Source organism: Polypterus senegalus, chromosome 12, assembly GCF_016835505.1.
Source record: "Polypterus senegalus isolate Bchr_013 chromosome 12, ASM1683550v1, whole genome shotgun sequence".
In the NCBI taxonomy this organism is placed as follows: Eukaryota; Metazoa; Chordata; class Cladistia; order Polypteriformes; family Polypteridae; genus Polypterus; species Polypterus senegalus.
Window position 1 is genome coordinate 79,838,780 of NC_053165.1, and position 121,896 is coordinate 79,960,675.

A 121,896-nucleotide genomic window follows, 5' to 3' on the forward strand; every position below is an offset into this window, starting at 1 on the left:
CGCGTTCTTTGCGTGTGAAAGGCGTTATATAAGTAAAATGTATTATGCTTATGATTATTATCCATACATTTGCACAATCAAAACTAAGTCATTCATGAATTAACGATTGATTAATTATTGATCGTGTCAGTGACTTTCATTAAGCAAGCAGTTGAGAATCTTAATTAAGAGAGCGACCCCTTTAACGATTTATTGATTTTCAGTTATAAACTGATTTGATTATTTTAAGACATTCATTAATCAAATCATTAAGCCTTCTTCTTAGTTATGTAATGTTGAAAACCCCGATGTCTGACCCGTCCCCTCTTTCTATTTTCTCTCTCAGGTCTGGGATCGCCCCCCGGGAGACGCTGGTGAAGTGACACAGTGGGCGGACGGACCAGGAGCCGCAGCACAGCAGGCGATGACCCGAGATGGCCGCCCTGATGTCCGGGGTCTCCGTTACGGATGTCGCGGCTGGAGGGATGTGGCGAGGGACTTGCTTTTAATGTTTTGTTCATTCGAGACCCCGGTTTTACGCCACTTCTGTGTGAACAGTTTGCCGGTTTTGTATTTGGAATATCGCATTTCGCACCACCCTCCCTATTTTGCCATCTCTGTCTCTGTTTTATATAGGCCCCCATTACATTATGAGACTCTTCACAATGACAGACAATTATTATTTAATAAAAAATGCAACATTTATAGACCCCAGAAAACTGAACTGGTTTTAGGGGGACGGAGAATGTGTGCGTGTGAATGAAATGGGAAAGAGACGAGCAAATCCCGGCGGCTCCATCCGTTCACTGAAGCTGCTCATCCCAGTACGAGAGGGCGGAGCCTATCTGGGTCAGGCTGGCACTGGAAAGCTCCAATGATATGCCACCCAGGATGAAGATGGGTATCTTAAGCCATTTCCTAGAATTGAATTAGCTGCAGAATATGAAATGGCTGAAACCAGAAGACCTAATGAGACTCTTCGACTGGCCCAGCTGTGTGACGTGATGATTTATATCAGAAAGCGAAACTGACAACAAGGTGACCTGACACACCTTGGGACCAGGAAGGCCGGGGAATGGAAATTTAGCACTGTCAAGGGTGTGCCATGCTGGTGTCTGAGGGGCTGACAAAGTGGGAGGCTTGGGAGAAAGAGAATGAGAGGAGGTGGTGGTCAAGGGGAGGTGGAAGACATTCATTTTATTTTTATATAGCGCCCTTCAGTGAGCTCAGGCTCAGAGTACTGGAACACGTTCACAGGTAGATGCAGAATGGAAATGAATTGAGCTCCCATAGAGCTGCCCACCTCAGCTTTCCCTAAAGTCAGGAGGTATCATGTGTGTCCAGTGTGACCCCCATTTCTGACCCGTCCTCTCTTTCTCATTTCCTCCTTCATCATCAGGGTTTTGTAATGCCTGCTGGGAGACGCTACATACTACTAATGACATAATGAACGCACATAATGACACTGACACTGATGGAACCCCCCCAATGTCTGTCCATTCATTTGATGCTGAACTGCTGTCAATTGGCAGAGGAAAACAAAGCAGCAGCATCAATGGAGAAAATGAACGTCTGAGGGGGGGATCCTCAGTCAGTCAGAGCAGTTAAAGTCAGACGCTTGTCTGCAGGGCTGCCCACCAGAACCACAACTCCCATAATGCCCTGCAGGAGTCCACACAGGAGCCATACCAGAGGGATGCTGCCACCCAGTGCATTGGGGAAACACATGGCACCAAGAGGAGGTCTCCCTCTGCTCTTCTGCTATGATGACCTCCCTAATGAAAAATGTAACACTGATTAACCTGGCCGGGACCCCCATCCATGCAGAACCTCCCATTACACTGCAGGCCTCCTGGCTGGGTTATATTTATTTATGAATTGTTTGATGTTACTTTGCTTGCCCTATTTGGTGAATTTTGCTATTTGTGGTGATTTAGTGGCTCCAGAAGTCAGACCCACTGACCTCAGCAACACTGCCTCCTGATGGCTCCTTCTGACACTACAACCAGATAACGGAGTAACACCACATCCCAGTGACTACTAGCGCCCCCATATGATGTGGGGATGAAGCAAAACTGATGAGGCAGGCACAGCAACTACTGCTCTGTCCGGGGTACAGGATGTGGGGGGTGGGAACCTGATGTGGGCGGGGTCAAATATCAGACTCCTCCCATATTCAGTAACCCTCCCCTAGCAGCAGAACATAGGATGGGGTCCACTGCTGGATATGAAATAGGGGCGGGACTAATGTAGGCAGGGTCACATGTTAGACTCCTCCTACATTTAGTAACCCTCTCCTAGCAGCAGAACATAGGATGGGGTCCACTGCTGGATATGAAATAGGGGCGGGACTAATGTGGGCGGGGTCAAATATCAGACTCCTCCCATATTCAGTAACCCTCTCCTAGCATCAGAACATAGGATGGGGTTCACTGCTGGATGTGAGATGGGGTGGGCTGTGTCAGATATTACACTCCTCCCATATTCAGTAACCCTCCCCTAGCAGCAGAACATAAAATGGGGTTCACTGCTGGATATGAAATAGGGGCGGGACTAATGTATGCATGGTCACATGTTAGACTCCTCCTACATTTAGTAATCCTTCCCTAGCATCGGAACATAGGATGGGGTTCACTGCTGGATGTGAGATGGGGTGGGCTGGGTTAGATGTTAGACTCTTCCCATATTCAGTACCCCTCCTCTACCAGCAGAACATAGAGTGGGGTCAACTGCCAGATATTAGATGGTGCTGAGAGTGTTGTGGGCGTGGTAGGACTGTATTCGGTAGAATTAATTTATCTGCGGTAAATGAGATGTGGTAAGTGAGATGGGTGGGGACTGATGTGGGAGTGAACTGATGGCAGACTCCGCCCATATTCAGAAATCCTCTGCTCATGCGTGATGTCCAAGAGTTAGCTTGTGAGGAATGTGTGGTGTTAGATGAGTATCTGTTTAATTAATTCTCTAGTAATCATTTTTTTTTTAATTTATTCATCTCCTTTCAAACTAAATGCCGTCCCCTAGCATTCCAAAAGCAGCAGTATTAAATATTTGCTTGAAGTCAGTGCATTTCAGGATAGAAGTGAGGCTTAGAAGTTGTGTGGCTAGGGTTTAGACTCAGATGTCTGTCCCTGCCCCATCGCGTGTCCCTGTGAGGGTCTCACTGAGAAGCCCCTGCACCTTCGAGGGTGATCTTTATGTGTCGTTTTCCATCTTTGCTCATTCTCCTTGTGCCCAGCTTTGCCTTCTGTAAGTGATGTGTGATGATTTGTTGCCCCCAGTGGGCAGTCAGCTCATTCAATTGAGCATATCAGCTGTTTGTGTTGCTGGGCACTGCCTCATAAGTCGCCACGTCATGCCCAGCTGCTGACATTCCAAACAATCGTCCACTGAGCTTGTTTGCGCTCCTGTACACCACAGGTGAGGCCAAAGAGTCATTTGTAAAAAACACCAGCTGGGCGCGGTGCCTGACTCCATCTGCCTGTCTAAATATTTACCCAACACTAACCTCAGCCAGCAGACCCGCGTTCTCCTTGACAGCTAAGTTCCCTCAGTCACTCGCCAATTACATGGCGTTACTCATAGAGCGGAGTCTGCGGTTATCTGCCAGGTGGAGGCCTGGCACCAAGGCTGGTGCTGATAATGCAGACTGTGGTGTTGATGAGCCTACGCTGAGATGCCCTGCTGTGGCTGAGCACTTGGTCAGAGAGGCCGGTGGGAGTCTGGTGAGACCCCAATGAGCTAAGCATGTGGTCAGTGAGCTGGACAGCGGGCAGCAGGGGACCGTACACTGTGTTAAAAGGAGCTAAATTATCATAGAATCAATGATCTGCCATAACATTAATGTTGTGATCAGTTGATTGGACCGGAGAGCTAAATCCCACCCAAACATATTTAGGGCTAGGGGTCACATCAGTCTAAGGGCCGGCGGTAAGGTGTCAATGGGGCAGATGAGAATGGCTGGAGTTAACAAGTCGAGATGATACCCCGCTGGATGTCATTCTCACCAATTTCACTCTAGGGGACGCTTGCTTTGAGTGGGCCAGAAGATCACTGATGGATCAAGACCAGTCAGATAGACTTTTGAGGTTGGGCACAGAGAGGATGCGTAAGAAACAGAGTTGACATTTGGGTAATGTGATGCGGTGATGGTGATGACAACATTTGTTTTTCATTTCAAAAAGTCAGGGATTGGCGTCATCGGTAGGATACTGGGGTGGGTTCCTAGTGAGGTAGGTGGTTACACCTTTATTACACTGATCTCAATTGGATGTCTTGAGAAATCATCTAATGGATATGTTAGGAGGTGGTGGGGATAACCAGGTGGGCTTGGTGACAGCAGCACATAATGTCTTATTAGGTTTAGCAGTTTAGTTTTGGGATTATCAACACAGAAGGAGCTTCTGGGATCAGTTGAGGTTGGAGGTCACTGATGATGATGATGATGATACTAGATATGATTTATATCTTAGTGCTTTAATTCTGTAGGATGCTTGGATTGGGTTCCCCAGTCAGGGCCTTCAGGGCTGAATGAGGTCAGTGGTCTCTTATGTCTGTTAGGTGGGATGGGCACTGAGGATAAGGACACAGAATTCATATTTGTTCTTAGTGCATTAATTCTGCTATTGGTGTTATCAGTGGGATACATGAGGTGGATTCCCAGTGAGGAAGAAGGTTACACTGTCACGACTTTGATGTCATTGGGATGAACTTAACAAATAGTCTAAGGTACGGTGCAGGAGATGAGAAGGATACCCAGATGCATGGGTTAATGGTACCCAATAATTTATTTTTCATTTTTGTGATTTACTTCTGGAAACATTGGATGGTCTTCTAGGTTTGGTGAGGTAGGAAGCTCCTGATGCATTAGATTGATGTCAGGAGAATGGATGATGTAAGAGATTGGAGGGGTTAATGGTGATACCCGGTTATTATTTTAGTAAGGCAATTCAGGGATTAGCATTATGGGAGTGACGTCCACTGGATCCACTGCTGTATCACATGACTATCAAAGGAATTGACTTGAAAAATCATGTAACCTATAAGACAGAGGATGACCTAAGAGTAGGGGGAGATGAATTCTGGAATTAGGATCATCGGTAGGATGCCAAGGGTCAAGGTCCTATTGAGGTGCAAAAGCCCACTTCTGTATTCCGTCAATGTAAATGAGGTGGTCTTTAGAAGGAAGCAAAGGGAGTAAGCCATGGGGAAGGAATGATGGCAACAGCAAGTTTATTACTAATCTTGGTCATTTTTGTTCTAGAATGTTCATCATCAGTAGGATGCTTTGCTTGGCCTCCCACTGAGGGCAGAGCCCCCTGAAGCATCACACAAATCTCATTTAGCTGGACCCTTGAGAAGTCACCTTAAAGATGGTGTAGGAAATAGACGAGGTGGAGAGCCATGTGTATGCGACAATATTAATGTCAGATTTATCTTTCACGCTAGTAAGCTAACTCTGGGATTACCATTATGTGGTTCCCAAATTCCAGGGTTTGGTGAAGTTGGGCCCCAATTCTTTATCCCATGGTCTACTATGGCTTTTACTTGAAATGTATAGGGAGGTAGATAGAGTGTGATCTTAGGATAAGGGGTGATGGTGAAGCAAAATGTATGTCTGGGATTAGCGTCATCGGTAGGATTCCCATTTAAGGGTAAGAGCCAACTACTGCGTTATACAACATCTCTGAGATGGCCTTGAGAAGTCGTCGAAGTCCTGGTGTAGAAAACAGAAGGGGTGCTGTACCTCATAGTAAGAGATGTTGAGAACATGAAATGAATTAATAATCTCAGTAACTAATTCTGACATTAGCGTCGTCAGTAGGATATCTGATTGGAGGGGATGAGCCAACTACTACATTATACAAAATACATGAGATGGCCTTGAGAAGTCATCAAAGACCTGGTGTAAGAAACAGAAGGCAGTACTGCATCTCATAATAAGAGACATTGAGAACATGAAATGAATTCATATTCTCAGTAACTAATTCCAGCGTTGGCGTCATCGGTAGGATACCAGATTAGGTTCCCATTTAAGAGAGAAGAACCAAATGCTACCTTATACAAAATATATGAGATGTCTTTGAGAAGTCATTTAAGCCACGATGTAGGAAACAGAGCAGGTACAACATCCCATAGTAAGCAATGTTGAGAACATGAAATGAATTAATAACCTCAGTAACTAATTCCGGCATTAGCGTCGTCGGTAGGATACCAGAATTGGTTTGCATTTAAGGGGGTAGGGCCAACTAGTACATTATAAAACATCTATGAGATGGTCTTGAGAAGTCATCAAAGACCTGGTGTAGGAATCAGAGGGGGTGCTGCATCTCATGGGCAAATGATGTTGAGGACATGAAATGAATTAATAACCTCAGTAACTAATTCTGACATTAGCGTCATCAGTAGGAAAAGCGGATCGGATTCCCATTTAAAGTGGAGGAGCCAACTACTACATTATACAAAATACATGAGTTGGCTTTGAGAAGTCATTTAAGCCACGACGTAGGAAACAGAGCAGGTACAACATCTCATAGTAAGCGATGTTGAGAAGATGAAATGAATTAACAACCTCAGTAACTAATTCCAGCATTAGCATCGTCGGTAGGATATCAGAATTGGTTTGCATTTAAGGGGGTAGGGCTAACTAGTACATTTTAAAACATCTATGAGATGGTCTTGAGAAGTCATCAAAGACCTGGTGTAGGAAACAGAAGGGTTTACTGCATCTCATGGGCAAGTGATGTTGAGAACATGAAATGACTTAACAGGCTCAGTAATTAATTCTGGCATAGCGCCATCAGTAGGAAAGCCAGATTGGGTTCCCATTTAAGGGAGACGAGCCAACTGCTGCATTCCATAAAATCTTGAGAAGTCTTTTAAGCCACGGTGTAGGAAACAGAGCAGGTGCTATATCTCTGGGCCAGAGATGTTGAGAACATAAATTGAACTCATAACCTCAGTAATTAATTCTGGCATTAGCGTAATCGGTAGGATATCTGGTTGGGTTCCCATTGAGTGCATGAGCCAACTACTACATTACAGTATACAACATCTATGAGATGGCCTTGAGAAGTCATCAAAGACCTGGTGTAGGGAACAGAAGGGGTAACTGTATCTCATGGACAAGTGATGTTGAGAACGTAAAATGAATTAATAGTCTCGGAGTTGGGTTCCATCAGAGATCAAAGCTCACTGCATCAGGGTCATTGAGTTGGACTCTGGAGAAGTGACCCATAAGATGGTGACCCGTGAGTGTGGGATGACGGTATCATGAAGTGTTTTTACTAATTTGGGAGTAACCGCATGGCTGAATTGATTGTGCCACTCCTGTGTTATATTTGGATGAATAGGCTCAAGATGGTGTAAGGGATTAGGGATAGGGAGTCTGAGGACTGAGTTAGGGGTCTGAGTGGGGTCCAGTACAATCGTGTCCAGTTTATCAATCCATCCATGTTCTGAAAATGCGAGGGTGTGTCAGAGCCCCCCATCTACTTTAACAGTAGGCTAGTATCAATGTAGTAACTTAACCAGAGATCTCTAGGGCGCAGCAGGAAGTACAAGAGTGGGCCTGAGTCAAGGGGTAGTGGCGACGCCAGGTTTGGCATTCATCCCAGTGTTTTAATTATGGGCTTCATCTGATGAGAAAGGTTCCCAGTGGAGCCCACCCCTCCTGCTTTTGTCCTGTGGCTTTAGTAGTAAAGCACTCAACATGTTTTCTCAGGGTGACACAGGTAGCAGGTGTGAGTCAGGGGGTGGGATGGCGGTGACACCAGCCGGAGATGTGATTACAGGCTTAGCCAGATGGGCCGGGTAGGTGTCAGGTCCCTAGTGATGGCACTTGTTTGATTTGCTGAGACCTTTCACCCGCTGGTGGGGTTTTACCTCCAGGTCACAATGTTATCAGGGCCATTGGAGATCGGCTCACAGGAGTGAGCGGCAGGCAAGTGAGTCACACAAACAAGGTGTCACTCCGCCCTCATTAAAAAGGCATTTTGTGACAGGTCTGTCTGTGACTTCAAGGTGTTGCCTTTGGTGATCTTCAAGATAAGGCGCCCATATCAGTGCCCTGCAGATACCAGGCCGTGTGGGTACACATATGCTCGAGTGACTTAGTAAGGTGTTGTTTAGAAGTGCAATGAACTTCAAGTATATTCTTAGAATTTGAAAGGGAAACCAGCAGAGTCAGAGACAAGGAGACAAGGAGAACACGAGCCCCTGGACAACTGGGCTCAGTTTATCAATCCCTCCATTTTCTGAATACAGTGCAATGGTGCCATGGGCAAGGGTGGCAATGAAACTGCAACAGAGCAAGAACCACGCTGGCATAAGGAAAGGTCCTCATGATATCCAGCAGGACCCCCTTTGAGTATTATAACTGGTGCTGCTTGGTGATTGCTCTGTGTGTGTGTGCGTGTGTGTGTGTGCGTGTGTGTGTGTGTGTGTGTGTGTGTGTGTGCCCAGTCCCTCCAAGCAATCTGATTGGTCAGTTTCACTGTGGTTGCTTAGACAGGAAGGCTGACACATACAAGGATACCAAGAAAAGGAGTAGAAGGAACGCTGAGAGTCACCTTCAAACACTTGTATTCACAAGAATACAAATGATGTTTCATGAAGGGTAATGAGGGTCCGTCTTCCATTTCTGGTGGTCAAAAAGCAGAGAGCAGTCAAACATTGTGCCTCAAAATGGCAGAGTCTGAGAAACAGAACCATGATCGAGAGAGTAAGAACCGGCATTGACAGGTTGAGACGCACGAGGATATCAAAGAACGGCGTAGGACGAATGCTGAGGGTACATGTAAGACAAGAGATATCAAATCCTTATATCATATTAAATATAACATTATACATGACATATAATATCACAATAAATCGTAATATCAAATCAAACTGTTACCAAGGTAATATAGTTAATTATTACATAAAGCTGATGTCACATTACTCAGAAGGTACAGCAGACCTGCCATCTGCGATTGCTCAATTGCTTGATTGCCGCAATTGGGGTACGTCAAACAACACGACTCCACCGTCACAATCTCAGGGTGGGGCGCCGCTGCCTGTCTCCCACTCGCTAAGATTATGTAAGTGAAGGCTACAGCTGGAAAAGTCTTCTAATAAGACGTGGGCTTAAGACAAAATTAGACCACCCTGACAAAACCCACCACCACCACAAACCCCACCGGGAAGATTCAGAGCGGTCAGCTGGACTGTGGCCAGGTGACAACAGAGGAGAGGAAAACAAAAACTCCACTTAGCCACATAAATGGGGGAAATAAAATTCTAGTAGTCCATGGCTAAGCCAGCTCTTGGCATAGGCTGAGTGGGCACCATGCCCAAAGGGGCGCCAGAAAGTCATTTCATATATATGATCATGAGGATGCTGATCTCTAGGGGACCACCAATCCCCTCCAGCTCAATAATTTCATTTGCAATTGTGAGGGTGCCCATCAAAGGTTGTCAACTTCATATGTGATAGTGAGGGTGCCAATCTCCAAGGGGGACCCTCTTTAAACGTGGATCTGACTGCATGGTTCTTAAAGGGGGTCTTTTGTTTGGATGTTTCTTCTTAAGCGTTTCCAACCGAGTTTTCCTAGGGGCACAGGGTACCCTTAAAGTGGTCCTGGTCCACAGACAGTTGTAATAGACAAAGGGGGAGACCTGCAGACCTCGGCTAACTGGCCATTCACCCCCTGCTGGACATTCTACTGGATGACCACCGAATTTTCCATTCTGTTGATTCTAGTATCTCATATTTCTTTAAATTTGAGGAAATTAGGGTTAAGGGTACTGAAAAAAAAAACAGGGTCCCCATGGGCGCCATCCACATCACTAAAATTTGAGTCTGATTGTTTCTGGTCCCATGAGTGCCCAGCATTGCCACTTTGTTTTCTGGGTTACAGTTAGGGTTAGCAAGAAGTCAACTTGGGACCACCAGGAAGAGACCCGGAAGAGTAACGGCCCCTGATTATTGTACTGCTTATATTTTTATGCACGTGGCTAACAGTGCTGCACAGCTAATCAGCAACACTCTTGGGGGTCTGCTAGACTTCAGTAGCGGGTGGTCTTTAGCCTGCAATTGTTTCTTTTCTTTGTTAAAAGCCAAGATAGGCCTCAAAATGGACACCAGCAGGTTTACCCGGATGTCATCGATGAGTGGGCGCCATAATGGGACTTCAACCTGGTCGTTGTGCACAGAGCGGGCAGAGGTGTGGCTACAGGTGGGGAAACTGGGTGGCACTGCAGCCCACCTAATGAAAAACCAATCAAACTCTTCACGTATTTTAGTATTGAGTTGCCCCAACACACACACACATCCCAGGGTGACACTGCAGTCCATGGCGCTCACTTTTAAGTGACAGTTACGTAAAGCAGGCCCGGCCGCATTCTTACACGCCGAGTTCCTGGAGTGCCTTTTCCGAGAGCTGTTGGCAGAAACTCCGACTCTGTGTTTGTTTAAAGCGGAACGATAACACGAACAATGGCACTCCGAGACACCAGACACCACAGAGAACCCGCTTTTCCGGTCGCTTCGGAACCTGTTCAGACGACACCGAGTGGATGTGGCACGTGAAGTCACAAAACGTCTTCTTGAAGTGAGCACCGGTGACTCAGGGCAGGGGCGCCAATGGCGCTCAGCGGAAGCGCCAGCTGTGTATCCGTATCTGGGATAACGCAGATGAACTGAGGACGCCGGCTCCACGTGAATTGTGCGATTTTATGGAACGTCTGCGTTGTTTCGACGCGTACTGAGTGGGGTTTATTTTTGAGTAGCGACGCTGGCTTTAACAAGTCAATGTTCATTAATCCCTCCATCCGTCTTCGAAAGCTGAAGCCTGTCCCACCGAGGGTCTTCAACACAAACACGGGCATACATTTGATCAAATGTTGCAAAGCTTATCTTCACACAGTGGACCCCCCCAAGCCAAGCCATGCGGCAGAGAGCAGGACTTTCGGGGACCACCAAAGTTCAACTTGGTGATACTCTGGGAAAGGAAGGGGCCAGGGGTCTGGTAGGATGGAGAAATATATTCTTGAAATTGGAAATCTCTACGTATGATAAGCACAGGAGATAAGGAAACACTGTAAGCAGTAAGATGTAAGAGTCAGGATTAAAGGGACGTATGTCTACGTATTTTTTATTATTCTGTGTGAGCTACAAACCACCAATAGTTCATTAAGCCAAAGGTGCAGGAGAGCTGGAAGGGACGGGACCCTCGCTTAGAGAGGGAATGTGAGCTCTTTGGCTGTAAATTAGGGTAGCAGGCGCTGAGCTAGTAGGGAGTGACGACATGATGGACAGAGAGGGGCTTGACACCCCCTCACCTGAGAAACTAGAACTAGAATGACAGGAGTCAGGTGAGGATGAGGATGAATAATGGCTTGTATGATAAGAATTGGAATAAATGTAAGAGATGCCCATGGCTCAGGGCGCAAGTCATCTGAATTGAGTTTGTATGGACGTCAAACAGTAAAGCTTCATTCTGCTGCCAGTCCTGAGTCTCCGAGTGCCTTTACTGGGACTGTGGATGCCCGGGTTAGTTTACTTCAACAGCAGCTGGCATGGTGGAACTGTCCCTGCTCGTCTCAGTTGTTCGAATGTTCTACTAGGATGGACTCCGGTGTGATGATGGTAGGGCTGAGCAGATGGGGGACGTGATGGGGTTTGGGGGGGTCAGAGAAGCCCATGCTGTTTATCACAAATGGCAATGGCTGAGCACTCACACGGGCATGGTGCCAGTTTGGTTTTTGCTCGGGGACACAAACAGCTAAGGCAGAATTAAGGTGCAAGCCCCCAGTCGAACCTGCAGTGTAAATATGCCCCCATTTTAAGGACTTTTCCAGACTGAGCTATACACCAGTGAAGAGCACCTGAAACGAATAACACCTGAATGTACCCCTGAGGGGTCTCACACACGTTAACGGGGTACAAAGTCTGCTGTCTCTAAGCAGGCAGGTGTAACACGGAGCGGAGAGTGCTGTGACCACCTCCCAAACCGGAGGGTCTGTCTGACGTCAGCTCCAGTTCTTCAGCACCGGAGGGTCCCTCCTCATCCTCCCTGTCCACCATTTAAGAAAGGAGCAGATCACTCGTGAACCTGCACAGAAGCAAGAAGGCTGTGGAAGCTGAGAAACGGACCCCACGGTATGTTACGTGATCGGTGAAATCGAACAGGGAATCCACTGCGGACCCCAACACTTCATCTGCAGCTGTGCTTCTGGTTGAAGGTTTGGACACGACATACAGAGAGGAAGCATACCCGGCAGACGCCATTAGGGTCACCTCCGCTGTCACTCCTCTCTGCTCTTCTGTCATTAGGTGTGACTGTGTGGAGTGGCTGGGCCACCCGTCTAAGCAATTTGCAGGGCGCCATCTGTTGAAATGAATTTTGTTATGTGTCTAAGTACTAAAGTGCAGTACTACAAATGAACCTACTTACAGTTTGAAGGTCTCATGACAGCCAAGCTCACAAAGGGTGACTTTACTTTCCCTCCATCTTTTCTGAGCTCAGAGCTCCTTTATCGCTTCATAGTATGTACTCAGTGATAAGGGGTCACCAACTTCCTGTCCCAAACGGTTTGGTTGTTATGGAAACTAAGTGGACCCAAGGTCATTGTAGGAGGTGCCACCCTCTGCCATGGAAAAAAAAACAACAACAAACTGGCAGTGGAGTCACAGAGGCAGACATGCTGGTCCGCTCCCTGACCATAAGCTTATGCCGGACCACCCATTGAGAGCCACACCTGCCACCTTGTCATTAGACGTCACTTCTAATGCGCTGCGGGATATCTGAATGATACAAGACAGACCATCTAATTTGGGAATCTTAGCCAATGTGTTGGTCTGGGAAACAAAAGTAAAATTAAAAATAGGAAGGCAAGGGGGGGCAAAGATAAAAGACTACTGGGGGTATAAAGCGTTCACCTCCAAAAAGTGGCACGGGTGACTTTCTTTTCTCCCAGCTTTCACTTATCATCCCTTTTGTGAACTCCTTTTATCAGTTTGGTGAAGCACACGAAATGTCAAGAATCCAAAGTACAAGAATCAGATAACAACTGAGACGTGAGGGACGGAGGAGCTTCCCATCCATTCCCGGGATCAAATGGTGGCAACAAGATGCAGAGGCTAAACTCACAGGGACATGGAAAGGTGAAAAAGAAATGGCCGCCCCACAATCGAAACACGGAATGTGTTTCTGACGGCACAGGTTCCAAAATGTTGCGCTGGTTTTTACATTTTTTTTTCCCAGTATAGCGCCTTTTGTTCACAATATTTTTTCCACCTGATTTCATACTTACACACCCTTCATCAGAAACAAAACTTTACAATTTTATGAGGAATCAAACAAAAAGACACAATTTTTTTAAAAGCTCTGAATATACAATGACAGCCAGAAAAGGCTCAGGTTGAGTAAATGGCCAGCGTACTAATAGAACAATCATATAAGTTGGCTGCATCAGACATCTTGAAGAAGCAGACATCAACCAGCTGTTCACCTTGGCTCCACCCACAGCCCTTCTATTTTCCTCCTTTTGGTGCTTGGCCCCACCTATTCCTGAAGCTCCACCCCTAGCCCTTCTTTTTCTTTTATTTTCTTGTTTGGCCCATTCTTTACCTGAAGCTCCACCCCCAGCCCTTCTCTTTCCCTACATTTGGTGCTTGGCCCCACCCCATGTTAGCAGCTCCATGCCCTGCCTTTCTTCTTCCCTCATTTTTGTCCTTAGCCCCTCCTTTACCTGAGGCTCCACCTTCAGCCCTTCTTTATTTGCTTTTGGTGACTGGTCACACCCATATTTTAAACTCCACCCCAGCACTTACTTTTCCCTCCTTTTCATGCTTGGCCCCTCCTTTAGCTAAGGCTCCACCTTCAGCCCTCCTTTGTCTCCTTTTAGTGCTTAGTCCCACCCATGTCTGAAGCTCCACCCCATCTCTTCTTTTTTCCTCCTTTTTTTGGTACTTGGCCCCTCCTTTTCCTGAGACTCCACCCCTTAGGTCTTCTTTCCCTTTTTTAGTGTTTAGTCCCACCCATCTTTGAAATTCTGCCCCTCCAGCTTTCTGTTTGTCTGCTGTGTGTCAAGAACATGTTTCACAACGTCCTCATTATTTGCACCCTGTATAGATATTTATTATTGATTGCTCTTGTTATTTTTGTTTTGTTTGCTGTTTTTCTATGGACAGATTTTAAAAGCTGCTTGCACTGGCACTGCCACATTGTTTGACGGGGGACTGCAATTCCCCTATAAAAAGACACTGACACACCCAGTAGTTTACATTTGGGATTTATGAAGACGAGTGCTAGACAGTGAAGGGACATGAAACAGGCTTAGGAGTGTGACCTCTGCTATCATTTTGATTTAGAGTTTTGGTTTCATTTTGGCACTGGGGGTCTGTAATTAAAATTTAAAATGAGCTTAGATGCCACTTTCTCTTTTCTTTACCCCTTTAGAAAACCGGGATCACTTAAACAAATCTTCTTGTCCATTTGGATGTTTCTGTCCACCATGTCTACATCTGTGACACCCATCGATTTCTTTTTATCTCCTTTTTGGTGCTTGGCCCCTCCTTGATCTTAAGCTCCTCTCCAATCCTTCCCTTTACCTACTTTTTGGGTTTGGCCCCTCCAGCATCATGAGCTCCACCCCCAGACCCTGCTTTCACTTTTTGTTGTGATTGGCCCCTCCTTCATCTTAAGCCACACCCCATCCTTACTCTGATATCAATTTCTCTTTTCCCCTCTCTTGCCTAAGGCTCCACCCCCAGACACTCCCATCTCCTGTTAGTGACCCTGGTCCCTTGCATTTCTGTCTGCTGCCATGCCAGACCGATTACAAAGTTGACTCGATGCCAGGGGGCGGAGGATTTAGGTGCCCTAGTGCTGGGTGTCTTTCTGCCTCTTCAACAGTCGCCATTCCCGATTCCTCTCCTGGCAATTTTTCTGGATTTTGATGTTCGCTCATTTTATTTTCTAGTTTATCGTTTTTCTCTCTAGCATTTTCAATACTCTTGCTTGCCTGCCTTGTTTTCTGAACTCCTGCCAGTTTGCCATTTATAAATTTCAAAACAGTTCTTTTTTATTCATGGTTTGTCCAGGTCTGCGGATCAGCACAGGTTCTTACTGTCCCATTTATGCTTTGCCTGGCAGAGGGTGGATCTGGGAGTGGCAGCACCTGCCAATACACATCACCCCCAGGGGCCTCTAGGGGGCACACTAATTCCTATAATATGTTGCAGTTGTGATTGAAGGGCATCACCCTTCTGTTTCCAGATTTTTCAAAACCTCCAGTATGGAGTCAACAGATAGGATAATAATAAACAACAGAATTCCGAGAGGGGTGGTGTGAAAATTCATTTGTTCTTCTCAGGTCAACCATGTCTTATTCTAAGAAATAAATCAACAAAATATAATCAGTGAGAATGATTGTTACTAGTAAATGCGATCGATCATCACCATCTCCATCAGATTGTGAGAAACTTGTTCTGTTGGGCATTAAGTCAAGGGTTGGGGGTTGGCTCCGGGGGTCTGCTTGGTGCATCTTAAAAATCAGAAGAACCCTGTGCCCCAAAAACTGGGGGTAGGAACAGCCTGTAAGGGTCCCGAGGTTTTGTCTCTTTGGTCAGTCAGTGTGTTGTTAATGGGTGTTGCTCCAGTTCATTTGATCCCGAGGTGGAGACAAAATGGCCACCAGCTCCTGTGTCGAGTAGAATTCCAGAGTAAAATCCAGGATGTTTTAATAAAGAGTCCATCTGGCTCTGCGCTTACTCTTCCTGGTGTCCGTTCACCATGCCGGTCTCCCAGCGCTGCAGCAAGGGGGTCTTCTGCCGGGGGGGCTTTGGACTTCTGTTCATCTAAATAAAGACAAGAACATCGATCATTCTGCCGTACTGCTGGCTGAAAGGTAAAACAGAATCATCTGTCCTTCCGTTCGTCATCTGTATCCACATCATAAAGCAAGTCCCATCATAACAGGGACCACCACTCCCATCAGGCTCTGGTCTGACAGAAGGAGACCTTCATCATTGGGGTTCACCAGAAGCAGGACGGCCCCATAGAGGGTTACACCTGCATGGACTGGTGGGATTACAGAAGAGGTCCAGAAGTGAATTGTGACCGCGTCACACGTCCAACAGAGTCGGGTCTGAGAAACCTCTTGGTTGTGAGTTTCACATTTCATGTTTGCAAAATCTCATGACAAATTAATTTTAGCCTGAGTTTCACAAAACCAAACCCTTATTACTATAGCTACAGTATGGTGGCAAGATCAAAACTGCCCAAAATATTTTTGAGTGAACCATCAGACTATGAAAGACGACCTTTACATTATGGTATTTGCATTCTCTTCATACTTTCACAGTTATGTTGGACAACTATGACATGTGCCAAGGTGACCCTGGTGACCCCAGCGCCCACTAGCTCACTCATTAATAGTTGGATTTTCTGCCACTCACTCTTCAGACCTTACCACTCCACAGCCATCCCTGGTGAGGTGACTTCACTCGTCTCTACAAGTATTTAAATGAGAACTTCACCTGCTGGTTTACAGATGTAAGTCACACCGGAGGTGACGGCATCTCAATCGATTTGCACATTTTCATTTCTTTTTGTCACCAGGATGAAACTTACTTGATGACACCCCTCCCTGTTGCATGTCCTCATTTGGAGCTGCTGGTTTCAGAGTCAGTTGGCCCCTCCTAGTGGTATCCTTAGGTGGGCTTCAGCCCCTTAACTATGAAAACCTCCATCCTGTCCCATGATCTAAGGTATACAGCCCCATGGTCTTTAAGGGACCCCATCACCATCCCATCCCATGATCTCATGGGACCACCCATTGATTAATGACAACACAGAGAGCTCGCAGACACTCCTCCTGTCCTGCCCAGCCTGCTGCCACTCAAACATGTAGTCCCACCCATGTAAGTCTCAGACACTCTTCTTGCCCTGCCTACTTTGCTATCACTCAAACATGTAGCCCCACCCAGGCGACTCCCAGACACTCCTCCTGCCTTGCCTAGCTTGCTGCCACTCAAACATTGTGGCCCCATTGTCACAGGTGGCTGGGAGTGGCACTCAGCAGGGACGCCCCAGAGGACCGGAGGAGGGCTTACGCCTCCCCCAGACCACTTGGGGGTGACTGCCCTGGTGGCTTTGGGGACCATGGGAACTGAGCTTGGAAGCTCAAGCCTATAGGGGCCCATGGTCACCGCCAGGGGGCGCCCCAATGCCTTTGCAGCCCTGGCTCTCAGCATTTCCACCACACCCAGAAGTGCTGGGGGAAGAAGACCAGGGACACCCAGAGTGCTTCCGGGTGCGCAGCCGGTACTTCCATCACACTGAGGAGTGCCAGTGGAAGCTAATTGGGAGGCACCTGGAGCATGTCCGGGTGGGGATAAAAGGGGCGCCTCCCTCCATTCAATGGCTGGAGTCGGGAGAGGAGAAGGACAGAGCTCGGGAGGAGAGGAGTGGAGGCAGTCAGGAGAAGAGAGGCATAGTGAAGATGCCTGGACTTTGGGGGAGTTTTGGGGGAGCTTTGGGGGTTGTGCGTGCAGTTGTGTAAATAGTGATTGTTGTAAATAAACGTGTGGTGGTGCTTTCAACATGTCTACCTGTTGTGTCCGGGCTGTACTCCACACCACCCAGGCGACTCCCAGACACTCCTCCTGCACTGCCCAGCCTGCTGCCACTCAAACATTGTGGCCCCACCCAGGCGACGCCCAGACACTGCTCTTGCCCCGCCCACAAGGGCTGCTCTCTGTTTTCTGTTACTACATGCTCTCTCAAACTCAGTAATAGGCAGATAGCAATTAATAAAGTCATGTGACATGACACCCCTGGCTCTTTCTGGTTTTTTTTTTACCAAAAAATGCCCAAATTATTTATTTCTCTTTTCTAAAATGAACTTATATTTATGTGGCTGCCTTTGTGTAGCTCCAATGAGGGGTGCACTTTAGTTCTGAAGGCCCTCCTAGCCTTGCAGGGGTGGTGGGGACATTCCCTGCACCAGTGGATGGAGGACAATTTTATAATCAGCTTATCAGAGAGATATGGGCCTCCTCCCTTAAAGTACCCCTTTCACATTTTTTTACCAGCATATACCTGGTCCACCTGATCAAAAAGAAGTCCTTCGTAAACCTGATGTTTGCCCAAACCCTCTTTCAGGATTTAAGAACATGAGAACATAACAAAGACACTTCACCACAACAGGCCATTCATCCTGTCATGGAACGGAGACATGAAGCGAGCAACGGTCAACGACTTGTCTGTATCAACAAGAATCTTCTGAGGTGGAGTTCTGTCTGCTTAAGCCTTTCATGTCTGGCACAATCCTTTAAATTAATAACATTTTTCCAGCCCTGGTACTCCCAGCAGCCCAACATGAATGTCTGCCTTAAAACCCTATTGCACTCGCCCCATCCACTCCTCTGTGAAGAGCCCTGTAAGCGCCTTGGTGGCCACAACTCACCTCAGCTTGGTCACCCTCGGCTGCGGTGCTCTGGGGAGGCGGCCAGGTCACGTCCAGCTTGCCTGAGGAGAGCCGCTCTGCAAAGATAAACACAAAGGGTCTGTCAGGGCCAAGACGGGAAGCGAAGATAAACGCAGGGAAGGCAACCCTGCAATTGACTCCGTCCCTGCGACCGCGAAGGAGACGTTTAATTGCACCCGGGGGCGCAGCAATTGAACGTCTAGCCTCTGTGTCACCCTCCGTCTCATCATCCTGCCAATCTCTTCATTGTGTCTGTCAGGCTGACCCAGCGCGGTCCACGTTGAACATTGTGACATCACAGCAGAGGGGGGGGGAAGCAAACTGGGACAAAGTGGAGGAGAGTCCGGTTACTGCAGTCGAGGGGTCTGCTGTAGTTAAACCCCCTACTTAAGAAACATAATCTCGACCCCTCGGCTCTTGAAAATTTTAGCCCTATTTCTAACCTGCCTTTCTTAAGTAAAGTTCTGGAGAAGGCAGCCATTATGCAGTTAAATGACCACCTCAATAAACCTGCTATTCTTGATAAATTCCAGTCAGTTTTAGAACAAATCACAGCACAGAAACTGCACTCGTTAAAGTAGTGAATGATCTGCGGGTAAATGCAGACAGAGGCCATTTATCTGTTCTCATCCTCTTAGATCTGAGTGCTGCATTTGACACCATTGATCACAACATTCTTAGAAATCGCCTTAGTCAATGGGTGGGCCACTCTGGCAGGGTCTTAAATTGGTTTGAATCCTACCTGACAGGGAGAAAATTCTTTGTTAGTTGTGGGAATTACAACTCAAAGACACATGATATCCGATATGGTGGTCCACAAGGCCCTATCCTGGTCCGCTGCTCTTCTCAATCTACATGCCTCCGTTAGGTCAGATTATCTCAGGGCACAACGTGAGCCACCACAGCTATGCTGATGACACACAGCTGTACTTATCTATAGCGCCTGATGACCCCGACTCTCTTGATTCACTAACACAATGTCTGACTGGTATCTCAGAATGGATGAATAGTAATTTTCTCAAGTTAAATAAAGAGAAAACTGAAATGTTAGTGATTGGCAATAATGGATACAATGAGGCTGTTAGAAATAAACTGGATACATTAGGATTAAAAGTCAAGACGGAGGTAAAAAGCTTAGGGGTGATTGTTGACTGTAATCTGAATTTTAAATCGCATATTCATCAGATCACTAGGACAGCATTTTTTCACTTAAGAAACATAGCAAGTTAGACCTCTTACAGTGGTGTGAAAAACTATTTGCCCCCTTCCTGATTTTCATTTCACACAAAATGTTTCTGATCATCAAACACATTTAACCATTAGTCAAATATAACACAAGTAAACACAAAATGCAGTTTTTAAATGATGGTTTTTATTATTTAGGGAGAAAAAAAATCCAAACCTACATGGCCCTGTGTGGAAAAGTAATTGCCCCCGAACCTAATAACTGGTTGGGCCACCCTTAGCAGCAATAACTGCAATCAAGCATTTGCGATAACTTGCAATGAGTCTTTTAAAGCGCTCTGGAGGAATTTTGGCCCACTCATCTTTGCAGAATTGTTGTAATTCAGCTTTATTTGAGGGTTTTCTAGCATGAACCACCTTGCAAAAGAATAAGAAATCAGGAAGGGGGCAAATAGTTTTTCACACCACTGTATATCACTGAAAGACACTGAGAAATGAGTTCACGCGTTTGTTTTCAGTCGACTAGATTACTGTAACGCACTCCTCTCAGGACCACCCAAAAAAGACAGAAATCGACTGCAACGAGTGCAGAATGCAGCTGCTAGAATCCTAACTAGGAAAAGAAAATCCGAGCACATCTCTCCAGTTTTGATGTCACTACACTGGTCACCTGTGTCATTCAGGATTGACTTTAAAATACTGCTTATGGTTTATAAAGCCTTAAATAATCTGCTCCATCTTATATATCAGAATGTCTGACACCTTATATTCCAAATCGTAACCTCAGATCCTCAAATGAGTGTCTCCTTAGAATTCCAAGAACAAAACTTAAAAGAAGTGGTGAGGCGGGCAGGCGGCCTTCTGCTGCTATGCACCTCAAATCTGGAATAGCCTGCCAACAGGAATTCACCAGGCTGATACAGTAGAGCAGTTTAAAACACGGCTGAGAACACATTACTGTAACATGGCCTTCTCATAACTTCACTTTAACTTAATCCTGATACTCTGTATGTTCAATTCATCATAATAACTACTCATGGTGGCTCTAAAATCCGTACTGACCCCGACTCTCTCTTCTGTTTCTTTTTCCGGTCTCTTTGTGGTGGTGACCTGCGCCACCTCCACCTACTCAAAGCTTCATGATGCTCCAACAATGATGGACGGATTAAAAGGAAGAAGTCTACGTGACCATCATCACCATCAAGTGACTCCGTGAGAACCCTAAATCCAAAGAGGACTGTTTCATTTATGTGAGGTAGAATGCCCAGAGGGGACTGGGTGGTCTCGTGGTCTGGAATCCCTGCAGATTTTTTTTTTTTTTCTCCAGCATTTGGAGTTTTTTTTTGTTTTTTCTGTCCCCACTGGCCATCAGACCTTACTCTTATTCTATGTTAATTAATGTTGACTTATTTTCTTTTCTTACTGTGTCTTTTATTTTTTAATTCTTCATTATGAAAAGCACTTTGAGCTACCGTTTGTATGAAGATGTGCTCTAGAAATAAATGTTGTTGTTGTTGTTGGGAGCCAATAGAGCTGAAGCTGCGCCAGGCATGAGGCTCTCTGAGAGAAGATAGTGGCTCGAGTAAAGAAGCTCACCCGTTCAGGCCAAATGAGCTTCACTTATCTGTGAGATTCTAGCGCCACACCTGTGTGGTTTGCTGAACCCCATTGACTGGGAGCTCTGGGATGGGACCCCCTTTACCGAGCCAATCAACCAGAGTCCAGGTGAAGGTTCAGTACATCCCGCTCATCCCCACAGATTTACTGCTGATTCTGCGTGATAGACTGGCACCCTCCTCTGCCGCCCTGTGCCCCGTGCAACTGTCATACAATGTGGTCTGAGAAATGTATGAGGTGGGTACAGCTGGCACAACACCACCTCCACAAACGTGTACTTCAATCGGCTGCAGAGAAGAGTAAACTCAAAACAAACCCAACACTTTGGATGAGAGCAGCAAGTCTATAAACTAGAAAATCCAACATGCAAATCCAAAGAAAAAGACAAACGACATCCAAGGAGGGCAACGAGAAACACGAGCAGGAGAACTAGCGCCTCAGTGTGGCCGATACAGACGGTACAGTCGGAGCTGGTCCAAGGAAAGTGTCCCTCAAATTCAAAGTGTGGCTCAGGATACGAGACGTCTGCTTGAGGGTATCAACTCAAAAGCTGGGACCTAAATTCGTGTGACAAAGTAAGTGCACCCCATGGAAATGGCAAACTTTTTCAACATTACTGAACAAGCACACCTTAGATCTTCTATGCAAACAGTGACTACAGATGAACAAACGATGTGACGTATTCACTCTCATAATCTAAGGTCAGCTCATGATGAAACTCCTCAGGATCCCCCCTGGCAGACACGTGGTACAGTCCCACCCCCTGGTTAATGACCCTCTATCTGTGGCAGCCAAGTGTTATGTGGCCTGGTCCAGCCACTCGGGTCCTTAACAATGAGCCGGATCACCCTCGGGTAATCACACCACATGGCTGTATTGCCATAACTGACGGTCCCTCACAATGCAGGTATTGTGCCTCATGAGCAACACAAAATCAAACCAGTGGTACCCAAGGACCCTCTAAAGTGACACAGCACTGATGAAGTCCAGTCTTCATCTCAGGTCACTGGATAGCGTCCATGTCTCACACACAGGAAGCACCACTGCTCTAAAGACTGATTTCGGGAGCACCATGCACCCCTTTCCAGCGACCTCATGACCCCCCCCATGCCCTTCCAATCCGTCTACTGACTTCATAGGAAGAGCCACCAGAGACATGAATGTCACTGCTGAGGTAAGTAAACCTCTCGACGAGATCGACACTCTCTCTGTAGACAGACACACTGATGATGGCCGTCATTAAAGAGGTCATTAAAGGCCTGGCTCTCGGTGTTTATCAGGACCCTCGCAAGCCCAGACACTCAGACCCCAGAGACTCAGTCTCTCGATAGCCCCCATCAGAACCTTCATCAAAGATCACAGCATCATCAGCAAAAAGTCAAGATCAGTGACTCTCTCTTCACCAACAGATGCCCCCCAGCTGCTGGACGAAACGACCTTGCCCACCACCCAGTCCACGCCAGCATTGAAGAGAATAGGATCAGAACACACCGCTGACAGACCCCAGAATCAACTGAGAAAAACACAGAGGTCCTGCCTCCCCTCTGCACAGCTCTCACAGTACCAGTGCACCGGCCGGCCATGATATCCAGCAACCTTGAGGGGATTCCATGAAGTCTCAGAATGTCCTGCAGGGCGGCTCGATCAACCGAGTGGAACACTTTAAGAAAAACAACAACAACGGCTGCAAAGAAACTCTGCCGATATTCACGTTTGCGCTCCATGAGGACCCTCAGTGCCAGGATGTGGTCGATGGTCGACTTCTTAGGTGTTAAACACGACTGCTCCAGTCGCTGGCAGGTGAGCATTTAAATCATCAGGGATCCTATTGAGGATCACAATCTAAAATAAACAGAAATGCAGATCTGAAACATTGAAAAAGTAAGTCCACCTTTCTTACGTTTCTCATGGGATTTGTAAAAGCTGTGGTCATTTTTATGATGCACCATCTGTTGGAATGAAAAATGCATTGCACTTTATTTCTACATGCATTACAAATGTTACTGCTGGATACGCTGAGTTGCAGCTTGTTTGCTTGGATTTCAACCCAAGGTACCACAGCTAGTAAAACAAACAAAAAAAAAACAAAAAACCGAATATCTCCGCATATACTGTTATATATTTTCCACGTTGTTACTTCGAGAAAATCATTTTCAAAGTAGCCACCTCATAACAGGAGCAGCCAGGGTCAGCAACTGGACAACAGGAATCCTAAAATGGCAATCCATAAGCACAATAAAATGATTTTCACAACTTTTAATGCCTCTTAATATCCAAAATTAGCTTCTTAATTGAATTTCGCACCCTCGAAACTCCAGCCGTGGTGTGAAATACGCGTCAAAAATAAATTAACAAAAAGCCTGGCAGACATTACTAATGAACACTTCATAACATGTACACGAATAAAGAGTGAAAAAAGAATTAAAGTCGGGGTCATGACATTTAGGGGCACATTTACGGGGTTGTACAGTTAGATAGCTGAATAAGGGGGTCTTTCAGATGGAGATGAATGACACATGGGGTCCCCCACTATGAGGGTCAGGACCTCTTATGTGATAATGGAGAAGGTAGCTAGAGGCGATGCCAGTGGTGCCCACCCTTCACCCTTTCTTGCCAGAGCTGGAGTGAGACCAAGTGGGACTCATCAACAACACCCAGCAGCCATCGAGCTCTCCAGGCTCTGTGACTCCTGGCACTCCGTGTCACCCTGCTGCTAATCCGGTAATCCTTGTCAGCGACTTTGCACGCTTATGGCCAGCCGATGCTGTTTGCTGTCATTTTTCTTTCTTTCCTTCTTTCTTTAATGGAAATCTGCTGACATGGCCGAGTAGCCCTCCTGAGAGAAGGGCAGCCTTGCAGAGCCTGTGAGACGACAGCTTCCAGTAGTGCCCACTGTGCCCTGGCATCGCGTGTAGCCTCACTGAGCAGAGTGACTATTCAAGCACACCTAATCGGCTAAGTGACCGTGTCCTGACTGACCCTGCAAATCTGCAAAGCACCTTCTGTGTCGGCGTATCTTGGAGTTGCCCGCAGAGGATGGCGTTTGTTTACAGTGCCATTTGCTCAGACTCACGGTTTGGTGCTTCATAATGCTCAGCAGTAAGTTGGCGTTGCTGAAAGGCACTATATACTGTTGAGGAGGGGGGCTGTCATGAGTGCATTTCAAATGTCACTTGGCTCACATGTCAATTACAATTTGGGCCCGTCAGTCTTTTGTGAGCGCCCCCTACAGGATGAGTGATTTTCTGCACCACGTAAGACACTGAAGTAGCTTAGCTGTTAAAATAAACACAAACTGGGAACCATAAAGCCTGATGGGCTCCACCGTGCTCTTTCCTCTAAGTGTGGTCAGTCATTTGGTGGGCATGCCCACCCTGCAACCCTCACACATACACAATGACCCATTTCAAATTCCTGGAGCAGAAACAAAACAAACAGTAAAAAGGGTTAAAGTCTTTAACATGAGATGCCAAGCCAATTAGCCAGTTTATTAATGCCACGCCATCTCTTGGGCTAAGCGGTCATCACTGAGCCTGGCACAGAGGAGACATGGTGAAAGAGGGTCTAGGAGGTGCCATTCCCTGGCCATTTTGAGACTGGGTGGAGGTCTCTAGTCCATCGTGCCAGGGTACACTGAGCCGCTGCTCCTTATTGGTAGCGTGCCACCCTCCATTTCTGGTATGTCTTCCTTGTGACTTTTATTTCTAGCAGAGAATCTTATTGGTGATTCCGTTGGATTTGATGGCTTCCTTTAAGTCTGGGATTCCTTCTGAAAGATTCTTAATTCTTCACACTAACAACCTGCTTAATCATCTGTGATGGGCAGCTGCTATGGGCAGCTGACATCCCTTCTGGGATGGGTACTCTGTCGTTACCTGGCTGGTCAGCCAGGATGAAGAAAGAACAGAGCAGTTCCTGTCTGTTAAGGGAGTTGGCAGAAGATGCCAACAATACAAAAAGTGTGTTGGCACCCCAGCTGGAATGAAGTAAGGATCTTTACCCAGTACTGTACAATGGAAGGACAGGGGGAGGCAGCTGGACAACTGGCAGCATCCCTGGGCTTTGGTACCGAGGCAGGGCATGCTGGGAACTGTAGTGCCACCCTATTGGGTTCAGTGGGTGCCGACTGGGGGTGCTGCAGAGATCCCTGCTTTTGCAGGGCTTCTACCTGACCTGGAAGTACTTCCTGTGGGCAAAGCCCTCCCTCACCCAGGTGAGTTGGGGTCAGGTGGAAGAAAGTAAAATTTCACCTGGCAGGAGTGGAGGAGGAGGAGGAGGAGGAGGAGGATGAAGAGAAAGAGAACAGGAGAAGAACTGAGATTGTGTGGCTCTTGGGATTATTAAATCAAAAGAAGCCTTTGTTAAGGTCATTTATTATAGCAATTGAACCCGGGACTTGTGTCACTGTGCTTTTGTCTGGGGTTTGGGGTCCTGCCTGGTCCCCTACTGGTCATGCTACCTGACTTAAACTGCCCAGGTTATAATACCTTCGTGGGGACGACATTATTACTCTTGGAAACAACAGAACAAGTCTCAATTCAACTGGAGCAATTCTGACATGTGGGGGGCTTGCTTTGCAGTTTTATTTCATCTTGGGGGTGGGGGTTACTGATTCAGTAGCTGGGGTCTTCCTTGTGGATCCTGGGGTCATTTAGGAGTGTTTGGGTTACATTAACTTTCATTCGTAAGCTCGTGGTGGCGTTTCGAGTGTTTGCAAAGGCATCTGGGGTGATCTTGGTGAATGAAATCGTCAATAAAAGCCTCTGTGTGTCTGGGGGTCCGTCTGTCCGTCTGATCGCCTGTCTGTCTGTTTCTCTGTTCGCCTGTCCATCCGTCCGTTCATCTGTCTGTCTCTCTCTGTCTGCCTGTCCATCTGTCTGTCCGTCCGTCTGTCTGTCTGTCTGTGTGTCTGGAGGTCCGTCTGTCTGTCTGATCGTCTGTCTGTCTGTCTCTCTGTCTGCCTGTCCATCTGTCTGTCTGTCTGTCTGGCTGTCTGTTTTTCTGTTTGTTTCCTTGCCAAATTGGAAATGATGGGTACTTTGACTAGTCGTCAATTTCAATAAAGCCATAATGCCCTCTGTCTGTCTGTCTGTCCATCCATCTGTCTATCATATGAATACGTCGTTTGATTTAATTTAATCAGTTTTGCCTCATTTCAATCCTTAGATTGCATTGTCGCTGTCTGTTTTTCTGTTTGCTTCCTCGCCAAATGGGAAACGCCAGATACCTGGACTCGTCGTCTATTTAAATAAAGCCGTAATGCCCTCTGTCTGTCGTTTGAACCTTTCAGCTTCATTTGATGTTACATTTCATCGTCTCCGTTTGTTTGCTCGTCTGCCTGTTTGTCTCTTTCCAAATTATGCAAAAAAAAACAGCTGAACCGATTTTCACGGAATTCCGCAGGTGGGTTGCCGTTGGCCCAACTTAAAACTCTGGCTCTGTGTCATATCGGGGAAGGTGGGGGGGGGACCCGAAAAACTGCCAAAAGACCGGGACTACAATTCCCATCATGCTGCTGGGGCTGATGGGAGGACTTTGTCATCAGCAGGCACAAACGTTTCTACCGAAGGATCAGCTGATGTGGATAACAATGTCGATGTCTCGCATGATTCGAGTTTTTGCCATTCTCTCTCATCGTGGGCTGCATTTCGCCATGTGGACTTTTCCAAAATGTCCGTTTCACCCGTCTATTCATACCCGGGCCATTCCAGGTACTTCGGCTAGAAGTCTGTCCGTCTTTTGAATTTTCCGCCTTTGTTTGATGTGATTTATCAATTTGTTTTAACACTGAAGACGTCCTGTTGACCCTCTGATCGCATCGTCTCTCTTTCTTTGTCTGTTTGTTTATCACTTGTGCAAAACCGGCTGAAGTGATTTTTACAAAGTTTTGTACGTGAGTCACCGTTTCTTCAACGTAAGTTATATGCCATGATGTCGTATCTTGCAAACCAAAAATGACCGCCAATGTGGGGACTACAATTCCCATCAGGCAGCGGGAGGGCACTGGGGCTGATGGGAGGAGGTCATCATCAGCAGACCAAAGACTGCAGGTGCAAATCCGAATGAGAACGTCGGCGTTTCGCCGGATTACGTCTCTGGTCTCGTTCTGGGTCGTGTTCAGCCATGTTGAATTTCCAAATACTGGGCCGGTCGCACCATCCTCTGCCTGCCTTTTGAGCCTTTGGGTTTCTGTGATGTTGTTCATCCATTTTGCACACTCAGGACTTCGTTTCAACCCTCTGATCGTATCGTCTCTGTTGGTCTTTGCCAATCATAAAACGGTAGAACCAATTTTTGCAAAATTTTGCAAAGCAGGTTGCCGTGAGTCCAAATGAAGATATAAAGTTACCCGCTGATTCAGAAATGTCATCGTAGGGGGGGATTGGAATGAGGGGGTCAACCTACAAACGAAACACCTGAGTCGACCTTCATGAAGTTTCACATTTTATGGTAATAAAGCTAAGGTGCTTTGAAATTCAAATCCAAAAAAATTAATCGGGAAAGGTGGCTGTAATTGGGGGGTCAAAAACACATCGCTCTAAGGCGGCCATGTTAATGCTGATTCAAATCTCGACTTTACGGCCTTTCAAAATGCTCCATCGAGGAACGGCGTCGTAATACGAATGGTGGGACGGTGCAAAGCCAACACTGCCGAAACGTTTCCCCCCCAACGGTAACGAATTTGATGTAGTGGGCCCACGATGGGAATGACGGAGGAACAACCCAACATCGCACCCAGAAATGGCTCTGGCTACTTTCATGAACTTTTGGATTCCTATTCTTGTCAAGATTTCCGCTTCATGGAGTTCCGAGAATTTCCCCTGAGGGGTCATAAAGGTGGGCGAACACCCAAAACAGCACACATTACGCCAAAACAGGCGAGTGGACGTCCATGAAATGTTTGCCCGTTTCCCAGATAAGCCAGAGAGCTGAGGGAGTTTTACCAACGCAAAGGAGGGGACAACACAAGAGGTGGCACTTCAAGAAGCCATCCAGTTTATAAAGGTGGGATGAAACGACATTTCGTGAAACCCCCCGGGAAGACAAAGACGCCGCCGTCGGGGTTCATTCCAGCAATGGCGGAATCCAATCAGACTGAAGAAGAACAAACCGTCACCTCATGAGAGCTGAGACACTGAAAACGAGGGAGTGCAGATGACAGAGGGGACGGCCCGCCATGACAGAAGGGTCCTCGTTTAGAAAACACACAAACGGCGGGTACCTCGGCTAGGCGGAGATCCGCGTTTTCCCATATTTTTTCTATCTGGGTTGTCGAGAGGTTTAGTACGAGAAGGAGAGGAGGGTCTGCTCGGATGTTTAATTCATGCTGTTGTTGGTATCTGGGGGTCTTCATAATGCTATATGGGGTCTCTCTCAATGTTATGTTTCTGTCTTAGTCCTGATTTGCCAGCTCTTGTGCCAACACTTTCAGTAGCGAGACACCTGCAGGTTTCAATTTGACCTTCTTTTCCTCCTCCTCCTCTTCCTCCCCCCAGTGCCAGGTGAAATGAAGGCATCTTTGTGTGGCACCCGGCCAAATGAAAGTGAAAAAAAAAATGAAGTGCAAGAGAGGGATGTCGTCAGCGGCAACCGAGGGGCCGCGCCTTCTTCAAATAAACAGACAGGTGCCCGCTGCAGAGCCGGGCTCTTTGCAAGCTGTCTGTGCTGGCAGGTCCTCCGCAATCCAGCGCTGAGAATCAGAAAAAGAAATCAAGCGGAAAAGGGCACAATGGCTCACCTTTCAGGAAAAGCGCTCCATAGTCACGCAACAAAAGGCAGCAACGCTACGCTGGGTCTGCCCGCTCCCGTGGGTCTGAGCCGCCGTCGCCTATGATTATCAAATCATATCGAGTGGCAGGCTGGCACGACGATCTGCTGCCGAAGCTCTTAAGGATCTGAGCAGATCCAATAGGTAAAGTGGGGTATGCGGCATTGAACTTAACAGCCTAGGTGCCCAGCATGGTGCCTGCTGCTCATGCTTCTATTCAACTGACACAATAACAATGAAGTGAAAAGAGAGCCAGCACCAACCAGCCCCACAGTGGGTGACACCCTGGTCAAATCATATCAGGTGGCATGCTGCTGAAGCTCTTAAGGACCTGACCTGATCCAGTATGGTAGGCAGAGTAAACTTAACAGCCTAGATGCCCAGCATGGCACCCAGTGTTCAGTCTTCTGTTAAACTGGCAGAATAACTCTGAGGTGTAAAGAGAGGCAGCACTAAGCTGGCAGAGCACTGGGTGACACCCAGGTCATCATTGTGCCAGGTGCAACTTCAAAACTAGAAGATAGGCTGGCATGTGAGTAATGACCAAGAGGTGCGTGTACCACCCTCACCTCACTGAATTTCATGCACACACACAACATACTCAGGACATTGGTTCTTTCAGCCTCATTCTTGAACCTTCTATTTCTGAAAGACTGGCACATAACAGATTACACCAACCATTTTAAAGCTAAGGTGTGCAGTGCCACCTGCAGGTCACTGGAGGACCCTGGTGCCCCCACATATCAAGCCATCCCACATTACTCCCGTTAGGCCACCCTCTGGTACACACTGACCTGCTGGCATGGGGGCGCTGAGCAGCTCCTCCTCACCACCTGCGGTGCCCTCCTGAGGCACCTCGGACCCGTACAGGCTGTACCTCTGCCTGCGCAGCTCCATCTCCCGCTCCTGGGCCTCCCGAATGTCTTGTTCCACCACCGGCTGGGACGCCTTGGAGGACCGCAGCTTGAAGAAGGGATTCTCCTTCGGGACGCCGTCCTCCAGCTGCACCTTCTCCGATCTGTTATGGTTGGTTAAGAGGCTCCGCGAATCCAGGATGGTGACCGACTCTTCTGGGAAGGTTGACCCCTGGCAGGCGTGTGATGAGCTGGAGGCTGGCAGGCCATAATTGGCATTCAAGGCAGGTACATCCACAATGGGATGGAGTGCTATGGAATTCTCCAGGATGATGACGTTGCCGCTAATCCCCTCCGACAAAGAAGGACCCTTTGGTGCTGGACAAGCAGGATCAGGGATGGTGGCACTCCCCAGCACCTCCTGTGGGTTTGAGCAGCTCTGCATTGCCCCATCCACCTCCATGGCATCCATAGAAGATGGAGATGATGGCTTCCTGGATAGTGGGGTCTCTGGGTTTTCTGGACATTTTTCCTGAAACTGCTCAAAAAGGATTTTCTTCTCATGTAGCTCCTGGTTTCCACCCCGGTCGTACTCGCCCGGGACCTTCCCCATTAGGACCAGGTCTTCCTCCCGCTTGGTGTCCATCAAGATCTCTTTCTGCATCTGCTTGCCAGCAAACTGCCTTTCTTTGCCCTTGCCAAGGGCAGCAGGCAGGGGCTGTGCCAGGATGGGCTTCATGAGCGGGATGTCCACGTATTCCTCAGACACAGTGGGCTTGGAGATGCCCCTGGCTTTCCTCAGGCTCTCCTCCCTCTCCATGGTCAGGCGGATCTCCCTCTCAATAGGCGTCTCACAAGGTGGAGGACCATCTGGGCCTGAGTTCAGCTCCAGGGTGCTGCCCGGGGAGAAGTCGGCTGAGACGCCGCTGTCGCTCATGTTGTCTGCGATCTCCGTCTCCATCGGGCCGGTAGGTGCGCTGCTTCTAGTGTTGTCTCCAGGTGGCCAGCAGCCTGGTGTGCCACTGCCTTCCTCCGTCTCCGGCTGACTCTCCCCACCTGTCAGCTCACTGCCTGCTGGCTCCTCCCCATCTCCAGCCAGCACCTCCTCAGCCTTTCTATTGGCTGCTTGTGGAGCAACAGCTGCTAGGGGAGGCGGCCTGGAGCCCTGCTCCCGTGAGTCCTGCTCGTCGAGTGCCAGCTCCCTCCCTCCAGCGTCATCCCCGTGGCTCTGCCATGTGGCGGGTACCTCTGCCACTGCCTTCTCTCCACTGCAGGGCTTTTCTTTCTCGCTGCAGCTTCTGCTGTCCTCCTGAGGCTGAGGGGGCCTACAAGCACCAGTCTCCAGTTCAGCCCACTGCTGTCTAGCCAGCCGGAAGTCCAGGGGATTATTGTCTACCAGGTCGCTCGGTGCCTGCTCTGTTGGCTCAGTCCCCCTCTCTGAAACTGGGGTCCCAATGGGGTCTTTCACCTGCTCATCTTCCTCATTCATCTCCTCCTCCTTCTCCTTGAGTTTATCTTCATTTTCTTGTTGATTTTTTGAAAGGGTCAAATTAATCCCGACTTCTGGATCAGAATGTAGAATCTGGGTGGCCCCCGTATCCCCCTTCACTACTGGGAGCTCCTCCGGCTGAACTCCAGACACGGCGTCTTCTGCGATGGTCGGTGGAGTAATGTCTCCCTCTGGTGGGCACGCCTGGCTATCACACTCTATGGCTGCACATTGAAGCTGAGGCTCCCTGCTCGGCTCCGCGTCTTCTAAGCTGGAAAGAATGGGGGGTGTCTGCTGGTGGTCGTCTAGGTGGGCTTCATGGCAGGGGTCACTATGCGCCTGGATTGAAGGCCCGTCCTCCAGCTCTTCGTGAGCAGCTGAGTCAAATGTGGCGGTGCTTTCCGTGGCCATCGTGATCTCCGAGGTTCGCCGTTAATACTGTCGTGTCTCAGCCTAAAACGAGAAAAGGAGAGAGACAGAGCGTCACCATACGCGGTGAACAGGGGTCCACGGTGGGGGGCAGGGGGGTATAAATAAATAAATAAGCAGCCGGAGACAATGTCGACTTTAACACAACCGCAGTCCATCTGAACTCACGAGGAGAGCGTCCACCTTAAAAAGCAACTAAAGGAGAACTGAATGAGCACATAAGAGTGAAGAGAGGAAAGAGTGTCGTTTTATATAGCGCCTTTCATTTGTAGCTCTGTGGGATCATGGGATAGATAGATAGATAGATTTGAAAGGCACTATATAATTGATAGATAGATAGATAGATAGATAGATAGATAGATAGATAGATAGATAGATAGATAGATAGATAGATAGATAGATAGATAGATAGAGAATGATGTGACATCATGATATTTTACTTAAGCTGTTTTCTTCTTTCGTCTTTATTTTACTTTTACATCATTAATCTTTCTTTCTGTTGTCGGTCTTTTATTTTCATGTTACAGCGCCTGTGATCCTGCAGACCCCCTTTGCTATCCACCAAAGGGTCCCAGTCTGTCCATTGTCCTCTCTTTCAGTAGATCACCTTGTTTTTTCTCACTGCGGGTCCACACTCTGTCCGGTGGTCCACATCACATCGTTCCGGCCATCCCAGGCTCCCGTGCCCCGGATGTTTGCTTCTTTTGCACTTTCTTTGCTGTCCAGCTTTTCGTTGTTACCAAGTCGGCCGTTGCTGCTTCCCCAGGTGGCTCACGTCTGTTCCATCCTTGTCTTATTTCAGATTCTCACAGCTGACTGTCTCCTGTTGTGCCCACCTCTGTTCAGTACATCATAATGGTTTCCAGTAGCCCCTCACCTGCTCTTTGTTTCCTCCCAGCTTCTTCGCCCACGTCGCACTCCGATCTCCTCTCTGACCCGTGTTGCTAGTCCCACTTTCTCGCCCATCTGTCCTCCAGCACCAACCGCTGCCGCCCCCAGTCTTGCCCACCGCGGTCGTGTCCCTGACGCACACGTAATCCTGTCGTTATGCAGGTTAGACAATCATCTACAGGACTTGGAATCTTGGAATCTCAACAATTAAAGCGCTTGAGTGCTCTGAGCCGCGCTGGCGTGAAAGTGACGAGAAGAAGACGCCCGATTGCCCTTCTGAATCGGGGGCGTAAGGGAGCACGGAGGGGAGAAAGTCGCCGTACAAACAAGAACGGCACAGAGAAATGAACGGACGGCTACAGTAAAGTGGATTATGTTGGAAGAAAAGCGCGTCGGGTGCGGTCAGTGGTCATCACAGGCCAGTGGTCCCACAGAGGCATATCCATGTACATGTCACACCCACCTGAGCTCTTCTGAAGACACGGCGCGAAGTAAAATCGCTTCAGATAGAGAGGCGCACATGCGCGTGGAGAAGCTGCTAATCACAGACTGTCGTGCCTACCGCGTGTATGACTGAAGTCCGGCTTGGATCGGAGTGGGCTCGTGTGTGTGTGTGTGTGTGTGTGAAAGAGAGAGAGAGAGAGCGTGTGTGCATGTGTGTGTTTACGTGTACGTTCGTCCCGTCCGGCTATTGTTCCTGCCTTGCCTACTCTTATTACTCCATCTGCATGATGACCCTGCACTGGATAAGCAGGTTAGGAAAATGGATGATGGATACGATAAGCAACTTTATAGTCTCTCGACGTCGGTGAAGACTAACTTGATGACTAATCTGAAATCATACAGGTGAGGACTAATGATGAAAACTCCAACATGTTCGTGCGGATATCCCGGAGCCCCGTGTTATACGCTCAGCCGGCCACTGTGCAGCGTTCTTTCCGGTTTCCCGGTTTCTTCTTCTGATAGGTGGAGAGCGATCCCGGACTGAGCACGTGACACTATGCCATGGACTGGCGATCCGCCCCGGACAGAGTCGCGGAGCTCCTGCTTTGCGCTCGATGTTCCCCGTCTGCGCTCCCTCTGCCGGTGACTCTGCTTTGGCATACGAGGACTGGAAGATGGGCGGATGGAGATTTTGAGGGGAGTTACAGAGCGAGAGGAGTCGTAATTAACATGAACGTTTTACTGACCGGGACTGTAACTTGAGACAAAACGTAAAAGCCACCAAGGACTCATGCGCCTATACTAAGAAAGCGGGGTCGCCTTCTCGCTTTAAAGCAACTGCACGAGCCATTTGGCGTGCTAGAAATCCGAATAACAAACGTCCTTCAGTCGTAAGAAAACATGAAGGGCGCTATAAATGTCAAAGAGAGCGTCAAGCAGCATTTTCTACAGGCATTGAGTGGTCCTGCTAGTGGATAGTAAAACAAAAAGGACACCGAGCGGTCTGGTGCCGCAGTGGTTGGCTCCGGCAGCCATGGAGTTTGCACGTTCATCGCGTGTGTGCTTAGGCTTTCCTTTCGGACCTCGGGTGTTTCTGTCTCATCCTCAGATGTGTGTATCTGAAGTCAGGGGGTGGGCATTTCTAACTTGACCGTGGGCACATCCGTCAGTGTGCCCTGGCATAGACTCGCACGCCATCCTAGGTTGGTTCCAAGAGGAACAGACCCCGGCCAATCGTGATTTTGAACTGGACCAAACGGGTTGGCTGGATTTTATGCCAGGGACCCTGCTCGGGATATGCGGGTTTGGAAAGGACGAATGGATGGAGGGATGGGCTTTATGAGAAGACACTCTAGAAAACCACCGCTTCTGTATTCCCTATATAATTATTATTTTACGTATGACCGATGGCGTCATACTATGGACGGATATTTCAGGAGAAAACCAAAAAAAAAAAAAATAAACAAATACATAGATACAGAAGTTAATAAAAAAATACTGAATAAACAGCAGCAACATGTGAGTATAACGAATTATATGCGTCACAAAATATATGATAGACGTGTGAACGGATTCACAAACTCAGGGGCGCGCCTGCGTGGTAGCGCCTGCAGTAAATGGACTTTGTATAGCGCCTTTAACTGAGCGTTGTCTTTTCTTTCCAGTACTGGAGTGCATACACGATTATCATTCTGAGCCCCGAAAGTGCCTGAATTTACTTAATTCGTACAAACGGCCAGCAAACCTCCACATCCTAGCCTTACTGGCGGGTTTCGACGTCCAACGGATTTATGTAAACGTACAAAAAACGGTGAGTTGCTGCCACCTATTGGAACTTTTCAGCAGCGGCACCTAATTGGCTGACATTTTCCGAGTGAAAAATCTCAATTAAAAGAAATACTAAAACGCACATATCGACAAATATACAAACATTTATATAACAAAATGTAGAAGTATAGTGTATAGTTTAAGGGGTCCTGGAGACTTACACGTTTAAAACGTCCGTGCGGCACCTTGAAACTGATAAGCAATAAAGTGAATAACTCCTTCAATGTGAGTACAGCGTCGTCTGCAGAGCCCGTTAGCCCTGCGAATTCCTAGCGCCTGCTGCCGGCTCCGTGTGAACCCCAGTAATGACCCGTTTATGCCAAACGCCTGCGCATTGCAGCAAAGGTCTGCTAGTGCGTGCGTGACGTAAATGTCGTCATCAGTACGGATGTTTGAGGATTATGGGTGGGGTTAAATGTTTAACTCGACCCATGTTTAGCCACGCCCCACTCCGCTAGCTGCATGAGGGTCACTTCAGTCGCTGTCACCAACCCTGGTCTGGCAGTGATAATTCTACACAAAGTCATCTACAACTTCACCTACGGTTGTTAAAACGCTCGCGCCGGTCCATTCCGTATATATGAATAATTTTTGAATCCAATAAGATTTTACATTTTTTGCACGGGAGAGCGCAGTAGTGCACTGAACAGTTTCACATGTCCCCCGTGTGTGTGTGTGGGCTTCCAGAGGTGGATTTACCATCAGGGCGTCCTGAGTGCGTGTCAAAGTGAGGGGTCTTCTCATGTCACACATGATATCCTAACAGTGCACATTCAAATTTTGGAGTGGCGCAACCCCCAACGCCCCTCTGCTTGATCGAACTTAATAGTTATGCAGTGCTGAAATGTATATGCGGACCCCCCCAAGACTCACTTGCTATAATGTATGAGTGACGATGCACTGAAATCTCCAAAGGGGAAATAGATTAAATGAACCGTTACCAAAGTACTAAAATCTCTAAGGGGGTCCCCCTCTCGCTGTAATGGACCACACAGTAAAATCAGCATGGGGGACCACCTACACCCACGACTTGACAAAATGAATGGTTAATATTGCATTCATTTGGGAGCTCGTTTCATTTAGTCACCCAGGGTTCTGTTGGGGGGAGTTGGTGTCCTTAATCCTGCCTTGTCTGCTTCCCTACTCTCATCTCAAAGCTTGTGCTGAGTTAACTGGAGGGTCTAAGCGGACCCTCTATAAGTGTGGAGGTGTGGGTAGTTCCTGCCTTGCACCAAATGCTGCCAGGATGGTCCCCACCTTCAGCCAGTGATCAGACACATTCAAATCACACCCACTTTGCTTAATCCTCGGCCCCCCCTCCCGAGAATCTGTCCACAGATCTCCACGTGAATCCCCTCAGACAGACTCCCCCCACCCCCTAAGTCGCAGATATTCTTTTTATCCGATTGAGTGATTACGAGCCTCTAGATTTCCTGCCAGAAGTGCCATTTTGGCGCATTAACACTTGTTTGGCTTTATCTGCAGCGTCACCTCCTTAAGTAGCCTCATGTGACAACAGCGATAACTGAAATGGAAAAGGACGGCGGAACGGATCACAATGGCACGTAATAAATTATAAATGAGCCGTTTGGGAAGAGTTTACTAAAAATAAAGCAAGTCGAATTGGAGGTGATCTGCTTCTGCGCGACTTTCTTCTCATCTTGGCGTCGCTGTTCAAGGACGTTCAAACACATGCATGCCCACAGGGTGGGCAGTGCCCGGGCAATGTGCCAGTTAAAGGAAGGGACAGCTAACTGTTACTGCCCAAAGACCCTAGTGTGTCCAACCAGGGCAGGAGAGGAGCGGAGAGGAGACCACCCTCACTCCTGTCCATCAAAATGCTTAAAAGTTGAAGTGCTGGAGAGCAAAATGGCAGCAGGAGTTCACCTTCAAGGCCAACATGACATTCAGATGGGTGACTTGGGACATTAAAAGAGCTCACCGGGTAAAGGACCCAGAACGGTCCTCTTTGGGGTTCAAGTGATGTCCAGTGTGACCTAACTGGACTTTACTGATTAAAGGATTCGGACCTCAGTCCAAAAGTTCAGAACTCGTTTCAGTGGCACACTGGGTGGAGGGTCCCAGTTCAGATCTCAGTTCAAATACTGGTAAGAATCTCTTGGCTCGTTTCTTCCCTCTATAGGACCATGGGTGGCCTTTGTACGTAATAAAGTCATAATAATGTCTGCCTAACCCTAAACCTTTGGGATTTAATTTTCAGGTCTGAAGCTGGTAGGACCCTGAGTTCTGACCTTCTGTCCCCTCCATGTTGTATCTCTTCAAGGGCTCTGTCTGCCTTTGTTCATTTTCCATTCTTCTGTGTGTATTCATTTTATTTATGTTGATCTGCTATTGGCTGTGTTTATGTTCCAATGATGTTCCACTGATCTTGTGGGTGGTGCCTTCAAGGGGCGGGGCCATCTGCCAATCATCGCCAGGAACTGCCCTCTGCTCTATAAATCTCCCACAGTTCCTGACGGTTCATTTCCATTCTGCTTCGGAGTTTGCTGGGTGTTCCTTTGGACGGTCCCGTGCTTTTGGGATTCTTTGGATTTTTGACCTTATGGCTCCATTTTTGATTGATTGCCTCTTGCAAATTTGTGCTCCTATGGAGCTTCACGCTTGGGGCAGAGGGCCTATTTTTTTGTGAATTTGTATTTATTTATAAAGTCTCTGTGTTTGTTCCTATTACTTGCCAGGGTTTGATGCTGATATCCCCCTCTAGTGGGCATTTTTGAAAGTGTGTTTGGGATAATGTGTGTTCATGTCATTATCTTCCTAATACCATAAACTCTTTGGACACGTTTACCAGGGGGCACTGGATTTTTTGGGGGTGAGTACAATACAAGTAAGGCTCACATTTACATGTGTTGAACCCAATGCCCCAGTGCAGTGACGGGGACACCGTCCTATGAAAATGTCACATGAGATGTAAAACCAAGGTCCTGACTCTCTGAACTCATCCTTTGTTAAGAGTAGGGTGTACCCCGATGTGCTGGCTAAATTGCTCACCCTGGCCCCCCAATCATCTCTTCCTGAGCCTTCTTGGCCATGGAGGTGGTGCTCATTGACCAAGTAAGGTAAGCTGGCAGGTGTGCGCCCAGGAATATCTGCCTCAGAGCCCGCAATGTGCAGTGGGGTGTAGACACCATGGGCCTTCCTGAAGGCCAATGGTCATCTCTGTCATCTTGTCACACATTAAGTCTCCAGCCCCATTGCCTCCGAGACCACCACGTGTTTTGTCATCGTTGTCACACGTCCTTTGCATGGATGATACAAGGACTGCAGTAGCCAGAGCTGGAGCATCATGGAGACCATGAGGCTGGCGTTCATAATGAATGGCACTATATAAAGCGAGTGGACTTGAATGATCACATTGACTGATCTGTCATGAGAGTCATGCAGCCCACCTAAGGGGCAGAGAAAAGGGTGGCGTTACAGGTAAGGGGGCTGGAGTGCATATGGGTGGGAGTCATTGCAAGGGACATGGCAAGGGTTCTGCTGGTCTGTCCACCAAGTCCGCACGCTCAAGTGCGAGTGCTGATCACGCAGACACACTTGACGCGACCGAAAGTCAAATGTGCCGTCCTCGTCCTCCTCGCTTGTATTTTTTAAATGTAAGCTGCAGGTGCCACCCATTGGAGGAACATGGAGGCGGTTACATTCAGCCAATCAAGTGACTGTGAAAAGGCGCTATATAAAATAAACAAGCTCACCCTCCAGCCCTCGTGCCCGCTGCCACACTTAATATTCCAGAAGTACGTTTGTCACAGAAAGCCCCTGTTATATAAGACAGCCTCCCGCCACAGCGGTTGCCACCCCCCTCCCGTTCCCCTGCCACTCGGCCTCATGTTGTGACAAATGGCCCGTGTGACCGGAGCCGAGAGCAGTCCTGTCCCTCCGCCTCCTCACTTGTCCTCCAGTCTCGCTCTCTCCAGTTGGCCGATCACGCAGGTCTTGAACCCCTGGGCTAGCCCCCCATTTATGTCAGGTGTTATTTATTCTGTAAGCCCCCCTCTGGATCCTGCACAGATTTGTTTTTTAATCAACGGCCACCCCTCTCCATTTCCAAATTCCCGTTATTAACTGGCTGCTGCTCTGATTTAATCCACTTAAAATTTTCATTACTCTGCATTTGACATTTTTTGGGACAAACTTCAAGAGAGGTGCAGCATGGTGGCCAAGTGACTGGCACTCCCGCTTCACAAAACCCCCCCAAATGTGGCTTCGAGGCGAAGTCTGCATGTCCTCTCATTGTCCTTTTGGTGCTTCCACCTTCAAAGACCTGAAGTGAATTGTCTGGATTGGCCCAGGGTGGGTGTGAAAGCAAACTCCATGGTGGGCTGGCATCCCCCTCTGGGGTTTACATCATGGCAAGTGCCCATTGATGCTTGGGCAAAAAAAGCAGCCAACAAGTGATAATAAAGCTAAAGGCCCTGCCGCATTGTGCCAATTTTACTAGCCAGTAGCCGTCATAATCTTCATTTATGTCATCTTAGCGAGTCGGTGGAGGTCACAGTGCCCTTCCGTGAATGGCAGTTGTGAAGTGTGACATTCACCACCAAGAAGGAATAACTGGCACAAAATCCACACAATGGTCCCACTCTTAGGAGAAGGAGTGAAAGCCTCTTATCAGTTTTCCTAATTTAGGGCACTGCTGTTAACTTCAGCAGGACGTTAGCTGTGCCAGCTCACTAGGTGCCACCAGAAGGTGGCGCTCAGGCAGAGATCGTGAAATGTGTGGGAACAACAGTGAAGTTGTATGAAGATATCAATCTGACAGGGACAGAATTAAATCTGTGAGGCCTCTTGGACGTTCCATCAACACGGAGAAGCCATGCAGTGCCAGCCTGAAATGAGCCCCTTGGTAACATTTTGGCAAAAACAAGGAAGCTTTATAGTAAGCGATGATCCGCGTAGGGCATTAAGACATTTCTCGAATTTTTTGTGTTTCCTCGTCACTCCACATGAGGTCATGTGATAGTGTGAAGAGCGCGGTCCAAAGAGTAGATGGGCATGCCAAGGTGACAACTCAAGAGGCTGTGGATGCAAACTGTGCTGCGGTAACCAGCAAATTACCTCGAAGAGTAGGCGGGGCTGGATGGGTGACTGACAGTGAACTGTCCATAGAGATACGCTGAGCTCAGCGTTCCATGAGCCTCTGGGACATTCCTGTTACTCTTCACAAGCTTGGGACGGTTCAGAAGAGAAGAGGGGGGTGATGGCAAGAAGTACGGTATGGCACGGTGGAAGATGCCAGGGACCCAAGGAATTGGAAACGTCACTTCAGCCATGGCCAGTTAGAGCAAATCTGTGACTTGGCGGCTGGAGATTCTCCTAAAAGTACGGCTGTGGATCAACCTTCCGGTCAGCCATTTCATGTTATCCCACCCCGTCCTGGGCTTTCCATCTCGGTGCTCGCCACTGTATGATGATTGATATTGCTGCCATCAAGTGGGGGCACCAGCTTAGTGCAGTGTCCTGCCTTATTATTTATATATATATTGTCACACACGTGCACATGGGAGCCAGCCACAGCGACCAAAAGAAGGAAATACCCAGCCAGGGGGTGGCAGGGTGCATTCAACCCTCTTATTTTGTCCCCGCAGACCACACACGGGAAATCCTACCTGAATACGAAGACGTCACTTCCACCTCGTCTCTCAGGATGTCACTTCCTGTCCTGGCCCTGAGGACAACATCACTTCCTGTCCTAGCCACAAGGACGACATCACTTCCTGTCCCGGCCCTGAGGACGACATCACTTCCTGTCCCGGCCCTGACGACGACATCACTTCCGTAAACCTCCCTATTAAACCCCACGTCCTTCCTCTGCTGATCAGGTCTGCTTTGGACTCCGTTCTTTACTTTGTTGTACTGAATACTTTGCCTTATTTTGCAGCCAAGGTCAAGTACACGGGTCATTTCACAATATAAGTACATATAAAATATTGAACATCATTATTATTATTATTATTTTTATTATTATTACCCTTGGGATCACAGACTACAGAAGAGGTAGCAATTTATGGCAAGCGGTGCCATGATATCGTGCCGCCATTCGTTCCCAGCCTGAGTTCCGCGGGAGATGCCTGCCTTGTAATTCATGTCCCACTCCGAGGTCGGACAAATTCTCATTATAGTCTGACATTTAGGGCAGTTCCTTGGAGGGATTCTGACCAATGGGGGTCCAGGTTAGTGCAGGTGGGCTCTGTGTGTGAGATTAATGAGCGCTCCTCTAGTCGTGCATTAGCATGTTGAAGCTCACAAGTCTCTCATGTTTTATGGACCACAACAGAATGAATCAGAAATAACAAGGGCTGGCCTTGCGCCTGAATTCGCCGTACATGTTAACTTTTCACACGACACCATTTGCCACAAAAAGAGGGCAAGTATGTGACACTTTGGAAATAAGAAATGGCAGAGGGATGTCGGCCAATAGTCATGCAATTTGACTTGTCCTGCTACCCAATGTCGTGTAATCTGACATCCTCAGGCAACAAGATCAGCAATGCAGTCATCAAGCTTGACAGCCCCTCTGACGAGAAGTCACGAGATGTGCCACCAGCCTAAGAGGAGGTGAGGCATAATCACAGAGCGGGCGCATACAGAACATTATTTATGTATTTATAACAATTATTACTTGTTTTAAATTTGATCCAGAAAAATACGACGGAAGAGTGAATCCTGCACTTGAGCACCCCTAGTGGAGACTAAGGGAAGTGCACTTTAGACTACGGCACATCTTCATACAAGACGTCAGTGGGTGGTGGGGTGGAAGTGGACACCATGACATCTTTTAGGGTGTAACTGAATAAGAAATGGGAGACAACCAAACCGATGACCCGTGGACCAAATGGCTGCCTGTGTTTGTCCGGCCTGTGATGTTTTAACACAATTTGAAGAGAGCTAAGCTGAAGTGAGTGGTCATGGGTGTATGAGAGTACATCCTGCCCAGGGTTAATTCCTGCCTGATCTGAAATGGCCTTCTGTTTACAGAGGAGGAGGCCGTTGCTATAAATGTGAGGGGAAGGGCATGGTGGGCATGATGGCCATGTTGACGAGATATGGTGTACACGCAGAACTAGACATTCGTTAGATGGCACGACTTGAGGCGCCAAAGGCTGCCAGTACACATCCCACTTTTGCCTCTCTTTGTGATTCAGAAATAAAACGCTTAACAACCAGCCAGCTGATTTACATCGGAGCATTTCACCCGTATGGGACTCTAAGAGTCGCTTAAACTGGAGCCCTCCATTTACATCCCAATACTACGCCACTCTGCAAGTCTGCCAGTTCATATCCCACCGCTGCCCCCCTGGGAGATTCTGACAGTCACCAAACCCACAGCCGTCCATTCCTGTCCCGCGACTTCCTCCATTTCGGCCTGTAAACCTCACTTAGTCCAAGCCTGCTAAGTTCAGCTGGGAAGCACAGACTGAGAGCAAAGCCCAATGTCACCTAAAACTCGACCTGCCGGGTCACTTCCCATCACTGCCACCATGTGTGACTCCAGACGTCGCTTACCTGCCTGTTCGTAACCCTTTACAACATCATTTTGGGACCTCAAAAGTCTCCTAGACCAAGGCTGCCCCTTTATATCCCACTTCTACCTCCATATGTGACTCTAAAGGTCACTTAAGCCAAGGCTGTCAACTCTCAAAATGTCACCCAAAGTATTTGCTGTGCTAAGGTTACCAGTGATAATTGGTAAACTCATCTGTAAGGTAACGTAAAGGCGCTATATGTCACAGTAATTGCCAGTGCTGCACGTGTGAGCTCCATACCCACCTGTATATCTGCCTGACTCCAAAATGCCATAAAGAACAAACACGTTTGACTCCATCTCAGTACACAAATCCCACTAAATTCAGCACTCCATTAGGACTGGTTTATACACCACAACTCTCTCGTAGTGCCCCTCTATGGCTCCTCAAAGGCTTTCTATCTCATACACATAGTAAGGGGAACACAAGCGGGTAGCCTTAACCCGTCCGCCACCAGCCATATGACCAAGCGTCCTCGTCTTCCTCCGTCTCTTTCTTTGCAGAATTTTCTCAGCAATTTGCACACCTGGCCCAAGTGCCAAAGGACTGATCTGTCTTGCGTCATGAACGTTCTGCCGAGACCCTCTCTTATCTCGTGTACAAATCCCATTACCTCCGTCCCAGGCCCCAACCAGTGTGAGACCGCCGTGCCTACTCACCAGTGTGATGTCCAAAGGTGCCCAGTTGCTTGCTGCTTTTGTGTTGGAGGCTAACTGGAAGTGTGGCTGACTTAACAGAGCGGAGTGACTCTGAGCCTGACGACGCCCGCCCGGCCAGCATTTATAGGGCCAGCCAATCAGGGCTCAGTGAGAGCAGATTTAGCAGCCAGCCACACCCACTACCCCACTATAGAGCCCGCCCCTCCCTGAAACTGGACTGAGCGGGCAGCAAATTAGAGGTTAGAAAAAAAAGAAAAGAAACAGAGACACACAGATACGCACACACACTCACAGACACGCACAAGCACACACACTCACACACAGATACGCACACACACACACACACACTCACACTCACACACACACTCATACACACACTCACACACACACACACACACACACTCATACACACACACACACACTACACACAACCACACACACACACACTCTCACACACACACACACACACACACACACACACACACACTCACACACTCATACACACACTCACAGACACACACACAGATACGCACACACACACGCACACACACACACACTCACACACTCATACACACACACACGCACACGCACACACATTCACACACATAGATACACACACACACACACACACTGACACTCACACACACACATACACACACACACTCATACACACACTCACACACACGCACACACACACAGAAACACACTGACACGCACACATACACACACACACACTCACGCACACACAGATACACACACACTCATACACACGCACACACACACACACACACACACAGACACATAAAACTATGAAACACCAGCGTAAGTCAGGCTTTCAGAATTGTCACTCGTCAGAGCAGTCACCCGCATGTCCTTGGGATGTGGGAGGACACAGGAGGACATGGCAGTACAAGCCGACTCCATGTGCTGAGTGACCTTGGGGTCTGAACCCGGTCTGGGAGCCGTAAACTCAGAACTGCCGTCATTATGAGCAATCAGCGAGTTCTTACCTTCCTGATGCTTCCTACTAGAAAATGAACAAAATGAACGAACGGAAGAATGAATTTAATAAACTGCAGCGGGCCATTTGTCCTACCAGTCGCTACAGTGACCCGTGTCCATCCCAGGAGCAGAAGAGGGGGTCCTCAAGGGTGGCCGCTAGATCCCCTTTCTTGCTATATAACTTGTTCCAAGAGGACGGCCCTCAGATGTCCTGAAGGGTTTTTGGCTCTGGCAGCGCTCTTGACGTGTGGCTGCTTCATGCCAGTTTTGCCCAGTCACTTCTCAGCTGGTTTGCTTTCCATGTAGATCTGAAAACATAAACTGTCAGCTGACAAACAGAGAAGAGCAGCGAAGGTTAACTCGGCCATCGCGACTCCGCAGTCTGATTCCCACTGATTGGTTGGGATGTCCACTTAAAACAATTGACCTCGTGAAGTCACTGCACTGGAGCCCCCTAGTGAGTGTCCCCTCAGAAACCAATCAAGATGATATCTATCTATCTATCTATCTATCTATCTATCTATCTATCTATCTATCTATCTATCTATTTATTATATAGTGCCTTTCTCTATCTATCTATCTATCTATCTATTATATAGTGCCTTTCATATTGATCTATCTGTCTCCTTTCATATCTTATATATCACTTTATATACAGTATCTACTGTGTCTGTGTTATAAAGTACCTTCTATATTTCTCTTATATAGTGCCTTTCATTTCCTTATATTATATAGGGCCTTCCATTACATCTGTTTTCAGTTATCTTGTGCCTTTCATATACGTGTGCATTGTTGGCCTGATGGCACATGAATTGAAGATGCAACTTCAGAGGAGTGAAAGCAGTAGAAGTTCATGATGCCCACCTGAATGCCCACCTGCCCATCCTTCTGCCATGGAAGATGCCCAATGTAATCTGAAATTGGGACACTTGGGTGTAATTTTCGGGGTCCTCAGCTCTCTCTACCCGGTGTCGCTTGTTGCTGTCATTTTTTTTGTCCTTCTTCCCCTTACCTGACTTTGCCCCCCTATTCTGAGCCTTGTAGGGCGGCCATCGAGTTGAGTGCCTCCCTGATATCAGATGTCTTCCTTCCACCCCTCGATGCCCGTAGGCTCCATCAGACCGTCTGCCCCCTGTGTCACTCCCTCTCGACCCGAGAGCCTTACAACACAGCCATGAGCCCCCAGACAGACTGAACGCCATATTTTACAGACATTCAAATCATCAACAAGCTGGCACCGTAAGAAACCCAACAAGCACATCTTAGGATGAAATCAGCGAACTGCAGCATGACACTTAGGAGCCCCCCAAAGGCCTTACCCGCTGTGACCCCAGTGCCGCCCCAGCGTCGTCTCCTCGTCCTCCCAGACTGCAGGGCTCAAATAGCCAAGCCGAAACCACGAGATGAGCCGTGCTGTCACAGCCCTAATTTGACATTCAGGAGACCAGAACGTCCTAAAAATAGACGTGTGGGACGGCCAGGGTGCCACCAGGGCTGGTCACTTCACTGCCAAGCTGCTGGCCAGCCACCCTGACAAACTCGCACGTTGCAAATCTTTAAAGATTATTTGTGAAACGAGATGTGAGAGCAAACAGAAAAAGGCGCACTGCGCCAAACTGCTTTGTTCGAGTCACTGGGCAAACACGGGGGGCACACAATGCAATCGCTAGGTGGGTTTGAGGCTGCGAGCGCAGGTCACAGGCAGGGTTATCGTCACGCAAGTCACGGCATGTGAGAGCACAAAAAGGAAAAGTTAATTGTGTACAGGGTTGCCGTGACAACGGTGGTGACACTGAGATGCCAGTATGAGGTTCCAGTGTGACCCCCTGTAACGCCTCAGTGTTTGCCAATGCACATAAATGCACAAGATGGAAACAGGAGAGTGTGTGACATATAAAGTGCCCCCCTAGTGCCCACTGTATTTATATGCAGGCCCACTGAGCTGAATAATACAAAAGTGTGCCACCCAGTGGCCATGGTGTTTATTACTCAGTAGGCTCAGTCCATCCATCCATCCATCCTTAAATCTCAGGGTCACTTCAAGGGCCAGCTGTCACATTCTGGAGACACGACATTCATTTGATGGTGACAGCAAAGCATCATGGGATGCTGTTCACTATGAGAAATGCCAGGTAACAAAAAGTGTGCCCCCTAGTGGTCAATCTGCAGGTCCACTGAGCTGAATAATAGAAAAGTGGGCCCCCTAGTGGTCAATCTGCAGGTCCACTGAGCTGAATAATAGAAAAGTGGGCCCCCTAGTGGCCATAGCATTCAGCAGTAAATGACAGAGACGGCCCTGAGAAATTACCTTCTTCTGCCAGTCCTTGGAAGTTTTCGAATTATGGACACTGTGACACTGTGACACTGACACGGCTTGGAGTGACACGTAGTATTAAAGGAGCTATATAAAAATCATCAGGATCAGTCCTCACCACTAACTCCTAGCATGCACTTCTGGGAGTCACTTTGGGTGCCGGTGCTGTCATTGTTAAGACGTGAAAACATCAGTACAGTGATTATAGCGCCTTTTACATTTATCGATCTCTTTATGATGCAGGGTGTTCTCTATATGCTGCACACATGACGTGTCCTACTATGACAGTGAATGGCATAACTTAAATGGTGCCCCCAGTTCCATCCCCACCCAGTGACATTGCCAATGAGTCGCTTCATCTGCTGGTGCCTTTAAAGTTAGAAATGACAGACAGAACTGAAGTGTGGGGCCGCTGTGTCTATGAATAACGCAAAGATGGAGGTCAGCGGAGCAGACATCAGGAATGGCAAAGGGAGCCCAATGTTACAGTCGCCCTCTGGTGGTTGCAGTGCTGCTCTGCAGATTCACTCCTCACCAGTAACTGCACGGATGGCTGATGTCACTTCTTCTGCCAAGGCTCACGCTGCCCCCTGGTGGCTGCTCTTTTCCTTTGCAGATTATTGTCGCCATTCGCACAGACTTCCAAGATCAGCATCGTCACATGTATGGAGTTCAGTGAAATTCTCACTTGCACGTGCTGATCAACACACAACACACTGCCAGTCTCCAGCACCTCCATTAGGAAACAGAACATGACTCACTGCTTAAGGTAAAGTGGGCCCTTGGGCCCCCCATCCCAGTTGCATTATACTGGAATTAACTGCTGCGTCAGTAAATCAGGGTATGAAGTGAGGCCCCCTAGTGGCTACTGTGTTACTGTGCAGGTTAAATCCGCCATCAGTAACTCACTTCATAAAGTATTGCCCTCTAGTGGCCACTGTGCTGCACTGCAGGTTAACTGCTTGATCAGTAAGTCAATGTATAAAGTTTGGGCCGCTGGTCGCTGTTGTATTACATCCATCCATCCATCCATCCATTTTCTAACCCGCTGAATCCAAACACAGGGTCACGGGGGTCTGCTGGAGCCAATCCCAGCCAACACAGGGCACAAGGCAGGAACCAATCCAGGGCAGGGTGCCAACCCACCACAGGACACACACAAACACACCCACACACTAGGGCCAATTTAGAATCACCAATCCACCTAACCTGCATGTCTTTGGATTGTGGGAGGAAACAGGAGTGCCCGGAGGAAACCCACGCAGACACGGGGAGAACATGCAAACTCCACGCAGGGAGGACCTGTTGTATTACAATGAAGGACAATTCCAAAATATCAATAAGTAACTGAATAAAATGTGTGACCCCACAGGTTGAGAACCACTGCGCTACTGTGTTAATATACCATTTACTGTACTTACTCCATTAATAACATACCACGTAATGCATGGCCCCCTAGTGGCTACTGTGTTACTGTGCAGTTTGATTTCACCATCAGTAACTCACTTCATAAAGTATCGCCCTCTAGTGGCTACTGTCTTGCACTGCATTTTAATTTACTCCATTAATAACATACCATGTAAAGTGTGGCCCCCTAGGGATTTTTCTGTTATATTGCAGGTTAATTCCACATTAGTAATAATTTTCAGCTAAGCTGTTATTGAGTTACTGTGCAATTTAATTATACAGTTAGCAGCTCACTACTCAAAGAATACTCCCCCTAGTGGTGACAGTGTTGCACTGCAGGGAACTTCCTTCCTATTAGTGACGATTGTATTGCACTGAAGAGTAAATCCCATATCAGTAACTCACTGTATGATGTGTGGCCCCCTAGTGGTGATTATATTAATCAGCAGGTATGACATGCTACGTTATGTATAAAGTGTATTTCCTAAATTGCTATTGTGTTACTGAGCAGTTAAATCCCAACATTAGTAATTTACTGCTCAAACTGCTTACTGTGCAGTTTAATTATGCCTTTAGCAACTCACTACTTAGTGCCTACTGCCCCTAGCGGTGATTGTGTTGCAGTGCAGGGAAATTCTCCCCCTTAGTAACAATTGTATTGCGCTGAAGACTAATTTCCATATCAGTAACTTACTGTATGATATGTGGCCTGCTAGTGGCGATTATATTAATCAGCAGGTATGACATGCTACATATGCATGAAACGTATTTCCTAAATTACTATTGTGTTACTGTGCACTTAAATTCCACCCTTCCAGTTCCTTCATCAGTAGGTCAATGTATAAAGTGTGGCCCCCTAGTGGTTCCTGGGTGACTGCACAGTTAAATTCCACCATTAATAACTAAGTGCTCAAAGTGTGGCCCCCTGGTGGCTACTGTATTAATTTCCTCCCTCAGTAAGTCAGTATGTAAAGTGTGGCCCCCTAGTGGCTCCTGGGTGACTGCACAGTTAAACTCCACCATCAGTCACTCACTGTGCAGCAGGTGGCCCTCTAGTGGCCGTTCTGCTTCTCTGCAGGTGTGTAAACCTCGATGTATTTGCTCACGTGAGCCGCTTATTCTGCCCGTGGCCACATTGACTGGTGTTCAGTACGTCAGGAGATTATTAAATCCTAACCATCAATTATCCCCAGTGACTCATTGCGTCACCCCAGTGAGTCCCTTCATGTGCCAGTGCCATCACTGACAATACGGTGTACTGAAATTAATAAGCTGCCATTTATGTGCAGCACGTCAATGTACCCAGCAGGGTGAGCGGATGGCACCGGCTGACAGCTTTACGCAATTAAATGAACACAAATTGTGAAATCAGCCGCCGGCACCTGAGCGCCAGGTGCTGTCACCTGCTGCAATGCGAATTCACGTTGAAGTCAGGAAGCCCTTCATGCGTTATCTCCTTCTGATTAACATTATCAGCAGCACGTCAGCCGGCCCTCCTTATCAGTGTCCTTCAGAGTGACCCTCAACTGGACCCTCGGGTTGGACTGAAGACAAGACAAAGGACTTTGGCCACGGGTTCAAATCCTTTATTCACGTTCAGACCGCTGGGCTCTTGGTGTCAGTCTGCCCGTCCATCCCAGCGGCTCTCTTAGAAACACATTCAGCGCACAATGGGGCAGGTCCACCACATCTCAACTGTGGTCCTCGGAGTTCTCACTACGTCCTTCACACTCCACTTCTCATCTCAGATCCCAGTCAGACGACTCCACACGTCCACCATGGGCTCCACTGGGAGGAAACCTTAACTGGGAGAAAAGACCTCTGAGCCGCTCTCCTGCACCCTGGGCATTTGAAATACGAGCAGGTGGGCAGCACTTGTGGCCTTAAATGACACAGCTGGTGTCCCAAAGTCATCCCCAATGTGGATGAAGCAGGCTTGACAACGCATGGAGGGGACACTTCAGGAACGTTTCGCGTCCCAGGCTGATCGTTTTGAGGTCAAAGTCACGATGAAGTCGCCAGCATTGAAGTTTGGCCCAACGTCTCACTTAGAGAGCTGCCAGAGGACACAGATTGTGTCTGGGTTAGTGAAAGAGACGCCATCTCAAAAGCAGCCTGATCCGGTTTAGGGGGGCAGCAGGGGGTGCAAGAGAGAGAGATAAAAAGGTCTGGTAGAGCAGCAGATGGGAACGGCAGACGGGTGACCAAGAGGCAGCCGCAAGGCTCTGGTCGGCGAGCAGCACCACCCCGAGTTGAGAGGGGCGCACTTGTTAATGCAACATCCCGGGAGACGAGCGATGGAACCTCCTGGTCCACATCATCAAAACCCACCCCAGTGAAAGAGAGAGTCAGACGGGAGACTCTGAGCCCCCAAGTCAGACCACTCAGGAGCGTCCCTTTGTTTTGCTCTTTTCAGCAGCTGTCCATGATGAATTCTTTGGCATCTTCTTCTTCCATCAATTAAACTACAGGGGGGTCCACTGAATCCTCAAAGCTCTCTATGGCTCCACATCTACGATCTTCACAGCAGAGAGCCATGAAAGGGACAACAAATGAATGAATGTGAGAGAAATGATGGAAGTGACGACACGTGAGATACTGTAGATAACTGGGAATGGTGCTGTAAGAGAGACAGAGGGGTATGAAAGGCACTATATAATAGATAGATAGATAGATAGATAGAGACAACAAATGAATGAATGTGAGAGAAATGATGGAAGTGACGACACGTGAGATACTGTAGATAACTGGGAATGGTGCTGTAAGAGAGACAGAGGGGTATGAAAGGCACTATATAATAGATAGATAGATAGATAGATAGATAGATAGATAGATAGATAGATAGATAGATAGATGTGAAAGGCACTATATAATAGATAAATAGATAGATAGATAGATAGATAGATAGATAGATAGATAGATAGATAGATAGATAGATATGAAAGGCACTATATAATAAATAGATAGATAGATAGATAGATAGATAGATAGATAGATAGATAGATAGATAGATAGATAGATATGAAAGGCACTATATAATAAATAAATAGATAGATAGATAGATAGATAGATAGATAGATAGATAGATAGATAGATAGATAGATAGATAGATAGATATGAAAGGCACTATATAATAAATAGATAGATAGATAGATAGATAGATAGATAGATAGATAGATAGATAGATAGATAGATAGATAGATAGATAGATGAAAGGCGCTATATCATACCCAGAGAGATACAATTTGCTGTATTACTGATCCCCAAAGTGAGATCCCGTGTCCCTCGTTCTTCACGTGTCGGTGTTCTCTGCCCGTCCTCACTGAAGTGACAATACAAGACTAAGCTGAGCTGATGTCACCAGGCCACCCCACTTTCCTCCACTTATGGACTCCGTCGTGTTCATGGAGGTGGGGTGGTGAGTCCGTTTCATTTCATCTTCAGCCTCTCTATTCCTCTACATTTTACTTGTGACGTGTCTGTTTTTTATTGGATCTTGAGTATGGGAACATAAATTATTAGTATTATTATTATTATTATTATGATGATGAATTCCTGGCAGTGATGTCCCCACCTGTCACTCTCTTCAGTGCAGATTGCCACCTAACGACAGACTCCATTGAATTCTTTGACTTTGTGTTTCAATTTCAGGTCATCAAATGTAAAGAAATGTTTGGAGGCCATAAAGAGGCGGGTTGATGTCTACAGCCATTGTGTCACAGCCAGGGCCGCTTCGTCTGCTCTTATATGGCGCTCCTCACAGGGGAACTGTAAAAAAGGAGGACTAAGCCTTGGCCTCCAGTCTGAATATCTGGGAAGGCTTTTCCATGAACAAGCACAGTAAGCAGCATGAAGCCTTCTCTGAATTCCCGCATTTTCATTTACTTCAACCTTAGGATTCTTTTGTGTTTGTTTTGTTGTTTAAACTTTCCAAATCTCCCTGAACGATGTGGAGAATTGAAAAGCAAACAATTAAGGAGAAAGCTGGACACGCCAAGGGAGAGAGCGACCGAGGGCAGCACGTGGAAGACGTGGCCGGCAGCCCAGAGACACCAAGTGCCGCTCCGCCTGCCAAGTTAAACAAAGTGAAAGGAAACAAAAGCGAAGGCAGCTTGAGATTACTGAAATTCCTGAAGCCCAATAAAATAATGGAGACTTTGTGCTATGAGATGTGTGGTAAACAGAACTCGGTGTGTCCAAAACAGCAGGCTGGCCACTCCTGCCACAAAGCTCCATCTCTTACTTTTTTAACAGTTATTAAGATTTGATGGCGTCTGGCTTGTCACTATCCATTTGCTGTCATTGGAGACCTGAGTGACCTGACCTGAGCTCTCGAACCTGAGGCCTACCTGAAGTCTGCAGTATCTGATAAGCTGAGAGACTCTGAGCAACGCAACGTGGTGTTAGTGCACCAGAGGACCAATGGGCGCCCCGCCCAGCAGGGAAGTCGATTCCTTACCCGGCCGGGATGCCATAACAGAAGGATGGAATAAGTGGATGCAATACCTGGCCAGGACACTTTACTATTCCTGCCCTGATCGGGATGCCCAAAGACTCCAGAAACTGATAGGGTTGCAGTTCATCCCCCTCCATTCTAGGTGGCAGTATCCCTCTTATGGAGTCCTAGGCTGGACACCCGCAGGGCTGCATGGGAACTGGAGTCCAGAAGTGCAGCCCGGTAGGGGTCCCTGGGGGACAATAAAGGGAGCTGCCGGGGATGGGGTGGGGGACCTCCCTGGCTTAGATATAACCCGGAAATACTTCCAACGGGCCACATTACGTCAGCGGAAGTGCTCTTTTAAAGGAGCTTGGGGAGTCAGAGTTGGGCGGTAGTGGGCAAAATTCAGCGGAGGTGGAGAGGGGAGAGGAATTGTGAAGTGTTGTATATTTGTTGTATACTTCTGTCTTCTTATTGGGGAAGGAGTGAGATAAAGTGCCTGAAAGGAGAATAAAAAAAAATGGATTATTGTATTCTATTAATGCGCGATATATTGATTTTAGGGCTCTCTGGCGCCCTCGTGTGGTCACAGTGGGATATCTAAAGCACCTGTCTACCAGCTAACTAAATACTAAGGTCTGTGGGTGTGTCTGTCTCCTCGGAGCAATCCGATTGGTCAGTTGGGTGTTGAGGAAGACCCACAAGGAGCAGTAATGGAGTAGGAGGCATGCCGAGAGTCGCCTTCAAAGGCAAGAAGTGTGGAAGCGGACAGAAGGCCAGCAACAGGCCTGGAAATGACCGCGTCTGAGACGAGGGCCCAACTGGATTGCAATCGAGAGAGGAGACGGCGGTCAAGAGAGGGTACCGAGGAAAGGCGCTGGAGGTACCAGGGCAGGAGATACCAAACATTTACCAATTCATTCTTCTGTCTGTCCTTAACACGTAAGGCAGCTCACGTTAAATATTCCCAATCCCAGTGATCTCACTCCTGTCAGAAAGCGAGTATGATGCAGAGGTTTTTTATAATAAGGAACATTCAACCGCTTATGAGTACAGTAAGTCGGATGCTCACAAGTTCAGGGGCTGCGACCTTTTGGGTACGACGGAGAACTTCAACTTTATTTATTTCAGCTGCTATTTTAATGCAGGATGCTGGACAGAGGACGTGGAAAAGGCAGGCAGGGGGCCGAATGAGCAACGGTAAAAAAAAAGCAGGGCCATTAAAACTGGAACTAAAACATGTCATGCAGACCTGAGAATGCTGGCAGAATTCGTCCCTGTCGCGCCCTAAGGAGGCGAGCCACTTCACCCTTTGTGAATGTTAATTAAGTCAGCTCCGTTACCATTCTGAGCGTAGAAGGCCGGTGAGACTTCGAGCAGGTGATACTTTGGGAGGAACAAACGTCTGTCTGTGGACTCAACAAACTGAGTTTGAGATCGGCCTCCACACCTTCACACCCACCCCGAACCTGAACCCTAACCCCAACCCGACGGCCAACTAGACGTAAAGCACAAATTATAATGAAGACCCTCAAAGGAATTCAACCTCCCTGTGGTGTGGCACGGATATATGGATCCAGATAACGAAAACAAAAGGAAAAATCCTGTTAGATATAAAGGAAGGACTTAAGGCAAAGACCAATAATGGAAGGAGAAATTGAAGGCAAATGGCAAAATTTAAGAGGTGAGTGAAAGGGGTGAAGTAGTCAGACCCTCGCTAGGGCGTATGGAGGAGCTCAACTATAAAGAAATGAAAGCATAACGACAAGGAGCATAAAAATATCACGGAAGGACTGAGTATAAGAAAAGACAAACAAGTGTCGGGCGAAGGGAGCACATCCCTAAAAATCCCTAAGAGTCCCCCAGAGTCCCTAAAAGACCCTAAAAGCGAGGCAAGAAAGCTGGCTGGCAGAGTACATACACCATGCCAAGTGCTGATATGGGAAGGGTGGGGAGAGGGGGGGGCAAGACGTGTAAGTCCCGAAATCTCTATAGACTGGGATTCAAAGGTCCCTTGTTTCACTGTTTTGTTAATTTTTATACATGAACAGTGTGGATTATTTGTTTTCTACACGTCATGCTCCTTGTGTGTTGGATGTGTGCCAAACCTCTCTCCCCCCACCCACCAAGAGGCGGAGTCACCTGCCCCATCACCACAAGGGACCGCCCTCAGCCGTATAAAGGCTGAAGAGAGCCCAGAGTCCCTTGCGGTTCATTGAATGCGCCAGGATGTTGGTGAGATCTCCTGTGTGTTTTGTGACCTTTTGCTCCACGTTTGGATATCGGATTGGGATTTCGATCATTTTTGGGAGGCTTTTCCTGCTGTGCCTTTGTGTTCCTTGGGCTGGTGGACTGCGCGTGTGGATTTACATGAACGTCCTGAGCAGCCATGCCGGAGTGTTTACTTCCTGATTATTTATCACAGCACCCGAGGAGACGGATTTGTGTTTAAGGCACCTTTGTTTTTAAAAAGATTTCATTATTGGGTCGTTTATTGGAATGCACTGAACATTTGAACATTTTCATTCTGTGTTAATTATGACAACTCAGCTATTCTTCTGAAGTAACAGTCCTGCCCTGGTCCATCTCGGTCATGCCTACTGATCTGCCAGAAGTGACGTTTGCACCCAGGACAACATAAGCACTCCAAGCCCACCCTCGAGGAAAGGCACTATACATAAAATAAAAAACCCACTTGTCCAGTTCAAAACTGAGGCTAGGCACCAGCACTGGATGGGAGGTAGGCCACTGCAGGGCCAATGACACCCACCCGGACTCATTCACACGGGGCCAAGCTTAGTGTCACCCGTTCACCTTTGGGGTCGTAGGAGGACACGTAAAGAGGGGGGTCTACCCTGGGTGCTGTAAAACATTAGGGCTTTAAATTTACCTGCTCAAGCCCACCGCTCCCCAGGACCACCAACCGTGCACCCGGGGGGCAGACGGTGAGTGGCCTACAATGGCGAGGTGAACAACACCGAGGTCATGGGAGGTTCACACTCTCCATCCACAGAGCCAGCCACCAGTTCCAGTCCTTCTCTTCGGACCACCAATAATGAACCCCCATGGCCAGTGCACACAAATTATAAAAGAGGGGGGGTTTAAAAAAACAATAATTTTTCCTGCGGCTCATTTTCAGTCAAAGGTATACAACAATGAAATTATTTACATGTGACCTGTGAATCGCACTCCAGGAAGTGTCCCAAAATATCCTTTATAAATTAACAGTGCAAAAGTCACAAAAAAGCCCCTCGGCCCGCTTCTGTGCCCGAATAGGAAAATAAAGAGCGGCACCGTGACCTTCCCAAAACGCGTGTGGAGGATTAAAACAAAAAATGAAGAAGAAGAAGACTACAAATCATTCAAATCGAGAGGGGCGCTTGAACGCCAAGATCCACAAACTCGACCGCACACAGGTGGGCTTGTCGACGTCGGTCTGCTCTCCACTGCTACCGGGGTCTCACATGACGGAGCAGCACTGACACGTCTTCTGCTTTGGTCTCACCGGGCTGAGGCTCTCCACGTCTCTGGATGAAGCAGGGGGCTCGGAAGCCTTCATGCTTACGGAGGGATGTTCTTCTCCGAAGCTGCTGCAAGGGGGCGATGCCGAGCTCTGCAGGAGAACAGTGGAGGCCTCCTGGTAGGACGGTGTAGATGGAGCCTTCACCGGGACGTGGGGGTCCGATTCGTTCAATAGCAGGGGCCGCAGCTCTGATTTCTCGACTTGTTCCCTCAGTGGTGCCGCCACATCCGCCTCTGTCGTGTCGTTTGCTGGAATGTCCGAATCGTTGGATACTGGCGAGGATGTCGCCGGACTGGGCCAGTCAGGCAGACTGTCCAGAACTACAGCGGATGGATCCGTGCTCTCAGGAATTTCCCCGTAGTGGTCTGGTTGCAGGTCCCCCGACAATTCCTCGGCGCACATCTCTATATTGGAAGCGACTTGCTGCGCACATTCAGCCGTGTGATTGATGGGCTCCAGGATTTCGACGGTAGACCCCAGTGGATGTTCCTCTCCGTCTTCCGTTATGACCACTCGTTCGGCTCTCATCATGGCTCCCACCTGCTCTTCCGATTCCTCCTCTGCACATCCCACAGAACTTAACTCGCCGTTGGTCCCTTCCGACTGATCCTCGGTACAAATCTCTTGCTTTTCCCCTTCAGCTTGGCTCTTCTGCTCGCCAACATCCACCGCTGTGGCAGCAACGTCACCTTCAGGGTCTTCGGCATCACTGGGGGAGCCATTCGCTGCCAGCCTGTGGTCTTCTTCTTCACACTCTTGGGTGGTGTGGACGAGGACGCCTTCAGATATGTGAGCCTCGGGTCCGTTCTGGGAATCCTCTCTCAGCCCATTTTCTGAAACCTGAACCCTCATAGCGAAGACACATTCTTCTACTGGGACTCCATTGCCACTGATGTTCTCCTGAAGCTCGGCCGGCAGGTTTGGGGTTTCATCGCAAGGAATCTCTGACTTGAAATCTTCAGCGTCCACCAACTCACGAGGCAGCGGCTCCACTTTCTCAAGGACGGTCTCGATTGCCGGACCCTCTTGTCCATGGGCGTCATCTGCTTTCCATTCAGCATCGTGGGAAACAAGCGGCAGGGCAGAAATAACGGAGGTGCTGAGAGTTTGGAGGCTCTTCTCAACGGCGCCCTCTGTGGCAACACATTCTGAAATGAGAAGAAACGGAAACCCCGTGAGGGATCTGCAGCATGAAAACTCATCGTGTTATCAAACCCAACAGCAACCCCCCCCAGTGCCCATTCAAGATGGCAAGAATCTAGGGAAACACCTGCAGGAGGGACGATTACAGGGGGAACTTAAGGGAAACAAAGGTAAATACACCGGACCTGGCCACCCGCCTTCACCACTTTGTCAGTACCACTAAGTCGTACCCTCCGGCTTTTTCTTTCCCAATTCCCCAGGGTGTCTCTGTCTCTTCATCTCTCCTGCAGACAACTTTAGACTAGAACTCCTTAAAACTTCTCTTCTAAAGACCCAACTAAGAAAACTGGGATGAACAGGATGACCACCATAATGACAGCAGAGCCACACTTAGACAAATGGAACTCAACATTTTGGAAAATATGGCATGAATGGTCAAGTAACTTGTGACAACCCATACATCTGTCTGGTACGCTTTGTCTGTCTGCTCCCTTTGTGGTCACATTGCAGGATTCTTCAAGGCTAAACTTCTGACCAACCAGGATGGAGCAGAGGAGGGTCTTTCAGGTCAAGACAGGAATTCTTTTGATGTATTTATTTTCACCCCAAGCTGGCAGCAGCAAAACTGGAGTGTCTCCAGAGCCCAAAGGCCACTGTGGGTGCCACTAGGTTTTGAATTTCACTCACTGTGTGCTCTCTGCCATGGTGGTGGCCTTGGCGTCATGGAGGTAAAGTCACTGGACTTTCCAAGTCCTCCACAATCCACTCGATTGGTGTACATCTTTGCTCTTTTCAGTCTTGTGCTCACTGCCACCATAGAAGCTGATGTGCCATCTGACTGGGGTTCACTCGCAATTCGTGCCCAAAGCACCTCAGCTGAATCATCACTTCAGTCATTGGTTGCTTGTCACATCTTGCCAGGCAAATCGAGATTTAAATTCAATTACAAAGATTAATACTCAAGACGTGCTGCAGGCATCCAGTCCATTGGTCACTTTTATATATCTACACTCACCTAAAGGATTATTAGGAGCACCTGTTCAATTTCTCATTAATGCAATTATCTAATCAACCAATCACATGGCAGTTGCTTCAATGCATTTAGGGGTGTGGTCCTGGTCAAGACAATCTCCTGAACTCCAAACTGAATGTCAGAATGGGAAAGAAAGGTGATTTAAGCAATTTGGAGCGTGGCATGGTTGTTGGTGCCAGACGGGCCGCTCTGAGTATTTCACAATCTGCTCAGTTACTGGGATTTTCACACACAACCATTTCTAGGGTTTACAAAGAATGGTGTGAAAAGGGAAAAACATCCAGTATGCGGCAGTCCTGTGGGCGAAAATGCCTTGTTGATGCTAGAGGTCAGAGGAGAATGAATGGGCCGACTGATTTAAGCTGATAGAAGAGCAACTTTGACTGAAATAACCACTCGTTACAACCGAGGTATGCAGCAAAGCATTTGTGAAGCCACAACACGGACAACCTTGAGGCGGATGGGCTACAACAGCAGAAGACCCCACCGGGTACCACTCATCTCCACTACAAATAGGAAAAAGAGGCTACAATTTGCACGAGCTCACCAAAATTGGACAGTTGAAGACTGGAAAAATGTTGCCTGGTCTGATGAGTCTCGATTTCTGTTGAGACATTCAAATGGTAGAGTCAGAATTTGGCGTAAACAGAATGAGAACATGGATCCATCATGCCTTGTTACCACTGTGCAGGCTGGTGGTGGTGGTGTAATGGTGTGGGGGATGTTTTCTTGGCACACTTTAGGCCCCTTAGTGCCAATTGGGCATCGGCTACCTGAGCATTGTTTCTGACCATGTCCATCCCTTCATGACCACCATGTACCCATCCTCTGATGGCTACTTCCAGCAGGATAATGCACCATGTCACAAAGCTCGAATCATTTCAAATTGGTTTCTTGAACATGACAATGAGTTCACTGTACTAAAATGGCCCCCACAGTCACCAGATCTCAACCCAATAGAGCATCTTTGGGATGTGGTGGAACGGGAGCTTCGTGCCCTGGATGTGCATCCCACAAATCTCCATCAACTGCAAGATGCTATCCTATCAATATGGGCCAACATTTCTAAAGAATGCTTTCAGCACCTTGTTGAATCAATGCCACGTAGAATTAAGGCAGTTCTGAAGGCGAAAGGGGGTCAAACACCGTATTAGTATGGTGGTCCTAATAATCCTTTAGGTGAGTATATATAGATATATAGAGATATATATGTGTGTGTGTGTGTAGATAGATAGATAGATAGATAGATAGATAGATAGATAGATAGATAGATAGATAGATAGATGCGGCAGTGTCGCTAACTTTCTCTTCTCTTTCTCTCCTCCCAGCACCAAGAAACTGCCCAGTGAAGCCCCGCCCCTTCCAGTTCACACATCATAAGTGGCTCGGCTGCCCAGAAGGAGCCCTCATTTCCATCCAGAGCGACCAGAGCTATGGAGCTCCGTAATTTTTAGATGGCAGACAAGAAAGCTGCACTAATACCAGAAACATTAGTCTGGTGGCCATGATGCTTTCTTTCCTTTACATCATCAAGCATTGTTTTTGTTTGGACTTGTAATTAAAGTCAGTATAAATCACTATATATATATTTATATGCAGTTAACATACATACAGTATCTATATATATAAATGTCAATGTGTGTGTATGTATGTATGTTCCAGCATCACTTCCAAATGCCTGGAGCGATTTTCATGAAACTTGGTACACATGTTTCTCATTGGTCGACTAAAAATACCATAGAGTGAAATCAACCGTAATCCACCCACTTCTGGGTAGGGTGGGGGTGATCTTATGGTCTTGCATGCATGTTATCATCCAGTTGACCACCAGAGGGCGGACTGGAGGAGACTGCCAGCATTCTTTATGTCTGAAATCGAGTTGGCCAGTTCCAAGCATCAACTGGATGATAATATACATACAAAACAAGCACATCAGTGAATCTTCTTTGTTTGTTAATTTATCTTTATTTTTAAAGTTGTGGTTTTTTTTAATTATATTTTTCTGAAACAATTAAAAAAAAAAAACACTTTATTTTTTTCCCGGGCAACGCTGGGTATTTCAGCTAGTATACATATATATATATATACACACACTGTCACTATAGTCACTACATATACTATATATATATACATACTCTATACAGTATACGTCAGTCACAGTACATATATACATACAGTATACACATACATATATACACATATGTACATATACCTGTATACACACACACACACACACACACAAACATAGTATACATATACCTGGCAATGCTTGTGGTTGTTTGGCCAGTCGACAAACATCTGCCACGCCCTCTCACCCACCCACCGTGGCACAACATGAGGCTTCACCTGATGTGTACACCTGACGAGCCCCAATTAGGGTGAAACACGTGTTGCACACCCTTTGTCTTATTTGGCAGATGCTGTATCATGTACATATATATATATATATATATTTATATACTGTATATCAGCCACACATGCACATGAGAGAGTCGCCTTCTGGGCTCATCACAGGTAAGCCCCATCACTCTGGGACATCGGAGGGCTCAGTCAATAACAGGATTGTCTTTTTTTCCACTCCTCTCCTTCCAGTCCAGTGATTTTAAAGCCATGGATGCTCCTGGAAAGCATTGTCTCCTTTTGGAGCTCAGCCTGACCACCTGACTGCTCTCCAGAGCCGATTAGCTGACGCAGCCTCCTTTTCTTTTGGGTCTTATCGTGTGCCCATTTATTTTGGTGGACTGTTGAGTTGTTAAAAGTGCCAACTTGGCTGGCACCTCAGCATTTCTGCTGGTGGACGTGTCTGTTCCCTCGGTCGATGGCCGTGTTCTCCCCTTGCCCTCCTTGCTGGGCTCTGCCCCTGCCCTGAGCTGCCCACCCCTGCCTGCCTGCAATAATTGTAATGTTTTAAGCCTGTGTGGCTCTACTCACAGTAAAGACAGAGATTTTTGAATCCAAAAGCCCAACGACACGACAGATGCTTGTTTTCCCTACCTGGACTGTCGACCGTCTGTCCGTTTTGCAAAGCTTCTGGAACCATCTGTACAGCACTCTGTGAACTGGTGGCAGCAGTCAGATCTTCAGTCACAGAGGACGTGTTTGTTTGCAGCAGCACAATTTCTGAAAGGCAAGTAGAAGACACGCGACATGACATTCAGAACCCGGTTTAATGTAGAGTAGAGGGCAGCATCGGGCACAAGGCCCAGACCCAGAGCTAGACCGTCCATCGCAAGGCACACAGTGCCAACTAATGTAACCTGCACACCCACAATGCATTTCTCACTTACTGTAACTTACGTGTGTATGAAGCGAATGGCTGTTGAGTGTTGAGAGAGACGGCCGGGACACCCTGAGGATAGAAGGATGGGGACACTTTTGGACACTGCCTCCCCCAAAACACTAGATGGCAGCTCCCTTTGGAGGGTAGCGGTGCCCCAGATTACTGCATGGCATCCTGGGACTTGGAGTTTGGTTTATCGGCCCTGTTGGGTGCCATGGGTGGCACCAGGGGGGGCTGTCAAAGGACCTGAGGACTCATCCTTTCCCTACAGCCCAGAAGTACGAGGAAGTCACGAGGACAGAAGAGAAAGCCAGTGCTCCATCCATCTGACCCGGAAGTGCTAGCAAGTCACGTGGTCGGAAGGACAGAAGCACTTCCGGGTCAAGGACTATTTACAGGACTGCTGGATAACCCAGCAGGTGAGCCGGAGTTGGGTGGAGGTGTGTGACAGAGCTTACTGGGAGGTGAGGAGGAGAGCAGATTTGTGTATATCTGAGGATTTACCTGTGTATGATTATTGTGGCTGTGCCGATTAATGTACTGTCGCTAAGAAGAAAAAGCATTAAGGTACTTCTTGGGACTTTTACTTGGTGTCCAGAGCATCTGCCTGTTGGGGTTAACGTCGTTAACAGGGTCCAAAGACGAGCGTGAGCCTGAGAACTGAACTTGATGGTCCGTGTCCAGCCTTGTGAGTGGTCAATCCTATGGCACGTTGTGTTAAAGGTCATGAATTGGGATGGAGACGTCAACCGTGGGCATCTCTGTATGTAAGGATGGTGAAGCCCGAGTGCCACTCTGGTGTCGCTCACATGTGCAGAGTTAAACTCAAACAGCACTGCTGCCCTCTAGTGGGCAAAATAACATCATAATCATTTCTAAGCGCTTGGCCACTCACTCTGCGCTAACTCATCAATATTCAAGAGTGGCGTGTGTGTTGACAAAAAGAAAAAGAAAATGTAAAGGCGTTATTTAGGACAAACAGAAACGGACCCCCTAATTGAATCAAGAGACCGTGATGACAATGTGAACTGGCCCATCAAACGCTGACACAGACGCTTGTCGTGATCCTCAGGAGCTCCACATTTCCAAAAGGTCCGCGTGAAAAATGCACAGAAAGGGACCCTGAAGACCCTTTGTGAAATTAAAAAGCAGATTGTGACATAACGCTGCTCTTCAATGCAATGGAGCCCACGAAGCAAAGGGAACGACCCGAAAACACAAGGCGCAGAGCTCAGCCCTCACAATGGAGCTGTGGGAGACCCTCTGGAATTATGGGGCGGAGGAGGGCGGTCCCTGGCGGTGACTGGCAGGTGGCCCTGTTCCTTGGAGGGGGGGACCACCCACAAACCACATGGAACATCGCCGAGGCGTTGAAGCACAGAAAGTGGCAAACGAGCACAAATAGCATTAAGACATAAATCAGGAATTTGAAGCCTGGCGGAGCGGTGACGGCAGTGACACTGAGCCGCCGTGACCAGCCTGCTGCATTCTGCCGCATGAAGCTTCACATGACAAACAGAAACATGAGTGTGGATGGACGAGAAAGATGGGAGCCCCCTTAAGCTCAGTCCTGTCAGTGCTGATGAGGACGTCACCCACAGGTGGCACAATGGCTGGTGTCTCCCTTCTCTGGCACAAGGAACAGAAGAAATAAAACAAGCAAAGCGCGACAAGAAACACGCGCCCACCGTGTGACATCGGGCTGTGTGCATTGGTGACAACTTCAAAACATGTCACACCTTTCTTACTCTCTTGTTTCTGTTGCATGTAATTACGTTGTCATCAAAAAAAAAAAATGCAACATTGTTGGCTCGTTTTTCTGGGGGTAAACATAACGGCGAGCTGGTTAGCGGAAACCCCTCAAGGAAAAGCCCCTGGGGATTAGTCGTCACACACATACAGAGACATACAAAGTCAGCTGGCACGGCCACTCTGAGACCACCCTTTGCCACCCCCTCGCGTTTCACCCCACCACCACAGTAGGGTATCCAGACTGGCATCCCAGCCCTTTCTCCATACATAATGATAAAAAAAACGGTGCCAATGGAAAGCTATGGCTACGGCTAGCGAGTCTTTCTTACCTTCGTTCACTGTTGGGATGAAACTCTGAAAAGAAGAAAAAAACGCAACATTAGTGAAGAACTGAAGAGAACACAAACACCTACCTGGTTCTGCAAAACAACCCAAAAAAAATAATAAAATTAAAATAACAAACGCCCGGGCAGCAAAAACACACAGAAACTGTTTTAAAGAAAAATGTTCTGAAGACGAAGCTTGACTTTGTGCTCTCGCCCACCTCAGATGTATCACTTGATCCTGATGTGCTTCTGCTTATTTCCTTTCTTAGTGCTGGTTTTCAACTTTGTGCCCACTGCCACCACTAGAAGGTGATGTGCCAGCTGACGAAGGTGGAGATTAAAGTCATAATAAAGCCCCCGTCCTGGAGACCTCAGCCAACTGGCCGCCTTCCCGCTCCTTGGTTTTCTACAGTGGAGTCTATGCTGGCCGTCCAATCACATGAGAGAATGTTTACCCCCACCTACCCAAAAGATGAGCTCAACACTCCTTCATCCAAGATGACTTCTCCATAGGCAGGAGAGCAGCTGGCAGCTGGCACAAGTGCCACATCCAAATCTATCTAATGCTGACTGTGCGCTGCTCAAAGGCGCAATTCTACTTCTTTCCTCTGAACACTAGAGGTCACTGCTGCGCTGTTATGGCTGGGCTTTAGCGGTAAGACTTGCCACTCCCAGACCAGCCTGGTACAATTCACAGTCATGGGGCACTGGAGCCTACCCTGGTAGCTCTGGCCGCAAGATGGGCAACAGCTCTGCACAGGGTGCCAGTGCTGACACAGAAACACTGGGACAATTTAGAATGGGATGTGGGAGGAAAACTCAAGGTCAGGAAGAAAAAAACCTGCAGGAAGAGTATGAAGACTCCACATGGGCAATGACTTGGAACCATAAGGAATTAGTGCTGAGCACCATGCCACTGTGCCACCCTTAATGAATAGAATGTGCTGTAATAAAAGAGTTTTGCCATATCTCTGAATGATGAAAGACTGGCCATCATCTAATGAAATTATGAAAATGTGCTTCATTAGCAGCACTAAGTGAGCCCCCAAAGTCATCAAGGTTGAACTTACATTTCCCACCGCATCCTGCTTCAGATGATGGACCTTCTGCTCTGCCGCAGCATCTGCATCTGTCTGGAGCCTGCGATGTAACAGAAGGCAAGATTTAATAAAAGGCAGTCAGCACAGAATGGCAGGGAAACAAAGAAACTGCCCAAATCCAGGTGTGCCAAGCTTAGAGAGATGTAACCAGGAGGTGTGAAGTTAGAACTGCTGCCAGAGGGGCTTCTATAAGGTACTGAATGAAGGGTCTGAATACGTCAAGGAGTGACAAGTTTTTGATTTTTGAAAAGCTTTCTTGGAGTGGAGAGTGATTGTAAAAATGGGGAAATTATTTAAAATTAAATCTACAAGACAATAAAGCATGCAGAAGGTGATGGGGTCTAAATTCAGGTTTGAATCCACTGCACAGGTTATCATTTTGAAAGTCCCATCACCCTGACTGTCGCAAAGATGATGTCAAATATGGTGGCATTCGTGCCCACATTATACCAAGCAAAATGGCAAAGGCATCCATTTTAAACTAAATAAAGAAGTGAAGGGGTCTGAACACGATTTGAGTTCACTGCACACAAGATCCCATGATGCTGAATGTCACAAAGACTGATGTGACACAAGTAAACCAAATATGGTGGCAAAAGTGTCAAATATGCAGAAAAGAGCAAATGTGAGGGGGTCCAAAGGCTTTCTGAATCCACTTTAAGTAAAGAAAATTAAATATTTAATCAACCTTTAAATTACCAGACCGTAACCCCAGGAATGGAATGGATGCCCCTAATAAGCTGAAAAACAACCACAAAGTACCCCAGCTGAGAGGCTGCCAGGGGATCCCAACCCCACCCTGAGCTGGCAGGGCTGTTAAACGCCAATCCAAGAGTCACCCCCACGGAAATGAGGGCAACTAGATTTAGGAGGTCTGGTAGTCCTGATGCCCACCTCTGAGCCTCATCTCCTTTTCTGAGTATGGGGGTCAGTTATCCTTGGCTGGGGGTCACATTTAATGTTGCCTATGCACAGCCACTGGAGGGCACCCTGTGTCGTTCCTGCCAGTTTGAGTTCCCCTCGCTGTCCCCTCATTTGCATACCCTATACCACCCACCCATCCAGGAGTGCAGAATCACTCCGGGCATATAAAACGGAGGAACCGAAAATCCCGTCTGAAGGTGTACACCGCAGTGCTTATGCCACGCAGGTCCCGGGGGGCGGCAGTTTCTGTGCAGCTTTCCATTCCTCCCACACTCTTACCAAGAGGCTCTTTTGATGGCTTTCACTGCACGCCTTCTTTAATTACTGTAAGCTTTTATTCTTTCTCTTTTTTTTGCCCGTAGGTGGATGCAGCAACACTTCATCACTTTTGGTTTTCTACTTAGTTCGGCCAAAGCAAGCCCAACTATCAAGGAGAATTCACACTTAGGGTGCCATTCGCCTTCTTGGCCTAATTCGCTCTGGAGTGGCAGCCACACATGACGGGCGGGACGGTCTTGGAGTGAAAACGGGCAGCACTGAAGTGCCAAAATACAAGTGTAGTAAATGTCACATCTGTAAGATGAAGGCCAAAATCAGACAGTTGGCCGTCAAAAAGATGGGCTCGTGAAATAAGAAGTCTGATGAAGCAGCAAACGTCCTCCAGAAAGAGCCAAAGCTCAAGTGAATGGAAAAACGGAGCAGCCGCTGCAACTGTCTGCCGCTTACGATTGCGCCACTTTGGATCACAGTATACATTTTTCCGTGTGATCTTACGGACTGCTGTATACGTTTTCTGTCACGATGCCATCTTGTGGCATCCTTGTAGCGGGTGCCACGTGTACTGTATTCGTGTCCTTTTGTTGCTTTGTGTCTCCTTAAGGTGTGTACCTCAGGAAATGGGGTGCTGAGGGTTCGCCCGAAAATGGAGGACTGCGCCTTTAAGGAGAAGAAGACACAGTGCGGACAGGACGGTTCGGTTGAAGACGATTTAACCCGGAAAGGAAGAGGAAGAATGGAGTGGGCACCGAGCGGTGAAGCGGGGAGCAACCGCGTGTTAGCGCCGAGAATCCACCTGCGAGCCACCGGCACTTCACCCTGGGTTACGAGTGACACGCGTCTCTGAAGACGACTTTGCTCTGGAGCGATCAGCCTCTGGGCCGGTGGGTCAGAACGTTTATGCTATTGGCATCCGCCACCTGCGCATTCCGTTGCGCTTCCAGCATTTCACCGTCCTCTTGAACTTTCAGAATAGTAAATTCAAACTGTTGGACGGGTGACCCCGGGGACCACTAGAGTCCAACAAAGGAGATGGCCCTTCCGTCAGCCACTGATATCGCAGAGACTTCTGCTAAAACGAGAAGCCAGTGAGCACATTTACAAGCAGGAAAAAGTGACAAGCGAAGTCATTTTACGGAGAAATTAGTGGTCCTTATGGCCACGTGTCCAGTGAAGTCCCGGATGTGCTTCATCAACACGCGACACACCGCCACTCTCTGTCACCGTCATGAGTAAGCGGAACAAACATGACGCTGAAACCTCTGTCTTGCTTACCTGACAGATCTCGGCGCACATTTGTCATTTGTCACATTTGGCAAGTTAACCCAAACTTAAAGGTGTAAATAGCTGGGTGGGGCAGGCACTGTATAATAAAGGGGAGGCGGATATGAAAGGCATTATATTGTAATAATTATAATAATAACAGACCTTTGGTGGTCAGGCCGCCTGCGTACCCCGTTGCGCTTCCAGCATTTCACCGTCTTGAACTTTAACGACAAAAACGAAGAAAATGTGCGGGGAGACGGGTTCTCTCTAGCGGTGGCATTTCGCACCCTAATTTGTGATTTTTTTTATCTTTGTCCTTGTTATGAACACTCGTTGTTTGGGGGATTCTATATAAACTGCCTTGCCTGTTAATATGTAAAGATACTTTTTTCTTTTCTTTTCTTTAATGCCGTTCATCTCATGCTGATCTGGAACGTGTGGTGAGAGGATCAAACAGGACGAGTGCTGGCCACGTAACCCCGAAGGATTCCTATAAAGCGCTCCAACAGCGGTGCTCTGATCGTGCTGCTCTCCCGGGGTTGCGGTTCATTCCTAACGATGTCCTCTCAAAGGAGATCAGAAGATTCAGTCCAGCTGTCTGTACCGGACCCTTGGAAAGCACCGATGGAAGCCGTTTGGCGCGATTCTTGACGTTATTATTATAATGTTTGGGACAAAGACACAATTGTTTTTGATTTACCCCTCCGCTTTGCAGTTTCGAAACCGTTGTGACGTCGTGACTAAAGTGCACATCGCAGACTTTCATTTCAGGCGAACTGCAGACACTTCAGTCACAGAAATGAAATCGCTTTTTATCCAGAGACCTGGGTGGTTTACAGCAAAGTGCCTACATTTCCCAGCAGCCTCAGTAGTGCCACACCACTGGGAAGATTCAGAGGGCGCAGGGGCTGCTGGGAAGCAGGGTAAGAAAGCGGCCTTTTTAAAAGGAGCCAAAAGAAACTCAGATGGGGTCCCGATCATTGGTGTATATTTGTTTCTGTTCATCACACACACACACTATGGGATTACAGTTTCTATCTGGGACCGTCCTGTGCTCGCTTGTCCCTGAGATTTCATCTTTGTCTGGCGAGCGCTCCTAATAACACCACAATTGGAACCTGGTAGGACAAAACTTTATGTTTCATTCGGGGGGCTGTTTAGTTATTTTAACACTGAATTCCTGTCATTTTTAATTTTTTTTATATCTGCTTTCAAAACGTTGGTATCGTAAGTTTTAAATTGGATATCAGCACTTTGAAATTTGATATCGGGCTTATAAAATCTGATTTCTAAACTACCCTTGGACTCCCTCCTGTGATGCTAATAAATGAATATACAGAAAAAGATGCAGTGAAGCAAACAAAGCAGAGAACAAAATACAATAAAAGATTTTCAAGCCCCCGATTAAAGAAATGACAACAGCAAGCATACCACCCAACACATAAACCGTACAAGTAATATACAAGAAAAATGTTAAGGTCGTGGACCGCACACGATGTCACTTCGTAAGTGAACTTCCAGCCCTTTTTCCAGTTTCTGGACAGGTTATCCCAATATAAAGAGTTGCTACACCTCACCAGGTTAGGATTAGGGTTAGGGGGCTCACTCCTGGAACTTGTCCCACTAGCCCCTGGTGTCTCGAATTCCATCTTAATGAGACAGGACACTTGTCCTTTACAGCAGGAAGAAGGAAAGCCACCTTTGTGGGATTTCTGTGCCACCTCCAGTCATCACTGAGTCTTCCATCCAAACCTTATTATCTCCACTAACATCCGACTGTGGAGCCAGAGTGCCACATGTCACCGCAGTTCTACGCCACCAGTTAAGGTAGCGTGTAGGATAAATGGTTAAGGTTAGGGGTTAGTGTGCTTAGCGTGTCAATCAGCGATGGACAGGCTGACAGACGAGATTAGACAGGAGTCCCCGTGGATTGTGATGTTTGTTGATGACATTGTGATCTGTAGCGAGAGTAGGGAGCAGGTGGAGGAAGGAGACCCTGGAGAGGTGGAGATCTGCTCTAGAGAGGAGAGGAAGGAAGGTCAGTAGGACCACCAAGACAGAATACGTGTGTGAATGAGAGGAAGGTCAGTGGAATGGTGAGGATGAGGGAGTGGAGTTGGCGAAGGTGGATGAGTTTAAATACTTGGGATCAACAGTACAGAGTAATGGGGATTGTGGAAGAGAAGTGAAGAAGAGAGTGCAGGCAGGGTGGAGTGGGTGGAGAAGAGTGTCAGGAGTGATTGGTGACAGACGGGTATCAGCAAGAGTGACAGGGAAGGTCTACAGGACGGTAGTGAGACCAGCTATGGTATATGGGCTGGAGACGGTGGCACAGGAGACAGAGCTGGAGGTGGCAGAGTTAAAGATGTTAAGATTTGCATTGGGTATGACGAGGATGGACAGGATTAGAAATGAGGACATTAGAGGGTCAGCTCAGGTGGGACGGTTGGTCAGACAAAGTGAGAGAGGCGAGATGGCGTTGGTTTGGACATGAGCAGAGGAGAGATGCTGGGTATATTGAGAGAAGGATGCTAAGGATAGAGCTGCCAGGTAAGGGGAGAAGTTGAAGGCCTAAGAGAAGGTTTATGGATGTGTTGAGAGAGGACATGCAGGTGATGGGGGTGACAGAGCGAGATGGAGAGGACATGAAGATATAGAAGAAGAGGACCTGCTGTAGCGGCCCCTAACGAGAGCAACCAAAAGAAGAAGAAGAAGAAGTGTGCCAATCAGTTTGATTTGTGATGACGTATAGCTCATTATTACCAAACTGCTGGTCTTGCCACACGCTGGCGTCACCTCCACCGTGAATCTGCTGGCGTAGACCTGCGGTGACGTATGGTACCGTGGCTCTGCAGGTCGACACATCTCATTATCTCTGACACTTCATTCATTAAAATGGGCTACAGTGCCCCCTACTGGTATTCTATCAAAACTGGTGAGGTCACCACCACATCTAATGTCCCATCTTGTGTTGTGTTCTTTGGAAAAAAAAAATCCCTCACAACTGTGATTTCCAATAATTTCCTTTTTCCCGTTGGGTTCAAGTGGTCTTCAAGACAAGCGCTGAAAGAAACAGACTTCTTACTTGTTCAGTTGCTCCTCAAACTGTTGGACCGGTGACCCCCACGGAGGTGATCTGGGACCACTAGAGTCGAATGAAGGAGATGGCCCTTCCATCAGCCACTGGTCTCGCAGGGACTTCCTCTAAAATGAGAAGCCAGTGAGCACATTTACAAGCAGGAAAAAAGGGACAAAAAAAAGTCATTTTACAGAGTAATAAGGGGTCCTTGTGGTCACGTGTCCAGTGAAGTTGTCACTTGGCTGTGCTTCATCAACATGCGACATGCAGCCACTCTCTGTCACCGTCATGAGTATGGGGAACAGCCTGACACTGCAACTTCTGTCTTGCTTACCTGACAAATTTCAGGACACATTTGTCATTATCGTCATTTGTCACTTTTGGCAAGTTAACCCTTAAGGTGTAAATAGATTGGTGGGGCAGGCACTATAATAAAGGAGGGGCGGATATGAAAGGCACTATATTACAATAATGATGTACTTTATTAATCAGAGAGGGGAAGCTGTCTTCCTACATGACCTTTGTTGGTCAGAATGTTGGCTCAGCCATCGCACTGCACCCCTGCAGGCCGCGCTTAAGGACCCAACAGAGTGGCAGGGGGAGAAAATGGGGGAAACAGCCCTGGAGAGAGCAACAGTCCATCACAGGTCACACACACACACTCACACACTCGCTCACACACACACACTCACACACTCGCTCACACACACACACTCACAAACACATACTCACACACACTCACACAAAAACACTCACACACTTTCACACACACTCAAACTCACACACACTCACACACTCAAACACACACACACACTCGCTCACACACACGCACTCACACACACTCACACTCAAACACTCACACACACACGCACACTTTCACGCACACACACACACACACGCACTCACACACACTCACGCTCAAACACTCTCACACACACACACACGCACATTTTCATGCATACTCAAACACACACAAACTCACTCACACACACAAACACACACTCACACTCACACACACACACACACATACACACACTTTCACACACACACACTCACACACACTCACACTCACTCACACAGTGGGGCCAGTTTGTAATTCCCAGTTTTGCCAACCAGCAGGTCATTGGGATGTGGGGGAGTGGCGGTCAGGGTTGGCTCCACGGTCCTTGGCAGCCCTCACACCCACAACTGTCCATAACACGTTTGAGGTAACAAGTCAAGTGTAAGGAGCAAGTGTTTTTATTACAAAAAGTCAATAAATAAATAAGACACAAGGACATTAAGGTAAGGGTCTGTGTGGGGTCTCAAATCCAATATGGGCAAACTACAAGAATTTTAACTTAAAACGAGGCTCCACATCCTGGCAGAATCCATCTTGGTTCACGGTGCTTCCCTCACAAAACGCCGTCTCCTCTGCTAATCACTCTGAGGTCTCAACCCAAGGAGACGTCCACTTGACAGGCACAGTCACCCCTTTTAAAAACAGGCTCGGACCCCCACACTGCCAGTCCTTCGAGGGGCTCTACAGAACGCCATGCTGAACCTCCCTCTGCCTCCCATCTGCCACTGTTACCACCTTTCAGCCTTGAGGCGGGAGCCCACTCGGACTACTCGGTCGCTCCTGCTCTTTTGGGGTGCTCAGCCCCACCTTAAACGCTGCCTCTGCTCTCCTGTACATCCGCCACGTCCTTCATGTCCTTCGCCCTTTAACTGCCAGTCTCCCTCTCCTCTTCTGTTCTGCCCTGCTTTACCTGCTCATACACTGGCGATGACTTCGGACCCCAGAGTACTATCAAGGCAGTCGAGCGCACTGCACGTGTCTGCACGTAAATGCAGGATCACCCCAGCACCCTCTGGAGCCCCTCCGCCTCGCTACCACACAGACCCACCCGTCCTCTGAGCCCGAGCACACTTTCATTTATTCATTCATTTATTTCTTTGTTTAAAAATTGTACGACGCCACAGACCCATCTCCTGCTCCTTAGCACGGGGAGGAAGAGCCTCGTTGGCATTTGGAGAATCTGTGAACAGACTGGCACGGGACATGGACCACTGTTGCCAGGTCCGCGGTGTTCTCACCCAATTGGGTTATCTTTGATTGTCATCCACAGAGAAAACAAAGGGCTTTCACAAGTTGCGGTTTATTGGGCTACTTTTTAAAAAATGATGTGCTATTTTGGGCTATTTCTCAACACCCACCCCAATGAAAGTTTTTCACCCGTCTCCCACCCTACCCCTGCTATTCACACTTCTATTATGTTCTTCACTGTCCCGTTGTGTGATGGCATACACCCATTCTATCACAAAGGGGACCCCCAGCCCCACCTCAAGCTTTGGTGTGTACCCAACCCTCTCGTCCTGGCACTGCCCCCCACTTTCTGGTGTGTCAGTTTCAACAAACTCAGGCATTGGGCTATTTTTTTGGTAGGGGTGTTCTTTACTTATAAGCAGCCATTGGGCTTTGAATCTTTTAGGAAACTGGCAACCCGGACTTAGCCCTTGAAGTCTGGTTCTGTTAGGGAAGCAATGCCAGGCACCTTGCCACCGTACCATCCTCGTGTAACATTAACTGATTTTCTGCGGCGTATTTACATTCCCTCCATTCTGGACGCCGCCTGTTATCACCCAACTGAAGGTCATGGAATCTGAGTTTAGTCAAATATGAAAGGAGCAGCAGAACTGGAATAAAGGTGACCCGGTGAAAAAGGTGGGCCTGTGTGTGGGGTTGGCATGCGGGGGGCAACTGGGCTATTCATTAATCCTAAAAATGAGCAAAAGGCGGTGCAAAGACATGCATGGGGAACCCGATGGATCTGCAGATGGCTTTGATTTTATTAAAAGATCGTAAAATGATTTATGTCAAACCGTCCAGACGCTGCATTGCTGACTGTGGAAAGTATTGCGTAAACACAGCTGATCCCGAGTTACTCAGTAATGAGTTCCTAGTGTAGGAGCTGAAGGGGAAAGAAAAAAACAGGAAAAGGTGAGCTGAACGTTGAGTACAAAAATCTGGACGTGCGAGAAGCCCTGGCGGGATTTGACATTGTGCCGTGGGCCTAACAGTCCTATAAAATCAGGGAACGTCTAGTTCTGGACAATTTGGAAGCAAATCGAAACTTCAGCGTCCTCTCCAGGGTTGGTGCCCGCCTCATGGCTAGTGCTGCCAAGACTGGCATCAACATCTCACAACCCTAAAACTGGATAAGCTTTAATAATAAAAATACGAGATTTGGCATGCCGAGATACGTCTGATATCGACGCTCAACGAAGGGGAACAGAGGCTGACCGCCGTGGAATACGAAGGCCGACTTTGGGAAACGGGAGGCAGCGCGAGGTGTGAGACGTCGTCATCAGGGCACAGAACGCTCTCTGCATGTGCGATGGCACATTCTGATTGGTGGTCGTGGCCAGGGTTTCCAACCAGAATGGGGTCGGAGGTCAGGCCTGTCGACGTCTCGTCCTTTGGAGTGGACATCTCAGCTCCCGAGTCAGGTCTGCTCCTCCAGTGAGGGTGACAAGCGCACCGGTTTTGATAACCGCGTGTTTGGTCAGTTTTACAATCCGATATCGTTGTAAAAATGAATTTAATGGCATCTGGATAAAAAAAAAATATATATATATCGATTTCTATCAAACACTTACAAATTTCAGGGCACGTGCAAACGTTTGACTGGCAGTGCATGCACGAGGGGCATTCAAAAAGATTCAGCCCTTTTATATTTCCATTGGAAACGGTGAAGACGGGAGGGAGGAGCAGTGATTGGTGGCGTCGGAGAGTGTCATGTGACCAGTTCTGTCTGCCCAGCCGGCTGCCAGCGCAGTTGAGTATCAGAGTCGTCACCCTGTGGGAAAGATGGCTGCAAAACGTGTAAATTACACCAAAGGGGAACAGCGTTCTGTCATATGCCATTTTGTGGGCAGAAGGTGTGCCAGGGGGCACAAATTCACCTCCGCATGTGTGCTCAGTATGGGGATCAAGTTCTCTCTCATCGAGTCATCTGTGATTGAAATGTTCGAAAACGGCCGTACTGGTGTGACGGATGCAGAGCGCGCTCCTGACGGGAAGAAGAATTTCATGTGATGATGATGATGATGATGATGATGATGATGTGAAAGCAGTGGTGCATCAAGTGGCTACGCGCTCAACCGAAAACACTCTTTTGAGGATGGCGTTAAAAGAGTTGGTACGACGCTGGGAAAGTCGCACCGCAAAGGAAGGTGACCATGAAGGAAAGTGACGTCATTTGTTTTTGGAATTCTTAGAGTTAAATGGTGATGGACAGGCTGACAGACGAGATTAGACAGGAGTCCCCGCGGACTGAGATGTCTGCTGATGACATTGTGATCTGTGGCGATAGTAGGGAGCAGATTGAGGAGACCCCAGAGAGGTGGAGATCTGCTCTAGAGAGCAGAGGAATGAAGGTCAGTAGGACCACCAAGACAGAATACATGTGTGTGAATGAGAGGAAGGGCAGAGGAGAGGTGAGGTGAGGGAGCAGAGTTGGCGAAGGTGGGTGAGTTTAAATACTTGGGATCAACAGTACAGAGTAATGGGGATTGTGGAAGAGAAGTGAAGAAGAGAGTGCAGGCAGGGTGGAGAAGAGTGTCAGGAGTGATTGGTGACAGACGGGTATCAGCAAGAGTGACAGGGAAGGTCTACAGGACGGTAGTGAGACCAGCTATGTTATATGGGCTGGAGACGGTGGCACAGGAGACAGAGCTGGAGGTGGCAGAGCTAAAGATGCTAAGATTTGCATTGTGTGTGACAAGGATGGACAGGATTAGAAATGAGGACATTAGAGGGTCAGCTCAGGTGGGACGGTTAGGAGACAAAGTCCGAGAGGCGAGATTGTGTTGGTTTGGAGAGATGCTGGGTATATTGGGAGAAAGGGGCTAAGGATAGAGCTGCCAGGGAAGAGGAGAAGAGGAAGGCCAAAGAGAAGGTTTATGGATGTGGTGAGAGAGGACATGCAGGTGATGGGGGTGACAGAGCGAGATGGAGAGGACAGGAAGAGATGGAAGAAGATGATCTGCTGTGGCGACCCCTCATAGGAGCAACCGAAAGAAGAAGAACAGTTAAAAAAAGAGTGTGGAAACTTTTTGAATGTCCCTCGTATGTAGTTGTGTGTGTGTGTGTTTGTATTGTCACACACATGCGCATGGGAGGCAGTCGAAGGGCTCAATTGGCTGCACTTCTACACCTGGCCAGTGGGTGGCGATGTGTACCAGCACTCACTCTTCCTTCTTCTCTGGACCCTCCAAAAGAAGATCCAGCATGACGTCATTTCCAGTTCCAGCCCTACTGGCCCACCCCTTCCTGTCTACCCTCTTTAAAGGGCGCACCGGTTCCCTGAGTGGACTCTCTGCTTCATTGAGAGCGTATTTTGTGCCAGTTATACAGGGTGGCTACCTCAGACCTTTTTCTGCCATTTTGTCCAGAGCTCTATTACTCTCCCTCTCTCTATTTCTACAGTATATGTATACGTACAGGCCAGCACTGACTAATACCCACGATACATTTTGTGAAATAGGAGGTTATGTGATTTGCATGTTGTGTGATCACAACACCACATTGTGTAGAGCAGTCAGCAAAGGCATATGGGATACTATAGCACACCTGCTTTGACCGAATACAGAGAGATAACGCTGCAACGCCTCAGAGACGCGCCATACGCGGGATTGGGTGCTGCGGCCTACAAGTCAAAGCATAAACTGTTACATGGTAAGCTTTTTATTTCTAAGTTAGGAACATTAACATTAAAATAACGGTAGAAAGTACAACAGAGTACTGGCAGCTTTGTGTGCAAGAGACACGAGCTAGACGTGATGCGTTCACTATGCCCCGTTTCTCCGATCGGGAATTCTGAACTCTGTCTGACCTTCTGGGACCACGGATGTGAATGTGGTCGGACTTTGCCCAAATGGACATCATGCAGCACATAGCTGAGTAAATGCAGTATACGTATTGTCAGACACTTGGGCTGCAGAGACAACTCGTCAAATGGTAATTCCTCCCCGAGTCGAGGGGTGGCGCTGTTGACTAATGCCTCTCCTCTTTTCCGCCTGCAGATTCAATGTGTAAAAAGGACGTCCGGGTTTGATGTCAGCTCCAGGGTCTGACTCTAAAACCCCATAATCGGCTCAACCGTCATCCTGAGTCAGTCTTGTCTTGAATTCCCGTCCATTGAGACGTCTCAAGAAGATTCTGTATCGATTATATTGGAAATCACCCAATCCTTCAAACTCTTGTCGAGATTTCATTTTTTAATGGATACATTTGTCATTTTTTCCCCCCATCAGTCTACACTCAGTTTCCTCCCACAGTCCAAAGACATGCAGGTCAGGTGCATTGGCGATCCTAAATTGTCCTTAGTGTGTGTTTGGTGTGTGTGTGTGTGTGTGCCCTGCAGTGGGCTGGCACCCTGCCCGGGATTTGTTCCTGCCTTGCACCCTGTGTTGGCTGGGATTGGCTCCAGCAGACCCCCCGTGACCCTGTGTTGGACAATGACTGACTGACAGTCTACACTCAATAACTCATCATGACAAAAACGATTTTTTTTTAAATCAAAAACCAAAATCTGTCATTCATGCGAGTATTCGGACCCTTTGTGTCACACGGGGCATCTGGGTCTGAAGACACAGGGAAGTTTTGAGCCCCGTTTCCTTTTCCTTTAGCATGCAGCGGAACACCCCGGAAGACTTGTGACATCATCTTTGTGTCCGGCTTTGCTAGCCCCGCCCCTTCAACTAGACTAACTACCCATAAGCCTTTGCGAAAGTGTTGTCGTGCATCAGTTTGTATCCGCTGTGGTTGCTGTGTGATTTTCAGCCTGTCTTTACTCTTTTGATTTAGCCTCGTATGTTGTATCTAATTGTCTGGACTGCGCACGTCCTGCATGTTCTCCTGCTTGTGTTTGTGTTTGTATAAATTGTCAAATGTTCTTGTACTGAACACACAATAAAGTTGACTTGACCTGTTAAATCATCCAATTTCTGCATCTGCTTTGTCCATAAGAGAGCTGTGAATGTCAGAAGAAACTGGAAAATGCAAAGAAAACTCACAACACCACCGGAAAATTCACAAACTCCACGGGGGGCTCTGAGAGCAACGGGCAGAAATGCAACCCCCTGAGCCACAAAGGGCAGCAAAGCGCCAGATATTGCCATGCTGGTCAGTAGTAAATCTAGTATTCTTTTACCTTCAATTACAATTTTCCCTTATTAACGTATAGCATCTGTTTAATCCAGCCACAGAGGATGCACAAACCAGTGTCCCAAGTCCGGATAAATGGGGAGGGTTACGTCAGGAAGGGCATCCGGTGTAAACTTTTGCCAAATCAATATGCGGACAACAATTTTTTTGGATTATCCGTTGTGGCAACCCCTAACGGGAGCAGCCAAAAGAAGAAGAAGAAGAACATATAGCATCTGTTTGTCTGTGGCTTCATTTGGTGTAAGATTCTCAACAGCAGGCTAACGTTTGCGGTGTGCCATCTGTTGGAATGGAAAATGCAATCCAATGCAGTGTGACTTTGCTCCAAATCAACAGGTAACATAAATAAATGGGCCGGGCTCCATTTGAATTGAGTCAGTGGTTTCAGTGGGTATCCCCTCCACAGACGCCGCCCCGACACACAGACAAGCAGTCACAGGGGCTCACATCACATTCAAGGATTTTTAAACTGGTTGCACATCCCAATACTGTCCCTGTAGGAAACATCAGACTTAGGGATAGTGTATGTGGTGCTGCATTCCACCGTGTTTCAGAGATGACACAAAATAAAATAAAAGAACAAAACATCAAAAAGGACATAAAAAAATGAAGCTGCACCGACCTTCATCTGTTGCACACGCAGCCTTTCCTCCTCCATTTGCCTTCGTGCCTGGTCCTGCTCTTCCTGAATTCGCCGTTTTTCCTTAAGAGAATCCAAAAAAAAAAAAGACAAAAGAAAAAGAAACAAGCGAGTCACTTCAGGGCAGAGATGGCCGACCTGCTGTTTAATAAGTCGAGCCGTCATTCATTTTTAAAAGGGTGCAACGCTGCTAATTATCTGCTGTGTAAGGTCACCCTTCATTAGGAAAGCCTCCTCCTCCTCCTTGTCCTCCTTGCTGGCAGAAGCCCACTGGAGCTAAATTGTAGGATTGGTGGATTATGGCATTCCTGCTCTGAGGACACCCGGGCGAGTCTGAGCCTCATTCACGAGAAACGGAAAAAAGAAGAGAAAGAGAAACTCCTCAATCGGTTCATCTCATGTGTACCTGAACGGTAAAAATAAAACCACCAAAGTTACACTGACTGAGTAAGGGCGCCATACAAGGCACTATATAATGGACAGCTAGTGTAAGGCACTATATAATAAATAAATAAGGCTTTGTACAACAGATAGTCAAGGCACTATATAATACACAGCTAGTGTTAGGCACTATATAATAAATAAATAAGGCACTATGTAATAGGCGGCTAGTGTAAGGCACTATATAATAGATAGATAAAGCATTGTACAACAGATAGTCAAGGCACTATATAATAAACAGCTAGTGTAAGGCACTATATAATACACAGTTATTGTAAGGCACTATGTAATAGACAGATAAAGAACTATACAATAGATAGACAAGGCACTATATAATAGGCAGCTAGTGTAAGGCATTGTATAAAAGATATGCACACACATGCCATGGTCTGAATGTTGGAATTGTTAATGTCCTAATAAGAAATATGAACACCCGTCACGCACGCCCCACCTTATAAAGGCCCAGCATTGCTCTCGGACCCTGCCTCCAGTGTTTTTCCACTCCGTTTATTCTGCTGGCACATTTTTCTCTAATGTCCACATGAAGAGGTCATAACAGACTTGGAAAGCTCTCAGCTGGGGACCGTCCTCTGTGCCAAGCCACTTCCTACCCATCCTGTTTACATTTAGGCACAGGATTGTCCATCCGTCCATCCATCTGTTATCTAACCTGTCTAAACCAGTTCAGGGTCACAGGTGGGATTTTACGGCACCTAATTTTTCAAGATGGTATCATTTTCACACACGTACATTCGTAATCGAATTCAGGGTTGCAGGGGCCCATAAAATATCTCGATGGCACTGAAGCCCACCCTGAACAGGGCACAAGTCCAGTGCAGAGCCCACTCATGCACACACACACACTGGGTAACTGGTCATCTTAAACTGGCCCACACATCCCAAAAGCCCAAGTGCCTGAATGCAAACCCACTTGGACACAAACAGGATGTGCAAAGTCCCCCCAGGCAGAGTCCGGAGCACAGGACTTACTCCCCGCCCATTCCAAATCTGTGAACCACTAGCCACTGCACCGCCATGCCACACTCGCTCACCTAACACACCTAATACAAATACTTTGAGGAGAGCATACGAGACGAGGCACATCCTGCATTCCATACCCAAAGTCCCGAGCGCTCAGTGACGGGGGCTGTCCAGCTGCCAAAGCTGACGACTTTAATTTCCAAGCAGCTCCTTGCTGAGAGTCTGGGCAGCTCCCGGCATTCCCGGCTCTGTAACCTCAGCAGATGTTCTCTCTCTCTCTCTCTTTATTTTTTCCTTCTGTAATTAAGCAGTTTCCATCATTTCTCATCCCAAAATGCAATCAGCCTATAAAAACCGAGGTCCTCGATTCCAGAAGTGGCTTTGTTGTATCCGAGCCTTACGGCCGCCCCAGCCACCTCCACCGCCACCCGCTCGGCACTCCTTTATACGATGTCAGGCCCCGTCCTACTAATAATTAAAGAATCTAAACAGAAGCCCGGTGTCCGCTTACCCCGCTGAAAAGACGAGCTCCGGCCAGGCACTCAATTATTTAAAGGGAAAGGGAGGGGGGTCCACGGCGGCTTTGTGCCCGGCAGCTGGCGTCCTCCTGATGGACGGGCCGCTCGGTGGGACTGAGCGTCCTTCAGAGAGACAACGTGCTTTATGCGACTTTTTAGACGGGTCCAGGTAACTTGAAGGGAGGAAGGAATAAGGGAGAAGACTGAGTATCGGTGGGCTCAGACCGCGTGGCAGGGGGGTCATGTTTAGCTAACATGCTGGAATTCTATGAAGAGGCGACAAGAAGATACAACCAGAGTGGAGCTTGTAACATTTTTTATCTTAAATTTCAGAAAGCATTGCATAAGGCACCACATGAGAGGGTGGGCATCAAACTAAGAGAATGGGGGAGATCAGGGTGTGGTGTGTAGAGGGGGGCAGAATTGTTCCCCCGCCTCCCCACCAGTCTAAATTCAACAACTCATCATGACAAAAACTTTTTTTTTTTAATTAAAAGCCAAATTCTGTCGATAATATGAGTATTCGGACCCTTTGTGTCTCTCGGGGGTCTGTGCTTGAAGATTAAAGTGTTGCGCCGTCACCAGCCCTGTTTTCTTTAGCATGCAGCAGAACACCCCGGAAGACTTGTGACATCATCTCCACGTGCGGCTTTGTTAGCCCCGCCCCTTCAACTAGACAAACGGCTGAGTGCTGACACATCAAGCTACCCATAAGCCTCTGCAAACGTGTTGTCGCGCATCATTCAGTTCAGTTTGTATCCGTTGTGGTTGCTGCGTGATTTTCAACTTGTCTTTACTCTCTTGATTCAGCCTCTCATGTTGTGTTTAATTGTATGGACTGCGCACATCCTGCACGTTCTGCTATAGAGGAAGCACAGGGTGATGACACGAGGGACCGTCTCAGAACTGGGTTGACGTTAAGAGTGATGTCCAGCAGGGGGCAGCGCTGGGGGGCCACTGCGGTTCTCATTATTTAACTGACGACTTCACCCAAGGCAGCTTACATCACGTGAGATACAACTGGCGCAGTTTCTATGGGGCACAGGCAGGTGACATACAGCGTCAGTAGTGGCATTGGGGTCCGAAGTCCAAAGCCTTAACCACTGCGCCACATTGCCTGCCTATCATGTCATTTAATGAATATATGAAGGATTTTAGATAGGAATATAAATAACAAGCTGGCTAAGTCTGCAGGTGATGCCAAGCTGTGTGATAATCGAGAATCCACTGAATCATCACAGAGGGACTTGGACATCTGACAGGCTGGGGCTGAGGTGTGAGGTCTAAACACACAATTTGGGGGTCTGAAAAGCAGAAGTCCACCTTAAGAGACGGATTGAGGAGTCGCAGTGGACTTGATGCTATCATCTGCCAGGCAGTGTTCAGAGGTTATTAAGAAGGCTGGCAGAATGTCAAGTTATATAGCGCCTTGACATGTGGAGTCCAAGTCCCAGGAGGTCCTGCTGAAGTTTTCTAACACACTGGCGAGGCCTCATCTGGAGTCCTGGGTGTAGTTTTGTGTCCACTGCTTGAGTCCAAGCAGACTGATTATCTGATTATGTGATGATGGAAATCATTAAAAACCTAGAATATGGGAAAGGCACTATATAAATAACATGAATTATTATTATTAGGGTAGAAAACCCAAACCTTCCTTGGATCACATAAACAGATGCTTGCTGCTGTAAGGGAACCTCAGGAGATGGAAGGATCAGGGCAGAGAGTGTGCCCAGTGCATCATCTCCCCCTGGAGTGCTATAGATGGCAGCCCTCCTGAGTTGTAGCAGTACCACGGTTCACCACAGGGCATCATGGGAATTGGAGTTCTGTGACTCAGCCATTTTGGGTGCTACCAGGGGATGCTGCAGGGACTGGGGTGTCCTAATTTGAGGGGCTCCAGCCTTCAGGACACCAGATTACTTTAAAGGAGCTCTGGATGCCCGAGTTGGGAGGTGGAGGATAAAGATAGAGGAAGAGGAAGAGAAAGAGAGGAGACTGACGATGAAGTGCTGAGTGCTTTATTGTGCAGTGCATTGGTGGGAAACGACTGGAAAGTGTTTCCCACAGCTCTCATTTCCCACAGCTGGTTAAAGGCCATTCGTGTTGTTGGACTTGTGCCTAGTGTCTGTCTGTGTTGGGTTGGGGGGAAGCTAGTGCGCCCCCTGCAGGCCACACTGTGTTTGAAATGTCTGTCATGTCATTTTAGGATTGACAGCAAAGCATGGAAACTGGGACATGAAAAATTCAAAGTCCAACTGTAAGCAGAGGATGGCGGCGACATAAAAGGTGCAGCAGCCATAGTTGGTCCCGGGACTGAAGTGGAGAACAAGTGGCACAGTGAGCACAAAGTCGGATGTGCATTTATCATTTGAGCTTTGCTGCAAAAGAGTACAAGACCTGCTAAAAGGAAGACGGATGGAGTTTAATAAAGAGAATGAAAGTAAAAGAGACCTGCAAAAAAATGCAGAGAATTGCGTACGAGGCACAAGGATGAGCCCACTGAGACAAACACTCTGAGGGGCAGAGACTCCTCTGCCAGTGCCGTTCTCTGTGCCCGCGGCTTTCACACAATAAGCCACTGCAATGAATGATGTTGGACCAGTCCAGGTCTAATTCTCCAGCAGAGATGATTTCAAAATTAAAAATTCAAAAGTGGGTACTCACGGCAATGGCTAACAGCCTCTGCTTGTACAACTCCGTCTCTTCCATCGCCACACTGCAATAAAGAAAGAGATTCAGAACAATTAGTAAAGAGCAGAACCGATCACAAGGGCCAGCATCATCAAGAAGAATGGGGAGGGGGGTGGCACAGGGTGACTGCAGGAGTCTTGCAAAGCAAAGAGAGTCGGGGGTCACACCAGGCCTGCACATGTACCACCTACAAGAGTCCAGCTGCAGACCTCCACAGATCAATCAAATGGGACACCTCAGGTGAGCTGTCATGTGATGTGACACACCCGGGTACTGGCGGGTACCTCACACGTCGTTCTCATTAAACCTCCTGGCACTACGGTTAGGGTCGGGGTCATCTGACTCAGGAGTCTAATGATGACGGTTGAGTGGGTGTGTCACATAGTAGTAGGTGTGTCTCCTAGTGGTAGTGGGCGTGTCCACTAATAGTAGTGGGTGTGGCTTATACTAACAGTAGTAGGCGTGTCTCATCAGAGTGGGCGTGTCTCCCAGTAGTGATAATGGACTGTTTCATTTATGTTAGGTAGAATGCCCAGAGGGGACTGGGCGGTCTCATGACCTCGGACCCCCTACAGATTTTATTTTTTCTCCAGCCGTCTGGAGATTTTTTTTGGTTTTTCTGTCCCCCCTGGCCATTGAACCTTACTCTTATTCGATGTTACATTAATGTTGATTTATTTTGTTTTCTTATTGTGTCTTTTAATTTTCTATTCTTTATTATGTAAAGCACTTTGAGCTACTGTTTGTATGAAAATGTGCTATATAAATAAATGTTATTGTTGTTGAGTGGGCGTGTCTCCCAGTAGTGATAATGGGCGTGTCTCATATTTGTGGGCATGTCTCATAGTGGTATTGGCTGTGTCTCATAGTAGTAGTGGGCGTGTCCCATAGGAGTGGGTGTGTCATGTAGTGCTGCCAGAGGCTGCTTGGAGTCTTTGCTGGGCAAATCATGTGACATAAAAATGAAATTTGATTGGCCATTTAGTAAAGCTTCTGAATCGCACACCTTTGGAGATCTGTAGCTGGACCCCTTCTCGATGTGACACCATTTGACGATGTTAGGACGCACTCTCCGCGGTTCATGTGTTCTATGGTGTACTCAAACTAATCGACGCTGCACTGAAATACCACAGGCTGAAGAGATCTGTGAAGACCCACTTTGGTGTCGCCCACAGGGTTTAGCTTATATCACCATCCTACTTTGTTTTCTATTCAATTGCTTTTTTTTAAAGCCAACATAACCCATACAAACATACAACTTGAAATGACAACAAAGTGACATTTAATTGGGAATAAAAACAAGGACATCAAGGTGCTGAGGTGCACTTCCAGAGCTCATTCCTCCCATCCAGGACTTGCTTTGGGCCACTGTGGAGATGGGGGGTTTTGCTGGGCTGACCAGGAGTTGGACTGAACCACTGCCTAGAAAGAAGGTCAGAGATGGGATATTAAAGGTGGCCAGTGGTGGTCCCCAGGTCACTCAGGGGCTCCATGAGGCTTCAGCCATGGTCCAGGCCAATATATGTGCACCCGGTCCTTTAAAGAGGATGGCTGCAGGCCTCCCCTAAACCCCCCCCCAAAAAAAATAAACTGATTAGAAATGACCTGAAAGCATTGGTTGGCTAATTGGAGCCAATTCTGGAACTTGTATTACATTTACAAAGTGGCCACTAGGGGGCGTCACTGAGTCCCAAACCCCACAGACACATCTACATGAAGGCCATCACAATTTATATATATATAATTCACTAAGGCAAGACACCCATGGAAAGCACGCCGGAAGGAGCCACGCCCACCAACTCCAAGACCATTGGATACGACGACAACTTGCAGAGCCACGCCCACCAACTTAGACGCGACGACACAGAGAAAACGGCGTCATTTATATTCGTCTGTCGTAGAGGCCACACTGACTGTTCATAGAGGCATGTTTCTCGCGGAGGTGACTCGCCATATGCAGCGTGTTAAACGGTTTGCGAGGGGTATCCCATGGGGTCCTCAAAACAATCCTTTACAACTGAGGTTAAAACACAATGAAGTCGGCAGTCTTTAAAAACCGAGATTTCGGTTACGACGCACGACCGCGTGCACCATAACAAACTACATACAGCAATTCGCATCCGCGACAAACGTGCGTCTTCTTGGATGCTCCTGCAGGAACACGGAAAGTCTACGTGAGTCACAGGTACATCTGGACTGTGCAAAGACGACAACGACTCGAGTGACGAGATGGAGGTGGGCACATGAGCGATGGCGGTCCGCCAGTTGTCAGTCACGGACGATTGTGTGTTGGTTCGTTGCGTGCATTGTTAAAATGTTGCTTTTCTTGCTGATTTATTACATTACCGATTTTTCAAATGTTAATTTTCTCCCTGTGCTTAAAAATCATTAAAAAAGCGGCCTGATTATGCGGCGTATGGTACGCCGCGGGTTGGCTAGTTTATTTTATTTTCACAAGAATACCCCGGACAGGCTGCCCAGCAGGGCACAGTCCAACCCTTTTATTTTGTTTCGCTTCCTTTTCTTTCTCCTCCTCTCCTCCCAGGTGAGTCTTGTCCTTCTCTGCCATCTCCAACACCCTGGGCACAGTGGAGGGCCCTCTGTTTTTTAAATGTGACCTGTGAGTCACCTCATTGCCCAAGCCATTGTCTCTAGGTGGCACTTCCAGGTCTGGTTTCAACTTCCAACAGCTCCCTCTGCTGGCCTCCATGGAACCCAACAGGGCAAACCTATGGGAGCACAACTGCCATCTTGTCACCCAGTGTATGCCGTCTCCCACTGCCCCCACCCCGATCAAGAAATGGCCAGCTGCCACAGTGCTCCTTCATGTCCACCTCCTGGCTGGGTGGAGGAAACGTCTCATCTACCTTCCTGACCACCCGTTATACTAGCCAAGTAAGGGAGCAGAGGTCCATTCCAGCTGGGATGCTGGTTTCTGGCATTGGAGTCTGTTTTATGGTAGTTACTGAAGTGTTATACCATCTTGTTTTACCCTGGATGCCATCATTTCGAGCCTTTTACTATGAAACGTCACCCAGAATGGATCGCGTGACATGCTGATTTGCCATGGCAGGCATTTTGACAAAACTAAACAATAACCAAGAAATACAACCCAGAAGGTGGCACAAACTGGCATCACAGCACAGCACCAAGAGGCAAATAAAACAATACAAGTATAAAAAAAAAAAATGCATTACAAGAGGGTCCGAATATTGTGTGTCATGGCAGACGGTTTACTGGCTCATTTAGTGTTATGTTGCAGCCTGACCAGGAGTTGGCGCTGTCACCTGATCCTTACTCCTCTTGATCCTCTGCAGACCAGCCGAAGACCACGCCTCTCAGTGACATCACCAACGGTCCGCCCACTGATGACGTCACTTCTGTTACCCAGAACCCATCTGCCTGCCCTGTCAGTTCCAGTTCCAGCCTCCCTGACTCCACCTCTTCCTCTATCCTCCATATTTAGAGCCCAGGCTCTTCCTGTTAGTTAGTTTTGTGAAGACGCGTTTGTTTTATGTTCAGATTTTTCAGTTTCCGGGGTGGCCATCCCCGAACCTTTCTCTGCCTGATTTCTATTTTTTACCACGCGTGTAAATAAAATGAACAATCATAAGGGCTAGTGTTCTCTTCTCCTGGTCATATCCATCTCTTCAGCTGTGCCTGCCCCAGCAGTTGGCATAACATCTGCAAAACTCCCAAAATGGTATGTAAAAAAAAAAACAAAGAACAGAAAAACGTAACAAAAACGTCAGGAAAATCGACAAACAAGCCCACCGCATAACAATGCCCACCATTGACTACAAGAGCTCCATTCTGTTCTAGATATTGAAATTAGGGTTAGGACCTGGCATTGCCCATGAGAAAGCCAACCCAGGATGAGTTGCCAGTCCATCACAGGACCCTCTTGGTCGCGTGACCCTGACCAATGGTGGCCTGCGGGTGGCGTTATACCTTCCTACTCCACCCTGCCAAAGCAATAAAATGAGGCCATTTGTTCAAGTTTTGAGATTTAGAGGTAAAATGAGATGAGAAAAGGAACTGTGCCAGCCTGCTGTCGTTCCAGAGCTGAAAAGGCGGGCTGCCATGACCTAAATAGCTGGCTGCCTTACTGAGTTTTAAATCATTTTCATTGTCTTTGCTTCAGTGCTGGCTCTAAAATTAAGATTTTTTTTTATGTGTGTGTGCATGAAATTGCAAAAAAAAAAAAAACGAGAGAATTTATGGGGCTTTCAAGTGAACTTCTCTCTCCCAGCGCACTTCTTGACCTTGGCTTCCTGCAACTGCTTCCCCTGCACTGCTGAATTCCAGCACTTCCAGGCGCGGAGTGAAAAGCCGAGGTGGGCAGGATGATCGGCGTATGGAACAATGACAGCCGGTTGTGGGTCACTGATCTGGAACTTGGGAGGATGGATTAAAACCAGTAAAACCATCACATGGGGAAATGGGTGGTCCTCACAAGACCCTGCTTTCCAAGGACTCTCAGCTGCATGGCTGGAATGGGCCTTTTTATGGGGTCCGATCTGGTTGGTTGGTGGGTGGCTGGCTGGTTGGGGGAAGGCTTTTGCTGTTCCAGTGTCTCACACCCTATGAAAAACTGTGACTCCGCCCCAAACCCCACCCGGCCCCGCCTCAAACCCCATCTCTGGCCCCACCTCTTCCACTCTTAGGCCTTAAAAGCTCAATGGTGTCATTCAACTGAGGCTCATCAGCACAACAATTGCAAGGTGAATTTAAACAGGGCTAGCCCAGCTCTTCTTATGAGGATTTTACAGGACGGTGGTCACCTTCCAAAGTCTGAAGCTGATTGTCACATTAGGTGACTTCTAGTCAGGGGGTATGTCAGATTTGCTGACTTGCAGAATTGCTGATCGTGGCTCTGGATCATCTCAGTTTAAATGACTGAAAAATCTCTGGGCAGGTCAACCTTACCAACCGAGTGCCAACCGTCCGGTGCACTCGCACCTGCCACTTTCTGCGCCAGCCAATAGCGTGCTGCCTGACACCATCAGCGCCATACGAAGTGTTCAGAGCCACAATCTCCGCACTTTCACTTGTCTTGTGTTTTACACACCACGACAGAAGGGAAACATCAGACTGACAATCTTCTCTTGTGTTTGTCAGGCCCAAAGCCTCCATGTTGCATATTCCTCATCACTGTGTTACACTCATTGTACTTCCAGATGAGCACTCATTGGCTGTCAGTCCTCAAAGCCCCGCCCCTGCAACTGAAGACTAAAGAGAGTCACTCACTGGGGCCATCACATTAGGTGACCTGCTTCATGGGAGCCACTGACTGCCACTACTCACTAAGATTAACTAAATAAAGGCTGCAGCTGAAAATCGATGCAAAAGTCACATAATGTGACATGGCCACTACTGGATCTGCGCCAAGGCACAATGTTTGGGGGGTTATTGTTGGTTATGATATTTCTGTATGGCTTGAGGTGAATTGCAGTGCTAGTGCTGTCTACCCAAAACCAGCTTAAGACCCCCACAAGCCCCTAGGTGACTTATTGAACAGAGCTCCTTAACAGCTGCGGTGGGTTGGCACCCTGCCCAGGATTGGTTCCTGCCTTGTGCGCTGTGTAGGCTGGGATTGGCTCCAGTGGACCCCCGTGACCCTGTGTTCGGATTCAGCGGGTTGGGAAATGGATGGATGGATGGCTCCTTAACAGAGAGGACTTTAAATAATGTCATTTAATGTTGCACAGCAATTTCCACTTTTGTTTTTGGTGTGTGGATTGTTTCACAAGTGGTCCAAGAGAATCAGATAGAAGGACCCCAAAGCACACACTCAGAATGCCCAAATGGTAGATCCACCCTCTATCTATCTTTTTATCTATTTTACCTATTAATCTATCTATCAACATTTCCTATAGATTAATTGGAAGGACACTATATAACAATGGATAGATAGAAAAGGCGATAGATATATAGTGCCTTTCCAATTAATCTGTCTACATATCTATTAAATCGATTAATGGGAAATAGTATAATAGATCTATGCATGTATATATATATAGAGAGAGAGAGAGCGGATGATTTACTTATTTGTCTATCTATGTAGCTCCTTCACTTTCACAAAATACACAAATAACACCACAACACTGCTTTTGCAAAACCTATACCAAATGGCATATAACATGGACATATGTATTGCCTTTGTCATTCCAACAGATGGTGCCTCAGAAACATGAACCCTGCTTTTACGAATCCCTTACCAAAGGACATATAACAGAGACACATGCATTCGATTTGACATGACAACAGTTGCGCATCAAAAATAGTTTGAAGTAATGATTTGTATTTATTACTGCAGCGGTTTATGATGCGCCACCTGTTGGAGTGACAACTGCAATGCAGTACAAAACGCATTCCTGTATATGGTGCACTGCAAATGTTAATGCCGAGGTCTGTGTCGATTATTTAGATGTTAACCTGTCTTACTCGGGTAGCACAGCTTGTATAACAATACTTTAGTAAAAATAATGTACACATTTTAAACATTGTGGGCATATGACTAGATAACTGACAGGTGGATTATGCAACATGACTAATTTTGATTTTTTTTTAACTGACATTTTGATATTGTTTGCTGTTGGTCAGCACCGGGCACCTCATTGTGTCAGCAGTTATGTTATATCCGTTCTCCTTGAAAACACAAAATTATCATTTTTCTTGAGCATTACTACAAACAGCACAGGGTAAACAACAGTAAAAAAAATACACCTGGCAGAAGTGTTCCTTTAATGCTATTAGTTATTTTTTTTACTGTATTTTGTAAAGACACCCACACTAGCATTTGCAGTGCACCATCTGTTAGAATATCTTTTGTAGTACATGTAGTAATAAAATTTATTGCATTTTCATTCTAACAGGTGGCGTATTATAATAAGCATTAACACTGCTTTTACAAATCCCATTCCAAATGGCATATAACAGATACACAGAAACCAGACAAACACACAGATACAAGTCCTTTTATTGAGGTAGATTTAGCAAGTGGACGAAGAGTCATTTGAATACTGAAAAAACATACAGACATCATAGAGACCCGTCCATGAGGTGATGGCACAGTTCTGCCAGCTTCTGTACCAGCATCTACCCCCAGGCTGTCCAGACTTTGCCTTCTGATCTTCTATCGATGTACAGGACATCCGCTACTACTGTTGTCTTTATTGCTTGTTATCATTAGCGTTAACATTTGCAGTGTACCATCTATTAGAATGTATTTTGTAACGCATGTAGCGGTAAATTGCATTGCATTTATCATTCCGATAGACGGTGCATCACAAACAAATATAATTCTGAATGCCATTTGGGATGGGATTTGTAATAGTAGTGATAATGTTTAAGATGTGTGCCACCTGTTGGAATGACAAACACAATGCATCTTATTAGTACAAATGTTTGAATTGCGCCACCTGTCGGAAAGACAAATACAATGCATCTTATTACTACTAATGTTTGTGATGGAATGAAAGAGACATAGCGACTGGATGGACACACAGACACATGTCCTTTTACTAAGATGGATAGGCAATATAGCCCCCTAGCAATTAAAGGTTTATATTGCAATTCACGAGACTACCAGCTCAAATCTCCAGACCTAGGGAGTCACTCAGATCTCACAGCCTACAAGTTTGTGAAAACTTGAATTTGGAATTTGTATGAAAATGTCAGGTAAATAAAATAGTAAAGTGCAAAGAACCTAACCAAACAATACCATTAAAGATGAACCGTGGCACGTAGTTACTCTGCAGAAACTGAACTAATGTGCAGCTTGCAGCTCTCGACATTAACGTCTGCCTCTAGGGAGGAAAGGTAAAGCCGTTTCACCTCTGAGAGGGGAAGTGATTTGGCGGGGCTCCTTCAGCCGGATAACCTCTGGTGAGCTGACGTCGCTGGGTTCCCACTGCCAGAGGGAGCAAATGAGCCCGTGGGAGCGCGAGAAACGGCAACGAGATCCTGGCACTGCTGACGCACCTCATAGCCGTTGGCAGAAGTGCCTGCCCATCCTTTCTGAAGAGTTGGATCTCTGCGGCAAAAACAGTCCGCGCAGTAGCCATGGAAACGGTAGCCAGCATTAGCCATTGTAATAAATGTAATATTCATTACAAAGCTCCAAGCGAATTCAACATTTGAGGTTCAGTGAAGATGTGTGTGTGTGTGCGTTCGGTGGTGTGGCACTTACGTCTTCATTTTATATACCAACACCAATGCCTCATGGATCGAGCGAACTGACTTCAGGCCTCACACTCAACCCCTGTGGATTGGGTTGACTGCAAACTCTGCGTTTGCCTCAGGTTTTAATGAATGTGGGTGGGAGCTCCGGCAATGAATCCTGAAAAACATGAAATGAAGCCAAGTGGGATTTTGGCAGGTGCAGCGGTTGGTTTGCACAGCCGCCTAATGGATCCAGTCTGTGCCAGGTTGGCATATCCTCCCTGTATCTGCATGAGATTACTTTCTACATGTTAATTGGTAACTCTGCATTGGGCTCCTCTGGGGTGCACGTGAATGGGCCCTGCCTTGGACTGGTGCCCCTTATTGGGATCGTTCCAGTCTGGTGTCAGGATTGCCTATGGTGCATTAGGGGCATGTGGTTAGAACAGTGTAGGGTCACTACTCAAATTTTCAACCAGTTTTCAGACCTCAGATGGAGCATCGCAAACATTTGTAGCAATACTGGGAATGAGAAATTCAATGTATTTTATTACTATAAATGTTTGTGATGCACCATCTGTTGGAATGAGAAATGCAATGCATTGAATTACTACAATTGTCTGTGATGTGCCATTTGTTGGAATGACAGATATAATGTGTATGTGGGTGGGAGCCCCGGCAATGTACAGACTGCATCTCTGTTGTTAGTCATTAGCACTAAAACATCAGTAACATGACTGTTATAAATGGTTACTAACCCTCACCTATTCTGTTTCTGTTCTCAGTACTCAAATCTGGCAATTGGTGTCACGGGCCCACCTGACAAGTTGTTTGCCTGCCTGTGGTAAAGTCATCCCTGATGGAGGATCACAGGGATCATGGGAAAAAGGGGTCCTTTCATCGGATTGGCTGGCCGAGCAACGTTTCAGCCGTGGAATGGCCAAATGGGGAGGCAGCTTGATGGATGAGGTCTCCAGGACTCTAAAAATATCCAAATCTTATTATGTGATATCATCTACTGTTAAATTCTGCTCCGTACTTCTAAAATTTTTATTATTATGCTGTATTAAGGATTTGTTCTGTTCTGTGTATTGTATTGTATTGATCTTCTTCTTTTGACACCTACTTCACGCCCAGCCTACCTGGAAAGGGGTCTCTCTTTGAACTGCCTTTCCCGAGGTTTCTCCCATTTTTCCCCACAAGGTTTTTTTTGGGAGTTTTTCCTTGTCTTCTCAGAGAGTCAAGGCTGGGGGGCTGTCAAGAGGGCAGGGCCTGTTAAAGCCCATTGTGGCACTTCCTGTGTGATTTGGGGCTATACAGAAATAAACTGTATTGTATTGTATTGTATTGTATAATGCACCGTATTACTACAAACATTTGAGATGCTCCATCTGTTGGAATGACAAATGCAATGCATCTTATTACTACAAATGTCTGTGATACGCCATCTGTTGGAATGATTAATATAATGCTTTGTATTAATACAATTGTCTGTGATGTGCCATCTGTTGGAATGACAAATGTGACGCCTTTTATTACTACATGCATTTCAAAATACATTCCAATAAATGGTGCAGTCTGCATTGATTAGTTAGATTTCAACCCATCGTTGATGGGAAGCACAGCGTGTGTAAATCATAAAGTAATGTACAGTACGTATAATATATATCTGCACATGTATTATGATCAGTAATTCGCATGGTAAAGAATCAAGAAAGAGCTTTGTCTTTCTTTATATAAAATGGTCAAACAGAGAGGGAGTGCCATGTTTACTGACTGGCAGATGTCTGCTTAGGCAGGCATTATATACAATGGGTGAGATATAAAACAAGCATGGATGGAAAGAACATGATATTTGAGCTGCTTCTCTGAGACATGCCAGCTTGTAAAATTGTTACATTTTAAAAAGAAAAAGAGAACCTGTTTCCTTTGCTAAAATCTCTCTCTCAAATGGGCCAAGTTTTGGAAAATGTGTGCCAACACTTGTCTTTAAGGAGCCGATCTTCGTCAGTCTTTAACACCGAATATCACGTTTCGGGTTATCACTCTCACCCTGTCCCAGTCGGAGTTCAGTTCACCATTTCAGTTATCAGTGAAGCTCCCCAATCACGGACATCCTCGAGCCCATAATGCCAGCGCACCGTCAGCAGTGCCACCATGACCGATCTGAGCGCCACTCCCCGGCTGAACCCGCTAGGCAGTGGGGCGTCTCCTGAGAGGCACAGAAGAACAGGCGACGCTCTGTGTTTGTGCTGACAGAGTCCAGCAATCGTCGCTCGTTGTATCAAATCTGAAGATGAGAGGCAGCGAACTGCAATCAATAGGACCCTCCGATTTCCAGCGCTTAAGGCCCGAACAAAGACGCTTTTATGGACGCGCATTCAGTTTTGAATATTCAAATGTCACACGACAGATATGGTGTTTCAAAAGACTCCTTCGAAATGGTGCTCACCTTAGAGACGAGGAATTTTTCCCACAGCCCAACATGGCATCAGACCACAACGGGGGCTTCAGCTCCACAGGGGGTCACAATACGCTACTGTTATAAGGACTTGGTGGGCCCGGGGTGCACAAGTATGGCACACTGGGTTCTTAATGTAGACCGGCTTACCTGACTAACTCCACAATGGCCGCTCCCCCAAGTTCTGCGTCCCACCGTGTGGTATAGCGGGGCTCGTGGCGATGCCTGATTTTTAAATAAATGCTGTCGATGTTTAATGGGAGGATTGGGGCTGACTGTGCCCCCACGTGACTGAGCGGTCAGTTCTAATAACTCATTGACTTTTTGCAGACGGCGGGCCCATGGAGGTATAAAGGAGAGCCTGAGTGCGAGAGGGAAAAACGAAAAGGGAAGGAATCGACAAGAGAAAGAAAAGACACAAGTTAAACAGAAATAACAAAGAAACAGAGGGGGACAGGGCCGAGGCAAAGCCGGTGCTTTAGGGCGAAGGCGGGTGGTCGGGTTTGGCCCCTACAGGAGTGCATGGCTGACACTTGAGGGCCAGGGAGTATATATGTATTGTGGCAGACGGCTGGGACACTTGGGGAATGGAAAGACCAGGAGAGGAGCAGTATCTTCCCAGGAGCACTAGAGGGTGTTGGGGAACAGCGCTTGGAAGCTCAACCCTGTTGGGGCACATGGGCCGTCAGGGGGCGCCCGGATAGTTCTAGAACCATGGACTGCAGCACTTCCTGGCAGACCATCAACGAGCATGTGGAGCACATCTGGGCACGATATAAAAGGGGCCACCTCACTCCATTCGAGGAGCCAGAGTCGGGAGGCAGAGGACCGAGCTTGTGGGAGAGAGAGGAGGCGGCAGAAGAAGAGACAAAACAAAAGAAAATAGAGAAGAAAGGACTGAGTTATTGTGGCTGATTAGCATTGTGTGTGCTGTAGAGGGTGTGTGTTTTTGGGACATTGTGTGTCTCAGTGTCTGTCTGTAGCCGGGCTGAATCTCCACAATGTATATATCTATAAAATGCACAAATTATTAAGCTATATATTCATGATGCGATCAGAGGGGGGCCCGGCCCCCTTAGACTTTCATGTATCCGCCCGCCTCCATCACTTTAACAGGCAGTTCAAAAGAATCGATTTTGGTCAGTTGAATTGAAATGCCCACCACTAGAGTGCGCCACAGCTTGACCACTAGAGGGCACCATCAACACATCTGCCCACTTCAAGAAAAACAAACCAGTTTGCCAATTGACCCTCGGGACTAACCGGACCTTCACAGTGCGCGGCAACTGCGGGTACACCTGAGGTGATTTGGTCTTCGTTTTTATTTCTGATTATCCGCTAACCGCTTAACCGCCTTCGTTTTCGGACGGGTGACGAGCAGACGGGCCCCAGCGGTCCTCCGTGTAACTGAACGCCGAGTCGTGTCAAAGTGGCTAAGCTGGCGTACAGCACAGCAGATTGGTGCTGATGTCCCTCCCAGTTCCATCACGGTTGCCCCCCTACTCCAGACCCCTAAATCTTTCATTCTGGAATGTTTTCATTGTTTTAAGACTGACTGAAACTGCAACAGCTCCACACCAGTTGCTGGTCGTGCATTTCATTTTGATCTTCAGCTTTAAAGAAACCCATCCAGTCTGGTGGGCAGGCTGGGGCCGACTGTGCCTGCTGGGTGGGTTGGTCAGACGTGCGCGAGGTAAGAGGTGGTGGTTTGGGTCATTAACGGTATAAAAACAAATATGGTGGTGGGGGTCATTAACGGTATAAAAACAAATATTTGTTTTGAAAATTGTGCCTTAATCCTCCTGTTGTTTTCACACAATTAGGAATCTAAGGTCATTGAAATGCCACTCCATCCATCAATGAACTGCAGAGACGCGCAACGACAGCTCTAAACTTCACTTCTGTCCCGGCAAACGACACACGGCGTCTTAGAAAAGCAGAAAGTGTTTCATGAAAGATGTCAGCCGCCCAGCACCGCCCTGCTCTCCTCAATGGAGGACCTTCAGCTGTGACGCCAGCTAGACATGTTTTTGCTTTGTACTCACACCCACCATAACCTTATATCTGTGTGTGGGGCGCGAAAGCTTTATAATCGTCAAAAATGTCAATCTCCGGTTTTCGAGGGATCTCGTTGTTTTAGGGTCCCCTGATAGCTCCATGATGGGTGTGTCCGTCCGTGTGGCTGTCCGTCTGCCTGTCTGTCTGTCTGTCTGTGTGTGGCACAGGTTCTTGAAGACGGTCTGGAGCTAAAACGGGTGGACGGAAAAACACCAAACTCGAAACTTCAGCCTGCTATGAGATGACGATGTGCTGATTAATTTTTGAGACAAATCATGCCGGAGAAGGAGACCCTCAAATACCGGAATTCTGCAATGTAATTAGGAATTCTTCACGTCGATTACTATTTTAATGACCTGTTTTATGATTACAAAGATCAGCATCAGAGTGGTCAATAATTATTGAAATGTTCTCGAACAGTTCGGGTCACTTAGGGCGCAAAGCCTACTGACGCTGGTGTCCGAATTTTTATCCATTAGGATACTCGACACTGCGGTGGGCTGGGTTTGTTTCCTGCCTTGCACCCTGTGTTGGCTCCAGCAGACCCCCGTGACCCTGCAGTTAGGATATAGCGGGTCGGATAATGGATGGATACTCAACAGCCGCTGGGATGGATAGCCGCCTGCACGAGCTCCTCCTGTACCGTCTGATGTCGTGTGTCATGTATGGCTTTGTATTCAGCGCCTGATAGTCGTACCGTTTGGAAAACGTGCAGGTAACGTGAACTGCAGTCTTCCATTGCCGCTCGCTAGCTGACCCCTGGCTGGTGTCAAAGTCCGCATATGCGGTATGTCGGTGGTCGCATAAGGTTGTGACAGAGTTCAGAAATCGCGATCACAAAACGTGACGTAGCGGACAGAACCGGGCTAAGTGAATACAACAGCTTCCCGTATATCTCAGAAAAGGCACTATATGATAGATAGATAGATAGATAGATAGATAGATAGATAGATAGATAGATAGATAGATAGATAGATAGATAGATAGATAGATAGATAGATAGATAGATAGATAGATAGAACTGAAAGGCACTATATGATAGATAGATAGATAGATAGATAGATAGATAGATAGATAGATAGATAGAACTGAAAGGCACTAGATAGATAGATAGATAGATAGATAGAACTGAAAGGCACTAGATAGATAGATAGATAGATAGATAGATAGATAGATAGATAGATAGATAGATAGATAGATAGATAGATAGATAGATAGATAGATAGATAGATAGATACTAATCCCAAGGGGTAATTCACATAATCCAGCAGCAGCATACTGATAATAACAATATTAAATTAAAGAGTGATAACAATGCAGGTATAACAGACAGTAACGTTGTATAATGTTAACGTTTACCCCCCGAGTCGCATAGTGTGGGGTCTCCTCAGTCTGTCAGTGGAGCAGGACGGTGACCGGAGTCTGTCGATGAAGCTGCTCCTCTGTCTGGAGATGATCCTGCTCAGTGGATGCAGTGGATTCTCCATGATTGACAGGAGTCTGCTCAGTGCCCGTCGCTCTGCCACGGATGTCAAACTGTCCAGCTCCATGCCTACAATAGAGCCTGCCTTCCTCACCAGTTTGTCCAGGCGTGAGGCGTCCCTCTTCTTTATGTTGTCTCCCCAGCACACCACCGTGTAGAAGAGGGCGCTCGCCACAACCATCTGGTAGAACATCTGCAGCATCTTATTGCAGACGTTGAAGGACGCCAGCCTTCTAATGAAGTATAGTCGGCTCTGTCCTCTCTTACACAGGGCATCAGTATTGGCAGTCCAGTCCAGTTTATCATCCAGCTGCACTCCCAGATATTTCTAGGTCTGCACCCTCTGCACAGTCACCTCTGATGATCACAGGGTCCATAAGGGGCCTGGTCCTCCTAAAATCCACCACCAGCCCCTTGGTCTTGCTGATGTTCAGGTGTAGGTGGTTTGAGTCGCACCAGTTAACAAAGTCCTTGATTAGGTTCCTATACTCCTCCTCCTGCCCACTCCTGATGCAGCCCACCATAGCAGTGTCGTCAGTGAACTTTTACACGTGGCAGGACTCCGAGTTGTATTGGAAGTCCGATGTATGTATGAAAGTCCAGTCCCCTGCGGCGCTCCTGTGCTGCTGACCACAATGTCAGACCTGCAGTTCCCGAGACGCACATACTGAGGTCTGTCTGTCAGACAGTCCACGATCCATGGCACCAGGTGTGAATTACAGATGACTGACGACCTTAAACTCCACCCCAAATTATGATTTATGAAACATGATGTCTGAAAATATGATTTATAAAAATGACATTACATTCTGTTACATTTGCATTCCTTACAAACTTTGTATATTTTGATATGAAGGATGGCCAACGTTCAAATTATTTTCATAAGTGCACAAAGGTGCACGCTTGTTTGGCCGTGTATTACAAGCAAGAGAAGTGGATTTTTTAAAAGAGGCTCCTATTATAAGTTTTGAATCTGGGGTTTTTACAATGACGTTACATGTCAGGATGGGGGGCATATCATAATTCATAATTTGGGGGTCATGCTATAAATTTCATAACTTATAATTTTGGGGTGGGGTAAATTTCAAAATTCATATTTTTGGTATGGGAATAAATTTCATAATTCATATTTTCATAAATAAGAATTTGGGGCGGGGTTTAAGGTCATCAATCATCCATTTGACAGTTTCTGTGTTATATTAGTACTGACTCAGCCGAGTGTCCCTACACTTACAAATTAAAAGTTTACCCTTGCAGGTGCCATAAAGGACAGACTGGCATCCCGACTGGGATGGTGGACAGCCTACCCCCTGCCCGCCAGGAGGCCCATAACTGAAGGACACTATGGATGGAGGGTTCAACCCGGCCGGGACGGTTTACAATTCTTGTAGCAGTCCCGGGGAATGAATAATGGAGTGTGCCAGTTGCAATAATTCCTAAACTCCTGTTCTTGCTTTGTCATTCTGGGGTGTCGAGCGTTGCTTGATCAGGTGGTGCGAATGGATGTAATAATTGAGGTCCGCTCAGAATCCTTAAATGGCATTTGAAGGCTCGGATCAGAAAGCCATCGGCCGTACAGCTGGACATTACGGTTGTAATTATTGGATTTTTGCTACAGAAAGGAAATCAACGGAGACTGACCCAAGCGCCAGGTCTTAACTCTAAAGACCCCCGCCCAGGCGACGTTAGCGAGCGGCAGGTGACGGGAATGAAATGGTTAATATAAGCGAAACGGCTCATTGCACTCGAAGTGTTTTTTATTTTCGAGCAGGATACCATCACACGCAATTTTTTTTTTATTATTGTGTTAAAGGGCACAAGTTTTCATTTGCTGTGGGGGTGGTCAGAATGTAAGTGACAGGCACAGCGCAGTGGGACCTTAAGTCTGGCAGCACCTCTGTACTGGCTTTGTGCCCGTCGTCAATTCGGGGAATCACGCAGTACGCGGGAAAAGGAGAAAGACGGCAAAGGGACGAGTCGGGTGCCCAGCGGGCCGCACCTCCTCCAGCTGATTTAGTTTCGGCGTTCAGAACAGAAGCACCCGGAATACAAACATTTATTTCCCACGGCAGACCTGAGATATCTAATTTCTACTTCTGCAAAAATAAATAAACAATAAGGGCATAATTAAATGACAGACACACACAAAAAGAAAACTCTTTGACGCTTCATTGGCGTCTTTTGTTATCTTTTTTTTCGTTTTGGAAAACTTTGTAGGAGTTTGCAAGCCCGGGCAGTTGTAACGAATTTAAAAAAGTTGTAGGGTGGTGCGGTACGCCGTCTGGCCGAATAAGGTACTGCAGGTTCCCAAGAAAAAATGTTGAGGCACCACGCCGGTCATCCCCGTTTTAATCAAGTCATTGAACAACAAAAAGGGGGCTATGCACACCACTATAAACCACAAAAGAAAGCCGTCTGCCTGTAATGACGTCTTCTATCACGTGACACCCCGTTCAAAACTGACCGGGCGGGTTTTAAAAGGCGAGAGATTGGAAGGGGCGGAGTCAATGGCCCTCACTGGGCGTCTTCTTGGTGGCTGCGGAGGTAAGAAGGTTAGCGTGAGCGCCCCCAATCCACCCGGGGTGGTAGTACCTGCTTCAGACGACCCCACCAGAGGCGCGCACGCTGCTCGAAAAGTACCAAAAATATTTTTAAAACAGTGCGGTATTAGCAATTCTGGACTTTTTCAGTATTGGAAGTAAATATCAGCTGTCCTGTCAAGCCCTTTGGTCTCCCAGTTTAGACTTTTATTTCTAAACGAATTTTCATAGAATACTCTTTGCTAGCATCCCCAGCATTACACTCGATGTGTGACGGTATTTTAAATTCCACCGTACGAATCCACTATATGCGAGATTTGGAGAAATGCAACGTTTTTTGTGTGATTACTTTTGTTTCTGTGCTTCGCAATTTATAAGAGTAATTAATAACATTTATAGAGAGCTTTTCTGACCTACTCAAAGCGCCTTACAGTGGAGCCCCTTCAACCATCACCAATGTGAGGCATCCATCTGCATGTGGTGACAGCAGCCACGCTTGGCACACATCAGCTCTTAGGTGGTGAGAGAGAGAGAGAGAGAGAGATGGGATGATGGAGGGGGGTCAGACTGACCAGGCCGTGGACATTGGGGTACACTCTACTCTTTATGAAGGACACCCAGGGGTCTTTCACGACCACAGAGTGTTAGGACTTCGGATTTAAATCGCATCTGAAGGACGGTGCCAGTTTCTTACAGCGTGGCATCTCCATCTCTGCAGTGGGGTATTGGGGTCCCCACACAGACCACTGGGTAAGCGCCCCCCTCTCCTTTTTTTGAACTGTGATTTTTGGTTGGTGATTACGATTGGCGAATGATCACCTAGACTTTTCAGAATCTGGCCCCGGCTTGTTTTTTCTGAAGATGTCTTTGTCTCCTGGCCCTCTTCATAAAATCTCTTCCAAGATGGTGCTGCACGGGGTGAAGCCTCTCAGACAGGCGCAGTCCGAGGCGTATTCTCTTCTCGCTGATGTCTTCACTTTTTACACTTTACTTGCACTCGTCTCTCAGTTTCTGGGTTAACCATTGAATAAGCTGTTAGTGGGCTGGCCTCCTGACCAATGACGGAGGAGAGGAGGCGGGTCTTCAGTTCAAACGCTCTGCCACGTTTCCATTCACAAGGCCGTTTTCTAGAATCTTCTTTTTTTTCCCCCGTGGCTGGTGGAGATGAGCAGAAAGCAGGGAGGCCGAACCCCTCAGCAGTTCCCAGCAGCTGCTAGCCGGGACCTTAGCGGGCATTTCAACTTTTTATTTGGTAACTGGGTGTAGTTTCCTCCAGTTGTTTTTTGTTTTTTTTTTCACCTCTGGTTAATTCTGCGTGGTTTGCTTTAGTTTTTGGTAACATCATCTTTAGCCCTGAAGATGTGAAGTAACCGCAGCACACCTGCCTTTTTAAAACGTGGGAGGACAAGTAAATTACCTGGCGTAATAATTACACGTTCTTCTACTTAAGACCTCGTCCAGTGTCTTGTCTAAATCAAAACTCTGTAGTTTAGTCTTTAATTTCATTAGGTAATCCACACCTACATCCTGTGACTGATGGAGAGGTGGCCCAACTGGAATCAGCTGTTAGGGTTTTGATCGAGATACTAAAATCCCCCCACTTTGCTTTACCCCCCTTAGGAAGGGCGCGGCGAGCATTACGTGCACAATTAAGTACATCAACACCTTCTAATACACTTCTGTGGCCTGCAGGGGGCGCTCCAGTTTCCCAAACCCAAGTTTTTTGCACAGTACGCAGGGTTTTAGTTAGTGGGAAAGGCTTTTCAATCATTTCCCACAGCACAGCACCAATGCACAGGCACACAGCTCTCTTCTTCTCTTTCTCTTCCAGTCTCTCTTTCCGCCCTACCAGTCCTCCTCCAGCAAGCTTTGTCACCTTCCTCCCGAGTCTAGAGCAGTGGCACCTGGCTCCTTTAATCTAATCCCCGGGAGTCCTTCCGGTGTCCCATAGGCTTGGTACCGAATCCCGATGGCACTGGGCTCAGGAGTCCCTCCCAGAGGCATAGCTAGGATTTTCAGCGCCCGGGGACAACTGAAGATTTCGCACCCGCTCCTGTTTGCCAAAATGCAATGGGGAAGGGAATTTAACATGAATTTGGTTCCCCTGGATGCTGCGCCCGGGGACAGATGTGCCCCCTTGACCCACCCAGCTACTCCACTGGTCCGTGCAGCACCCTAGGGTGGCACCCCCAGAACCCAACAGGGCCGAGCCAAACAAAACTCCCGATTCCCAACATGCCCTGTGGGGATCTCTGGTGCCATAGCAACCCAGGGAGGGGCTGCCCCCTAGCGAGCCCTGAGCACACGCTGTCCCCCGGTCCTTATACGAGGGTGCCAGCCGTCCACCACACTTCTCAAGCAAAAGATCCGGGCTGTGAATGCTGGGGATGCTGGTTCAACGGGGTGACCACCCTAACATTTTATTTGGTCCCTTTGGGTTTGTCACAGTCAACGACAATTGAGAACAACTTTTGGTTTTGATTAAAAGACAAAGCGGATTTTCAGCTTGTGAATCAGGGCCGTTTCATCTCCTGGTCTCCCTTGATATAAAAAAACGGACATCCTCCAGTACATGCAGAACAAAGGTGGCGGTCGAGAATGTTATTTATTTTTAACATGAGATTAAAACGAAGTCTCAATAATCTGTGGAGGCCAAGGACAAATTACAAAAAAATAAAAAACAAAAATAAAAATAAACGCCTGATCAGGAGAGCAAAAAAAAATAAAAGACGTCTCGTGCCCGAAAGGAAGGGGAGCCGCTCAGCGGCTGAACGTCTGCGTGTGTGCGACCGGGAAGCTGAAGAATGCGCATTTTTGCTTTGATCACGAAATATTTAACCCCGCAGGCATTTTGTCATTTCGGCAATCTTCCATTTCGGACAGGGCACTTACTTTTGCCCAAGGCTGTTGGAAATGTTGAAATGCGGCACATGACCCTCAAAACAGATTCCTGGGAAACGTCAGGCTGGCGTGTTGTGAGGTAAGCAAAGCCAAACAAAATGCTTTCAGACACCACGGAAGCTTTATCTGTGCACAGGGCGATGAGGAGATAGCGGCGGCACGGGCAGAGCGTGACCATCGGCTTGAAGACGAGTGACAGGGCCGGCGCCACACAGACAGAGAGCGAGAGAGCGTCCACGTTGGACGTGTGTGTGTGTGTGTGTGTGTGTGACGTTCCAGCCTGCGCGCCTCCTCTGGCTGCGGTTCACAGTTGTGTTTCTTGTCCGCATTGTCTGCATTGTCTCATTGTATTTGTATCAACGTCTCTTTTACTAATTTGATACATTAGGTTATGTCCCATGTGCTGTGTGGGTGGTTCCCCAAGGGGCGGGGCCGCCTGCCAATCACCCTCCATACTTCCTGGCGCTTCATTTCCAGTGGAGCCTTTGTTACTTTGTTACTGCTGTATGATTTTTCTGGAATTTTGAACCTCTGCTCCATTTTGGGCTGCACCTCTGGACTCTGTATTGGGACTTTGTTTGCCTTTGGCTTTTCAGGCAACTCATCTGAGCTCTTCCTGTATTGCAGAGACTTGGACTAAATAAACCTTTTTATTTGTAAAGACTTTCCAAGGCCCTTTCTTGTATCTCATCAGGGTTTGATAGCATGTACCCCCCCTTAGAGGGCAATGTTGAAAGTGCTTATGGAGCTTTAGTGCCTTTGGGAGTCTGCATTACATTAAACATGGCCGCTACTACCCATAGTCCTCTGGCCCAGCAGCGACGGGACTCACACCAGCTGGTTACTTCAAGCATTGGCTGCCATCTTGTATTGTATGCATTGATCCTGGAGATGCGCCCTGTCTGTGCTTAAATATGTTCATTAAGGGCTCCATACGTAAAACGTGCCCGCTAGAGTCATCAAAGAGCAACTGCCCGCTCTTTACATCTCATCTTGTAAAATATTTCTGGAGCTAAATTGGGATGAGTGCATATATAAAGAGTCCTGCCGTTCTCGCACATTATTGTGACGTAACATTGGCTTGAGTGGGCTTTGCTGGTCAATATAAAGAGACCCTTTAATGTCCAAGTGAAGACAGATCACTGCATAGTGGGCTAAATAAATTTGGCTTTGGTAGGATTGGTCAGTTTGGCTTTGGCAGGATTGGTCAGTTTAGCTTTGGCGTGATTGGTCAGTTTGGCAGGATTGGTCAGTTTGGCTTTGGTGTGATTGGTCAGTTTGGCTTTGGCAGGATTGGTCAGTTTAGCTTTGGCGTGACTGGTCAACTTATCTTTGGCATGATTGGTCAGTTTGGCTTTGGCATTATTGGTTATTACTTTGGTGTGACTGCTCAGTTTAGTATAAGTTAATCTTGATGGTAAATTTGCCTTTGTTTGCTAAGTTTTGAACTTGAATGGAGATGAGCACAGATAATGGAAGATCCTGTTCCACGCCTATAAGTTAAATGTGAATGGAATGTTCTTAATGTCCGCTCTGTGTCGAGTTCTTAGGGAGAGGCTGGCACTGAGAGTGAGTTGCCACACCCACCACACGTCGAACCACCCGGATTGGGATCCAAGTGCAGCAGGTGACACCTCAGCACCGCACTGGGACACTGTGAGGTTGTCTGATGGTGGCTGGAGTGCCAGTCCTGCCACCAACCCCCAAGTTCTCCCTGTAAATCGGAGGACCTTCTGGCAGGGCTGGGTGCAGATTGGCATGATTCCCAGGACGGAGCAGTTGCAGGTTAAGGGCCTTGCTCAGGAGGCCCAATGGAATGGAGGCTCTTAGAATGAATTAATGGATGACACGATGGGCCGGTGCTGCATGGAATAGGGGTCCCTACCTGGCTGAGAGGCCAATACAGTGGCAGGACCGGTGGGGGAGACAACAACATACCAGTACTTCTTTCTCCCCCAATACGCCAGATGGCAGCATCCCTAAGTTAGAATGCCCACATGGACACCCACAGGACAGGCTGGTCCCCTGGGGCAGTCTTGTTGGGTTCCAGGTGGAGCTGCCAGTCTTACCTTTCATGAGGGACTTTCCAATTGACCCGGAAGGGCTCCTGACAGGCTATGCCCTAACACAGGACGTACTCCCAGCTCACAGATAAAAGAAGTCGCTTCAACCTCAGCCAGGTTTTCAGCCTCAGAGGTTTATGGATGTGCTGAGAGAGAACATGCAGGTGGTTGGTGTGACAGAGGAAGATGACGAGGACAGGAAGAGATGGAAGACGATGATCGACTGTGGCGACCCCTAACAGGAGCAGCCGAAAGAAGAAGAAGAAGAAGAAGAAGAAGAAGAAGAAGAAGGAGAAGAAGAAGAAGAATGTCAGCACCAGCAGTAAGAGTTTTGTTTTTGGAGGGCCAGGGGTTTTGCGATTCCCCTTTCCCTTCTGTCAGGCCTCATAGTAGCAGTCACCAGAGACTCTAAACGGCGTCCGTAAATAAATTGTCTGCTGTACAGTCACTGTACTCTCTGGCTGGTGTCTATTTACTTCTTCATTACTCGCTTAATTATTCGGATTAATGCCAACATTTCTCCCGTAGCCAATGAGCTCAGTGCCCAAGCAGCCATGTGGCCTTTTTTTTTGCTTCATTTTACACGCTTCATTTAAAAAGTCCAAGGAGAATCGACACAGTAGGGGGGGTTATGAACATAATTTCTGACCAAATTTATCTCGTTATGTACTAACGGCATTCACATGTTACCATGAATAGGGTTGAGTTTTCCTTACGTGGTGTCGGTTTTAGCAGATGAAGCCAATGCAGACAGACAGCTAAAGTGTGATGGGGTTAGCGGATCACAGGAGGCTACGAGATCAGCTACTGTGCAGCACCTCAGGTCCGTTAATCAGTCAGTCTGTGCCTTTCAAGAATCGGAGTTTTCACCGTCGACCCAGCAATCGAGACCCAGTGATTCGAGAGGTCCGAAAATAGAAATCCGTAACACAAGGGAACAAACAGAACCAACTTCCTCATCTGCTGCCTAATCCTAGCGTGGGAGCATAGAGTCGGCAAATTAGACGCAGAAGGAGGAAGACTCACCTTTGTCGAGGAATGAACGTGCACAAAGAGGACAGCAATTATGAAGAAACCAAATAAAGAAGGCTCTGTTATCACACCCTCCGCTCTCCTCCTGGGAGTATCTGCTAAAATCTGATATGCAGGAAGGCAACCAGCAGCCCCTGAAATCAACTGCCAGGGCCTTTTGATAAAATAATCCAATTTTAATCATGACATCAGTTAGTAGCAGGCGCAGGTCCAGAATGCCGTGTTCTCCTGCCTTTTTAATTAGGCAAAGCTGCCCAGAACTGTGGGGGACTTAATGTCACTCAGCCCAGAGCTAAACGGGTTCCTGCTGCTATGCGCTGCAGATTAAATTCACTGAAGGAATGGGCGCAGTGCGCGTCGTTGTTAAAAAAGATTTTAGCTTCGTTTGAAACACGCAGAGCAACTTCTTTTGAGAGAGAAGTGTGGCGTGTGTTCTGAAGTGTATTGGGTAAGTCTTACGGCTTTATCTTCACACCCCCTGGTGCCTACCGTTGTAGGGGAATAGGCAAGGTGCCACCTTTTAATATTATAAACCTGACTGTGACCTCAGGGCCGAGTGTGAAGAATAAGGACCTCTTAGTATGAGGTCAAGGCACTATATGATAGATAGACAGAACTGAAAGGCTCTAGATAGATAGATAGATAGATAGATAGATAGATAGATAGATAGATAGATAGATAGATAGATGTGAAAGGCACTATATAGATAGATAGATAGATAGATAGATAGATAGATAGATAGATAGATAGATAGATAGATAGATAGATAGATGTGAAAGGCACTAGTTAGATAGATAGATAGATAGATAGATAGATGTGAAAGGCACTAGATAGATAGATAGATAGATAGATAGATAGATAGATAGATAGATAGATAGATAGATAGATAGATAGATATGAAAGGCACTAGATCGATAGATAGATAGATAGATAGATAGATAGATAGATAGATGTGAAAGGCACTAGATCGATAGATCGATAGATAGATAGATAGATAGATAGATAGATAGATAGATAGATAGATAGATAGATAGATAGATAGATAGATAGATAGATAGAACTGTAACTCAAGATAGAGCTCAACTGTAAATAAACTGTGTGCTGTGTGCCAGTTGGTATCCTGTCTGTTTGTGTCCAGGATAGGGAGGCTGTACCCACCCTGGGCATCACATACTGTATAATGTCCACATACATACATATATTGGTCAGGAACTGTCCCCATGATGCAGACTTAAAAAGAAGAACAGCCAAATACTAACAAAGACTTTAAGACCGCCACCCTCCAAACGCCACTTTACTAATCCACCCCCTCCGTCCCAATTCGCTATACGTTGCCTTTGATGCTTGTATGTCTGCTCATTTTCCTTTGATGCAGACACCTGATTGGGGTGTGGAAAGCTCAGGAATTAAAGACAATTTAAGATACTTGATTCATTTTCTCCCTTTGTGGATTTCTAGCTGTAAATATGCAAACCGTATCAGAAACCTTTGCTTTATAGTTACAGTATATATAACATATCCTGCATGACCTGTGAATGACATCAGTGCTGAGTCGGCAGTATGCAAATGAGCAGCTTTAATGCCAGGGGAGGAGGAGGAGCCTATAAAAAGGCGAGCCTTTCTTAGTCACATGATCACCATTGTAGTGCGGCTAAAGGGAGGGAGCCACCTAAAAATTAACAAAACGTCACTGGGTGAGCGCTGTGCTGCATTCATCTGTAGTGTGTATGCAAATAAGTGTGTGTGTGTGTGTGGACAGGAGGCCAACATTATGGGGGCACAAAAAGAAAGCTTAGCCCAGAATTTGGCAGAAGATGCCAGTTTGGAAGTGGGTATGTTGGCATTCCCGTAAGGTTGAACCAAGGAGCAAAGCCTGGCTGGGAGGCCAATGTGATGGAAGGACATTGGGAGGCAACATTGATGGATTAAAGGCCTGAAGTCCACATGACCATCATCATCAAGTCCTTCCATGAGAACCCTAAATAAAATGAGGTCAGGTAGAATGCCTAGAGGGGACTGGGTGGTCTCGTGGTCTGCAGATTTTATTTTCTCTCCAGCTGTCAGGAGTTTTTTTGTTTTTTTTCTGTCCTCCCTGGCCATCGGACTTTACTTTTATTCAATGTTAATGAGTTTTGTCTTATTTAAATTCTTATTTATTTTATCTTTTCTTTCTTCATCATGTAAAGCACTTTGAGCTTCATTATTTGTATGAAAATGTGCTGTATAAATAAATGTTGTTGTTGTTGTTGGTCAGGGCTACGTATGTTCTTCCCTGACATTTTAGGTGACAGCATCCCCGGGTGGCACTACCAGTATGGACACCCACAGGGCATGCTGAGAACTGCTGTCCCATTGGGCAGCCTTGTTGAGTTCCAGGGGTGTCGCCTTGCCAGAGGGTGCTGTGGAGATTTGTGATAATCTGCTTTTGGGGACATCCGCTCGACCCTGAAGTAATCCCGGGGTCTAAGACCTCGAAGTCGGAAGATGAGCTGGACGACACTCACCTGGAGGAGTGGAGGGGTAGAGAGAGAAAAGAAAACCGCGTCTGTGTTTGTGGATAACCAGTGGAGGTATCCTGTTAAAATGAACTTTTTTATTGGTCCCGTGGCGTGTGTGGTGGTGTTTAGGGTTCCCCTTGGGATTAATAAAGTATCTATCTATCTATCTATCTATCTATCTATCTATCTATCTATCTATCTATCTATCTATCTATCTATCTATCTATTATATAGTGCCTTTCACTCTATCTATCTATCTATCTATCTATCTATCTATCTATCTATCTATCTATATAGTGCCTTTCACATCCACATCTATCTATCTATCTATCTATCTATCTATCTATCTATCTATCTATCTATCTATCTATCTATCTATCTATCTATCTATCTATCTATCTATCTACTGTTACTATAATGTATACGTATGGTTACGTCTCAGTCGTGCACACTACCATCACATTGAGTTTAGTGCTCTTGTCTGCTGCAGCACACCATTTTGAATTTTTTTTCTTACTATATAAAATTTAGAAGTGATCAGGATGGATGGCTTGTTCACGTCAGCTCAGGTGCTCTTCTATTCAGGAGACAGGACAGCGGCAGACATGTGCAGCCCACCGGGCCGGGGCAGGACCGCTCAGTCACAGTCAGTTGAGGGAGACGATTTCGTCACGCCTGAACGTTGAGATAAGATGGCACAGACACAAAGCCGCTTCCTGTTTTAAGTTTTAATTCACACGCCTGTCACCTTCAGCATCTGCAAGGCATCCTGTGTGGTGTGGACGGTGCGTCTTTTCTTTTTTTTTCTATTATTTTCCTGTACATTTTAGCGTCAGAAGAAGACGCCAGCACTTCTGTTGGGTTAACACAGCACAGTGCAGTAAATTCTTATGACGAACCCACAAACGCTTCGTATGATCGCGTTCTCTGTAGACGCCGTCTTCATCCGTTAACTGCGGGATTTGATGTGCTCACTGCTTTTTAGTAGCAACACCTTCACATATTTCGAAAAAAATTAAAAAAAAAAAGAAAACGCTTCCTTTACAGGCGACAGTTATTATCAGGCACATTTTTGAAATAACTCCCTTGTTATGTAATCGATGCAAAAAAAAAAACCAGAAGCGCCCAAGCGGTGTGTCTAGATATAGGATTACGTGAAAAAAAAAAAAAACAACCGTCAGGGTGAGGCCCACCGGTGAACCCCCACAGCCCGCAGTGTCACATACAGAGATGACGATCTGACGCCAAACACGCAGACTTCACAAGGGCACCAGGCACCTGGCACTGCCATCCACGGCGTGTTCACTGCTGTCATCATCTGAAATACTCTGTTGAGTCAAAACTCGAAAGCAATGTCCGATTTTTGTTTAATACGCAATCAACGACTGACGATTACTTTTATCAGTTCCATGGAATCTTCTTTGGTCGTGGAAGGGGTTTCACCAAATTTGTCCGAGCCTCCGGAAAAGATTTTGAATGAAGCTCTCCCCTGATCCGACTTGTCCCAAGAACCAATTGGAACCTTTTTCTGCGTTGGTTTCGTTCATTTGCCCCCCGGTACCCTCTTTTGGGAGACGCATTCCCCAAATTTCTCTCTCGGATATAATTCACTGTAATCGTCCTCGTGCTCCTCATATCTTCATCTCCTTAGATCCTTGGGCACTTGCTCTTGACTCCCTCCTAATGCAGATGTCCCCACGACGTAAGGCTGCTGCCAAACTTCTCATTGCTTCCCGATGGAGGACCCCCCCGGATCATCTGTCCGGCCCACTTTAACGAATGAGGTCATTTAGAGCGGACCCCAGCGGGGACCTCCACGAGGCCTCTGGAAACGTGGCGCTCGGTGCTCTGAAACCAAAGACTGACGCCATCTGACTTTCTTTTACCCTTGGTACTTCAGGACGGGACAGGGTGGGAATGAGGGTGGCCATGTTGAGTTAGGGGTCTCTTACTTTCATCGATTACTCCTTGATTAAGCTGTTTGAACTCTTGGTTGAGTTTCTCATTTATTTGTACTGTAATTTAATCAAGAGTGCACATGCCACATGTTCTGTCACCAAGTCCGGCGCTGCTCAGTCTTCTCGTAAATTCGTGTCATAAACACCCACCCCTCTCCACCACCACTTCCTCCCACATATCACAAAGAGCTCCTGTCCGACACATTCCTAGGCCTCACGTGCAACCGACGGGTCAAAACAGGTTTTGGAATCTGACACCGGGGCACCTCCATTGTTTACTGGCTGAAAGAAGAACTTTGAGTCAGCAATGGCCTGCACATCGAGCCGAAAACGCTTCACGCCGCCTCTGCCACCGCCGCCTTCCCAGGGTCCGTGGGAGGAATAGCAGAAGACGGAGGAATGAAGTGAAACGACTGACAAACCGAAATACACCCACAGGGAAACGGCGGACATCGAGAGCAGGTGACGACTCGGGTGTCGGAGTACCAGGATGTTATTTTGCATTTGGAATTTCTCCTGCCCAAAGGGTCACAGATTTCAAAGTCACCGCATTATTGGGCACCCGTTGGAGGATCGCTTGATATCTGAGTGTCTATAAAAAAACGCATTAATGACGTCACCGTTTGACACAACGGAGGCAGCCGAGAGGTGGGCTTGTGCCGTGAAATGGGCTGGCAGCCTCTCCAGGGGTGTTTCTTGCTTGTGCCCCGTGCTGCCATGTGGCAAAGGTTTAAAGGTCAGGCAGGCTTTTCAGACCTGGAAGAGAGACATGAGGAGGGCGTGCAGGAGAAGACGTTAGATGTGAACAGAAATTTGAACGTTGAGGTGGACGTGTGAAGTTAAAGAAAAGGACAGAAAAAGAAATGAGACCATCAGAGGGACAACAAGAGTTGAAAATATGGACAGTAGGATGAGGAATAGAAGGGCAAAAGAGTGATGGAGACCAAACCAGAGGTTGGATGGGTGAAAGAGATGAAGATCTGAAGGAAAATGGCCCAAGTGAGGAGGAGGAGGAGATGCAGGGCTGAGCTGTTTAGTTGGGCAAAGTGCATCGAGTCCACACAGACGTGGAAAAGGATGAAGAAGAAGACGACGATGACTTCCCCCATGCAGCTTGGAGTGATGGCCGACAAAAAAATTGGAATTTCCTCTTTCCATGACCAGCCATGCATGGAGCCCAACAATACGGCAAACGATAGCAAAACATCCAGGAAAATATCTGACGTTGGTGGCAGCACGTGACCCACAAATCAGGTCATCCAGTCCCGACGACACCACAAGCACTCGCAATTTTAGTAACATATTGTTATTAAATAATCCATTTCTGGAAAACGCTCGTGTGAACTAAACTGAGTGAGCTGGTGAGGGTGTCGGCCTGCGCTGACCGACTTGGTGGTGTCCCCTGTCACCTGTGCAGTCTCTGAGGCTCCAGAAAAACGTCCTGCACTGTCCCTGTTCCCAAAGAAGGCACCTAATGACAACAGACCACTGGCACTTACAGTACATCTCCTATCATGAAGCAACTAGTCCTGGACTGTAGGGGTCCTCTTGTGGTAGACCACCTGGACCAACTGCAGTTTGCCTATTGGAGAGGAGGACGAAATGATCTGTCTTCTCCATACTGGACAAAGCTGGCAGCGCTGTGAAGGTTATGCTCTTGGATTTGTCCAGTGCCTTCAATACCCCCCCAGCCATCACCAGCTAAGGGGTAAACTCAGAAATGTGCAGGTCCTGGATGATGGACTACCTGTCAGGGCAGACCACCATCTGTGAGAGTCAAGGACTGTGTGAGCAACACCGGACCACCAGAAGGAACAGGCCTGCCTGCCTGCTTTACTCCTCACTCTGCACACCTCAGACTGGAAATACAACAGCAGGTCATGTGACTTACACTCGCACTTAAGGGGTGCATTGATAAGGGGGGATGAGACAAAGGAGAGGGGTCAGGGGGGAGAACTTTAAGAACTGTCTGCAAACTGAGGAACTGCTTATTGAGTTTCACCACACCAAAGAGCCTCCTCGCCCAGTTACAACTCAAGGAGTGGGCATGGTGCACGGCTACAAGTGCTTGGGGGTCCACATTGATGACAGGTTGGGCTGGTCTCGTAACACAGACGAGCCATAGAAGAAGAGACAGAGCAGGGTCTTCTTCCTTAGGAGACTGAGCTCCTCTAATGTGGGAAGTGACAGCTCCGTCATTGGGCGTCATTGCCCAGAGGGGACTGGGCGGTATCATGGTCTGGAATCCCTACAGATTTTATTTTTTCTCCAGCAGTCTGGAGTTTTTTTGTTTTTTCTGTCCCCTGGCCATTGAACCTTACTCTTATTCGATGTTAATGTTGATTTATTTTTTTATAATTATGTCTTTCATTTTTCTATTCTTTAATATGTAAAGCACTTTGAGCTACTGTTTGTATGAAAATGTGCTATAGAAATAAATGTTGTTGTTGTTGTTGTTGTTCCGTGATGGCCAGTGTGGTGTGCCGGGCTGGTGACATCACTTCAAGAGAGGACCACAGAATCAACAAGCTAATTAAAAGGGCAGGCTTAGTAATGGGACCCCCCTGGAGGCCATAGCAGTGAAGGAGAGAACGGGGGCCAAACTGAGTGCCATCATGAAGAACGCTGCAAATCCTCTCTGTGACCCACCAGCACTGAGGACTTTCAATGTGTCAAGAAACGCAACTGGGGGTCCTTCAGAGGGGACTGGGCGGTCTCATGGTCTGTAATCCCTACAGATTTTATTTTTTCTCCAGCCGTCTGGAGTTTTTTTGTTTTTTCTGTCCCCCCTGGCCATTGAACCTTACTCTTATTCGATGTTAATTAATGTTGATTTATTTTGTTTTATAATTGTGTCTTTCATTTTTCTATTCTTTAATATGTAAAGCACTTTGAGCTACTGTTTGTATGAAAATGTGCTATATAAATAAATGTTGTTGTTGTTCATACCAACAGGCATACATCTGCATAGTGTCTCACTGGGACTGGGGCTGCCAAGCTGAAAACTTTCTTGTTTTTTAAGTCATTTTTGTGTGCGTCCGTCTATCTGTCTATCAATCTGAAGTGTGAGCGAGCTTTTGAATTGTAGACCCGCCTCCTCCCTTCATTCATTGGTCACGAGTCCTGCCCAGCTGCCCAGCAGAAGCTTATTCATTGGCTAACGTGTTGCACTTCATGTGATATCGACGTGGCACCTTGGGAATGTCTCTTTGAGTGCCTGCAGATGCTGTTAGCGAGAGAACTTTCCAGAAGTAGCTTATTTATCAATATTGTTGTACAAATACCCAAGTGTGGGTCATGGTGAGCGTCGGACTACAAAACGTAAAGGACAACTTTGGTATTTTTCAAGTTGAAGTTATTTCTTTACAAACTTGGCATATACGCATTTGCCACATGAAATTGTGTTCTAAAGTTAAGAGCTTTCCCCCGTGTAGTATGATCTGATCGTCGTGAAGCACTAACACATCAGCAACGAGTTTCCCTGAAATGTGCCGCAAAACACGGTGAATGATGAGCGAGCCCCCCATGAAAATCAACTGATCGCCACGAAGCACCAACCAATGAACGACGAGTCTTCCCCGTTGTCACACGCGTGCGCGTGGCACTTGATTCTGGGCTCCTCTAATGGTAATTCCACTCCGAGCCACAGGTTGGCGCCATCGCCTAAGGCTTCTCCTCTCCTTTCTGCCTGCAGACTCCTGCCTAGAAGCAACGAGAAGATGAGTGACGTCACTTCTGGATTCCGATTCCCTGACCGCCATCTCTTACTTGGCTTCACCTCCATCTTGCCTCAGTCTAATTGTAGGCTCGCGCCTGCAAACCACACGTGGAAATCGTGTTTTATTACCTTGTTTCCAATTATGTGGGCTTTGCCTGAGGGTACCCCACACCTGTAGGCCTTCATTTACACCGTGATGTGAAGTACCAACACCTAACTGACGAGCGTGTGATTGGTCGCCACAAAGTTTTGACAAACTTGAACAACAAGTAGCCCCCCGGGGGAGTGTTGGGAGTGAGGGACACAATAAGAGCTGTGAAGACCAGAGGCACACCTGCCACCCCGACCTAACACAAAGAGAAAGCCCACCGAGCAGGAGCAGTGTCCAAGGACTAATACTGACGGTCACAAGCCCAGTGACCTCGGTCCCTTCTCTCCCAACCATCGCAGCCTCCCTGTCCTCTGGCTCTGAGAGGCTGCTGACACCCGGGAAGCACTCCAGGGGGATCGTTAGGGAGGTCTGGAATTGCTCCCAGGTGTGGCTCAAGCCCAAAGTACAGTAGGGCGCTGCAGCTCCCACAGCTCCCCCTGGTGGCATCCACAGAACCCAACAGGGCTGTGCCAGCAAGTAGTAATTCCGATACAGCCCTGTGGGAACCTGAGGTGCCGTCACAACCCGGGAGGGAGGCTGCCAAGTAACAGTATGGGGGAGATAGCGCCCTTTGGAAGTCCTCTTTCCCTGTCCTTCTATTTCAGAGACATCCCAGCCAGGTAATGGCATCGGCCGCCATCCATCACTCAGCAGGTGGCAGTTCAAAAGGTCACTAAAGCTCAAATATCGGTCTGTGCTACTCTGTTCAAGTGAGTGTACCCATGACCCCCACCAGGCCCACAGAGTCTCATATGCAGCGACCTGATCACTTCTTGTTCTTTATTTCACCTGTGATATATGGCCGGCAGTCCATCCCGGCCAATACCCCCAAGCCACCAGATGGAGCCCTCCCTGTGACGTCCCGAATTCCAGCAGGGCATCATGGTATGTGGAGTTAACGTCGGGGCTGCCAGGGGACGCTGCAGGGAGGCCCAGAGACTTAATTTTTCAATACAGCCTGGAAGTACGTCACAGTCACGGGGACAGAAGAAACGACGGACTTCCAGGTTGAAGAAAAGGACTTTTCACCTGACCCGGAAGTGATGGATAATCACATGGACTGAGAGATCAGAAGTACTTCCGGGTCAAGGACTATAAAGGACTGTAACAGATAGGAGGTGCTGTCATCCCCTTGAACCCTCAGACCAGACACCAGACACCAGATAAAAGTCTAAATCTTGACTTTATTATAATAATCAAGTGCACAAAGCACCCTCCGCTCCAAAATACTCATATAAATCACAATAATCAATCAGTACACAATAATCCTCCACTCCCAGATGCGTCGTTCCCTTCCTCCCAACTCAGCTCACCCGTCTGGGATCTCCTACAGTCCTTTATAGATGGACTTCCAGCCATATATCACACACCTTATACCATTTCTTGTATTAGGAGTTGTTAGTTGGGGTCAAAGTGCAGGGTCAGCCATTGTACAACGCCCCCTGGTGCAAGTGCAGTGCCCAGCGCAGTAGGACCCCCTTTGGCAGTAACAGGGATTCAAACCGGCAAACTTTCGGGTACCCGCGCAGATCCATAGCCTCACAGCCACCACTCCGCCCACTTTGTGACCAACATTTGGCCAAGTGACCGGTGACAATGGAGCCACATGTCGGCACATGGCTAAGACACACCTGTGCCGTATCTATTGGATGATATTTTTAAATACTTTTAAAGCTATACTGTAATACACAAAAGGACAAGCGAATGGATGGATGGATCTTGAAATACATAATTATAATTATAGACACACAATGACCACCCCAGGACCCCCCATCCCCAGACACAACGCCATTAGACACAAATGCAGGGTCTTTTCGCTCAACACTATCCTGTCCTCTGAACTCTCCGGGCAATTCCTATGACCTCACGGCATCCCGATTAGTCCAATCAATAGAAGTGACCAACGGTGGACATCTCCATGACGATCGCCAGAATGGGATGAACCCGAGCCAAAACAAAGCCACTGGACACTTGTGTGCGTGGGATGTTTCCATTATAAACTTTTAATATGCCAAAATTCCTACAGTCCCGTTTCCACTTTGCTTTACTGTGGCATTGATGTGGGGATAAAAATATAAAATTGAAATGCTTGAATTGCCAGGCTGTGCTTGGCGCTTTGACACCGTAGCGGTGGGCACCCACTTTTAGCCTATGCTCAATGACAATAACAGCCTGATAGATACTTGAAAATACGTCGGCTCTGTTAATATTGTCTATTGTGCCCACTCAATCGTGTTCCTCGGGACCCCCCCCGGGTGAGGACGGTGAATGGGGCTGGGGGATGGGCCGTGCTGTGCTCAGTCACCCATCTCTCACAGAGGGCGACAGCTTAATCAATTGAAAATCCGAGAGGCGTGGCCAGTGGAGCGGAGAGCAGCCAATCACGAGTGACAGAAGGAGCTGCGCGCGGGGCTAATGATGAACTGCTAACAGTGATGGATGGCTTCCTGCAGGGACCTTCCATCTGTGCCATCGAGCTCTGGGCCGTCTCTGCCAGAGCTGCAGTGCTTTCAGCAGAACTCTGTGGCGGGCGAGTAATTGGCAACATAAGAGACGCCGATTGCCCCCTCAGCTCTTAACAGCTGAGTGGTGTCACGGAGTCTCGGCACGCGTGTAACTGAGTTTTGGATCCTCTGTGTGACTGTTATATTTTCAGTGTGGGGACTTTTTCTGTTTTAATAGAGAGAGAGAAAAAAAACAGGTAATTAGCCCCCCGGGGTAGATTTTTTTTTTTTGCAGCTGTGGCCTGAATCCTGTTCAACGAGTACATCAGCCAGAACCTCACCCTTCCACTTCCCCTCCCCCAAACCAGATCAGCCAGATAGCGACTGCCAGGCCGTGTGAAGTGAAGTGAAGCGCATGGCTTTACAAAGCCACTTGTTTCCAAAAGAGCCCTACAGGATGAAAGTGACATCCACCTTGATGTCCCACCAGAAGGCTTGCGCCTCCTGTAATTATCGCCAATCCCTATAATCTGGAGAGCTGATACGGCTTCTTCTTGGCAGCTCGACGGCTCCTCGCCCCAAAGGCAGCGGAATTGCGGCAGCCTGCGGTGAACACAGTGAGATAAAACGGGAGAGGTGAACCATGGGAAGGGATCGTTAAAAAAAATGAGAGAAAGGTGCTAACAAAGCTACTCGTGACGCCAGTTACACTCCTGGAGTTCTCCTTTTTTTAAAAAAACGCTCCGACGTCGCTCAAACTACAATAAAGAAAAAAGAGTCAGATGTCATCATCGGCCGCCAGCAATCCCGTGTGGAGCCTGCGATCGCTCCCTTGTTTGTCATAAATACGTTTAGTCCTTCACGTAAGGTGACGTGAAGAACACCCGCCCCCTTTTACTATTCTCGACCTGTGGACGCTGGCCGCTGCGTCACCTGATCGCTGTTTCAACGTATCAAATCGCTGGATTACAACTAAACTTTATACAGTATATCGCTTTCTTTTAGTGGATTGCACTCGGCTACGCATCTGAGCCCTGCAAAGGCGCGGCGTAACGATACGTGTGCTTCTCGCCGAACACCCAGTGCTGCTGGGGTAAGAATGACACAGGTGTTTTTACTTCAATAAAATGAACGTCCCGTTAGGCTACACTGTCAGGCTACGCAACGCACGTAACTTTTAATGCGTTTGGAAGGATTGTGCTTCTGACTTCAGCCTGTATGCTAAGCTCATCAGCATAGATATTTACTTGGCTGACGACATTATCCAAAGCGCCTTACGTCATTTATGATACAGGTCAGGTCAGGTTGGGGGGCATGCACCGGTACAGGGCGTTGCCGCACCCACCACATGGCCTCTGGATCCTGTTTAGTAACCCCCAACCCACCCCACCCCTAGCAGACATGCAGTCCAGACCCACCCTCCGGAAATGACCATCTATCTGCTGCAGCCAGGTGTTACGTAGGCGTCCCTTAGGCCTGGTTCTGCCACTTGAGGATCACCCTCTGTTAATGGCACCACATGGCCACAGTGGCATAACTGACACTCCCTCACAATGCAGGTCATGGGCCTCATTCAGACTCCATGAGCAACACAAAGTCAAACCAGCGGTATACCCAAGGACCATCTGTAGAGACACAGTTCCAAAGGAGTCCAGTCTTCATCTCAGGTCACCTGATGGCATCCATGTCTCACAAACAGGAAGTACTAGGACTCTAAAGACTTGGACCTTCGTCCTTTTGCACTGATATCGGGAGTGCCACACACCCTTTTCCAGCGACCTCATGACCCCCCATGATCTCCCAATCCATCTACTGACTTCATAGGAAGAGTCACCAGAATGTCATTCCGAGATCAGTAAACCTCTCGATGAGGTCGACACTCTCTTTGCAGGCAGACACACTGCTGATGGCCGTGCCCAAGAGGTCATTATCATCTTATGATACAGTTAGTTGCATTTCTTTGGGTTTGCCGATTGGAGCCCAGACAGGTCATGTGACTTACTCATAGTCACACAGGTGTCAGTAGTGGGATTTGAACCCCCAGCCCCAGAGTTTGCAGTCCAAAGCCTTAACCACTACACCACACAATTTTTGAAATACTGAGACAGATCATTTCAGCCAGAAGAAGGAATAACGCAATCGCACGATTTATCACGTGGACACTCGTGCCATGTTCCCTCCTCTGGCGACTTATGGTTTGCGTGAATCAAAGACGTGTGCAACATAAATGCGGAGACTACCAAATCCTTAACTGTAACCCAAACAACTGGCTCACCCACTGAGAGATCCACGTTTCTCAGAGTCCGATCATCCAGATTCTCATACTGGAATAAGGGTTTACATGGCATTTTTTTTCGAAACTGAGCTTCGATAAGTAATTGGGCTGTTAATGGTCATGTAGGGTAGGTGAGGCGCACACATTGGCGACTTTTCAACAGGAAGGTGAGTCTGTGAGGTGGCACCACATCATCAGCCCCTCATACTTACTACATTAGAACATTAGGCAAGTTGTAACTAGAACAGAGCATTCAGCCCCCCGAGCTTGTCCATCCTATTCCCCCCCGATTGTCTAAAGTAACGTCAAGCTGAAGGTCCCTCAAGTCCTGCTCTCCACCAACACTACCTGATCATTTATTCCAGGTGTCGGTGATTCCTTGTGTGAAGATGAACGTTTCAAGATTTGTATGAAGGTTTGCCCCTGTGTTCTTGCTACAGAATGTATTTTAAAGTAACAACTGGCGTCCCCCGGACTCATTCCTTTCATATAATTTTAAACACTTAAGTCATGCCCACTGCCCGGGGTTGCACCCTGTGTTGGCTGGGATAGGCTCCAGCAGACCCCTGTGACCCTGTAGTTAGGATATAGCGGGTTGGACAATGGATGGATGGATGGATGGAAGTCATGTCCCCCCTTCATCTTTGGATGCTTAAACTGAAAGGTCTGCCTCTCCTCACAGCTCAGATCTCACAGCCCTTTGTCAGCCTGGTCGATCTCCTCTCTGGACTTTCTCAAGCGCGTCTTTGTAAAATGGAGACCAGAACTGCACACAGTCCTCCAGGTGGGGCCTCACTAGGGTGTCATATAACTTGACTTGTGGCCCGCACGTCATGGCGCTATATAATCTGACCTCCCATTAGATTTACTGGTTGCCTCTGTGCACCAATGGAATGTACTGTAGACAGTGAGTGGTCCGCTATGACGTCCAGGCCTTCTCATAAGGGGTACTGTATTACCTACTGAGTCCAGCCATGGCAGATTTTAATTGATGACGAAATTGACCCTTTAGTCTGTAATATTCTTATAACAGTAATTTTAATCGTTTGTTATAAAAGCCCATGGCGGCGCTTCTTGTGTGATTTTGGGCTATACAATAATAAATTGTATTGTATTGTATTGTATAAAGACAAATGCTGTGACATCATTAGAGGGTATGCACCCAGGTGGCCACATTTGCTTGATCGCCTTTTATATCTCGTAAAGTGCGCCTTTTCGAGCAAACGTGCGATCACAAGCATTTTGTCAGTTTATTCCAACAGGTACCCCATGGGTACACACTTTTCAGGGATCCATCCTATCATATTCATCTGCAAACCTCTGGAAAAATCCAAGGCTCACCCCACTAAAAAAAAAGTCTTTCTAAGATAACAGAAAGACATTCATGGATTGGTGTTTGCTTTGCCTTGCAAAAACATTTCATTAAAGAAATACACCGCGCTGGGAACCCAATATGCACGTTCAGCTGATCACATATGGTGAATATTCCACATCTCTTCAGTGTCGTGCAAATTATTGGGGAGAGGTCGCGAGCGCCCGTCCGGAGATCCCAGATCAGGAAACTTTTGGAAATGTTTGGACCCTCGAGTCAGGGGGTCCGAGGTCAGGCACGCTTTATAAATCCAACCCCAACCCCACCCACACAAAAGCCCCCGCTTTTTAACTCCAAGCCTTTGCACTTACCGCTCCAGGTGCTCAGCGGGACGAACGGTTCCGATCCAGACCTCCCCGGAATTACAAGCCCAGCATCCAAAGAAGCGTTTCTAGCCTGGCGACGATGATCCCGAATTGAACTTTTCGTTCCTCCTCGAGCGGCGGGGCTGTGAAGTGTCCCAAGTCCAAAGTTCACGTGAATTAGGAGGTCGGTCCAAACAAATTTTAAAAAGAAAGAAAGCAAATTCAAAATAAAAATGAAGTCTTCTCAAAGTCGGAAGTGAGAAAACAGTGCTACCCAAAACTCATAGCAACAACCCGACGAGAAAACGCGCCACTGCCTTCTTTTAGCAAGAAACGCCAGTGGCGAGGGTGACTTGTCGCGCGCGCGCGCGCTGCGTCTTCAAACCAGTGAGTACGGAAAAGATCGCGGGGTGCGCGCGTGTGCGCGTGCTTGACGAGAGAGCGAGAGAGAGAGAGAGAGACACACACAGAGAGAGAGGGCGGGAGGCGCACTCGGCACAGCAGGTGGGGCGAGCTGAAGGCGGTCGTGCGGCCCTCTCTCTCTCTCACACCCCTTTTAATTCAGGAGAATTGGCAGCCTGTCTTCCTGCAGAGGTGAAGAGGATTTTGAATGTGATGGGTCGGGATGTTGGAGGGCAGCCCCGCCACCTCGTGCCGGCTGTCGTGAACGGCTAACCGCAACTTGTCGGTGACATCCGAACCCGCTAGGCATTAAAGATTAAGAGCTGAAGGGCGCGGAGTCAAGTTTCACGTACCCTGAGAAGCCTAATAGCTCACTTGCTGCTTTGTGGTGGCGACTTACTGTCTTGCTGGGCACGTTAGCGACACTAGCAGAGTCTGATAAGAAATCCAGGCTGCTGAGCAAACCCATTTTAGACAATCTGGCCCACCCAGTAAGCTTATCATTTAGGAAGTATTAAAGTTATCTGAACCTCTAACTGTCTGTCTTCTAACTTTATACTCCTGAAGGTGATGGGCAAGCAGTGCCTACCCCAGCAGTATGGAGGTAAGATAACAAGCCAGTCATGGGTGCAGTGCCAGTGTAATCACAGGGCACAATCACACACAATTCTTGCAGTTTATAAACTGAATGGACTTGCAAACTCCACACAGGTAGATAAAGAGGATTCAAGTGCAAGAATATGAAATCACCAGGCGACAATGACTGTCTGGGCAGGGGCTGGTCCACCTTCAGAATGTTCCGGGTGTGCGGCAAGGGGTATTTTCATCTCATCCAGCAGCAGGTGGCAAAATCATCTCGGGGGTCCCAAGACTCCATGAAACAATTGAATGTCCAAGCACAATCTTCATGAGGAGATATTTCCACGCTAGAAGAAACAACCAATGGTCCACATGCTGCGTTGTTAAAAGTATGATCAGCTTCTCTGTTAATATTTATTAAGTCATCCAGGGGCTTGTGAGGGTCTTAATCATGCAGGCCCACATAAAAATCTTGCATGCCACATTCACTATGTATATGCTCACCTAGGACCACTATGCCAGGGTGGTCCATGTTGATGTGATTGCATCACACAATGTCTGTAGATTTGTCAGCTGCACATTCATACTGCTGCTCCACCACATCCCAGAAGTGTTCTTCCTGGCTGGAAGACCACTGAAGACCACTGAACTCACGACACCAGTTTGAGACGACTTTGGCTTTGTGATGTGGTGCTGGAAAAGTAGAAAAGGGGTCAATTGTGGCCATAAAGGGCTGCAGATGGTCAGTAATGACATTCAAACAGGCCATGATGTTCATGTGATGATTGATAATCATAAGGGGTCCACAGCGTGCCATGAAAACATTTACCAAACCAGTACACCACCAACACCTGCCTGGGCAGGTTGGGGTCTTTGGATTCATGCTGTTAATATCTACCATCTGTGGGCCTTCGGCAGAAATTGAGATTCATCAGACCAGGCGACATTCTTCTGGTCTTCACTGGCCAAGTTTTGGT

General features: G+C 47.5%; 3 protein-coding genes across 6 annotated transcripts in view; 1 reads left to right on the forward strand and 2 right to left on the reverse strand.

Annotated features, from left to right (window-relative positions):
* LOC120541168 overlaps positions 1-2,018 on the forward strand; it is a 16,319-nt gene extending 14,301 nt beyond the window's left edge. Inside the window, exon 9 of the mRNA XM_039772547.1 lies at positions 326-2,018. Coding sequence (XP_039628481.1) covers positions 326-357 — 32 coding nt within the window. The 3' untranslated portion in view covers positions 358-2,018. The remainder of the gene's footprint in view (positions 1-325) is intronic.
* A 13,290-nt stretch (positions 2,019-15,308) lies between these two features.
* si:ch211-207j7.2 lies at positions 15,309-45,587 on the reverse strand. 4 transcript variants are annotated; one of them, XM_039772550.1, is made up of 4 exons: positions 45,488-45,587; positions 29,821-31,822; positions 18,436-18,512; positions 15,309-15,823 (listed from the first exon to the last, which is right to left on the reverse strand). In XM_039772550.1, exons 2-4 carry the CDS (start codon positions 31,778-31,780, stop codon positions 15,734-15,736), a joined length of 2,127 nt encoding a protein of 708 aa, XP_039628484.1. In that variant the 5' UTR covers positions 31,781-31,822; positions 45,488-45,587; the 3' UTR covers positions 15,309-15,733. The 4 variants fall into 4 exon arrangements, with proteins under 4 accessions (XP_039628484.1, XP_039628485.1, XP_039628482.1 ...); XM_039772551.1 differs by lacking the exon at positions 45,488-45,587 and adding an exon at positions 44,263-44,436; XM_039772548.1 differs by lacking the exon at positions 45,488-45,587 and adding an exon at positions 43,167-43,309.
* Positions 45,588-54,789: 9,202 nt separating this feature from the next.
* palm3 (paralemmin 3) lies at positions 54,790-120,333 on the reverse strand. Its single transcript, XM_039772552.1, has 8 exons — positions 119,945-120,333; positions 82,487-82,538; positions 77,865-77,945; positions 70,036-70,154; positions 64,455-64,524; positions 63,388-63,412; positions 61,021-61,146; positions 54,790-56,998 (listed from the first exon to the last, which is right to left on the reverse strand). The coding sequence occupies exons 2-8, from the start codon at positions 82,529-82,531 to the stop codon at positions 55,788-55,790; spliced, it is 1,677 nt and encodes a 558-aa protein (XP_039628486.1). The 5' UTR covers positions 82,532-82,538; positions 119,945-120,333; the 3' UTR covers positions 54,790-55,787.
* Positions 120,334-121,896: the final 1,563 nt, after the last annotated feature.

Coding starts and splice junctions, on each gene's coding strand:
- si:ch211-207j7.2 (XM_039772550.1), bottom strand. CDS start 31,780: ATGGCCACGGAAAGCACCGCCACATTTGACTCAGCTGCTCACGAAGAG. Junction 18,513..29,820: donor CAGCGCCCCCATGCCAGCAG/GTCAGTGTGTAC, acceptor TTATCTTTGCAG/AGCGGCTCTCCTCAGGCAAG. Junction 15,824..18,435: donor CCGAGGGTGACCAAGCTGAG/GTGAGTTGTGGC, acceptor GTCTTTATTTAG/ATGAACAGAAGTCCAAAGCC.
- palm3 (XM_039772552.1), bottom strand. CDS start 82,531: ATGGAAGAGACGGAGTTGTACAAGCAGAGGCTGTTAGCCATTGCC. Junction 77,946..82,486: donor AGAGGCTGTTAGCCATTGCC/GTGAGTACCCAC, acceptor GATTCTCTTAAG/GAAAAACGGCGAATTCAGGA. Junction 64,525..70,035: donor TTTGAGGAGCAACTGAACAA/GTAAGAAGTCTG, acceptor GTTACATCGCAG/GCTCCAGACAGATGCAGATG.